General features: G+C 44.7%; 1 protein-coding gene across 1 annotated transcript; it reads right to left on the bottom strand.

Moving 5' to 3' along the window:
* Nucleotides 1–23,910: 23,910 nt before the first annotated feature.
* Nucleotides 23,911–78,365, bottom strand: FBXO30 (F-box protein 30). The gene is made up of 3 exons (XM_069769009.1): nt 78,108–78,365; nt 31,439–33,422; nt 23,911–27,534 (listed from the first exon to the last, which is right to left on the bottom strand). Exons 2-3 carry the CDS (start codon nt 33,407–33,409, stop codon nt 27,331–27,333), a joined length of 2,175 nt encoding a protein of 724 aa, XP_069625110.1. The 5' UTR covers nt 33,410–33,422; nt 78,108–78,365; the 3' UTR covers nt 23,911–27,330.
* Nucleotides 78,366–138,526: the final 60,161 nt, after the last annotated feature.

The following is a 138,526-nucleotide window of genomic DNA, read 5'->3' as shown; positions in this document are numbered from 1 at the left end:
AGTGCCGGTACGACTTTTGAACTGTGGAGAGGAAGAGGTCACTTTGCCAAGGTATGCTACAATGGCAAAGCTATATACTGTTGACAACAATGCCATCACAACCATTGAGCCCTTAGAACCAACCTGTCAGGTGAAAGGCAATGGCTCAGATGGAGAAATGGAGGATTGGTGCCAACAGCTACACGTGGGCATAAATTCAACACCTACCCATCAAAAACAAGGGGTGTATAGGCTAGTGATGGAATATGAACAAGTCTTCAGTAAACACCCATTGGACTTCGGACGGATAGAAGGGGTAGAACACACAATCCCCACCGTTGACCATTCCCCAATAAAAGAAAGATATAGACCCATACTGCCCGCTCACTATCAATGTGCAAAAGATATGCTGAGGGAGATGAAACAGGCCGGGGTAATAAGAGACAGCTGTAGCCCCTGGGCGGCCCCTCTGGTGATTGTCAAAAAAAAAGACGGAACCATGAGAATGTGCGTAGACTACCGGCAGATTAATAACATCACCCATAAAGACGCCTACCCCTTGCCTAGGATAGAAGAGTCCTTGACTGCTTTGAAATCTGCTAATTATTTTTCCACCTTAGACTTAACAAGCGGGTATTGGCAAGTCCCTGTGGCTGAGAGAGATAAGGAAAAGACGGCATTCACCACACCAATGGGTCTAAGTGAATTTAATCGCATGCCGTTCGGACTCTGCAATGCATCCGGTACCTTCCAGCGGCTGATGGAATGCTGCCTCGGACACAAGAACTTCGAGACCGTCCTCCTGTACCTAGATGATGTGATCGTCTACTCAAAGACTTACGAACAACACTTAATAGACCTGGCAGAAGTGTTCGAAGCCTTATCCAGGTATGGCATGAAAATCAAGCCATCCAAATGTCACCTTCTCAAGCCAAAGGTACAGTACCTGGGACACATCGTGAGTTCGGAGGGAGTAGCACCGGATCCCGAGAAAATAACCGCCATAAGGGATTGGCCGAGACCTACCAGCGCAAAAGAAGTGAGGCAATTCCTGGGATTGGTGGGTTACTATCGCAGATTTATAAAAGGATTTACCAAGTTGGCAGCACCCTTGCAAGACGCCTTGGTAGGGCAGACGAAGAAACCTTCAAACCGAAACCCTCCTTTCCAGTGGAACGACGAAAGGGAAGACTCCTTTGAACAACTAAAGAAGGTACTAACCGGAGAAGAGGTTCTGGCATACCCAGATTACCATCAACCTTTCATCCTCTACACCGATGCCAGTAATGTGGGACTAGGAGCGGTGCTGTCACAAAAGCAAGAAGGTCGGGAGAAAGTCATCGCCTTTGCAAGTAGAAAGCTCCGGCCTACTGAAAGAAATCCAGAAAATTATAGCTCCTTCAAATTGGAACTACTGGCAGTAGTTTGGGCTGTGACTGAACGTTTCAAACACTATCTGGCCGCTGCAGAATTTATTGTCTATACTGACAACAATCCGTTGACCCACCTGGACACAGCCAAATTAGGTGCGTTAGAACAGCGATGGATAGCCCGGTTATCTAATTACAACTTCAAGATCAAGTATCGAGCAGGTCACAAGAATGGAAATGCTGATGCCCTATCCCGGATGCCACACTTGAGAGATGTAGAAGAAGAAACGGGGGAGCTTGAAGAAATTGAACTACCAGCCTTCCATCATCCCAAGGCAAAACATCATCAGTCAAGTACCTATCAGAAACAACAAGAGGTGAATTTTAATCTGTTAGCACACCATAGATGGGCTGACACCCAAGACAGCAATCCGGCTGTGAAGTTGGTGAAGGAACTGTTAACTGAGCAAAGTGCATATCCCGATGAGGATGCCCCAGAAGAGACACATCAACTCTGGAAAGAGAGAGGAAAAATGTTCCTGTATCAAGGGAAGCTCTGTAGAAGGTACACCAATCCGAAAACACATGAATTGGTTTGGCAGATTATCGTGCCTAAACAAGATGTGAAGATGGTCCTCGAAGCTTACCATAATGGTGCTGGTCACTTCGGTTGGAAAAAGTTAGAAGTACTTCTAAGAGAAAGATTTTATTGGGTCGGGATGAGAAAATCAATCGAACAGTGGTGCAGAAATTGTGGCCCGTGCAACCTCAGAAGAAACGATCAAAAGAACCAAAGAGCACCACTGCAGCCCATAATCACCAAACAACCACTTGAACTTGTAGCCATAGACCACGTGAAGTTAATACCAAGCCGGTCCGGCTATGTCTATGCCTTGACCATCGTGGACCATTATTCACGCTTCTTGGTAGTAGTACCCGTAAAAGATCTGACAGCAAAAACAGCAGCCAAAGCGTTCCAAACATACTTTTGTAGACCCCACGGATATCCGGAACAGGTTCTCACCGACCAAGGTACAGCCTTTGAATCAGAGATCTTCAGAGAATTCTGTAATATGTATGGTTGCAAAAAGATCCGGACGACGGCCTATCATCCACAAACAAACGGCTTATGCGAGAAGATGAACCATATTGTAATAGACCTACTAAAGACTTTACCTGAGACAGAAAGGAATCAATGGCCAGAGAAATTGCCTGACTTGGTGGATCTGTATAATCATGTCCCGGTGAGCTCCACCAACTGCACCCCAGCTTACCTTATGCGTGCAAGACCCGGCCAATTACCAATCGATCTAGAAATGGGAATTCTGAAACCAGACGCAGAAGTTCAAGACTCCAATTGGGATATCATACGGCAAAAGCAGTATCGCCAAGTGCAAGAGAGTGTGGAAAGAAGCCTTCAGCAAACTAGAGAAAGACAAGAGCGAACTTTCAACCAGAATGCTCTAGCGACCCCATTAAGACCGGGTGACCAAGTGCTCAAGAGAAATCGTCGAACCAATAAACTGGACAATCAGTGGGAAGCCGTACCCTACACAGTTTTACCAACAAGAGTGGATAATCCTAAAATGTGTCTCATTAGCAAAAACGGAGGCTTAACATCTGTACTAGTGTCAAGAGACAATCTTAAATTATGTCCGGAAGCATTGAAAGAGCCAGACGTTGTCCAGCCAGAACCAGAAGTTATTCAACCCATACAGGTTCAACCAGTAAAGGAAAAAGAAGAGGAAGTGTATCACACCTGTATAGGAGACTTTCCCAAAACCCTACTAACATACCATGGTGCAGTAGTGGTTCCCATGGTGGCCTTTTACCCAACACCGAACCCAATACCAGAAGTCCCAAGACAGGAAGAGGCTGACCCCGTACTACAGGAGGTTCCAGGCCAGGAAGAACAGATTCCTGGTCAGAGTAATCCCATTCACGGTGGACTTGCCAACTCCATAGTCGTGGAATTATCTTTAGCAGAGCGGGCAGATACTACATCCGCAGTAGACAGTAGTACACCACATGAAGAGACACCGCTATTACGTAGATCACAGCGTAGTACCCAGGGTCAATTACCGGCCAGGTATGCAGATTACCAACTATAAAGCTCATAATGTGAATTGTATATATGTTATGCCGTATATAGTTAAACAGAAAGTGTAGTATAGTCATTGTTATCAGTCTGCAACGTTTAAGCCCAGTACCTACAGAGACTTGTCTGTATGAACTTATTGCATATTCTTGAACTTTTTATCAGCCCGGAGGCACTAAATCAAACCTCCGGAAAGACTGCTTTTTGAACTTTGCTTTTTGCTCTTTTTGAACTTTCTTTAGACTTTATATTGGCAACTCCTTTGGAAAAATGGAACTAAATTCCTGGACACAAAGTGCAGTGCCTTTCCTAGTACCTTCAAGGATAGGACTGTATTAATGGACGCTATTTGAAGTGACTTTTTACAGAACTCTATTTTTGTTTCTTTGAGTGATTTTTGTAACTTTTCATTTTTAAGACTCTGTACATATTAATTGTTATTTCAAAATGTTATTGTCCCACAGTCCCGGAGTACTGTTCTTAACTAAGGGGGAATGTGGCACCCCTAGGGGTATTTGCCACAAAAATAGTTACTGACAATAAATACAAATACTAAGATAGCAAAACTGCACTACCACCTCCGGCCAGAAGGGGGAGCTCCAGAGACTTCCCTTGATCCATTCTGGTCTGAGAGAAGAAATGGCAGTTGGGCCAAGGAGCTGAAAGTGAGAGGTCATACAGTTGAATCTCTAACAGCCCTGTGACTGTTACCAGGCCTAAATCACCGGCCTGAGGAGAAGAGGGATAGAGAAAAGGGACATTGTGAGAACCGGGTAGCATTAATCACTACCCAGAACAGGCGCAAAGACGGATACCGGATCCGTGGCTGTATTCATTACATATAATACAGCAACCGGAAAAACGTGAGGTGATATCAGCTTCACTAGGGCCGGACGTAGCAACAGACACAGAGTTCAGCGGTACTCCCAGAGGGGGTAAACCGATAACAAGACTCGGGTTGCCCGTCGAACCAGGACCCGGAGGGGACAGATTGGGCCGGCAGCCAGTTCACATACAGCAGCAGGGCCACACAGAAATTGCGCACAATAAGAGGCGAAGACCCCGGCAGGGTCAAAGTAACTCAGAGTTCCCATACAGACTCCGGTGACAGGACTGGTTGTAAATCCTTTTATGTTAAAGTAAACTGGTTAAACGTTTCAGTGCCTCAGTCTTTCATTTGGACAATAGCCATCTATCCAGGATCGGGATCGTCACCGCTGGGAGAACCTGCTGCTGATCAAGTAAGTGCCTGTCCCCTCACGATACCCCTTACACTGTGCACTGCCTGAGGCCACAGCACCGGGTCAAGCCACCCGTGACATCCCCCTCAAGAGACAGACTCCATTGGTCCGGTGCTGGGTATCCCGGTCTCCTGGGCGTCACACTGGCATCATTGCTTTTGCTGTCAAACATGACGATACACGCCGACCTGAGGACGAAATAAAGTTCGGGACTTCTAGCTCCAACCAGCGATGGCACAGCGGGATCCAGATCGCTGCTGCGTGTCAAACACAACGAGATCGCTATCCAGGACGCTGCAACATCACAGATCGTTGTCATTCTCGTTGTAAAGTTGCTGAGTGTGAAGGTACCTTAACTGTGAGGCAGGAGTGTAAGAAAAAGTAATTGTCCCAGCCTTCACCAAATTGTTCTTCCGCCAGGACAAACAGTACTGTCTCTTCCGGTTTGCACTTGTGTCCCCTCGAAGGGGGTTGGGGTTCAAATCAAACCAGCCGCTTTTGCACAACTACCCACGGGACTCCTGGTGGTGCATACATTAGCCATTGTGCAGGAAGGGACTGTTCCGATGCGGTGCATTAACTTAGGGGATCAGGACATTACTGTTGTTCCCAGAAGTGTGATGGCCTGAATAATGAACTCACCTGAAGAAATAATGCCTCCCCAAGCGGTATAACTGGAGGTACAACCCGAAGACCCCTGGACTGTGTTAATAAACTCCATCTATGTACCAGAACCTCATTACATCAAGGAGGGCCACCTATACTGGAACGAATGCGGGTTGAGCTGGCCGAACTCAAACCCACTCAGGTGCAGCAGGTAGAAGCTCTGCTGGGAAGGTATAAAGAAGTTTTCGCCCTCCACAAGGATGATTTTGGCTGCACCATGGCCATTACACACGAAATACCAACTATGAGCACCGCACCCATAAAAGAGTGCTACCAGCAAATTCCCCCACAGCTGTACCAGGAAGTGAAGAGTATGTTGAATCAGATGTTGCAGGCCGGCGTGATTAGGGAGAGTCAGAGTCCTTGTGCTGCCCCAATTGTGCTGGTATGGAAGAAAGACGGCACCTTGCATTATTGGAAAATCAACGCCTGCACGGTGAGGGACTCGTAACCGTTACCCCAGATTGAGGAGTCTCTGTCTGCTCTGGTCAACAAATAACTTGGCACTCAGCTTTGGTGAATAGTGGTAGTCACGAAAATCAAAATTTATTACTTGGAGTAGCAGTCCAGAAAACAAATAGACGTTTCGGTCAAATACAAATAGACCTTCAGTAGGCTGCACAAACATATAACAGTGTATTGTAATTACAATGTTGGAAATACAACATGAAAAAAATATACATATATATATAAATCTCAAGGAAATAAGTGACGGAAGGGAAGGAAGGAAGGAGAGGAAGGAAAGAAATCATTTTTACGTACCTGACTGCTGTAAGGGTGGAATGTATAGTACTTGTGTGTGTTTGTGGATGAAGGGTCCTAAATAGGACTCCAAACGTATCAAAATAGCCGTTAATAGCCTAGAATCATAGGGAAAAATATTAAGTAAAGTGCCATAGAAGTGACCGGAATATCAAAGAGAGGTATATATACTAACCAAACTAAAGGTCATCTGAATGTATCCACAAAGAATAAGAACCAGAGAGTGGATCTGCAGGAGATGAATAATAGAAAAATAAACCACTAGAAGCGAGATTTAGCTATAAGGATAACGAAGGGGTAGGGGTTTAACCTACCAAAGGTATCAAGGGAAATATGTGGCCACATAAGCAGTATCACAGATACGGCAGAACGATATGCCCAGGGGCTAGAAGGAGGTCAGAGAGAGGCATTAGTGTCAACCCTACAGAAAAGCACAAAGAGAAACAATAGCTCACCATGGGTAGAGAACAGGTCCTATGGGAAATATTCGGCGCTAGCAAAACTCTTAATAGACGTAAATAATCCTAGAACCAATCAGCTCCTAGAGTATGAATAGAAAAAATAACTAACAGGACAGCGTGTCCGGCATATATGGAGCTAGAGTGATGGGTGCCGGGCTAAAAGTTATTTTTTCTATTCATACTCTAGGAGCTGATTGGTTCTAGGATTATTTACGTCTATTAAGAGTTTTGCTAGCGCCGAATATTTCCCATAGGACCTGTTCTCTACCCATGGTGAGCTATTGTTTCTCTTTGTGCTTTTCTGTAGGGTTGACACTAATGCCTCTCTCTCACCTCCTTCTAGCCCCTGGGCATATCGTTCTGCCGTATCTGTGATACTGCTTATGTGGCCACATATTTCCCTTGATACCTTTGGTAGGTTAAACCCCTACCCCTTCGTTATCCTTATAGCTAAATCTCGCTTCTAGTGGTTTATTTTTCTATTATTCATCTCCTGCAGATCCACTCTCTGGTTCTTATTCTTTGTGGATACATTCAGATGACCTTTAGTTTGGTTAGTATATATACCTCTCTTTGATATTCCGGTCACTTCTATGGCACTTTACTTAATATTTTTCCCTATGATTCTAGGCTATTAACGGCTATTTTGATACGTTTGGAGTCCTATTTAGGACCCTTCATCCACAAACACACACAAGTACTATACATTCCACCCTTACAGCAGTCGGGTACGTAAAAATGATTTCTTTCCTTCCTCTCCTTCCTTCCTTCCCTTCCGTCACTTATTTCCTTGAGATTTAAATATATATGTATATTTTTTTCATGTTGTATTTCCAACATTGTAATTACAATACACTGTTATATGTTTGTGCAGCATACTGAAGAAGGTCTATTTGTATTTGACCGAAACGTCTATTTGTTTTCTGGACTGCTACTCCAAGTAATAAATTTTGATTTTCGTGACTACCACTATTCACCAAAGTTGAGTGCCAAGTTATTTGTTGATTAGATTTACTGGTGTGGGAAACCTCTCTTGAGCATCGACACAGTTGTGCCGCGCTATACTTCATCTCTGTCTGCTCTGGGGAAAGCTAGGTTCTTCTCTACACTGGACCTCGCCAGCGGCTACTAGCAAGTCCCCATGTCTGAACAAGATCGAGCAAAAACTGCCTTCATTCTTCCCATGGGCCTGTACGAGTTCAACCGCATGCCGTTCGGCTTAGCCAATGCTCCCAGAACTTTTCATCATCCCATGGAGAGGTGCCTAGGGGATTTGAACTTTGAATCAACGCTCATCTACCTGGACGACATTATAGTCTTTGCGGCTTCATTTGAGGAACATCTGCAACACCTGGAACAAGTGTTGGCCCGCCTTCAGAAACACGGACTAAAGGTGAAGCTCCAGAAGTGTCATTTGTTCGCACACAAATTTAATACCTGGGCCATGTCGTTTCTGCCCAAGGGGTAGAACCCTCCAGACAGAAGGTCACTGTGATTCAAGACTGGCCCACTCCCGAGACCGTGAAGGATGTGCGGGCATTCCTGGGACTGACCGATTATTACAGGCGGTTTGTGAAGAATTTCGCTCGATGGGCAAAGCCCTTACAGGAACTGTTGAAAAAGGTACCCTCGGGTGCCAAGTACTGGAAGACCTGCTGGAAGGAACCCGAAGAAGAAGCCTTTCAAGATCTCAGAAAGGCACTCACCGAAGCTGCTATCCTGGCTTACGCAGATTTCTCTCAACCGTTCATTCTCCACACTGACGGGAGTCTGCTGGGACTTGGAGCTGTGTTGTCACAGATGCAGGACGGGAGAGAGAAAGGGTGATTGCTTATGGTGTAGGCTATGATGGAGAGATTTGGAGAATATTTGTCTGGCTCCGAAGTGTTGGTGCGTACTAATAACAACCCACTTGGAGAACGCGAGACTGGGGGCCCTGTAACAGCGATGGGTGGCCAGAATGGCGAAATTCCACTATAAGATTCCCTACAGAAGAGGGGCACAAAATACCCATGCCGATGCCCTGTCCAGGAGGAAGAGCACCAGACCTGAGCAGGACAGAGATGAAGAGCTAGAGGATGAAGTCCCTAGATTCCGGAGGTCCACCGGGACAGTGGAGGCAACGCAGGAACAGATACATTCTTCAGTCCAAGATGGTATACTGGGACGAACTCAAGATAAGTGGGTTCAGCTTCAACAGGAAGATGGCGAACTAGCTTTGTTAAGACGCTGTGTGACTTCTCAGAAACTTCCCAGCTCGACATAAGGGGTACTTTGTCCCTGGAGGTGTTGCAGATCCTACGACAATTGGGAACTACAAATGGAAAACTGCTTACTATATAAGAAAACGCAACTGCGGACTGAGCAGAATGTGACCTGGCAAGTCCTCATTCCAACATCATTGTCTGAAATTGCTGTTGCTGCACACAAACAAGGAGCCCACACTTTGGCGCAGAGAAAATATTCCAATGGCTTCAACGGTTCATCTTCCACCCCCAGTTGAGGACGAAAGTGGACAAGGCCTGTAGAATGTGCAGGACATGTGAATTGGCTAAGCCGCCAGAGCAGAAAGCCCCCGTTCAGTCCATTGTAACCTCCACTCTTCTGGAACTCTTGACAATAGACTATCTAACCATCGGCCCGACCCATCATTGCCTGCTAATGGTGGATCACTTCACAAAATTTGCGGTGGTGACTCCAACCCGGGATCAGACTGCAGAGTCCGCTGCGTATGCAATATGTATGAACTTCATCCAACCCTATGGGTGTCCGAAGAGAATTCACTCTGATCAGGGAGCTTGTTTCTTGGGAAGAGTAATGGATGAATTGCACCGCCTGTACCAGATTGACAAGTCCAGCACCACACCGTACCATCCTCAGGGTAATGGTGCATTCAGATACTAAGAACTTTAGAGAAAGATCGGAAGGCCCGGTGGCCAGAGTGTGTTTCTGAATTGGTGTGGGTATATAATAACAAGAGTACATTGACCCACGGGATATACACCTTACTCTCTTCTGTTCGGCCGAGAAGGAAAAGGAATCACCAAGTTGGCATTGGACCCAAAAGAGGACTACCAATGGGGGTGTCCTCCTGAGTTCGGAAACATCGACACCGCCTGCAGACCTTGCACAGGTTGATCCAGACCAGATTACAGGAGCTAGACCATGCAGAGAAAACTACATCTGGACCAACAGAATTTCGAGTTGGAGACTGTCTTAGTATGGGAGAAGCGTCCTCGAGACAAGCTGGAAAATGACACCACATATTGGGTAAAGAGTTGGTCCAGAAGGACCTGTGTATGAAGTCCAGCCTGAAGGGAAGGAAAATGTCCCCACTCGATCTCTTCACCGGAATATGCTCTGACCTTGCCGGTCTAAGAACCCTGTCCAAGTAGAAGAGGAGCCCGAGGCTCCAGAGATGGTTCATACGCCTGTGGAAGGAGAGGACAAAGAGGATGGAGGATTAAGCTCGGAGAGTTTGGAGCCCGATGATACCGGCTCGCCCATGGCTCTTCACCCACAGCCGGATTCAGCTCCACAAGAGAGCTCCATTTCTTTCCTGATCTGAGATGCTCCGAACGAGCAACAGCTGGCAAGCCCCCCAATCGTTATGACCAAGAAAATTTCATCTGGCAACAATCTGCACAGAAGACAGTCACACACTCCACGAAGAGTGGAATTGTGAGGAAAAAAGAGTGGGGGGGAGTGTAGGGAGTAGAGCCAAACTTGCAGTCTCTCGCATGTCTGGGTCGGAACTATTGGGACTGTTACGTGTTTCAGGGGGACATTTCGGACCGGAGTAGTTCAGGAAGCCTGACTGATGGGGGTGGGTCCAACATAAATAGCTGTCTGAGCAAGAAGATGGGACATTTGGCGGGGAACTAGCCTGTGAGTAGTGAGACGGTTGACTCCCTCTCGACGGACCCAAGCCAGCTAGCTGTCCCTGTATTCCTGGCTAGCTATACTGCCGACACATACTACCCCCAGTCCAGAGAGACATCCGCACTGGGTAGTGAGCAGGATAGAGTGCATACCTTGGCTCCGCTCACCACCGCGGAGGCACTGCCTGTGGTTGTGTCCGCTTGACTGTGTGCTTCAGCTGCGGCCTGGTCTACTGAATAAACTTATCGTTTCTCCCACTGTGCCGCCGACCATCATCTCTACCCTACCGTGTGCCTGGATCAGATCATATGCAGAAGAACCCAGAGGATTCATCGTCGCCAGGAGACAGTGCATCACCCTTCTGCGAGACGGGATCGGAGATATCTCGCATCACCGCAGAGTGGTCTTTCAGCCACCTTTCTCCAGTGCACAGAGACTGATAAGTTAACCTACTACTTTCTTCTGCATTTGACTTTCTCCCATCCTCAAGTTCACATCCATTACCACCCTGATTGTATCATTACTGTTTATATAAAGAACCTGTTAACCCTTGCTCTGCTTATTGTGTGTCACTGCATCCTACGCACCTGCTAACATACTACAAGGGCATCAATGTAATACTAATGGACATCCTTTAAATGGAATCCGTCACTTCATTTTTCATATATAAGCTGTGGCCACCGCCATTAGGGGCTTATCTACAGCATTCTGTAGATAAGCCCCCGATGTAACCTGAAAGAGAAGAAAAAGTTAGATTATACTTACCCAGGGGTGGTCTGGTGCGGTCCTTCTCTGGCGCCTCCCATCTTCATGTGATGACATCCTCTTCCTTGCTTCTGTCACGGCTCATGCGCAGGCGTAATTCTCTGCCCTGTTGAGGGCAGATTGAAGTATTGCAGTGCGCAGGCACCGGGAAAGCTCAGAGGCCCAGCGCCTGCGCACTGCAATTCTTTACTCTGCTCTCAACAGGGCAAATCAGTACACCTGCGCAGGAGCCGCAACACAAAGCGAGGATGACGACATCGTATGAAGATGGTTAGTGCCGGACCCGGACCAGCCCTGGGTGAGTATAATCTAACTTGTTTTTCTTCTTTCAGGTTTCATCGGGGGCTTATCTACAGCAGTACAGAATGCTGTAGATAAGCCCCTGGTGGCGGTGGCGGTACCTTCACACAACGATATCGTTGCTTTTTGTGACGTAGCAACGATATCGTTAAGGAAATCGTTCTGTGTGACAGCGACCAACGATCAAGCCCCTGCTGGGAGATCGTTGGTCGCTGAACAAAGTCCAGAACTTTATTTCGTCGCTGGATCTCCCGTGGACATCGCTGGATCGGCGTGTGTGACACCGATCCAGCAATGTCTTCACTGGTAACCAGGGTAAACATCGGGTAACTAAGCGCAGGGCCGCGCTTAGTAACCCGATGTTTACCCTGGTTACCAGTGTAAAAGTAAAAAAAAAAAAACACTACATACTTACCTACCGCTGTCTGTCCCCGGCGCTGTGCTCTGCACTCCTCCTGTACTGGCTGTGAGCGTCGGTCAGCCGGAAAGCAGAGCGGTGACGTCACCGCTCTGCTTTCCGGCCGCTGTGCTCACAGCCAGTACAGGAGGAGTGCAGAGAAGCTGAGCGCCGGGGACAGACAGCGGTAGGTAAGTATGTAGTGTTTGTTTTTTTTTTACTTTTACGCTGGTAACCAGGGTAAACATCAGGCTACTAAGCGCGGCCCTGCGCTTAGTTACCCGATGTTTACCCTGGTTACTGGGGACTTCGGGATCGTTGGTCGCTGGAGAGCTGTCTGTGTGACAGCTCTCCAGCGACCAAACAGCGACGCTGCAGCGATCCTGATCGTTGTCGGTATCGCTGCAGCGTCGCTTAATGTGAAGGGGCCATTATATGCGAAAAATGCGGTGACAGATTCCCTTTAAGGATCAAATACACTGCCAACAAGTCCTCTTTAACGGGAGCTCAAAAAAACATTGCATATGGACTATATGACCTCCAAGTTTTATATACTTCTTTTCAGCTCAGTTAAAGGCTTTTCAGTATTAAGATCCGCAGAGTACTTGGCGGTAAATAAAATTTTGGGGGAAAAATTCAATGACGCTGGCAAATTTGAAATATAGATGTACGATCATCTCTAGCTGTTACATGTAATACAAGACACAGCCAATGCACAAAAATGATGCCATTTCTCAAGAAAAAGCCTTCAGAAAATTTACCATTTTAATGATATATTACAAGTGCATTTACAGAAAAGATTAAGTTCTTTTAATATAATAATGTAACCTTTCAATGGCACTGTTATCTTTTCGATATTTCCTCCTAATAAGTAGAGTTTCAGTAGAACAGCTACCCAGTCCTGTGTTCTTGCAGATCCGAGATCTAATTTGTGTGCCATTTCCTCATTTGCCTGGAGAAGCCTTTTAGACTTATTACATTTGTAAAGGTCATGACATTCTACACTTTGTTACAAAGCTGAGATAATTCAGGGCGACATTTCTCTATCAATATGGAAATATGCATCTGTCTGGGACTGATGAAGGACAGGACAATAGAAAAGCTGCCGTCATATAACACGAGGCCATATAATGAAGTGAATGGCTCTTTATGTACATTTATGAAATTGCTTATGGATTAAAAAAATACAAAAAAAATTCACAGTTATGAAGTTAAAGAGTAACTGAATAGGAGCATTTAAAAATAAATAATTTTAGTTACATATCCCCGGCAGAATACACTATCTATATCTACAGTTGTGCTGAAAAGATTACATACCCCCGCAGAATTTTTGCTTTCTTGGCCCGTGTTCAGAGAATATGAATGATAACACCAAAACTTTTTCTCCACTCATGGTTAGTGGTTGGGTGAAGCCATGTATTGTCAATCTACTGTGTTTTCTCTTTTTAAATCATGACAACCCAAAACATCCAAATGACCCTGATCAAAAGTTCACATACCCCATTTCTTAATAGCCCCCCCCCCCCCCCCCAACATCAAGAACAGCTTGAAGTCTTTTGTGGTAGTTGCGGATGAGGTTCTTTATTTCTTCAGATGGTAAAGCTTCCCACTCTTCTTGGCAAACAGCCTCCAGTTCCTGTAAATTCCTGGGCTGTCTAGCATGAACTGCGTGCTTGGGATCTCCCCAGAGTGGCTCAATGATATTGAGGTCAGGAGACTGAGATGGCCGCTCCAGAACTTGACTTTGTTCTGTTGTAACCAATGACAGGCCAACTTGACCTTATGTTTTGGATCGTTGTCATGTTGGAACGTCCAAGTACGTCTCATGCGCAGCTTCCAGGCTGATTGATTGCAAATTTGCCTCCAGTATTTGCTAATAACGTGCTGCATTCATCTTTATTTCAACTTTGACCAAGTTTCCTGTGCCTTTGCAGCTCACACACTCCCGAAACATCAGAGATCCACCTCCGTTCTTTACAGTAGCAATGGTGTTCCTTCCATCATAAGCCTTATTGACCTCTCTCCAAATGTAATGTTTATGGTTGTGGCCAAAAAGTACAATTTTGGTCTCATCACTCCAAATTACCTTGTTCCAGAAGTCTAATCTTGTCTCTGTGCTGTTTTGCGTATTGTAGGCGACATACTTTGTGGCATCTGTACAATAATGGCTTTCTTCTGGCAACTCGCCCATGCTCCCATTTTTCATCAAGTGACTCCTTATTGTGCATCTTGAAAAAGCCACACCGCTAGTTTTCAGGGAGTCCTGTATTTCACCTGATTTTATTTGTGGATTTTTCTTTGCATCCCTAACAATTTTCCTGGCAGTTGTGGACATTTTTGTTGGTCTACCTGACCGTGGTTTTGTTTTTACAAAGCCCCTGATTTTACATTACTTAATCACAGTTTGAACACTGGTGACTGGCATTATCTATTTTTTGGGTATCTTTTTGTGTCCTTTCCTGTTTTATACAGTTCAACTACCTTTTCCCGTAGATCCATTGATAATTCTCTTGCTTTCCCCATGACTCACAATACAGAAATATCAGTGGCGAAATGAAAGATGCAAGAGACAAGATCCCAGAAACTCACTCAGCTTTTATGCACACACATCAATTACAAGCAAACAGGTCACAGATGAGGATATTACTAGTGATGAGTGAGTTGCTCGGGTGACCTCCGAGTATTTAGGATTGCTCAGAAATTTAGTTTTCATCCCGGCAGCTGAATGATTTACAGCTACTAGCCAGGCTGAGTACATGTGGGGGTTGCCTGGTTGCTAAGGAATCCCCACATGTAATCAAGCAGGCTAGTAGCTGTAAATCATTCAGCTGCCAGGATGAAAATCTCCGAGCAGTCATAAATACTCAGAGTTCACCCGAGCGTTCTCTGGCAAACCCAAGCAACGAGTATACTCGCTCATCACTAGATGTTACCTTTAGTAGCCATTCAAACCCATTTGTGTCAACTTCTGTGCATGTTACCAGGTAAAAAATCACCAGGGTATGTAAACTTTTGATCAGGGTCATTTGGATGTTTAGGGTTGTCATTAGGATTTAAATTAAAAACAAACAGTATTTTGACAATAAATGGCTTCACCCAATCACTAACCACGAGTGGAGAAAAAGTTTTGGTGTTATCATTCATATTCTCTGAAAAAAAGGCCAAGAAAGCAAAAATTCTGTCTGGGTATGTAAAGATTTGAGCATGTGTGTGTGAGTGTATACACATATACATACACACAAACACACCACACCTTTTTTCTCTGCAAACACTTTCCACTTCCCTTTTCAGTGGTTTCTGCTGGATTAGAAATAAGGGATCTCTTACAATGAACCTGCCATCGCATTTATGCTGGCCGAAGCATGGCAGCAATAAAGCGGGCTTCAGAGAGATGAGCCACTCAGCTTGACTGGCAGGTCAATTTACTAATACACATATTCCATAGATAATGTGCACCTGCTGCTTAATAGTACCACCTGCTGTTTAGGAAAGCATGAATGTGCCGACATCGTTACCTTTAAGTCCAAAGCATTTGACCGTAGATGGGCGTCAAGAACCCCATATGTAAGGATTTTGCTAGAGACCAAGGTGCGCTTACTGAGTTAGAGCAGCTACCGGCAAAATCTGAACCCTATAAAGAACTCCGTATTATGTCCAGCAACCTCCATCTTATACTATTTTGAGTAAAATTGTTGGGTTTCTGAAGAAGGCCAATATAATAAGGGCACAGTCACACTCGCATATTGTGTAAATTTGGTCTTATCCGAAATCGCACGTGGCTATAAAAGTAAAATGTTACCTTTCCTGGGTGTGTCCTCCCCTCCCCCCTTACAGTACCAAATATGTTGCCAGTGCATGTTTTGGACTAGCATACATTTTGGACAAAGTATGATGCTTAAAGGGGTAATCTGAATGTCAACTAAATTTCATTGTAAATCCCCATTTAGTGCCATAATTTAAATAATTTTCTAACATACTCGTATTAAAAATTCCCTACTGTTCCCTATTCTAATTTTTTTTCCTACCTCCTGAAGACTATTCATTTGAGAGCCTCCAGGGCATGTTGGGATACTCCGTGTGTCAGCAAAGTAGTGACACTTGTTTTAGGGGCAGTGCTCGTCCCACCTGGATCTCTCTCCGTGAGCTGCGCGATCTGCACAGTGACATCGTCTGCTCTATTGCAGGCTCAGATCACTAATTAGCCAGTAACCGAGTTATGTCAGACTACCTGACAGGCAGGAGACCAGTTATGTCACTACCGGGTATTCTGACACTTTTGTTACCAGCTAATCATGGACATGTGAATGGAGCCATAGACTATCACAGTACTGTACAAGTGCTATCTGTAAAGACCACGGATAGCAGTCGTATGTGAAAATTTGACATTTGAAAGAGCCCTTAAAACTGAAACATTCCGATGCCACCAGTGGGTTTCATGGATGGCACTCCTACCGGAGATAATCAGATAGACAGGCCTGGGCAAAGTGTGGCCCTCTGGCTGTCTCAGTCCGGCCCGCAGACTGAGTCAGCCGTGGGGCTGGAATTCAGAGATCCACGGGCCGCTCGGTGCCTGCCAGCTCACTGTCTCCATGTGGGCTCATGTATATAGGGAGGCTGTGGGGCTAATGCACTGTATATAGGGAGGCTGTGTGGGGCTCATGCTATATGTAGGGAGGCTGTGTGGGGCTCATGCAGTGTATATAGGGAGGCTGTGTGGGGCTCATGCAGTGTATATAGGGAGGCTGGGTGGGGCTCATACTGTATATAGGGAGGCTGTGTGGGACTCATGCAGTGTATATGGGGAGGCTGTGTGGGGCTCATGCAGTGTATATAGGGAGGCTGTGTGGGGCTCATGCAGTGTGTATAGGGAGGCTGTGTGGGGCTCATGCAGTGTATATAGGGAGGCTGTGTGGGGCTCATGCAGTGTATATAAGGAGGCTGTGTGGGGCTCATGCAGTGTATATAGGGAGGCTGTGAAGGGGTCAGGCAGTGTATATGGGGAGGCTGTGTGGGGCTCATGCAGTGTATATAGGGAGGCTGTGTGGGGCTCAGGCAGTGTATATAGGGAGGCTGTGTGGGGCTCATGCAGTGTATATAGGGAGGCTGGGTGGGGCTCATACTGTATATAGGGAGGCTGTGTGGGACTCATGCAGTGTATATGGGGAGGCTGTGTGGGGCTCATGCAGTGTATATAGGGAGGCTGTGTGGGGCTCATGCAGTGTGTATAGGGAGGCTGTGTGGGGCTCATGCAGTGTATATAGGGAGGCTGTGTGGGGCTCATGCAGTGTATATAAGGAGGCTGTGTGGGGCTCATGCAGTGTATATAGGGAGGCTGTGAAGGGGTCAGGCAGTGTATATGGGGAGGCTGTGTGGGGCTCATGCAGTGTATATAGGGAGGCTGTGTGGGGCTCAGGCAGTGTATATAGGGAGGCTGTGTGGGGCTCATGCAGTGTATATAGGGAGGCTGTGTGGGGCTCATGCAGTGTATATAGGGAGGCTGTGTGGGGCTCATGCAGTGTATATAGGGAGGCTGTGTGGGGCTCATGCAGTGTATATAGGGAGGCTGTGTGGGGCTCATGCAGTGTATATAGGGAGGCTGTGTGGGGCTCATGCAGTGTATATAGGGAGGCTGTGAAGGGGTCAGGCAGTGTATATGGGGAGGCTGTGTGGGGCTCATGCAGTGTATATAGGGAGGCTGTGTGGGGCTCATGCTGCATATGGGGGAGACTGTGTGGGGCTCATGCCGCGTATAAGGGGCCATTGGGGGCTTATACGATATACAGAAGGGGCTGTGCTCGGGTTTAAACGATATATAGGGGGATATCAGCTTTTTAATTCCGCTCAGTATCAAGTTATACAATTAATATTAATAAAATAATCACTAATATAATAATAATATATTAATATTGAGCAGAATTAATTTTGGCCCTCCACAATGGTCACAGTCTCTCATGTGGCCCCTTGGGAAAATTAATTGCCCACCCCTGGTCTAAGGCCATTCACATGTCTGGACCAAGCATTCCGCGGCAAATTGTGGAGACATGTCCAATTTTGACCAGATTCAAAAAAAAAAAAAAAAGGGGGGGGGATGTAAGAGGAAAAATAAATAAATCTGACCACATTCAGATGACAGCCAAGTGCGGTCTATTTTTTACATATTGTTAGGAAGGAGAAGGTGCAGAAATGTTTTTCTCTCCACATAAAAAAAAAAAAAATTCTAATAAACCTCATAGATCCATTTTTCTCGGATGTATTTTTCTTTTTCTGAACTCCTCTCAGCTGATTAATGACCACAGATTATATTGAAGTTCAATGTGCAGGGAATAAAAAGGCCTGTAAAAGAAACTGTTTATAATTTGTAATGAAACCAAACTGCATAAATTATCCAGACCCACAATATGTTTTTGACACAAATAAAAAGCCCAACACACTGTACAGAATTTTTGTGGCATTCAAAAACCACAACTTTTTCAAGAGAAAACCACTTTGGGAAATGCTCCTCTTTCAGCAAGATTTTCAAGGCTCTTTCCCTTAAAAGGTGTTTTTTTCTGTTGCGGTCTTTTCATTTGGTAGTGCCTAGTTTCAAGAGGTTTCCTACAGGTTCCACTTAAAATAAGTGCCATGCACACATAACTATCAGCAGAGAGAATTTGCCATAGAAATCAACAGAAAAAGTTTTCAAAACTTTGAGGATCACTCCAAAGACTACTAACTGAAAATTGCCCAAGGCCTTTCTCCCATGTAACGAAAATCCTTTCTTTTGCAAGTGTCCGCATCATAACTCGCAATAAAATGCCTTTAAAAAAAAAAAAAGCTGATTCATATTTGCACCAAAAAAATGCAAATAAGGTTTTGATTCTACATTAACCCCTTCATGACCCAGCCTATTTTGACCTTAAAGACCTTGCCGTTTTTTGCAATTCTGACCAGTGTCCCTTTATGAGGTAATAACTCAGGAACGCTTCAACGGATCCTAGCGGTTCTGAGATTGTTTTTTCGTGACATATTGGGCTTCATGTTAGTGGTAAATTTAGGTCAATAAATTATGCGTTTATTTGTGATAAAAACGGAAATTTGGCGAAAATTTCGCAATTTTCACATTTTGAATTTTTATTCTGGTAAACCAGAGAGATATGTGACACAAAATAGTTAATAAATAACATTTCCCACATGTTTACTTTACATCAGCACAATTTTGGAAACAAAATTTTTTTTTGTTAGGAAGTTATAAGGGTTAAAATTTGACCAGCGATTTCTCATTTTTACAACGAAATTTACAAAACCATTTTATTTAGGGACCACCTCACATTTGAAGTCAGTTTGAGGGGTCTATATGGCTGAAAATACCCCAAAGTGACACCATTCTAAAAACTGCACCCCTCGAGGTACTCAAAACCACATTCAAGAAGTTTATTAACCCTTCAGGTGCTTCACAGGAGCAGAAGCAACATGGAAGGAAAAAATGAACATTTAACTTTTTTGTCACAAAAATTATCTTTTAGCAACAATTTTTTTATTTTCCCAATGGTAAAAGGAGAAACTGAACCACGAAAGTTGTTGTCCAATTTGTCCTGAGTACGCTGATACCTCATATGTGGGGGTAAACCACTGTTTGGGCACACGGCAGGGCTTGGAAGGGAAGGAGCGCCATTTGACTTTTTGAATCAAAAATTGGCTCCACTCTTTAGCGGACACCATGTCACGTTTGGAGAGCCCCCGTGTGCCTAAAAATTGGAGCTCCCCCACAAGTGACCCCATTTTGGAAACAAGACGCCCCAAGGAACTTATCTAGATGCATAGTGAGCACTTTGAACCCCCAGGTGCTTCACAAATTGATCCGTAAAAATGAAAAAGTACTTTTTTTTCACAAAAAAATTCTTTTAGCCTCAATTTTTTCATTTTCACATGGGCAACAGGATAAAATGGATCCTAAAATGTGTTAGGCAATTTCTCCTGAGTACACCAATACCTCACATGTGCGGGTAAACCACTGTTTGGGCACATGGTAAGGCTCGGAAGGGAAGGAGCGCCATTTGACTTTTTGAATGAAAAATTATTTCCATTGTTAGCGGACACCATGTCGCGTTTGGATAGCTCCTGTGTGCCTAAACATTGGCGCTCCCCCACAAGTGACCCCATTTTGGAAACTAGACCCCCCAAGGAACTTATCTAAATGCATATTGAGCACTTTAAACCCCCAGGTGCTTCACAGAAGTTTATAATGCAGAGCCATGAAAATAAAAAATAATTTTTCTTTCCTCAAAAATGATTTTTTAGCCTGGAATTTCCTATTTTGCCAAGGATAATAGGAGAAATTGGACCCCAAATATTGTTGTCCAGTTTGTCCTGAGTAGGCTGATACCCCATATGTGGGGGTAAACCACTGTTTGGGCGCACGGCAGGGCTCGGAAGGGATGGCACGCCATTTGGCTTATTAAATGGAAAATTAGCTCCAATCATTAGCGGACACCATGTCACGTTTGGAGAGCCCCTGTGTGCCTAAACATTGGAGATCCCCCAGAAATGACCCCATTTTGGAAACTAGACCCCCAAAGGAATTAATCTAGATGTGTGGTGAGGACTTTGAACCCCCAAGTGCTTCATAGAAGTTTATAATGCAGAGCCGTGAAAATAATAAATACGTTTTCTTTCCTCAAAAATAATTATTTAGCCCAGAATTTTTTATTTTCCCAAGGGTTACAGGAGAAATTGGACCCCAAAAGTTGTTGTCCGGTTTCTCCTGAGTAGGCTGATACCCCATGTGTGGGGGTAAACCACTGTTTGGGCACACGTCGGGGCTCAGAAGGGAAGTAGTGACTTTTGAAATGCAGACTTTGATGGAATGGTCTGCGGGCGTCACATTGCGTTTGCAGAGCCCCTGGTGTGCCTAAACAGTAGAAACCCCCCACAAGTGACCCCATTTTAGAAACTAGACCCCCCCAAGGAACTTATCTAGATATGTGGTGAGCACTTTGAACCCCCAAGTGCTTCACAGACGTTTACAACGCAGAGCCGTGAAAATAAAAAATCATTTTTCTTTCCTCAAAAATTTTGTTTTAGCAAGCATTTTTTTAGATTCACAAGGGTAACAGGAGAAATTGGACCCCAGTAATTGTTGCGCAGTTTATCCTGAGTATGCTGGTACCCCATATGTGGGGGTAAACCACTGTTTGGGCACACGTCAGGGCTCGGAAGTGAGGGAACACCATTTGACTTTTTGAATACGAGATTGGCTGGAATCAATGGTGGCGCCATGTTGCGTTTGGAGACCCCTGATGTGCCTAAACAGTGGTAACCCCTCAATTCTACCTCCAACACTAACCCCAACACACCCCTAACTCTAATCCCAACTGTAGCCATAACCCTAATCACAACCCTAATTCCAACCCTTAGGCATGTGCCCACGTTGCGGATTCGTGTGAGATATTTCCGCACCATATTTGAAAAATCCGCGGGTAAAAGGCACTGCGTTTTACCTGCGGATTTTCCGCGGATTTCCAGCGTTTTTTGTGCGGATTTCACCTGCGGATTCCTATTGAGGAACAGATGTAAAACGCTGCGGAATCCGCACAAAGAATTGACATGCTGCGGAAAATACAACGCAGCGTTTCCGCGCGGTATTTTCCGCACCATGGGCACAGCGGATTTGGTTTTTCATATGTTTACATGGTACTGTTAACCTGATTGAACACTGCTGCGAATCCGCAGCGGCCAATCCGCAGCCCAATCCGCACCGTGTGCACATGGCCTAATTCTAAAGGTATGTGCACATGCTGCGGAAAAGCAGCAGTTTCCCATGAGCTTACAGTTCAATGTAAACCTACGGGAAACAAAAATCGCTGTGCCCATGCTGCGGAAAAACTGCACGGAAACGCAGCGGTTTACATTCCGCAGCATGTCACTTCTTTGTGCGGATTCCGCAGCGGTTTTACAACTGCTCCAATAGAAAATCGCAATTGTAAAACCGCAGTGAAATGTGCAGAAAAAACGCGGTAAATCCGCCATAAATCCGCAGCGGTTTAGCACTGCGGATTTATCAAATCCGCAGCGGAAAAATCCGCAGAGGACCAGAATACGTGTGCACATACCGAAACCCTAACCCTAGCCCTAGCCCTAACCCTACCCCTAACCCTACCCCTATTCTAACATTAGTGGAAAAAAAAAATTTCTTTATTTTTTTATTGTCCCTACCTATGGGGGTGACAAAGGGGGGGGGGGGTCATTTATTATTTTTTTTATTTTGATCACTGAGATATAATCTATCTCAGTGATCAAAATGCACTTTGGAACGAATCTGCCTGCCGGCAGATTCGGCGGGCGTACTGCGCATGCGCCCGCCATTTTGGAAGATGGCGGCGCCCAGGGAGAAGACGGACGGGACCCCGGCAGGATCGGTAAGTATGATGGGGTGGGGGGGACCACGGGGGGGGGAAATCGGAGCACGGGGGGGGGGGGGGGGGTGTGAATCGGAGCGCGGCAGGCGTGGAACGGAGCACGGGGGGGCTGGAACGGAGCACGGGGGGGTGGAACGGATCACGGGGGGGGGTGGATCAGAGTGCAGGGGGGGTGATTGGAGCACGGGGGGAGCGGACAAGAGCACGGGGGGGAGCGGAGCACTGGACGGAGGGGAGCCGGAGCTGTGTACCGGCCAGATCGGGGGGCTGGGGGGGCAATCGGTGGGGTGGGGGCACACTAGTATTTCCAGCCATGGCCGATGATATTGCAGCATCGGCCATGGCTGGATAGTAATATTTCACCCGTTATAATGGGTGAAATATTACAAATCGCTCTGATTGGCTGTTGAAAGTGAAACTGCCAATCAGAGCGATCGTAGCCACGAGGGGGTGAAGCCACCCCCCCTGGGCTAAACTACCACTCCCTGTCCCTGCAGATCGGGTGAAATGGGAGTTAACCCTTTCACCCGGCCTGCAGGGACGCGATCTTTCCATGACGCCACATAGGCGTCATGGGTCGGATTGGCACCGACTTTCATGACGCCTACGTGGCGTCATGGGTCGGGAAGGGGTTAAAAAAAAAAACCTTGTAAAAATGCATTTGGGTTTTAAGCTCCCCAAAAGCCTAGAGAGTTTAAAAAAAATAAAATACGTAAGCACCAAAAATCTATTTTGGACAACTGAATGTAAATTTTCTGCAAAAACAATATTCACTAGCCATGTTGTTACGTGGGTTCATGGTCTTCGGGCTTGTTTACACGTTGGGCAGCGTTTTTCCTGCCAGCATTCTGGGGAGTTTTTGCATGCGGAATAATAATGCTGTGGAAAAGCTGTGTGTTAACATAGTCCAGAGTCCTGGCAGAAATCAGTAGACTAATCATAAGAAGCAAAGCATCCCAAATCTCTGCATCTATGCAATGCTCAGGTAGGGGCAATATAGGCAAGCTGACAGATCCTGTAAAGGGGTTGTCCAGGATTACCATGAAAGTCTGTAGTCACTGACTGCCCGCTTCTGATCCCTTACATCGCTCACTATGAAGATTCTCCTGTGCCTGTGGCGAGACCGAGCAGTCATGTGACCACAAGCATGCGATATGCATACGCCTTGCCCCTTTCCAACTAGACGTGTGCAGTCTCGCTAACGAGTGAGGCTGCACACGTCTAGTCGGAATGTCCCGGGAAGTATGAATCTCCACAGCATGTGCTGCGAGCAACGTGAGGATTCAAAAGTCTGCATTCAGAGTGACCACAGACTTTCATGATCAACCTGGACAACCCCTTTAAGTATCCATGTATAAATATGAATGCATTACCACAGTCTTGTCTTCTATGAGCCAGGAGACAAATTTTCTTCTACGTGATTCGGTTTGGAAAAAAGTGTGACGATATTACATGTAACATTGTGATTCATAGCAATATTATGGAATATAAATTATGGTAACTAAATGTGGTATAATGTCCATAAACTAAAAATATCGACGCTGTCCGCCGAAGGACCACTGACCACTAGAAAAAAGAATGTTAACACAAATGTGTAACGGTTTTATTAGCTTTTATTATACACCAAAATATTTCATAACGGAAAATAAAGCATTTTTAACACAACGAGAAGTAACAACAAATTGTAATGATCAGATTTAGGAGAGGTTTGGGGGGGGTCATTATGTGATTGGTAATCTAGTAATGCAAGTCTAGGAATACTGTACTGCAATCCATTAGTCAGATCTGTATACTGTGAATGATCAGAGCAATCTGTTAACAGGACGGTACATAACGAGGGATTGGTAAGGCTTTCATACTCATCGCTGTAGTCTTAGTACGTGACAATTATGAGGTTTTCGGCCATGTAACAAGGAGATTGTTTCACTGGTTAACTCTAAACTGGAGCGCAAGATGAGCCTGGAACGTGTACAATAGGATCCTCCGCCCCCATCACTTATTAGAACAGGTTCATTTGCCGTGTTAACAATTTGTTCATGGCCTCCTACTTCTGAAGAGCATAAAGCAATTTTTTTCACATGGTACATATGGCAATGAATGAAGGCATTTTTCATGCATTTAGATGGTACAGTTCAAGAGACCGCTCACTTTGCTGAGAACTTGAGAGTCATCCTTAGATGCCAATGCAAAGTGCTCTACCAAAGAGTAAAAATCACTGAAACGTACAGAGCTTACAATGGTCTCATGTCACAGTGAAAACCCCAAGGAGGGTCCATCACCTCTCCTAATAGGTCTGGTTTAGTAGATACCAATCTTTCCTCACTTGTGCCGTTCCTCTGTTAGTCCTCCTAGTTGGGGGCGTGTCCCTGCTCAGCCTGACCAATCAGTGCTCACAGTGCTGGGACACACCTCTCTGACAAGCCAATGTATGTCAAGTCTCAAGAAGGAACAACAGAGGAACGGTACAAGGCAACGATCTTTAAAACTATGGTCTGATGTTCTATATTCTCTATTGACTGATCGGCGGGCAGCTTCCCCCAGGTACTGAACTCTAAATACCCAGCATAGACAGCCAGAATTTTAGCATTCACCTCTGCAGCCACCACTAGAGGGAGCATAGACATTTATCGCAGACAGATTTGCTTATGGAGCAGTTTAGTGTATAAACAGTATGCAGTAAGTGATGATTGCAGGCAGGCATATTCCATATGTCTATGCAATGGGTTTGGAGTTCTGTATTATGGACATAAGAGTGCTGGCTGCTAAAGATATATTAAAATGGGCTGTGCGGTCAAAAAATGACAAGTCTGTAGTATGTGACTGCAGACTTGTGAATCCTCAATGCATGCACTGTACGCTTTGAGAATTCTCCGTTAATCAGCACCAGGAACGGCAGTCCACTACATTAAGTATGTGATATGTATATACGCCCGGCCAATATCAGACTAGACAGTCTCCGTGTATTGCGCTAGGCCAGAAACAGTCTAGTCAGAATGTGGCTGGAAGCATGCGTATCGCAACCTTGTGGTCAAGTGACCGCCGATCCTGGGGCCGACACTGGAGAATCCCCACATTGCGCAGTGCATTGACTGCGAGGATTCACAAGTCTGCAGTCAGAGTGACGGTAGACTTGTTATTTTAGACAGGACCACCCCTTTAAGTAATTAGCACAGCTTTTAAAAATGTCAACATTTACTATTCCATACAAGTCGAATTAATATAATAAGGCATCTGTATTAAACACATATGGTGGCTTTTAAAGGATATAGACATCTTTGAGGTAATTTGTTTTAATTAAATGAGTATTGTTTGCTGAATTTTTTTTGAATTTTTTTTAGTTTGGTATTAAAAAAATTGCAGAGTTAAGATTTTAAAAGTTTGCCTTCTTGCACATTGCGGGCTGTAGAAGAAGTTAATGAAGAATCTATTAGTGTGCTCATTCTGATGAGGGATTGGGACTTCAGTCTTTTTCAGGAGTTTCTTTCAGCCAATTTATGATCACATCAAAGTTTACCACAACTGATGTGGACCATGATGAAAAGTCAAAGTAACAGGACGGAAAAAAAATAAAGATATGAGGTCGAAGTGACAGAATGAGCTCACTCACAGATTCTCAGTTAACTCATTCTGGATCAAGCAACGTATAATTATATTTCAAAAATTTGTAACCCAAATGCATAAGTGTTCAAATTATTATCCCCTTTTCCCCAGGAGGTCTATATCACTTTTTTTGAAGCAGTTACGCAAAAAATTTAAAGAAACTGGAAGAATAATGAATATTACAATTTTACCTAAACCACGATTTCAACGACAACACAATCTTCTGGTCATTTGGCCAATACTGCTAACTAGGAAGCCACACAAGCAGCTTCAGTGCATACAAGTGTCATGTGTGCTCCGTACAAGCTTCCTGCACCTATGTCCACAGCACATTTAGGAGTCTGTTATACCCATAACCAACAAGGCTAACAAGAAGGGGGGAGGAGGGAAGAAGAGAGCACTTGTTGCCCAGAAGGCACTGGAGTTCAGCTCAGTTATGGAAGACATGCTTAGAAATAAAAATCTGTATCCCAAATGCACAACTGAAAAAACGGATTGCTCTCATCTCACAATGATGATAAGTATAACCAAACAAGAAAAAAAAAAAAAAAAAGGCTTAAAAAGTCCATCTCATATTCTTAGTCTTAAATATCATTCATTAAAACAGAAACAACACATTAAAAATGTAAAAGAAGCTATATGTTAAAATGGTAGGTGTGCGCGTGTGCTCTATGCCGAACATCCCAAGTCTTGAGTGGATTCCACAGCAGATAAATAAGTTAGTGAGTGCAACGGAGAAGACCAAACATGCAGAAACCATTCTCCAAGGAAACAGATCAAAGTCCTCTTTACTCCTATCTGCTGCACCACAAGAGGCTGCACTTGATCCCAATCGCAAGCTTCCAGAACCTTGGGATAAAGTGCTAACACAGAATCCCTTCCTGATAGTCTGCAGGAAACTACAGGGTTAATGGCACTGTACGATCTGCCGAGAAGGGATCCAGTGTACAGTACTGAATGATCGCCGATCTACAACAAGAGGGGAAGTTTAGAAGAAACGCTCAGGGAGATTTGTCTGCTCTGTGACTGCAGGCTGACCAACACTATACTGACGTGAATTACATGTACGGTACATTCTGTTTTTGGTCAGGACGAAAGGAGAAGAAAAAAAAAAAAAAAAAGTTAGTATTGTTAAGTGCTCAGGAACCATGACTGAGATCCACAAAAAAGTCCTGGTCATTTATACATCAGCAAAAGTCCAAAGTCCCACAAACTTTAAGGCATCTTTTTTTTTACCACTTCCATCTAAACTATTTCTTGTAATAGATTTATAAAAAAATAAACATCACTTCCAAAACCAGTTATATACAGTGATAGTGGCATCTTAGTTTTATATTAAAGTGTCAAAGGAGATTGGATTGCGTTTAAAACCGGTGCTAGAGTGTTGGTGCTGTAGGGCGGCCGCTCTCCTCCTATTAGAGGACAGGCTTCAAGACCGAGCGCAGTGAGCGGCCATCTTTTGTCAGTTCCCGAGTCACACACATACAAGGCAGGGGGACAGCCTCCTCTCTCTTCTCCACCATATTGTAGCTGCACTTCTTCAAATGGTCAGCCATGCTCACAATATCCGCAAACTTCCACTCCTTTACTGTGCAGAACGCAGTGCTGAACCGCCAGACCTGAAAAACAGAGCAGCATTAGAGTAAGGCTAGGCTGTCCCTTACAAGGGGCTCCAGTTTGGCAGCCTAGTCAACACATCTGTCTACCAGTAGATTGAGATTTTTTTTATTTTGGTTCTCAAGTCGTCAGACAATTCCCTTCTTCTATTTCTGTTCCCCATGCTTAGTATGACAGACACACACTCAATGTCTCTTCTTTTTATCTGGTTTCAAGTGTGATTTTCATATTGCCCACACCTGTTACTTACCACAGGTGAGTTTGAACAAGCATCACATGCTTGAAACAAAGTGGTTTAACACAATTTTGTCAGGCCAATATCTGGTGTTGTGTGCGAAATTTGCCCTTTTTGCCTCTTTTTTTGTTTATCTCCAATACACACACAGGAAATAGATGCATGTATAAGAAAACGTATAATTACAATAATTTTCTGGGAGAAATACTTCATTTTCTGGAACATTTTCAGGAGTGCCAACACTTTCAGCCATAACAGTATAAGGAAGCTCTTGTGCAGCAAAGTTAGCTGTAGAAAAAAAACGTTTTAGGTCTTGAGGGGCCTGGAACACGGGGATTCTGACAAGTTATAGGGGGAGGGGGAAGAATGCAAAATTTAAATTAAAAAAAAAAAAAAAAAAACACCCACCATCATTAGAGGCGTTACCCATGTAAAAGTTAGCAGCTCGCCATTACGGTCATCCTAACACAGGGGTGTCAAACTGCATTCCTCGAGGGCTGCAAACAGGTCATGTTTTCAGGATTTCCTTGTACTGCACAGGTGATAATTTAATCACCTACACAAATAATGAGTTGGTGATTAAATTATCACCTGTGCAGTACAAGGAAATCCTGAAAACATGACCTGTTTGCAGCCCTCGAGGAATGCAGTTTGACACCCCTGTCCTAACAGACCAGTGTACAGCATTACTAGGCTATTATTTTTAGTGTGGATTGTTAGAGCGGCCCCTATACTATAGGACTCCGACATGAATGTCCGTCGTCACCCATTTCTGTCAGCAGCCATGACAGGGACCGTATATCCGCACAGCAACAGCTGCTTTCATGGCTAATTTTGGTTAGGTGTTGTAACATGCTGACGGGCTAAGACCATCATTCCTAATCTGCTAGCCAGATCACAGACACAGGACCACGCTGAAGAGGACAAGCAAAGACAGGCACAGAGCAGGAGAAGGCAGAAACATGAGTAAAACATTCCGGTATTTTAAAGAAAGCCAGTTACATGGCAAGTTAGGTTCTCATGGGTATAAGAGGCAGATCCTATAAAAAGCTAAAAGTTTTTTTTTATTTTTTCACCAAAGCCTTTCCTGCCTGAGATTAGAAGTAACCAAATAGGATTAGAATGAAATGTGCCTCATTATGCTGCTGTCAGAAGAGGCCATTCACAGGTCACAAGTATCGGCAAGAAACACCAATATGGGGTCTATGAACTAGCTAATGAGGGTGTTATCCATAGAAACTAGAATCCTGCAGACACGTTCCACATCAACTCAAAGAATCCACGGACATCAGCAGCAGCAAATCCACATCAAAGCAGGGGGGCCCACGATAGGCCGGAGCTAGCAGGGGGGCCCACGATAGGCCGGAGCTAGCAGGGGGGCCCACGATAGGCCGGAGCTAGCAGGGGGGCCCACGATAGGCCGGAGCTAGCAGGGGGGCCCACGATAGGCCGGAGCTAGCAGGGGGGCCCACGATAGGCCGGAGCTAGCAGGGGGCAGATACGTTTAGTTTAAAAACTGATCTAAATGCAGAAAAAAATACACAAAATCATGCAGATTTGCCACAGGCAATCCAGGCTGATGTAACAGTTTGTAGTCACTTTATGCGATTTGCATACTTGCCGTCACAAGCCGAATAGACTCCTGTGACTGAAAGTCTAGTTGGCACATGACCGCAATTATGTAAGCTGTATAGCCTCATGACCACCCACCCACACAGGAATTGTGTCAGTCTGCGCATCACACAGTATTCAGCATACTCATCTGTCAGGAAAACCCTCTTAAAGGGAACCTGTCACCCCCAAAATGGAAGGTGAGCTAAGCCCACCACAATCAAAGGCTATCTGCAGCATTCTGTAGTGCTGTAGGTAAGCCCCCGATGTAACCTGAAAGATGAGAAAAAGAGGTTAGATTATACTCACCTGGGTGAGTACGATGACGTCCTCTTGTCTTCACGCTGTGGCTCCGGCGCAGCCGTACTTTGTCTGTCCTGTTGAGGGCAGAGCAAAGTACTGCAGTGCGCAGGCGCCGGGAAATGTCAGAGAGGCCCAGCGCCTGTGCACTGCAGTACTTTGCTCTGCCCTCAGCAGGGCAGACAAAGTACGCCTGCGCCGGAGCGTGAAGACAAGAAGAGGACGTCATCCTATGAAGATAGGAGGCCCCGGACCGGACCGCGACGCCCATCAGACCGGACCGCAGCGGGACCGCCCCTGGGTGAGTATAATCTAAACTCTTTTTCTCATCTTCAGGATACATCGGGGGCTTATCTACAGCCCATGATGCCGGTGTGCTTAGCTCAACTTCTATTTTGGGGGTGACATGTTCCCTTTAAAAGGGCATAGTTGTAGTTTTAGGTGACTTCAGGAAAGGTTGTTGTGTGTACATGAGAACTAACACCATTTCAAGCAACCATAACCTATATCTTGCATTTTTCACCTGCTTTCATCTCTGCAAGCTTTACCTTTTCAGTGGTCTCTGAGCTAGTGCACAGAGACTAGGTGCTATGAGGTCTTACAGACACGAGTCATTCTGCTGCATAACTGAGTATAGCTATCAATCTATTCATTGGAAAAAATCTCCTAGAAATCTGTAATTGGCCTTTACCTTCTCCTCCACCCCTTTACATACAAGTAGGCAGCAGCTGTGATCTGATCCCTCAGATTTCAAAGGTTTTTTGGTTTTCTTTGAAAAAGTGAAAAAACTAAAGTTCAGGACGCAGAAGGAAGAAGTGCAGAAAAATTTAAACGTATACATCGCTGATAAAGTAGGACAAAGATTCCAAGCTGGCACTACTGATTAATGCAGAGTTTGTTAAAAGGACGACAAATTTAAATTAAAAAAAATAAGTCACATCCACTTTGCTACTGCGGTACGCTGAATCTCGCATCCTATGCCATGTCTCTAGGGGGCACTCAACCCGTTCTCATGTTGTGTAGCACACTTTATACGTATTTGAATTAGACTGGTTTAGAAGCACTGCCCAAAACAGAGAAGCATTACCGATATGTTGACATTAACCCCTTCACTACTCTGCAGTGCACCTATCCCCTATCGAAAATTAACACACTTTACAAGATAGAGGGCTAGACATAGAAGTCTGTATTTTAATAATCTGACAGAGAAAAAGATTGCATGTACTATTAGTCTGAAAACCCGTACCTAGACTGTGAGAAATACAGCCACAGGATTTCACCTCCACCCCTCCAAACTATTTAAATGGGCATGTAGTCCTTTCAGAGACAAGTCCAGCAATACTTTATACTGGACAGTCCACTCCTTAGTTACTGAGAAATCAGCATTTGGTTTTACATACAAATGAGGATGTAGACCTGAAGCCTCTGTCACTCCAACTCTTTTCTGCTCAACAGACAGCAAGTATGCTGTGTCACTTAAGGCAAAGGAGAGGTCAGTCAAGCAGGAGGCATATAATTATAATGCTGCTTTCAATGGAACAGACTTGCCCTTTTAGAGGTATTGCTGGATTAGGTAGTTGGGCGTGAAATCCTGCTGACAGATTCTCTAAGACTTCTATATGTTCAGAAAAAGTGACCATTTCATCTTTTATTTGTAAAAGTATACAACTATTAATTGATTGCTGAATTTGCACTCTGGCATTGCTTCATTGAATCGATTAGTTTTGGATTTTTTTTTTTTGAGAAATCGTAACACTAACCTTTTCTTTGATCTGCCAGGAATTTCCATGCGGATACTGTCTCTTTTCCCACAGCAAAACCACCATTCCACAGGCTTGTAATAAACTGGCACATACATCCCTCATCAGTCTAGACACTCTTGAAAGTTGGCACATAGAAAAACCATCAAGAAATCCTGCAATGTGCTGCAAAACCTCATAAGGCAAACTACTAAAATGATCAACTGGTGGTCCTGATGAAGAACTCTTTGTAGATTCAAGGTCACTGGGTAAATGAGGTTGAACCCCAAATGATTTCAAGTGTCTATCATGAATAATTTTTGATCCTTGTGTTGAAGGACAAAACCTGCGTTGGGAATAAGTACATCCATAATACGCTAATGGACATCTCTGTTCCATCCAGCCATTTAGACCTGCGTGAATATCACCATGAACATTCTTAAAGTGAGAAGAAAACTCATCTCTTCTGAACAATTGGCCACATACAAATGTAAACATAGACCTCTGTTTAGTTTGGTATCGTGCAACACATTCAAGAACTAAATCCAGACCAAGAGTCTGAAAAGGACTAGGATTGGAAAGCTGGGGATTAGCATGATCACAGGCAGAAGCTGATGCTATATCTCCCACCATTGTATTTGTAGCCAATATTGCAGATGGAAATGAGAAGGTTTGTGTTCCAAAGTCAACATGATAACCATCAACATTCCGACTATCTGAAATCCCTCTACCACCAGGTGAGTCCCCCAAACAAAATAGCAAAGCTGCTGTAATTAAGTCGATTCCATTAAGTCCCATTGGGTCTTCAAGAACTTCCAAGTCCGAAGTGTCCACTGCTTTATTCTCGGTTCTAGCTTTAAACCAATAAGTATCAACCAAGAAAGGACGTCTTCCAAAGACTGCAACATTTCGTAATCCTTGTTCATCCTTTTTTTCCGATATTTGCTCATCAGAACCATTTATACATGGAAGAGAGGAAATTTGTTCTGCAGAAGACAAGGAGCTACATTGGCCATCGAGTTTTTCTAAAGTGATGCCTGCACCATTTTCATTAGGTCCCATAGCAAACTTATTTTCTTTTCCCTGAGCAGCAAGTGTACTTTCATCATGAAAACCATTGCACAAAACAGATACTTGGCTCACGTTCTCATTGTCACTTTCCACCACATAGCTACCATTCGTTCCTGGATAGAAATCACTCGAACCATTCTGATACTTTTGCTTCAAGGAACTGCAAGCCATTCCACCAGCAGCCCCAAGGCTTTCTTCATCCTCAAATTCATTATCTTTCAGGCCATCATGTAAATTATTGTGCTCCGTGAGCTGGAAGTTTTTGTTCATCGCACAACTCGCGTCTCGTAGTCTTCCATTAAGTATTGCAATGTCTCTGGTGGCATTATTTAAGATATCTAGAGCAGCAGCTAAACTTTTAGTTGTCTCAATGGTTGCTTGATAAAGTGCACTGTAGGAATCTTCATCACCAGATACACCATTTGTAATCACCTTGTCCTCTTCCATTTGGACAGATATTTGTTCAGGAGATTCAAGTTTTTCAGTGGTTTTAGACATCATGGTGGCCACTTTGAGAGACTCCAATAGCATTCTTTGATCTTGCAATGCTAGAGCCATATCTAGCTGTTCTACTTCATCAACATCTCTGCTCAAGTTTTCATAGGATTTTCTGTCTGCATAGCTCACTGGCCACCTATTCCACTCCATAGTACAGCAAACTACACTGGCAGGGCAGATTTGCAAATGGTCAGCTAGTTTATTTCGGGTCATGAAAAAAGGACATCCAAAACCACTGTTTAGGCAAGGTACTCTTTCTAGGGGGCACAACATTCGATGTTCATCGGCTTTGCATGAATGAAAGACTGCACCACAAACGTGTGGACAGCCGATCAGATCACAGGAGATTCCAGTCTCTGGTCTTATCATGCATCGTCGACTGACACAACAAGCACAATGTGAATGTTGATGTTCTTCATCCATGATGAGGCCACGTCTGAAAATAAAAAAAAAAATTCATTATTTTATTTTTTTTCATTCAATGTACACAAACTCATTTCTAGTTACAAAATATTACTGTATATAAATGTGTAAGAGTCAGTCGAGAAAAGCCCAATAGACATTGAGTAGCAGCGCTTATGCTCATCCACAGATTCATTCAGGTCCAGGACCTTCATTCCAGATATTGTTGAGGATCGTATAAGGGGACTCCAGCATTCATACAGTTATATCTTCTCACATAGATGATGTCGCTGAAGAGCAAACTAATTAAATATTTTATTTATTTATTTTATATTTATATATATATATATATATATATATATATATATATATATATATATATATATATATATATATATATATATATATATATATATATATATATATATATATATATATATCGTATATATATATTAAAAGTGGATTTTATGTTTTGTTTCTTTAAGTGCCAAAATAAAGTGACGTTTTAGCATTACTGTACTTGTGTGGATGTTGGATCACCTATTCATATTTTCCATCAATTAAAAGGCTGGTTAAGCAAGTAACACAAGAATAGTATAGATTTAGTACAAGAATACCATGCTGAAATATAGGTGAGCACTGTATATACACAAGTGATGTGTACACCACAAATCAGCAGCCCTTTACATTGCATTATAGACCCTTTTGTAACAGAGATGTTTTCTAAGAAAGATGATCCAGAACAAACAGTCTGGTTGTAGAGACTAGAAATAACATTTCCAGAGATGTCCATATTCAATAAACCGTTTCCACGAAAAGAATCACATTTTATAAACGGCCAGCTGAGCAGAGGGCTATAAAGGGAATTTCCTACAACTATTCACAAGTCTAATAGGACATCTGCCTGACAAACCTCATGACTTGTGCCTGCTGTTTATGCCGTGATTAGGCAACTTTTCAGGTTAGGTGAATATCCGCACACGAGGCAGATCATAAGAATCAGGACTAGAGCAGTCTTCATATTGGACTACTGACGCAATATTTGTCTTTTTACACAAGTAAAATGTGGAACTTCAAAAGGAGTATACCAGAGAGAATTTTTATTGTAGTGTGTCTGCCCTCAGACAATAAAGATGAGATGCCCAGTGCAGCTCTATGATCTTTATAACCCTTGTAATTCCCTGTGACAGGATCTGCTCCTCACTGCTCTCCCCTCCCATCTGGGACAATAGGTTACACACCAGGGTGCAGCTGCCCCCTATAAGGAACAGCCAGTTATCTGATAATAGCAGAGGGCTTGGCCTGCTCCAGGCGGTTCCTAGCTGGATGATATATGTCTCTATTTAGTCCAAGAACAGGGGGAGTGTGCCCTTCTAGTAGCAGTCACATCAACAAGAAGATGCAAAAACATGCTGTGATCCTCTGCTGTACATCCCATGACAGTACATCATTTCACCTGCCATGCGTCATACGGGGAGCAGAAGTAGAGCACTGCATTGGTTTATTCAGTAAGGAAGTAGTCAATCCCACCTCCCCATATCAACTTGCTAGTGTCCTGACCCCTGCAACTATCACTCTGTATTGTCAGATGTCTCCTCAGCCCGAGGAAAGCATCCAGCAGAATGCTGCAGCATCTGTCTAACATGGTATCAACCCCCCAGGTCCCAATACTCTGTTCCTTATACTGTGCACTACACATACGGTACATGAGCTTATAAAATATCTATCCATCTTCTTGATGACATGACCGCTACTAGAAGGGAGTACACCCCTGTTCTTTGACTAGAGACAGATATCAGGGGATGGGCAGCTAGGAAGAGCATGGAGCAGGCCAAGCACCCTGCTATTACCGGGAAACAGTCTGTTCCTTACAGGGGGGGAGCAGCACACCGATATGTAATGTAATGTCCCAGACAACAGGGGTGAGCAGTGAGGAGCAGCTTCTGTCACATGGAATTACAAGGGTTATAAAAATAAGTGGACATCTCATCTTTATAGTGTACTAGATTGTGGCCCGATTCTAACGCATCGGGTATTCTAGAATATGCATGTCCTCGTAGTATATGGACAATGATGATTCCAGAATTCGCGGCAGACTGTGCCCGTTGCTGATTGGTCGAGGCAACCTTTATGACATCATCGTCGCCATGGCAACCATTATGACATCTACGTCCATACTGTGCCCGTTGCTGATTGGTCGAGCAACCAATCAGAGACGCGGGATTTCCAAGACAGACAGACAGACAGACGGAAAAACCCTTAGACAATTCTATATATAGATGAGGGCAGGAATAGTACAAAATTATTTTTATCTACCTGGAGTACTCCTTTAAAAAAGCTTAACAGTCTGCTGCAATGAAGTCTGTTTAGAAAGTTGCTTAAAGGGAACCTGTCACCCCAAAAATGAGCTGCGGCCACCGGCATCAGGGGTTATCTACAGCATTCTGTAATGCTGTAGATAAGCTCCCGATGTATCCTGAAAGATGAGAAAAAGAAGTTATATTATACTCACCCAGGGGCGGTCCCGCTGTGGTCCGGGTCCTTCTATCTTCTTACGATGACATCCTCTTCTTGTCTTCACGCCACAGCTCTGGCGCAGGCATACTTTGTCTGTCCTGTTGAGGGCAGAGCAAAGTACTGCAGTGCGCAGGCGCCGGGAAAGGGCAGAGAGGTCCGGCACCTGCACATTGCAGTACTTTGCTCTGCCCTCAACAGGGCAAGGTACGCCTGGGCTGCAGTGTGAAGACAAGAAGAGGACATCGTAAAAAGATAGGAGGACCCGGACCGCAGCTGGGCTGCCCCTGCGTGAGTATAATATAACCTCTTTTTCTCATCTTTCAGGATACATCGGGGGCTTATCTACAGCATTACAGAATCATGTAGATAAGCCCCTGCTGCCGGTGGCCGCAGCGCATCTTCGATTTTTGGGGTGACAGATTTCCTTTAACCTTGCCTTTTGGAGGTGACGGTACAGGTAAAAATAAAGATATAAGAAACATGTTACCAGGATTTAAACAAAAAAAAAATCACTCGGCTTTCGATGGAGAAAATAGGGAAATGTCGCCATTCTTCAAGTGGCTAAATTACAGCCTAATGACCTATATGGAAAAATTTAGGTACTAACAGGGCACATTAGAGAGAAAGAGAAAGGGCACATTTTGGATGGGAGCATAAGGAAACCTTAACTCCCCACCATTCAAGTTCAGGGTCAAGGACCATATGACTTGTTAGCGATCGTTTCCTGAAAAAAAAAAAAAAAAAAAACCTCAATATACAAAAGAAAAAAAAATAATTAAAAAAGTGAACATGTTATGCTGAATATGGTGTTTGATCTACAGGGAGACTGGTACAAAGCAGGCGTAGCTGATGATCAAATTGACATACATTTTTATAGAAATAATTTCTGTAAAACTTTAGTCCTTGAAATCCCCATCTTCGCTGTATGCCTGTGCAACTTTGGCTTCGACAAACTCACGTGACCAAAGTTCACTAGATGTTGCTACACTGTAATGCATAAAAGTGAATTGAGGGTACTGTGTCAAGCAAGTTACAAAAAAAAAAAAAAATCTGTTGCACTTTAACTTTATTTGCAACTTTCTTATTGCGATCACAGTACCCTTTGGAGTATTGCTCTGTGATGTAGCAACGACACCTAGTGAACTTTGGCCGCAACATCTACTCTGCCCTAGACTTAGGCTGTGTGCACACGCTGCGGATTTTGCTGCGGATCCGCAGCGGATTTGACCGCTGCGGATCTGCAGCAGTTTTCCCAAAGTTTACAGTACCATGTAAACCTAAGGTAAAAAAAACCCGCTGTGCACATGCTGCGGAAAATGCCACGCGGCAACGCTGCGGATTATTTTCCGCAGCATGTCAATTGTTTGTGCGGATTCCGCAGCGGTTTGCAACCAGCACCAATAGGAAAGTGCTGGTGAAAAACCGCAGAAGAATCCGCAGAAGAAACCGCAAGAAAATCCGCAGTGAAAACCGCAGTGGTTTTGCACTACGGATTTTCCAAATCCACTGCAGAAAAATCCGCAGGAAAATCCGCAGCGTGGGCACATACCCTTACACTGAACCTTTTCCAACAAACCTATATGTCATTCTACTCAGCTCCTCCTTCGTCATACCATGCACAGAATAAAATTAATATGCCACGCTGCGTGGGAGCAAAGGAAAGGTGAATAGAAGTGTTTATTGTTTTCTATACATTGAACATATGGGACACATTATACTGTGGGGCAGCTATACAGATGACTCTGCAACCCTGATGACGTCACCGCTCAATAGTCTCGTGGAGCTCAGAGGGACCCCAAGTGGCTTCTGAAAGATGCTCCATGGCCTTTGGACGTCCGATTCGGGGATGTTCATGGACTACGTCAGAGCTGTATGGGAACTTACTGTTTTCTAATAAATTGGTGAACAAGAGACAGTATCTCGTCTTTCTTGTCTTTACTTATCGCATTTTAATTTTTTCAGGTTTCCATTTCTGGACTGCAGCGGATTCCCTGGACTACAACAGATGTTCATTTTTTATTTTATTTCTTTTAAATAAAATTGGTGAACCAGGGAAAGTGTCGGGGAGTGTTTCTTCAAATAAAAATTATTGTTCTGCCTGTGTGTGTGTGTGTGTCTGTGTGTGTGTGTGTGTGTCTGTGTGTGTGTGTGTGCCTGTGTGTGTGTGCGTGTGTGTGTGTGTCTGTGTGTTTTTTTCATTATTGAGTTAGTAAAAGACAAATGTCTATCAGACGCACTCATTACTAACTCCAGGGATTGATGGCAGCAGTGATTGACAACTCACAGCTGACATCAACCCCAACTATCATTACCCCGATTGCTACCACACCATGGAAGTCAGTAATAAGAGCTGGGTAAAGAGCCAGATTTGACACATCTAATGTAATACGTCAATTCTGGGGCGGCTGCAGGCTTGCATTTTTAGTCAGGGAAGAGGCAAATATCCTTGGACCTTCCTACCCTGGTAATATAAGTCCTCAACTGTCTGCTTTACCATGGCTGGTTATCAGAACTAAGGGGGACGCCCTGTCATTTTTTTTAAAAATATATTGGGGTAAACAAGGCTTAACACCCTTTAGTGCCACAAGAAAGTCACCAACAGTTGCAAGTTTATTATACGTAGGTGTAGTCAAGCGTAGTGTTAGGTCTGGCTCTTTGATCATCTATCCACCCATTGGTGTGTTGAGCAGTTGTTCAATTACCCTAAACCATCTCCCACAATCCCGCACACCTGACCCTCTAGTCAGTCTATAAATCTAGAAGAATCCTAAGGTGTGCACGTGTGTGGAGTTTATGCATGTGACCTCCTAAGCTAAGTATCCTCACAGCCAAGTATCCAGAAGCCTCAGTTAATTGAATGGCATTTAGTCAGAGCATTAGACAAGAAACCCAAACATTGTATTCCCTTTTAACCAAGTGTATTATTTCTAAGTCTATCTTCCTGTGTGCTTTTGCCATCCACATTAACTGCCCATCCCCATCCATCACCACTCATCCACATCAGCCCCTCTCTCCTTCCCTCTCCCATGTACAGCCCCCATGCACTTTTCACTTTGCTTAAAAATCTCAGTCTATCTTGCCCAAAGATATCGCACAATAAATCACGTCACAAATCCAAGAACTATTTGCTCTCTTTTTGCTGCTACTTAATATTTCAGGGGGTAGCTCTCCCAACCCCAGTCCACCCTTCGCCAACTTCAACCTCTGCCCTACCTCACATCGAAACTTTACTAACCTTATTAACATTACAGTAGTTGTACTCCATCGATTTCTTTTAATTGTGCACTGTGGAATCCACGGTCTATACGCCACAAGCTTCCTTTCCTGCACAATTTTCTTAATTTGTTGGCCCTCACTGAAACCTGGATTCAGGAATCTGACCCAGTCTCCCCTGCTGCCATTTCTCACGATGGATTACATTTTTCCCTTTCCTGAGACCCGCAAACAGACTTTGTGGTGGAGTTGACATATTTCTGTTGTCACAATGTACATTCCAGGTCATCCCCCCAATTCCATCACTCTTTCCCTTCTTTTGAGGTCCACACCATCAGGCTCTACCATCCCCTCTCCCTCAGAGTAGCGGTCATATACCTTCCAACAGGATCAACCACCCAGCTCCTTGACCATTTTTCTGCCTGGCTATCCTCCAAATTACCAACCCTTATCCTGGGGGAACTTCAACATCCCCATAAACAGCCCCATCTGCATCCGAGATTCTATCTCTAACCACTTCTCTTGGCCTCTCACAGCTCTCAACCTCTGAGACACAAAGACGGTAATACCCTTGACCTGGTCTTTGCCATGTGTCTTCAATCTCCTACCTAGATAACTCGCCTCTTCCCCTCTCTGACCACAACATTCTCTCCTTCACACTCACAAATCTTCACCCACCCCAGCACTCTCCTACCCATCACACATTCCGAAATCTACAAGCCATTAACCCTCATACACATATCACTGCCCCTAATCTTTTTCCTCTCCTGATCTGGCTGCAAATTACTACAAAGACACAATCAGACACAAAGTAGCGCCCCTCACACTCAGAACCTCCAAACACATTGAAAAACACCTCTGGCTCACATCACAAACTAGATTTCTCCAGCGATGCTCTAGGAGTGCTGAACACCTACGGAGGAAAATTCGCACATCAGAAAACTTTATCCATTATAATTTTTTTTAAAGAACCTATAACTCTGCCTTTCACCTAACCAAACTGATCTACTTCACCACTGTGATCTCATCACTATCAAACAACCCAAAAAAATTCAGACACCTTTCACGCCTTCCTCAGTCCAAATGAACAGGTCCCCATCACAGACATTTGTGCTGATGATCTGGCTTCATACTTTACAGAAAAAAGAGAAAAAATCCATCAGGAAATCAGCTCCCCAACCACCTAGTGCCAGGACCCCTCCCCCCTCCTCCCCCCCCCCCCCCCCAATCTCCTCTGGCGCATTCACCACATTTGACCCAGTCACAGAGTTCACAGGCTCCTCTCTTCTTATTGCGCAACTATATGCAGAACTGACCCCATTCCCTCACATCTCCTCCAGTGTCTCTCTCTCTCTCCACAGTCGTCACTAACTAAAATCCTCAATCTCTCCCTCTCCTCCGGTATCTTCCCATGCTCCTTCAAACACTATCATTACTTCATTTAAAAAAACTCTCTTTCAACCCATCCTGCACAAATAACTACAGACCAGTCTCAAATCTCCCTTTCATCTCTAAACTATGCCCCAATTGGACAGACCATCAGCAAAATTGGCTTTCAGTACCATCTTTATGACAACAACTATACACTTCATCCCCTGACCTTACCCTTGATGTACTACAGAATGCCATCTGACTGCAGTTTCCAACATCATGCATGCTCTATATCTGAAACTCAACCTTTCCAAAACTGAACTTCTGCTCCTGCCGTCTACTGACCTCCCTAAATCTGACATCTCCCTCTCCGTGGCAGCACAATAAAGCCTAGGCAGCAGGGTCGCAGTCTGGGTGTTATGTTTGGAGGTGAAGGAAAGATTGACACCAATCTCTTGCCACCTGCACATAAAGAGCATCTCTAGAATCCGCCCCTTTCTCACCTTGGAAACAATAAAATCCCTCACTTTTGCCCTGATCCACTCCCACCTTGACTACTGCTATTCTCAATTAATTGGCCTCCCCCTCACTCGACTTTCCCCTCTCCAGTCCATCCTTAATGGAGCAGCCAGGGTCATCTATCTGGCTAATCAGTACTTGGACACATCCACTCTTCGCCAGTCATTGCACTGGCTGCTCATTCATTATAGGATCCAAGTTAAACTGCTTGGTCTCACTCACAAAGCTCTCCACAGGGCAGCACCCCCCAACATCTCCTCCCTCATTTCTGTTTATCAGCCTACCCACTTGTTATGATTCGCAAGACTTTCAACCAACATCCACACTAAGGCCCCTTTCAAACATCAGTCTTTTGCAGTCAGTCTCAATCTGGTAAATTTTTTTTAAAAAACGGATCCGGCGAATGTTGCCGCCGGATCCGTTTTTTTCTTAGACTTGTATTAGCGACGGATGGCCTCACGTTTCATCAGTCATTTGCCGGATCCGTCAAAAACTGTTTATCCGGCAGCCGGAAAAAAAACAGACAGCGAAGGATTTCGTTTTTTTTTTTTTTTTTTAAACTGAGCATGCGCCATATTTTTTAGGATCCAAATAGCTGGATCAGCTAGTCGGATCCAGCGAAAAAAGCGGGTCCATTGCATCAGTTTTTCACAATCTGCAACGGATCCATTTTTGTTTTTTTTCACCATTCGACGGATTGTGACTGATGGCAAAAAACTGATGTGTAAAAGCAGCCTATTCCGTACCTCCCACTCGCGGCTCCAAGACTTCTCACGAGTCGCACCAATCCTCTGGAATGCACTGCCCCAAGAAATTAGGACGAACCGCAACTTATAAAGTTTTAGGGACTCCCTAAAAACACATCTGTTTAGGGCGGCGTTACCTAATCGAAGTCCTTTTACATACAGCCTATTCATTACCTCATCATAATTCTCTATCAAACTCCATCGCACCCAAAAGCACAACAAATATTGACTGGAGGCCAGCTCATGCAGCCTTTACCTACCCCCATTTCCTTAAGATGGCTGGACCATCATTGTAAATAAGCCCCTTTACTTTGTGTCTCTCCTAGCTCATTGTAGATTGTAAGCTCCTACGAGCAGGGTCATAATTATCTTTGCTTTAATTATTGTATTATCTTTAACTTTGTTACTTATGACTGTTGCATATGAACTGCTGAATATGTTGGCGTTACATAATTTTTATATAGGAAGATGGCTTGTGAAATTGCATTATCTATAGGACATCTATAGAGCAGTGAGAAGTGGCATAATGTGTGACCGTGCTCCCTCTACTTCTACGGAAGTAGCAATATAGTGGACAGAGCAGAGTCACACATTAGACCACTACACCCATAGAAGTGGAAACAGCGGGGTCTCATCTTACATACATCAGATAGTGGATATCTAATCCCAACAGGTGATAAACTACACTTTGCCCTAATCTAATCATAGAGCATGTTACTCCAAGCATATAAATCGCACACGTGATACACTTCACGTCTCTAGTCCCACTTTATGATACAGTGAGCAGCACCAACTAAGCCGGTGATGCCGGCCGGCCTCTGTGACCGTCTACTTGACAGTATAACTTTTCATTCACCAACAAATTAGCTCTACACTGTGATCCTAGGCTTCATCCTTTCCTATCTTTTTGTAAACACGCAGAAATGGAGTGGAAGGGGTGACGAGACACGCGAGCAGATCCCGCCCACATTTACTGCAGTCGTAATTTGAGCTAGTTTTTCACTAGGTTTTCATGGCAAATTGCAGCAGCTGCTCCCCCTAGTATTTAACATTGGCACTACAAAACATTTTTAAATAATTTTTCATATTTTATTAAAAACAAAATTTTTAAAAAATATTAAAACATTAATACTTTATTTTTTGAATTGTTGAATTTTATTTTTTTTATTTTTTTTTTTTAAATGGCACTTTTCCTTTAAGGCTTCTTTTACACTTACCAAGATTTTAGCGGCCTGTTTTTGCAGGCCGTATAGCCATAATTTTCCAGGTCTGCTGCAAAAATCTTGTGGATCGCCGTTTTTCCGAATTAGAATAGTAGGGAAACAGTAGGTACCAAAAAAAAAAACCGCGATCCGCAAAAACTGAATTCACGGTGCACCGTGGTTTTTGCGAGCAGGCTTGATATTTTTTTTACGGCCATACGGCGTTCCGTGGAATTATTGCAGCCCGATTTTGCGGTCCCATAGAAATCTATTGGGGCCGCAAAAACGGGACGAAAAACCACGCCAAGTGTAAAAGAAGCCTAATGGCTGGGAAAGAAGCTATCCTTGCTACAATACTGTTGACGGCTCCATAGATCAGTCTCACCACTGCCAACCTATAAACTGCAAAAAAAAAAAAAAGTCCGATAATGTATGGTCACACAATCAGAAATACAGAAGATCACATTATCTGTGACCTCTTGATTGTTTCCATTACAAGTAACACATGAACCGTTACTCATTTTAGACGATCTTGCCCAATATATGTTGCAATTTCTCTTGAATCTCTGGCAAACCTTTATATTCTTTGTTTACATGGTCAGTTATATTAATGAAATTTGGCATGATAATCACATGAATAAAAAAGTCCGGTCGGTGACATATGTAGGTCTTATATTATTGGAGTGTATTCTGTACTATCCTGTAATAGATAAGAGGATCAAGAGGTTCTCTTGACAACAGGCTTCCAACCAAAATAACACATTTTGAATATTATCACGTATGTTAATTGTAACAATAAAACTACAGCCAAGTTGATGGTGAAACATAAAAACATAGTAGTTTAAGGCTATGTTCACACTTTGCGTCCTGTCCCTGCGGGTTCTCCCGCAGCGGATTTGATAAATCTGCAGGGCAAAACAACTGCGGTTCTCCCTGCAGATTTATCGCGGTTTGTTCCGCGGTTTCCGCTGCGGGTTTCCGCCTATACTATTGATGCTGCATATGCAGCAATATGCAGCATCAATAGTAATGTTAAAAATAATAAAAATCGGTATACTCACCCTCTGATGTCCGGATCTCCTCGACGCTGCACCCGGCGGTCCGGTTCCAAAGATGCGGTGCGCGAAGGACCCTTCGTGACGTCACGGTCATGTGACCGCGACGTCACCGAAGGTCCTGGTCGCACAGCAACTCTGACCGGACGGCCGCGTGCAGCGCTGAGACTTCAGAGAGTGAGTATATCATGATTTTTTATTTTTTAACCACAAATATGGTTCCCGGGGCCTGGAGGAGAGTCTCCTCTCCTCCACCCCGGGTACCATCCGCACATTATCCGCTTACTTCCCGCAACGTGGGCACAGCCCCATGCGGGAAGTAAGCGGTTCAATGTATTCCTATGGGTGCAGAATCGCAGCGATTCTGCACAAAGAAGTGACATGCTGCGGGTTGTAAACCGCTGCGTTCCCGCGCGGTTTTTCCCGCAGCATGTGCACAGCAGTTTGCGGTTTCCATAGGGTTTACATGTTACTGTAAACGCTATGGAAACTGCTGCGGACCCGCAGCGGCAAAATCGCTGCGGTTCCGCGGTAAAAACCGCAACGTGTGAATATAGCCTAAATATTATTTATAGCAATTTGGTATCACCATAATCAAACACTTGACACTTCGTGCAGCACGTTGAATAAAAAAAAAAAAAAAAAAAAAAAATAAAAATCTAGAATTATATCTATATACATAATTGTCTAAGGGTCACTTCCGTCTGTCTGTCCTTCTGTCACGGTTATTCGTTCGCTGATTGGTCTCGGCAGCTGCCTGTCATGGCTGCCGCGACCAATCAGCGACGGCCACAGTCCGATTAGTCCCTCTCCTGCTCCCCTGCACTCACTGCCCGGCGCCCACTCCGTAATCCCTCAGCTCACACAGGGTTAATGGCAGCGTTAACGGCCCACGGTGTAACGGACTCAGTTACCGCTGCTATTAACCCTGTGTGTCCCAAACTATTTACTATTGATGCTGCCTATGCAGCATCAATAGTAAAAATATGTCATGTTAAAAATAAAAATAAAAAAAACCTGCTATACCCTCCGCCGCCTTTCTTGCTCCTCGCCACGCTCCCGGGACCGCTCCATTGCAAGCGGCAGCTTCCGGTCCCGTCCCAGGGCTGGTGTGCGACAAGGACCTGCGGTGACGTCACGGTCATTTGACCGCGACGTCATCATAGGTCTTGCTCACACCAGCCCTGGGACCGCAAGCTGCCGCTTGCAATGAAGCGATCCCAGGAGCGTTAAGAGGAGCAGCAAAGGCGGCGGATGGTAAGTATAGCAGGACTTCCAAGGGGCTATAGGTAAGTATATGTTTATTTTTATTTTTTTAAGTCTCTATACTATGTGGCTCTGTGCTGGCCAATATACTACGTGACTGGGCAATATACCATACTACGTGGGCTGTGCTATATACTATGTGGCTGGGCAATACGTGACTGGCCAATATACTACGTGGCGGGCAATATACTACGCGGCTGGGCAATATACTACATGGACATACATATTCTAGAACAGAGGTCCCCAACTCCAGTCCTCAACGCCCACCAACAGGTCATGTTTTCAGGATTTCCTTTGCATTGCACAGGTGATGCAATTATTACCTGGGCAAGACTAAGGAAATCCTGAAAACATGACCTGTTGGTGGGCCTTGAGGACTGGAGCTGGGGACCTCTGTTCTAGAATACCCGATGCATTAGAATCGGGCCACCATCTAGTCTACTATATAATTGTCTAAGGGTCACTTCCGTCTTTCTGTCCATCTGTCTGTCACGGATATTCATTGGTCGCGGCCTCTGTCTGTCATGGAATCCAAGTCGCTGATTGGTCGTGGCAAAACACGTAGTATATCACACAGCCCACGTAGTATATCGCACAGAGCCACGTAATATACAGCACAGAGCCACGTAGTATACAGCACAGAGCCATGTAGTATACAGCACAGACCCCCCAAAAAAAGAATTAAAATAAAAAATAGTTATATACTCACCTTCCGTTGGCCCCCGGATCGAAGCGGTTACGATGCTCCTCACGCGCTCCGGTCTGAAGAGTGCATTGCGGTCTCGCGAGATGATGACGTAACGGTTTCGCGAGACCGCTACGTCACAATCTCGCGAGATCGCAATGCATGGAGCGGTCACCGGAGCGTTGCGAGGAGCGGGAAAGGCCTGTTCTGGCTCCGAGGGGCCGACGGACCGTGAGTATGTAACGAAATTTTTTTTTTTTTTTTTTTTTTTTATTATTTTTAACATTAGATCTTTTTACCATTGATGCTGCATAGGCAGCATCAATAGTAAAAAGTTGGTCACACAGGGTTAATAGCAGCATTAATGGAGTGCGTTACACCGCGGCATAACGTGGTCCATTAGCGCTGCCATTGACCCTGTGTATAAAGATCTAATGTTAAAAATAATTTTAAAAAAATAAAAAATCATCATATATTCACCTTCTGGCGCCTTTCCCGCTCCTCACGACGCTCCGGTGAACGCTTCATGCATTGCGATCTCGCGAGATGACGTAGCATAAAAAAAACCTGCTATTCTCACCTTCCGTCGTCCGACGATGCGCTCGTGCCTGCCGCCAGCTTCCGTTCCCAGAGATGCATTGCGAAATTACCCAATAGACTTAGCGGTCTCGCAAGACCGCTAAGATATCTGAGTAATTTCGCAATGCATCCTGGGAACGAAAGAAGGCGGCAGCCGCGCGCATCGGCACAGCTTCGCTAGACCCCTGTGGGTGAGTATATAACTATTTTTTATTTTAATTACACGGTGAGTGGCCGGGCTTAGTGATCTATGTGTACGGTTGCCCCAGCTGTGCGGAGTAGTCATGTATCATATGAAGCTGTATGGGACTATTTACTTCTATGGCCAGTGTTCGATACTATGCGGGCTGTGCTATATATTACGTGGCCAGTGTTATTTACTACGTGGCCTGTGTTATTTACTGTACGGCCTGTATAAACGCATTGGGTATTCTACAATATGTATGTATATAGCAGCCACAAAGTATATAGCACAGGCCACATAGTACTCCTATATACTACGTGGTCTGTGCTATACACTATGTGGCTGCTATATACATACATGTTTTAGAATACCCGTTGCGTTAGAGTCAGGCCACCATTGTATACATACATAAAAAATTTTCCCTTGAGCGGTTAAATTCACAGGTTTGCACAGGGCCATAGTAGGGCCAATACTGTATTTCTGCATGTCTCCCATTTCACGTGGAGGCAGAGGTTTTGAGGCATGCTCCATCAGACCGCGTTGATAGAGAGGCAATGCTTCCAGGAGAGAAGAATATCTCCTTACATACAGGGTCTGATAAAGACATTACTAATCATATTCCACCCGTTGCAGTGCAGTGTGTGCACATGGACTGAATATCTCAGCTACAAACCCAGCGCCCCCCCCCCCCAGCACACACAGCTGATGAGACTGATCTACTCCAGAACACTTTTGGCTCCATGTATTGGGCTCCTTGAGAGCTGTCAGGACAAGACCTCAAGAGTGTATTTGAGGACACACCATCATTAATCTCATATTTCAGTATGGATCTGGCCTGCATGAACAATGAAAACAGAATAAACATGTAGCAAAGCTATGCATATAACAAAGTGCCTATTAAATGAGTGTGCGCCTGCTCATCGGGGATCTTGGATATTTACTAAATAACAATATCATGAATTTGATTGCTTTTTCGTATTGTACATTTTTATTCTGTTTCTACATGGTTATAACAGCCGCCTTATTGTGTGCATTCCTTCAACAGCAGCTCCAGAGAGCGCAGACTATGGGGGAGTACTGTGAGCATGCTCCGTGCTATGTGCAGTAGTCACTGTGCAGGGAGACAGAGGAGCTAACGATGGTGGGATCCTGTGTTCCAGTTCCCCAATACAAGTGTTCCTTTCAGTGAAATTCTACCTTCTGAAAAAACATGCTCCATCTTCATCGTATCGATGTTATTTGCTTCTTATACATAATTGCATATTCAGTATGAAAGGGGATGTTCACAGAATAGGTGATAGCTTGTTATCAGTGGAGGTCTGGCCACTAGGACCAGCAGCAATAGGGATAAGAATTCCCTCATCGGTTAGTTAGAACGGAGCAGCAGTGCGCATGCTCACCCGCAGCTCCATTCATTCCTGCAGCCCAACAGAGAAGGATTCGACTGGCAGTTGGGCATCAGTTCCATTCGTAAAGCAGATAAAAGTACCCTGATAATAATCTTTATTTTTATATAGCTCTAACATATTCCGCAGCACTTTACTTTGCACACATTATCATCACTGTCCCCGATGGGGCTCACAATCTAAATTCCCTATCAGTATGTCTTTGGAATGTGGGAGGAAACCGGAGAACCCGGAGGAAACCCACGCAAACACGGGGAGAACATACAAATTACTTGCAGATGTTGTCCTTGGTGGGATTTGAACCCAGGTCCACAGCGCTGCAAGGCTGCAGTGCTAACCACTGAGCCACCGTGCTGCCCCACCCTGATCTGCAGATCAATGCGAATCCTACTGTTGGACACCCACTGATCAAGTTAGCACCTGCTGTTTATGGATAGGCGATAACTTGTTTTCACAAGACAACCACTTTCCTTTTGAAGAATTAAAAGTCAAACTTTTTAGATTTTCATTTGGTCAATGATACAAATTAATGTGGCAAAGGTTGTTTAAGAGTGCAATACAGACTTTTAGGTTATGTGCACACGTTGCGGTTTATGCTGCGGATCCGCAGCGGTTTTGACGCTGCGGATCCGCTGCAGTTTTCCATGTGGTGTACAGTACAATGTTAACCTATGGAAAACAAAAACCGCTGTGCACATGCTGCGGAAAAAAACGTGCGGAAACGCTGCGGTTTATTTTCCGCAGCATGTCAATTCTTTGTGCAGAATCCGCAGCGGTTTGGCACCTGCTCCATATTAAAAATCCGCAGGTATCTAAAACCGCAGTGGAAACCGCACAAAAAAAAACCACGATAAATCCGCAGTACTTTTTGCACTGAGGATTTAATCAAATCCACTGCGGAAAATCCCGCAACGGAATCCGCAGCGTGTGCACATGGACTTATGGTAACTGCCTGCAATAGGAGAGACCACTTTCACTTGGATGATAGTTTGCATACATTAATGGATTGTGGTATGTATACGGACCTTGCTGCCCATTGTAGAATTGTGACGTCACAACTGGATACTCCATTTTGCACAATGAGAGACTACATGGGAAGTGGACACCGACAAGGGTGCTTTCTAATGAATATTCCTGGTTAAAGGCAACCTGTCACACCCTTTTTTGAGATTAAACTGCACCCATTGTCATGTTGCGGCTCCGGGCATACGCACACAAGTAATGCGGGATCTGCTTGAGAAAAACCATGTTCGTGATTAGTGTTGAGCGATACCTTCCGATATCCAGAAGTATCAAATTGGATCGGCCAGTATCCAAAAAATATCGGATATCGCCGATACTGATACCCATGCAAGTCAATGGAACACAAATATCGGAATGTAAATAAGCCCTTTCTGTCCTTCTACATCCTGTTCCGGAGGGGGGAAGAGTGTGGGCGGACACTGTGCGTGTCTGTGTGTGCGGGCAGGGCTCTGTGTGGGCCTGCCAGGGCTCTGTGCGGGCATCGTCCGATGGGACTACAAGTCCCATCGGACGATGGCTGCTACAGTGACAGTGATTGCACATTACCCAATGATGGGGCAGTAGTAGTCCCATCATCCGGCTAATGTGTTGAAAAAAAAAAAAATAATAGATACTACATACATACAGTACATTCATACATTACATACAATACATACATACAGACATAGTACATTAAACATAAGCGTACTTACTCACCTTTACTTGTCATTTTGATCCCCCGAAGCCAGTGTCATCTGTAAAAAAAATATTAAAATAACAAAACCAATATACTCCCTGTCCGCAGAAATCCACGAGTGTCCCACGATGATCTCCCGTGGAGAACGGCAGCATCAGCTGATGCGACCGCTCTCCAGGGGCTACAGGAACACAATGAAGGAAGGCATCCTTCCGCACTGTATTCCTCCGCCGCTGTAAAAAAAAAAAAAAATAGTCCCTAGTCTCACTTTTGGCATTGTTGTGTGAGAAATTTTCCCACGCAGCAATTGCCATAAAGTGAGACTTTGAACTATAGTAACCTCAGTGATGCACTGCAGGAGCCATTGTCTCCTGTCAGTGTGTCACTGAGGGTCCTATAGAGCAGTGACATCACCCGATGTCACTGTTCTATAGGGGAGATCGTCGTGGGACACTCGTTATTAATTGGACTACGGTGGACCGGTAGTATACGGTTTATTTTACGTTTTTTGCATGCGCTGAAGTATGGTTAAATGAAGAATATTAAAATACTTTTTTCCTAATGTGTGCGTGTTTTATTATATATCCATGGCCCCTCTCTAGGCTATGAATATCAGCCTGCAGCTGTGTGCATAGCCTTTCTGGCTATAAAATATAGGGGGACCCCATGTCATTTTTTGGGGGGGTCCCCCTATTTTAATATCCAGTAAAGGCTACGCATACAGCTGCGGGCTGATATTCATAGCAGGCTACAAATATTGGCCGTCGGCTTTCCCTCTCTGGTGCAGAAAATTGCGTGGGAGCCCACGCTGTTTTTTTCCTCTTTTTTTTTTTTAATTTAAATGCTCATTAAGGCCTCTTTCACACTTGCGTCGGTACGGGTCCGTCGCTGTGCGTCGGGCCGACGCACGTTGTGAAATTTGTGCACGACGTGGGCAGCGGATGCAGTTTTTTAAACACATCCGCTGCCCATTCTGAAGTCCGGGGAGGAGGGGGCGGAGTTTCGGCCGCGCATGTGCGGTACAAAATGGATGCGACGGACAAAAAAAACCAACCTTTTTTCGTGCCGGCAGTCATCCCCCCCCCCGGCTACAAATACCAGTTCGCAACCGCCCCAGAAATGGCGCATCTGTAAGATGCTCCAATTCCGGCACTTAGCCCCTCTCTTCCCACTCCCGTGTAGTGGCGGGATATGGGGTAATAAGGGGTTAATGTCACCTTGCTATTGTAAGGTGACATTAAGCCGGGTCAATAACGGAGAGGCGTCAATAAGACGCCTATCCATTATTAATCCAATAGTAATAAAGGGTTAATAAAACACGCACACATTAGGAAAAAAGTATTTTAATATTCTTCATTTAACCATACTTCAGCGCATGCAAAAAGGTAAAATAATAAACCGTATACTACCTGTCCGCCGTAGTCCAGTTAATAACGAGTGTCCCACGACGATCTCCACTATAGAACAGTGACATCGGGTGATGTCACTGCTGTATAGGACCCCAAGTGACAAACTGACAGGAGACTGACTCCTGCAGTGTATCACTGAGGTTACTATAGTTCAAAGTCTCACTTTTTGGCAATTGCTGCGTGGGAAAATTTCTCACACACCAATGCCAAAAGTGAGACTAGGGACTATTTATTTTACAGCAGCGGAGGAATATAGTGCGGAAGGATACCTTCCTCCAGTCATTGTGTTCCTGAAGCCCCTAGAGAGCGGTGACATCAGCTGATGCTGCCGTTCTCCACGGGAGATCGTCGTGGGACACTCGTGGTTTTCTGCGGATCAGGGAGTATATTGGTTGTTTGTTATTTTAACATTTTTTTACAGATGACATTGGCTTCGGGGAACAAAGTGAAAAGTGATGGTGAGTATGCAGTAGGCAATGCGTGTAGTATGCAACGCATGTAGTGTAGTATGCAATGCATGTAGTGTAGTATGCAATGCATGTAGTGTAGTATGCATGTAGTATGCAATGCAGTATGCAATGCAGTATGCAATGCAGTATGCATGTTTTTTTTTTACATTCAACACATTAGCTGGAGGATGGGACTACTACTGTCCCATCATTGGCTAATGTGTCAATCACTGTCACTGTAGCAGGCATCGTCCGATGGGACCTGTAGTCCCATCGGACGATGCCTGCACACACACACAGAGCCCCGGCAGGCCTGCACAGGGCTCCAACGGTCACGCACAGACCCCGCCCGCACACACACATACACTGTCTGCGCCCACACTCCATTATAGTGCATCATTGCACTATGGAAACTTCCGATTCCGGTATCCGATATCGCAAAAATATCGGAACTCCGTATCGGAATTCCGATCCAGCAAACATCGGCCGATACCCAATATTTGCAGTATCGGAATGCTCAACACTATTCGTGATGCAATGTTCATCACTAACAAGACATTGGGGCAGTGTAATATCAAAAAGGATGTGGCATGCTCCCTGTAAGTAACCAGTCTGGCTTTATACAGATAGACAATTATGTATATAGATATAATTGTGGTAAGGGGTACTTCCGTCTGTCAGACTGTTCTTCTGTCACGGTTATTCGTTCGCTGATTGGTCTCAGCAGCTGCCTGTCATGGCTGCCACAACCAATCAGCGACGGCCATAGTCCGATTAGTCCCTCCCCTGCACTCACTGCCCGGCGCCCGCTCCGTAATCCCCTCAGCTCACACAGGGTTAATGGCAGCAGTAATGGCCCGCGGTGTAACGGACTTATCGCTGCTATTAACCCTGTGTCCCCAACTATTTACTATTGATGCTGCCTATAGTAAAAATATGCATGTTAAAAATTTACTATTGATGCTGCCTATAGTAAAAATATGCATGTTAAAATTTAAAAAAAAACAAAAAAACCTGCTATCATTGGGTAATGTGCAATCACTGTCACTGTAGCAGCCATCAATAGTAAAAATACGCATTTTAAAAATAATTTAAAAAAAAAAAAAAAAAAAAAAACCCGCTATACTCACCCTCAGCCACCTTTCTCGCTCCTCGCCACGCTCCCAGGACCGCTCCATTGCAAGCGGCAGCTTCCGGTCCCGTCCCAGGGCTGGTGTGCGACAAGGACCTGGCGTGACGTCACGGTCATGTGACCGCGACGTCATCATAGGTCCTGCTCACACCAGCCCTGGGACGGGACCGGAAGCTGCCGCTTGCAATGGAGCGATCCCAGGAGCGTTGCGAGGAGCGGCAAAAGCGGCGGATGGTAAGTATAGCAGGACTTCAACGGGCTATAGGTGAGTATATGTTTACTTTTTTTTTTAAGTCTCTATACTATGTGGCTCTGTGCTGGCCAATATACTACGTGACTGGGCAATATACTACGTGGCTCTGCTATATACTACGTGGCTGGGCAATATACTACATGGACATACGGTACATATTCTAGAATACCCGATGCGTTAGAATCGGGCCACCATCTAGTACTGGATATAATCTACCTATTGACTTTGGAACTCTGTATTCAAGTTGTTGGAATAGAGACTATTGGCAGCACACTATCTGTATGGTTAGTAATAGGATTGACATCTGGTTTGTCACCGTTAAACTGAGTTTAACTTTTCTTTTTATTCTGGTTTTATACATCACTGGTGGACAGACATTTGAAATTGTGCGCAGGCTAAATATATATTAGAGTTTAGTGTAAAAACAATTTTAGCAGTCTGAGTTTGGACACATAGGCTTGCGAAAAAAAATATTTGTCCAAGATGACCAGTCATGTTCTAAAGCGTACTGTTTATACATACATATAGCCAAAATAATACCCACACACATTCAGCCCATTCTGAAAAGTTCCCTTACGCAACAACTATGCTTTAACTCTATATACAGCACTGTATTAAAAAGTTAAACAAGTTATTTATGAAGATCCAGGCTACTACTGGCTCGTGAGGGCATGTTCCCGCTTTTCAGGACAAATCTTCCAACAAAATACAGTAGATTTGTTCCTTCTCCTTTGCTGGATGCAGCCAAATGGTCAATGAAGCCAAATTCTGCTTTGTTGCGCCCAACAACCAGGCAACTAAGGGAATAGAGGCCAAAATCAAGTAGACAGCTTCCCTACCTAATCACCTTTACTGAGAAGTCTAAATATCTTGCCAGCAGCCAGACATGTAAAAGGGTTTCCTACTTTTTGAAGTGTGGACCAGAAATTTCTATAAGGTAAAATAAAGCCAGATGGTGTTCCTCCCACACTTGCTCTGTGTTTTGGCTGTGGCAATGAAGTTACACCAACCGCTCACATCACCGATGCCACCAACCACAGAGCTCAGCAGTCTTACCAATGTGGACAGCATGAGCCTGAGCTTAGGGACTGGATGTAGCGGTGATGGAAGCTGTTGAAATGATGTTACCACTGCAGCCAAAACACAGACAAGAGCAGGGAGGGTGGAAAGAGTACGATTTGCCTTTGTTCTTGAATCTTCAGGGGTTCAATTTTCTAAAAGTAGAAAGCCCCCTTAACAATTATACCACCAACATAAACAAGATAGAAGTCATTCCAGACAGCCATGTACTAGTTACATGCACAAAGTATACTAAATTAATAACAGTCTTCTGTCAGGCCTTAAAAGGTAAGCATGAAGATTTCCTGAACATTCAATTCTGGGCAGCGGACCAGCAGCATTACAAACCGAGATAAACATGGCCAGTAAGAAAAGAAATCTTACAAGACAAACTTAGATTAGGACTATGCAGTCATAGCCTTTTATAAAGACAAGAGCGCCAGGCAGTGACAGGTCTAGTTGAGGGAGGACTCTGCAGTGCCAAGTCTTTATACAGAAGGGCCACAATGCTAGTGGACTTTAAAGGGAATCTCACCACATTTGAAGATGATTAAATGCTTAAAAGTCCTACCCGTATGTCTCATAGCAGATACCTTTATGACGTATTCCAGGCTATGGGGAGGCTGCTGCCTGGAGGATAACTCTGCCTCCAGAGACTATTATAAATAAAAGGGGGAGTTACCAGTGAGAGACAAGTAACTATCACAGAACAGGGAAAATTTTTATTTTTCTTCTTGCAATCATTTTTTGCTTCTCTCTGAGCTCTGCTGCATTGCAACAATATTATAGCCCTGCGAGATGGAAGCTGGAGCCGAGAGGAACCTGCCGATGTGTCAGGTATAATCACACACAGCTCTGCAGTGAGATCAGGAGAGCAGAGAGCGGCCATCACACTGGTAACTGCCCCTTCATGTAAAATAAGCTCTGGGGGCAGAGCTATCTTCAAGCCACCATCCTCCCCAGAGCCAGGAAGAGGTCATTTATATAATGTGATAAAGAGGATTTATCCACAACAAGGCACCTTACATGAGACATACAGGAATCACTCTTTTCAGCACTCTATTAACAGTTTAGATAGGTCAAATGTGGTGACAGATTCTCTGGAAATGAGATTCTTTCCAAACCAAAGTCGCATGAATCTGGGTCAGAATCAATCATTGCAGACACCCATGTTTTACTCTAATGCTGCAACATCGATTAGAAAGGAGAAGAGAAATGGGAAGCCAGTCATCTGGGCTGGTCCCTCCCTGGACTAAAACTAGATTGACAGGTCTCTGTGCATTTGCGAACAGGTAGAAAGACCTGTCAATCTAGGAGCAGGACTCCATTTTTTCATTCCCATCTTTTTAAAGCTGTACTTACAAACTTTTTCCACTGTGCAGCAGCATTTCACAGAAAAATGCAAGATTCATGCTGATCAGGCAGCAGGAATCACCCGACAGGCTCCCTTTAAGGGTCCCGTAGAGTTAATTCAGTAAGCCTGCTGTTTTGGAAAGATTGGCAGACTTATGTGAATGGTGGCCTTTTGTTGCAGGATAGTGTAGCTAAAGAAAAGTTCAAACATAATCGATACTGAATCTTTATGTAAATTATGTTGCATGTTCACTGAGGTTGGACGATTCTTGGCCAGTGCACTGATCCTTCCTATCATTCGCCACGTACTGTTACCCCATGGACATGATTGACATCTGCTCAGCGCTGCTGACAAGAGTGACAAGGAGGTGCCAACAGATTCCATTTAATGCATTTTAACAGTGCTATTTTCCGCCAAGTACTCTTCCATAATCCAACTTGGGAGAGCGACGGGGGAGGATTCTGGGCTGCCATAACGTGTAGAGAAATAAAGATAAATTACAGAATACTAGAGTATGTAAAGGACTAATCCATTATATCTCCCTTGGCCATGTATGTTTTTTTATATATATGATATTGAGGGTAACCAAGTGCGAACATTTTCCTATACATTTGTTCATGTGAATAGGAGCCCAGTAGCAGTACCTGGAAGAGGCTAATAAACAGTGTGTGGAGCTGTGTGTTCTGGTTCTATTTAAAACTAGCATAGTCTGAGCTGGAAGTGGCCGATCAGGGGGGGTGGCGGACCCTCACGGATCTGTATTTGTGACCCATCCTATTACAATTAAAACACGTACGGTAGTTAAAACGGTGCTCCTTACAAAACTCACTCATTAACAGCCTTGACCGTCGAATATGATCATGAGCAGTATATAACTGATGGCTGTCACCTCTAGGCTTTAGAAATCAATCAGTTCCATCTAATCTCATAGACTGATGCAGCACCCAACGATTAGACCTCAACAATCAGCAGAATAGGGCACTTATCCCAGTTAGAATGGAGGGTCACTACGTTAGCCTGACAGTCACTCCATTGAATGTCTAAGGGCTAACTGGAAAATGCAGAGAATAGAGCTCAGCAGCCCCATAAGGAATGAATGGGGAGATGGTCGGTGAGGAGCACTGCTGCTCCATTCTAATGGACATTTAAAGGGGGCTTGCCATCTCCAAGATCCTATCCCAAAATGTAGTAGGTGTAATATTAGCAAATAACTCCAGACATGTAGTACATTTTTCTTCTGATTCACTGTGTCTCTTTCCTCATGTGCAGGCATTGAAACACCTTAGGTATCCATGGTTACAACAGCCACTAGAAACTAGCTAACTGACCATGGATACCCAAGGTCCTGCAATGTCTGCACACGAGGAAAGAGACATAGTGAATCAGAAAAAATGTACATTTCTAATTGGAGATATTTGATATTATTATTATTATTCCTACTACATATTGGGATAGGATCTTGGAGACCGGAAGCCCTCATTAAGTGCCCCATTGTGCTGATTTGTGGAGTTCCGATTACTGACTCTCACACCAATCTGGCAACCCCTTTAAACCTACCATGTCACCTGATGTCTCCCGTTGAGAAAAAAAGAATCAGGATCCATTATGCGAATCGCACTTTGACCATGGGCTCATGGACTTCCATGGATGAGTGCAATCGGCATATTGGATCAAACTCTGATATGCTGCGATTTTTTCTTCAGATTCTGTCCGAAGAAATAAAATTGGACATGTGCACATCCCCATAGAACAACATTGGCCAGAGTGTGATTCAATGTTTTTTTGGATCACACTGAGTGAAAATACGGTCAATGTGCACTAGGCCCTAGAATACAGACAAACCTCTTTCACTCCTTGTAACACTTCCTGACAACAAGGCACTAAACAGTGGGACAATATATAGTAATGTTGCATAGATTGTAATGTCAGGGACAGATTCTCTGAGGCTATAAAAAGGAGAGGTGAACTGTAGAAGATAATTATGTAGCAGAAGAGAATTCTGTGAGGGACTGAGCAGTGTCTGCTGTAAGGATTAGTACAGTACAGCATATGCTGTGGTGGGGAGGTATGCACAAGCCAGAACCGGGGATGATTTACTGACACATCTGAGTGTTCTTCCCCATTCATCAGCCCCCATGCCATTTGTGCCTAGGACAGCTGCACTCACACTTGCCCCAGGGTGTGGATAGAATATACTGCTAAACTGATGTGCAGATGTCTTACAAGAAAGGATATAAGAACCTGGCTCAGAAATTGGAAAAATGATACATATCTTTCATAGAAGTATGGTTTATATGGGTGCAGAACCATTCCCTTACATCACCAATAGCACATATTAGCTCCCCTTGCTCCTTATATGCCTAGAAGACTCGTTTCCCAAACCATCTGTAAAGAAGAAAATTACGGTCACACTTGTACATTAATTTAATGTAAAAAGGACAGTTCTGTTGCAGGTTATTTATTTCCACAGCAAAAAGGAAATGTGTGAACATAACCCAAATTGAATATTTTATACTAGATGGTAGCCAGATTCTAACGCATCAGGTATTCTAGAATATGTACGGTATGTAGTTTATTTATGAAGATTTTAGAATAATACATTGAATACACAGGATTCGGCCGGCCGCGACCAATTAGTGAAGCGTGGTTCAAATCCCGTGCCGGACTGTGCCTGTCGCTGATTGTTCGCGGCTGGCCACGTAGTATATTGCAATGTGGGCATCATATCCCTGTTAAAGGGAACCTGTCACCCCCAAAATCGATGGTTAGGTAAGCTCACCGTCATCAGGGGCTTATCTACAGCATTCTGTAATGCTGTAGATAAGCCGCCGATGTTACCTGAAAGAGGAGAAAAAGAGGTTAGATTATACTCACCCAAAGGCGGTCCCGCTCCGATGGGTGTCTCAGGTCTGGAACAGCGCCTCACATTTTCATTCCATGACGTCCTCTTCTGGTCTTCACACCACGGCTCTGGCGCAGGCGTACTTGGTCTGCCCTGTTGAGGGCAGAGCAAAAGTACTGCAGTGCGCAGGCACCGGAAAGGTCAGAGAGGCCCGGCGCCTGCGCACTGCAGTACTTTGCTCTGCCCTGAACAGGGCAGACAAAGTACGCCTGCGCCGGAGCCGCGGCGTGAAGACCAGAAGAAGATGTGATGTGTCGGATTCATTAAGTGGCATGTGCCACTCTTAGCAAAAAAACTGATGTGTGAAAGCAGCTTGTCAGGCTCAATCTGGCGAATTTAGAAAAAAACAGATCAGTCGCAAATTGTGAATAATTGATGCGACGGATCCGTTTTTTTTCACTGGATCCGACTAGCTCATCCGGTGGGGAGAGAGGGAGAGAGAACTCAGAATGGAAAATGCCTGCTTAGTTTTAAAAAATAATCCGTCGCCAGATTCCATCATTTGACGGATCTGGCACCATAAGGTTCCATTATAGCAAACGACGGACGGTGATGGATCCGTAGCGGTCCGTTTTTTCTATGGCCACAAAAAAAAAACGTTACTATGGCCGTTTTGTGTGTTCGGCAAAAAAACGGACAGCGACGGATCCAGCGAAAAACGGATGAAACGTGAGACCATCCGTTGCTAATACAAGTGTATGAGAAAAAAAAAAAAACAGTTCTGGCAGCAATTTGACAGATCCTTTTTTTTTAATTTTTTTTTTTACCTGAAGATTTTCTGCATCTAATGGAAGTCTATGGGAATGATCCGCACATTAAACTCAGCGTACCTGAAAGAGAAGCGGACATGCTGCGGATTTGAAACACACATCGCAGGTCACTTTATGCTGAGTAAATATAGTGTAACTTCTATTAGGCTACTTTCCCACATCAGTTTTTTGCCATCAGGCACAATCCGGTTAATTTTGAAAAAAAAAAAAAAAAAAAAAAGATCCGGCGCAGTTCATGAAAAACTGATGCGACGGATACGTCACCGCTCTGCTTTCCGGCTGACCGGCGCTCACAGCCAGACCAGAGAAGCAGAGCGCCGGGGACAGACAGCGGTAGGTAAGTATGTAGCGTTTGTTTTTTTTTTTACTTTAACGATGGTAACCAGGGTAAACATCGGGTTACTAAGCGCGGCCCTGCGCTTAGTTACCCGATGTTTACCCTGGTTACCAGCGAAGACATCACTGAATCGGCGTCACACACGCCGATTCAGTGATGTCAGCGGGACCTCAACGATCAAAAAATGGCCCAGGCCATTCCGACACGACCAGCGATCTCACAGCAGGGGCCTGATCGCTGGTACGTGTCACACATAGCGAGATCGCTACTGAGATCGCTGTTGCGTCACAAAACTTGTGGCTCAGCAGCGATCTCGCTAGCGATCTCGCTGTGTGTGACGGGGCCTTTAGAGGCTACATACTGCCAGGCCCGTGCATAAACCCCATACAGGCCTTTTGTAATGCCAACCTAGTAAAAACATTTTCATGGTGTCTCATGGGCAAAGAATAGATGGACTTGCGTGTCTGATTTCAGAAGGCGGGTTATTGTGCACACCATTTTCTAAAAATAACATTGTATTTTTGTTACTTTTATGCTTCATTGTATCTAAACATAGTGAAGAGCTTCATGAAAGACGGCAGCCGTGAACCATGCGCTGCCTGCACAACAGAGTAATTATAGGTCATTATAATTTATATTGACGTTCCCCTTATTCGTAAATACCACAGAACAATGGAGGATACAATGAGAGGTCAGTCACAAAAACTACACGATTTGTCTGGTTTAAAGGAGTTGTCCAATCCTAGTAACAGATTTTTTTTCCTTTAGGCAACTCACCTGCTGGTGCATAGATCTGCACCCTCGCCAAAAGTGAGGTCTGGCGTCCAAATGGAAACAGGACCTTTAGGGTACGCTACCATCTGCGTATGTAAAAGTAGCAGCAATTCACAGCCAGAAAAGTTAAACTTCACCAAACATCCATATGACATGTGCATGTAATGCGTTTAACGTCAGCTTTTACATACAGTAATTCTGTTATTTAAAGCTAATTTTCTAACAAATAAAACAATGTTATATATAGACATAGATAGAGGTTATTGAAATATATAATTAGCGCAGCGTGCGTGTAGCTTACGGTATATGTAATTAAATAAAGAAAAAAAAATGGCATAAGGACCTCATATTATTCTTAACCAGCCGAGGGAAAGCAGACAGCTGGGAACTGAGGTTTATTGTCTGGGAAGGGGGTAATAAGCGCGGAGCTTCCCGGGTTATTCATATCGGCTCTCAGCTGTATACTTAGCCTTTACAGGTTATTAGCAAGGGGAGAACTTGACTTTTTTCCCTTTATTCTATCTATATATCTATAATTTACTGTACTTGGCTGACAAAATCAGGTCTGTGGAGTCAAAGTCCATTTTGGTGGAGTCTGAATAAAATGGACCAACTCCTAAAATATATAACAAATTGGGTTCAGTAGCGCAATGCAGGATGTGCAGTAAAATTGCTCATAATTTGGGAAAGTTATGAAATGTCCTATAAATGTCTGTTCTGTTCCTATCTCAGGATCTCGGCTTTAAGTTGAGATGAATCTGTTATGCACATTATGTCCATGCTCAGTAGTTAAGCAGTGCTGTGGGGTCAGAGTCAGGAAAACTGACGATTCAGGAGTCAGTTTGACTCACTGATTTTCCATAGCCCTGGGTGAAATGTCAGGTTCCCTAGGAGATTGGTGCATAAAAATCTCAAACACATTGATTTTCATTGACGAGTCTCTGCTTTTTTACATGCCTATACGCAGCATGGTGCAAATTTTTCTCTCACCTCAATTCCAGGTGAGGAAAAAAACTCAGAGATGAGCACTGACTCATTGAATAAAATTGTAGCGAGTGCAATGTGAGGTCTTCTTGCATTGCACTCGCCGAGTTTAAACGCAGATGGGAGTGAACCCTTAAGGCAGTGGTGGCAAACCTATGGCATGCGTCCAAGAGGGGACACAGAGCCCTCCCGGTTGCCATACGTGCCATCTCCTCAAAACTAGCATAGCCACTCTCCTCAGCACGCTCACCATCTCCCTTATTAGCCCCACGGCCACTCTCCTCTCCACGCATGCCATCCCATCAGGCCACGCGCGAGCCCAGGAGATGGCGCGCATGCCCACAGGTAGGATTGTGATATATGAAGAGATCAGATCAGCGTTGGAATGGGCAAAGTTGAGCAGTAATTTTTTTTTTTTTTTTAATGTGGGGCCATTATACAGTATGGAGCATCATGTGGGGCCATTATACAGTATGGAGCATGGTGCAGTATGGAGAAAGCTATTTTACTGCGGTATTATACTTATCGGCCGCTGCGCCTGTCCTGTGCCGCCATCTTACGACTTATTTCTGACGGAGGTAATGTCACAAGCGCTCAGTGTAAGTCTATGAGCCTCGTTCTGGCCTAATACTTACATTGGGTTGTGACTTCTGGATCACACTGGAGCGATCTGTCAGGTTACAACCTGCAGAAGACGACCATAGCGGCGCTGAGAACAGAAGACTGAAGCGGGTGAGCAGAAGATAAGTGGCACCACTCCAGCACGGCAAAACAAAAATAAACACCCCACATACACTGGAATGGTGCTTTAAATGCATCCACGCCAAGGAGGAAAACCCCTGAAAAATGAGTGGTCCTATTAAAGAGGCCCAGTGAGGGGGAGGGGGAGGGAGGGGGACCAAAACCACAGAGTTTGTACAAAGTGGATAACGCTACTTTCACACTAGCAATTTTTTTTTAATACATCGCAATGCGTCGTTTAGGGGAAAAAACGCATCCTGCAAAGTTGTTTGCAGGATGCGTTTTTGCCCCATAGAGTAACATTACCGACGCATTGCGACGTATTGTCACACGTCGCAACCGTTGTGCGACGGTTGCGCCGTGTTGTGGCAGACCGCCGGGAGCAAAAAACGTTAAATGTAACGTTTTTTGCTGCCGACGGACCACTTTTTCCGACCGCGCATGCGCGGCCGGAACTCCGCCCCCACCTCACAATGGGGCAGCGGATGCGCCGGAGAAATGCATCTGCTGCACCCGTTGTGCGGCGCATCAAACGCTAGCGTCGGAATCTCGGCCCGACGCAATGCGACGGGCCGAATCCGATGCTAGTGTGAAAGTAGCCTTGTCACAAAACTGCTCTCAGCTGGCACCAGAGTTTGCTTGATAATCAGAGTGCATGGGCTTCTTCACGACGGAGCCAAAATCAAAACACATCCCATCACTATAAACTAGTGCGGCTCAAAACGCATCACATGATTGTACTTCTGTTACAGCAATCAGTGGCTATGTGGATCAGCTTTTAATGGATTGATCTATACCAAAGTTTGGATTTTATAGGTTAGTAATCCAGCACGCCCATATGTTCATAATAAGTTATCCAAATGTGTGCACACCTCGACTTTCATTCTCAAATTTATTTATTTATTTTTTTTAAATCCTGTATAGCCCTTTTAAAGGGAATCTGCCACCACATTTGACCTATCTAAACTATTAATATGGGCATATAGGATATAAAAAGTTAAAACAGTCCTCCCCGTGTGTCTCATATCAGATGTGCTGTTACTGAGAAATCCTCTTTCATCACTTTATATAAGTGACCTCTTCCAGGCTCCGGGGTGGATGCTGCCTGGAGATAACTCTGCCTCCAGAGCTTATTTACATAAAGGAGAGTTACCAGTGTGATGTGTGACAGCCACTCTCCTGATACCTGACATCTTGCAGGTTCCTCTCAGCTCCCATCTCACAGGCAGACAGGTCTGCAAAATTGTTACAATACAGCAGAGCTCAGAAGCAGAGAATGTGTTCCTAACAAGACAAATTTCACTTATCCTGTTGTGTGTTGGTTTCCTATCTCACACTGGGAACACATCCTTCATGTAAATAAGCTCTGGAGGCAGAGTTATCTCCAGGCACCATCCACCCCGGAGCCTGGAAGAGGTCACTTGTATAAAGTGATAAAAAATGATTTCTCAGCAACAGCACATCTGATATGAGACACACGGGGAGGACTATCCTATCGCCTGCATGGCCATATTAATAGTTTAGATAGTTAAAATGTGGTGACAGATTCATAAAAAGGGTCTTATACAAATAAAAAAAAATTAAAAAATTTTAAAAAAAAGGAACACTGGTCCATATGCCTTGTTAGCACACAAATATAGTGGGAGGGCATAACCTTCTACAACTGTTCCAAGGGAAATGTCCAAAGACAAGGCTTCCCCCTTCAAAAATCACTCATGTGCCAGGAGCCTGTCCCTTTAACTAGAGGGATTATTAACCTGTCAGAAGCCATCAGTATAAATATGTAATCAGAGCACGACATGAAGACACCCCCCACACAGGCCGTCCCAGAGCCCGAGCATATCAACTCAAAACTGAAAACAAAGATTAAGCAACGACCACAAGACAGATTTCATGACCCAGGTATAATTTTAATCAGCATAACAGTGCTGACCTGACACTGTCTATGTCTGTAAGGCCGTGTTCACATTGCGTTAAACAGCAGCCCGTTCAACACATACGTGAACTGGCTGCTGACGCAAGTGCCGACATTCTCCATTGTGCTAGCAGTGACGGACCCGGAAACGCTGCAGCACGAGTCTCAGGGTCCACTACTCAATGACGGTACATCCCTAGCGCACACCCATTGTGGGCGTGCGCTAGCGATGCGTCCGACGTAGGAATTAATGGCAGCGTTAATGGACTACGTTACACCGCGTTTATGCCGCGGTGTAACGTAGTCAGTCTAACGGACTGCCAGAACGCAGTGTGAACCCAGCCTAAGTTACTGTGCGCAATCCTGCTGACAGGTTCCCTTTAAATTCAGCTATCGTACACAAGGGTAGTGGTGAATATTTAGCTTGTTTATGCAATCTCTAGCACCAACTAATCTCCTCATCTACTTATAAAATAAAGGTCATTCATGAAAACCCAGCAGCTTGACCTCATTAGTATCCTTATTCGGTAAAGGGATTTTATTTTCATGGCCATCACAATAGAATTTTTCAGTGTTGTATAAACAGTAATCTGTTATTAGATTATAACAATCCCGCATTTATTCTAAGAATTTAGGAGGTGAGTCCACTTAAACAAGTGGCAAAAAAGGAACAGGAGACAGCATATACCTATAGGTCAATCTCAGTGATCCAGAAGGAACCCGCCATCTGATATTTATTCTTCAACGGCAATTTCCATCTTGCATATTTATGGCATATCCACAGGATATTCTATAGATCCATATGATCTGAATCCATCTCAATTACGGGACCCTAACATGCGCTAGTGACAGTGGAGAGGGGGCTCAGTACTCCCATATAAATGAGTGGGTATTCTGACCTCTTCCATACTAACAGCACCAATTCTTGAGGTAGATGCAGTTAGGGTACCGTCACACTGAAACGATGCTGCAGCGATACGACAACGATGCAGCGTCGCTGTTTGGTCGCTGGAGAGCTGTCACACAGACAGCTCTCCAGCGACCAACGATCCCGAGGTCCCCGGTAACCAGGGTAAACATCGAGTTACTAAGCGCAGGGCCGCGCTTAGTAGCCCGATGTTTACCCTGGTTACCAGCGTAAACGTAAAAAAAACAAACATTACATACTTACATTCCGTGTCTGTCCTCCGGCGATGTGCTTTCCTCTGCACTGTCAGCGCCGGTCAGCCGTAAAGCAGAGCGGTGACGTCACCGCTGTGCTTTCTGGCTGGCCGGCGCTGACACAGGATGCAGGAGGAGTGCAGAGAAGCAGAGCGCCGGGGACAGATAGCTGAAGGCAAGTATGTAGTGTTTGTTTTTGTTACGTTTACGCTGGTAACCAGGGTAAACATCGGGTTACTAAGCGCGGCCCTGCGCTTAGTAACCCGATGTTTACCCTGGTTACCAGTGAAGACATCGCTGAATCGGCGTCACACACTGCGATTCAGCGAGGTCAGCGGGAAGTCCAGCGACGAAATAAAGTTTCAGACGATCTGCTACGACGTACGATTCTCAGCGGGGTCCCTGATCGCAGTAGCGTGTCAGACAGCGAGATCGTAACGATATCGCTGGAACGTCACGGATCGTGCCGTCCTAGCGATCAAAGTGCCACTGTGTGACGGTACCCTTACAATGGAGAAACCCCCAATGCTTAAATATCCCCACAGGTATACCACTATAAACCCTTGTTACAGCAGCCAATCTTTGCACTTTTGATTTTTTCTCCCACTCTGTGATGGACCATCACTTTTCTATCTCTCCTTCAACATACCCACAGGAGACCTTTTTCAGAACCAGTTGTAGTTTTGAATGACACCACTTTACCATATAATTGAAAAAAAAAATAAATAATAAATATATATATATATATATATATATTAATTAGATGGTTGCCTGATTCTAACGCATAGGGTATTCTAGAATATGCATGTCCACGGAGTATATTGCCCAGCCACGTAGTACGGTATATTGCCCAGTCACGTAGTATATTGCCCAGTCATGTAGTATATTACCAAGCCACGTAGTATATTGCCCAGCACAGAGCCACGTAGTATAGAGACTTAAAAAAAATAAACATATACTCACCTTCCGAAGGCCCGGTGAAGTCCTGCTATACTCACCATCCGCCGCCTTTCCCGCTCCTCGCCACGCTCCCAAGACCGCTCCATTGCAAGGGGCAGCTTCCGGTCCCAGGGCTGGTGTGCGACAAGGACCTGCCGTGACGTCACGGTCATGTGACCGCGACGTCATCATAGGTCCTGCTCACACCAGCCCTGGGACCGGAAGCTGCCCCTTGCAATGGAGCGGTCTTGGGAGCGTGGCGAGGAGCGGGAAAGGCGGCGGATGGTGAGTATAGCAGGTTTTTTTGTTTTTAGCAGGTTTTTTTTTTATTATTATTATTTTTAACATGACATTTTTACTATTGATGCTGCATAGGCAGCATCAAAAGTAAATAGATGGGGACACAAATAGCAGCGGTAACGGAGTGCGTTACACCGCGGGCAGTTACCGCGGCCATTAACCCTGTGTGAGTGAGTGGTGGGGATTACGGAGCGGGCGCCGGGCAGTGAGTGCAGGGGAGTAGGGGAGGGACTAATCGGACTGTGCCAGTCGCTGATTGGTCCCGGCAGCCATGACAGGCAGCTGCCGAGACCAATCAGCGAATGAATAACCATGACAGAAGGACAGACAAACAGACGGAAGTGACCCTTAGACAATATAGTAGAGATATAGAGATATACACACACACACACACAGACACTAGATGGTGGCCCGATTCTAACGCATCGGGTATTATTGAATATGCATGTCCACGTAGTATATTGCCCAGACACATAGTATATTGCCCAGACACGTAGTATACAGCACAGAGCCACGTAGTATATTGCCCAGTGACGTAGTATACAGCACAGAGCCACGTAGTATATTGCCCAGTCACGTATGTCATAGGTTAAAAAATAAAAAATACACACTCACCTAACGATCCGAGGGTCCCTAGTAGTTTAACCCCTTCACCCCAAAGCCTGTTTTCACCTAAGTGACAGGGCCAATTTTTACAATTCTGACCACTGTCACTTTATGAGGTCATAACTCTGAATCGCTTCAACGGATCCTGGTGATTCTGACACTGTTTTCTCGTGACATATTGTACTTCATGATAGTGGTAAAACTTCTTCAATATGACTTGCATTTATTTGTGAAAAAAACAAAAATTTGTCGGAAATTATGAAAATTTAGCAATTTTCAAACTCTTAGTTTTTATGCCCTTAAATTAGAGAGTTATATCACATAATATAGTTAATAAACAACATTTCCCACATGTCTGCTTTACATCAGCACAATTTTGGAAACATAATTTTTTTTTGTTAGGACGTTATAAGGGTTAAAAGTTGACCAGCGATTTCTCATTTTTGCAACAAAATTTGCAAAACCATTTTTTTACGGACCACTTCACACTTGAAGTGACTTTGAGGGGTCTATATGACAGAAAATGCCCAAAAGTGACACCATTCTAAAAACTGCACCCCTCAAGGTACTCAAAACCACATTCAAAAAGTTTATTAACCCTTCAGGTGCTTCACAGGAATTTTGTGAATGTTTAAAAAAATTGAACATTTAACTTTTTTTTCACAAAATTTTTACTTCAGGTCCTATTTGTTTCATTTTACCAAGGGTAACAGGAGAAATTGGACCACAAATGTTATTGTCCAATTTGTCCTGAGTACGCTGATACCCCACATGTGGGGGGGGAACCACCGTTTGAGTGCATGGCAGAGCTCGGAAGGGAAGGAGCACCGTTTGAAATGCAGACTTAGATGGAATGGACTGCAGGTGTCATGTTGCATTTGCAGAGCCCCTGATGTACCTAAACAGTAGAAACCCACCGCAAGTGACCCCATATTGGAAACTAGACCCCCCAAGGAACTTATCTAGATGTGTTGTGAGAGCTTTGAACCAACAAGTGTTTCACTACAGTTTATAACGCAGAGCCGTGAAAATAAAAAATATTTTTTTTCCCACGAAAATGATATTTTATCCCCTATGTTTTTATTTTCCCATGGGTAACAGGACAAATTGGACCCCAAAAGTTGTTGTCCAACTTGTCCTGAGAACGTTGATACCCCAAATGTTGGGGGGAACCACTGTTTGGGCACACAGGAGAACTCGGAAGGGAAGGAGCCCTGTTTTACTTTTTCAAAGCAGAATTGGCTGGAATTGAGATCGGACGCCATGTCGCGTTTGGAGAGCCCCTGATGTGCCGAAACAGTAGAAACCCCCCAATTATAACTGAAACCCTAACCCTAGCCCTAACCCTAGCCCTAATGGGAAAATGGAAATAAATACATTTTTTTACATTTTATTATTTTTCCCTAACTAAGGGGGTGATGAAGGGGGGTTTGATTTACTTTTATAGCGTGTTTTTTAGCGGATTTTTATGATTGGCAGCCGTCACACACTAAAAGACGCTTTTTATTGCAAAAAATAGTTTTTGCATCACCACATTTTGAGAGCTATAATTTATCCATATTTTGGCCCACAGAGTCATATGAGGTCTTGTTTTTTGCGGGACGAGTTGACGTTTTTATTGGTAACATTTTCGGGCAGATGACATTTTTTGATCGTTTTTTATTCCGATTTTTGGGAGGCGGAATGAACAAAAACCAGCTATTCATGAATTTCTTTTGGGGGAGGCGTTTATACCGTTCCACGTGTGGTAAAATGGATAAAGCAGTTTTATTCTTCGGGTCAGTACGATTACAGCGATACCTCATTTATGTAATTTTTTTTTATGTTTTGGCGCTTTTACACAAAAACTAGTTTATATAAAAAAATAATTGTTTTTGCATCGCATTATTCTGAGAGCTATAACTTTTTTATTTTTCTAATGATGATGCTGTATGGTGGCTTTTTTTTTTGCGGGACAAGATGACGTTTTCAGCGGTACCATGGTTATTTATATCCGTCGTTTTGATCGCGTGTTATTCCACTTTTTGTTTGCCTGTATGATAATAAAGCGTTGTTTTTTGCCTTGGTTTTTTTTTTTTTGCGGTGTTCACTGAAGGGGTTAACTAGTGGGATAGTTTTATAGAGCGGGTCTTTACGGATGCGGCGATACCAAATATGTGTACATTTATTGTTTTTTTTTTTACATAAATAAATGGATTTATTGGGAAATTTTTTTTTTTTTTTTCTTATTTGGGGATTTTTTTTTTAATTTTTTTTTTTTTTTTTTTACTTTCTAACATTGTCCCAGGGTGGGACATCTCTGTATTAGATCAGATCGTTGATCTGACAGGCAGTTTAGGTGGCTTTCTGGCGCCTGCTCTCAGCAGGCGCCGGCTAGCCAGGTCACTTCATGACCCGGAAGGAGTCCGGCGGCCATCTTGGATCCGGGGACTCCTTCCGGGTCACCGGAGCAACGCGATCTCATTGCGTTGCTCCGGTGGGAGAGCGCAGGGAGCCCCCGTCCCTGCGCGATCCCCCTCTATGCCGCTGTCACTACTGACAGCGGCATCAGAGGGGTTAAATGCCCGCGATCGGCGATAGCCCCGATCGTGGGCATTGCTGCGGGATGTCAGCTGTCATATACAGCTGACACCCACACCCGATCACCGCGGCGCTCAGCGCGAGACCGCGGTGATCGGTGCGCCGTACTAGTACTGCTGCTGGCACTAATGCAGTGAGGGGGGAGATGTGATTATTTCCCTTTAAAAGGTGATGGACGCCTTTGACATTTAAAAATAATTTTAATAGGCTACTGATTATCCTTCATTAACAGAGTTTCCTAATTGCAATAAAGTTTCAGTCTGCAATTGTTCCTGCATTTTTTTTTTTCAGACCCCTTAGGCCGGCTTCACACTTGCGAGTTTTACGGACGTAAGAGCGCAGAAACTACGTCCGTAAAACTCGCAAAAAATACGGCACAATTATTTTCTATGCCCCTGCTCCTATCTGCCGTATTTTACTGATCAGTATTATACGGCTTTCTACGGCCGTACAAAATCGCAGCATGCTGCGTTTGTCACCGTACTGCGCAAGAAATACGCCAATGAAAGTCTATGGAAGCGTGAAAAATACGGATTACACACGGACCAGTAAAATCACACTGACAGCTTACAGTCCAATAGGTAGAATAAATGTGTACACATAGAATAGTAAACCATGTCTTCTCTCCATTTTTTTTGCAGATTCCACACTACTAATGTCAGTAGTGTGTATCTGCAAAATTTGGCCGTTCTAGCTCTTAAAATAAAGGGTTAAATAGCGGAAAAAATTGGCGTGGGCTCCCGCACAATTTTCTCCGCCAGAGTAGTAAAGCCAGTGACTGAGGGCAGATATTAATAGCCTGGAGAGGGTCCACGGTTATTGGCCCCCCCCTGGCTAAAAATATCTGCCCCCAGCCACCCCAGAAAAGGCACATCTGGAAGATGCGCCTATTCTGGCACTTGGCCACTCTCTTCCCATTCCCATGTAGTGGTGGGATATGGGGTAATGAAGGGTTAATGCCACCTTGCTATTGTAAGGTGACATTAAGCCTAATTAATAATGGAGAGGCGTCAATTATGACACCTATCCATTATTAATCCAATTGTAGTAAAGGGTTAAATAAAACACAAACACATTATTTAAAATTATTTTAATGAAATAAAAACAATGGTTGTTGGAGTATTTTATTCTACGCCCAATCCAGTCACTGAAGACCCTCGTTCTGTAAGTAAAAAAACATAATAAACCAACAATATCCTTACCCTCCGCAGATCTGTAACGTCCAACGATGTAAATCCTTCTGAAGGGGTTAAAACATTTTGCAGCAAGGAGTTTCGCTAATGCAGGCTGCTCCTTGCTGCAAAACCCCGGGGAATGAGTCTAAATATAGATCAATGATCTATATTTAGCTTCATTTGCGGTGAGGCGCCCTCTGCTGGCTGTTCATAGATCGTCGGAACTTACCTAGAAAGCTCCCGGTATGTTGGTTTTGCAAGCCTGCGAGAAAACCACGCAGTACGGATGCCATACGGATTACATACGGAGGATGCCATGCGCAAAAAACGCTGACACACCCTGCCTACGGAGGAGCTACGGACCACTATTTTCGGGACTTTTCAGCGTATTACAGCCGTAATATACGGACCGTATTTTCATACGCTGAGTGTGAAGCCGGCCTTACAAGTAGTTACAGTCTGATGCAACCTTCAGTTCTTTCTGTTGTAGGAGTGTCTCTCCCAGTAATGTAGGCTGTATGGGGCGTCTGCATGTAACCACTTGCTTTCATGAATCAGTACAGCTCCTATACTGTACTCATTTCTTCTCTATTTGCTTCCTACTTTGTCTATAGAAGTTTACTTTGCCCTCTCAGAGATACTTTATCCACTGCAAATCTGTGTGCAACCACAGCTAGCTCTAAGGCTGTGTGCACATGTTGCAGATTTTTCGCGGGTTTTTTCGCTATAAAAACACGAACAAAAAAGCATACAATATGCATCCCATCATTTAGAATGCATTCCGCAATTTTTGTGCACATTATGTGTGTTTTTTCAGCAAAGAAAACGTATCGCGGTAAAAAACGCAACATGTTCATTAATTTTGCGGATTTCCCACTATATTATTGCATTGGGAACCTCCGGAAAAATCTGCAAAAAAAAACGTGGTGAAATCACGGTAAAAACGCATGCGGATTTCTTGCAGAAAATGTTCGGTTTTGCACAGGAAATTTCTGCAAGAAATCCTGAACGTGTGCACATAGCCTAAAGCCTCAGACGTTTTTTACGCTACTTTCAAAAGGAAAGAAATAGGGAAGTTATTCATTCATTTTTAAATCTGTATGTCCATTTATACAATAAGTGTGATAGCTTCTACTATGGCATTAAACAGTTTTAAAAAAGGCACGTAGAATATAATCAGTGTTCTACTATGAAAAAAACAAAAATATTTATAAAAAAAAAAAAACGTGAGGGGTGTACGCACTTTTTTGATTATATACATATAAACACTAGTGATGAGCGAGTGTACTCGTTGCTCTGGCTTTGCCGAGCACGCTTGGGTGACCTCCGAGTATTTGTTATTGCTCGGAGTTGTAGTTTTCATCGCCTCAGTTGCATGATTTACGGCTTCCAGATATGCTGAATACATGTGAGGAATGCCTGTTTGTTAGGGAATTCCCACATGTATTCAGCGTATCTGGAAGCCGTAAATCATGCACATAAATACTCGGAGGTCACCCGAGCGTGCTCGGGAAAACCCAGGCAACGAGTACACTCGCTCATCACTAATAAACACAATATTTAGAGAGATATTTAAGGCCGGGTGCACCCGATCCGGAAGCAACAGAGCTTTGAAAGCAGTGCATGTCCACAGAGTCCAAATTGCTGCATTCTATTGAACGCAGGCGAATCCGTATGTGCTCACTGAACCGTGCAGATTCAACGCAGAGGCTGGTGTCTCCGCAAGAGAAACTGACATGCTACGATCTGGAAAGACACGCCGCATGTCAGTCTCCGAGGGGGAGCTGTGGGCATATGTGTATGCATAGTGGACATAGGATTTCATGAAATCCTATCCATTATGCCGGAACATTTGGCCGCTGCAGGCTTGACGCCACATAAATACGCAATGTCCAACCCGCAGCAATTACTGATCATGTGCACATACCCTGAAAGCACCACTCCAGCAGGTTTTCCTTTTATTTCATCAATTGAGTGGTTTCAATAATCCACGTTACCTGCCCCCAGTAATATACTTACAAGATGTCGACCTCTGCTCTTCTCGGCACCGCAAGGTCCTGCAGCTCCTGTCTGACAGGAAGACAGAGGTAACAGTCACAATTCTCAGTGAAAGTGTATGAGAGCAGAGTTCTGGCTCTCAGACTTACATTAGGAAGTGACCTCCAGCTGCTCAGCAAGCACTGGAGTGATCCAGCAGGTCACAAACTGCAGAAGACAACCGAAGCGGCAAAGAGGACAGAAGACAGCGGCTGGTAAGTATATTACGGGGCGAATGGAATTTATAATTAGTGATACACTTTGGCGATGAAAAAAAATCAACAAAAACATGTGAGTGGTGCTTGTTTCTAAGGCTATGTGCACCCTTCAGGATTTCTGGCAGAAATTTTCCTGACAAAAACCTGACATTTCTGCCAGAAATCCGCATGCGTTTTTTTGCGCGTTTTTGATGCGTTTTTTTTCCAAATGCATAGAATAGCGGGAAAAACGCAGAGAAAACCCCCGCAAAATTAATGAACATGCTGCTTTTTTCTTACTGTGATGCGTTTTTTTCACGGAAAAAAACGCATCATGTGCACAAAAATTGCAGAATGCATTCTAAATGATAGGGTGCATATGTCTGCAGTTTAAAATGCGGTTTTATCGCGTAAAAACCTAAACGTGTGCACATACCCTAAAAAGCAAACAACCAAAAAAAAATACAAATCTTTTATGAAGTTTTGCATAACTTTGAACCACAGAGTACCTGATTACTATCATCATATCTGTCCTTAGCCACTCTCTGGGAGCGTAGCATGATCTTGATGACAGGTATCCATTAGTGTGTTTAAAAAAAAAACAAAAAACACTATTCTAGAATTTAGTTCATTTTGCCAAGTGTTCATGTCATGCATAGACAGCAGCCACGGCGTCACCCGTGCCAGGTATAGACAGCAGCCTCGGCGTCACCCGTGCCAGGCATAGACAGCAGCCTCGGCGTCACCCGTGCCAGGCATAAACAGCAGCCTCGGCGTCACCCGTGCCAGGCATAAACAGCAGCCTCGGCGTCACCCGTGCCAGGTATAGACAGCAGCCTCGGCGTCACCCGTGCCAGGCATAGACAGCAGCCTCGGCGTCACCCGTGCCAGGCATAGACAGCAGCCTCGGCGTCACCCGTGCCAGGCATAGACAGCAGCCTCGGCGTCACCCGTGCCAGGCATAGACAGCAGCCTCGGCGTCACCCGTGCCAGGCATAGACAGCAGCCTCGGCGCCACCCGTCCCAGGCATAGACAGCAGCCTCGGCGCCACCCGTGCCAGGCATAGACTGCAGCCCTCTCATTGCTTGAATTGTATAAATGCTACATGAGCAGCATCTCCGACTTTGAGGAGACCGACAAAATCTGTGTTTGGAACAGATTATGCAAAGAGCCAACTGTGATCAAAGCTGACTGACACAAACCTGAAAAAGCAATTGTGAGTAGCGTCATCATCTAACATCACAAAAAAGCCATTCTAGTAATCACATTAGGGGAGGGGGTTAATTAAATGTTTGACCAAATATGCAGGATCATTTTTAAGTTAATCATTTTGTATAGCTCTGGAATGATGGTATAAATATACAAATGGTGCTTGGCAAAAATAAAAAAAGTTCCCCATCCTAGAGCTAAGGGTTATGTCTGCATCTCTACGCAATCCAAGCAGACTGCGATACTGCCAGCACTGCTTAGCTACATCTGATTTTCAGCCCTTTGGCTGTCCCGGCAAACAACTCAAGGGGAAAGGCAAGGGGCTGCAGACCGTAGTTTACCCAGGTCTGGTCTTAGGCAAATACCCTATAGCAGAGGTCCCCAACTCCAGTCCTCAAGGCCCACCAACATGTCATATTTTCAGGATTTCCTTAGTCTTGCCCAGGTAATAATTGCATCACCTGTGCAATGCAAAGGAAATCCTGAAAACATGACCTGTTGGTGGGCCTTTAGGACTGGAGTTGGGGACCCCTGCCCTATAGCATCTAGTGAGGTGCCATTTAGAAAGATGAGAAGCAACTTTCCAGAAATGCAAGTGAAACAGTAGCAGATGAAAATCCAATTAATCTACCCCGGGCATGGCCCTGAATGTCAAGCGTCACCCTGTATTTGTTATTGGCGGATTGGGCCTTGTATACCTACATATTAAGCACTCACTCAAAGTTTGAAGAAAGCTAATACAAGGCAATGATAAGAGGTATTCCTTCTGTGATTCATGCAGTGAGGGAGGACGTCTGCATCCTGTACCTTGCCACTTGCCCTATAATAGACACTTTATAGTAATTACAGGCCTGGACCAAGCCAGTCTCATCACGCTTCAGTATATTCGTGCTGATCTTACTGACCATGGCCTAATGATGGAATATATCAATAAGGCAGTTGTATGGAAGGACAGCATCTCATTCTATAGATCAACCTCAATAATCCGCAAGGCAGTCCAGTCGCCAGTTACAATATGGTCACAGCAGCCTGAAATGAACAGCTACTAGAAGCAAGGGATGTGATCTGAATTCCACCACTTCTGCCTGGGACAATGCACTTCGCATACATCACCATATTCCTGGCTCAGAAACCGACAAATCCCCGCAGCACCTGCGCTTGGGAAAATCAAAAGTCTGCAGTCACACAGAGTGACTGCAGACTTATCATTTTAGACTGGACAACACCTTTAAAAGTGGTTTGCCACATTTACAGTGATTGGATAGGTCCTCAACATCAGAGCATTGAGGATACAACATCTCCACCAATCAACTGTTACCAGCTTTGGCAGCAGGCAGATGGAAAGTGTGTACCAAGGGGACAAAAAACTGTTCAGAAACAATGTTTTAGTGACCTGAATGAATTAAAGCTAACCGAGCAGTCAACTTTCAAAACTTTTTTTAGCGTATGTTTCCACGCTCAGGATTGCTTCAGGATTTGGTCAGGATTTCTATGCAGGTAAAATCCTGACCAAATCTGCACCTGAGGTCACTGGCAGGTCACCTGCGCGGTCCTTGCGTTTTTCTGCAATGTAAGGACATGCTGCGTTCTTAAAAGACGCGCCGCATGTGCGTTTTCGCGGGTCTGCCGTATGCGTCTTTTAAAATGCATAGTGTAGACGGGATTTCATGAAATCCCCTCCACTATGCTGTAACATCTGGACGCTGCGGCTCAACTTATCTCATTGATTTTGAGACTGTTTTTTTCGTGACATATTGTACTTTATGTTAATCGTAAATTGATATATATAAATAAACGCAGAAAATATCCATATCAGAAATGTTACAAAAATTTCAAAACAAATTGCAGTTTTCAAACTTTGAATGATTATCCCTTAAATCAAGATAGTCATACCACACAAACATTAATAAATAACATTTCTCACATGACTTGTTGACATCAGCACCATTTGCAAAATGTTTTATTTTGTTCGCATTTTAGAAGGTTTAAAAATGTAGCAGTATTTTTTTCAGGGAAATTAACAAAACTTTTTTTTTTTTTTTTTTAGGGACCTATTAAATTTTTAAGTGACTTTGGGGGGTCCTATATATTGGAAATCCCCAAAAGTGATACTATTCTAAAAACAGCACACCCCCCTCCCCCCCAGACATATTCAAAATTGCTGTCAGGTAGTTTATTAACCCTTGAGGTGCTTTTCAGAAAATAATGCAAAGTGGCATAACAAGAATGAAAAAATTGATTTTTACGATCTAAATGTTGACTCTACAGCCATTATTTGGCCATGAATTGCCATGGCAAACAATAGGACCACATGATCGTGATCTCAGGGTGCCAATGAGGCTAAAGAGGGAGCCCCCACACACTGATAACCATCTAGATTCTGTAATCTTTATTGACAGCAGCATTTAAGAGGTTAAACAACAGTAGTTGTTCTGGAGCAGAACAATATTGTAACATACAATTATTAGGTTCTGTAGAAGGACGTAGATCTGGGGATTTATTATGATGGAATATAGGCTGAACTGGATGGACAAATGTCTTTTTTCGGCCTTACTAACTATGTTACTATGTTACTATGTTAGTTGGCACCAACACAAATCATGGCGGATGTAGTAAGTTGTCAGCTGTAGTGTACAGCTGACAGCTACAGGATTGTCACCTGTCGGGGGATGCTAGTCTCTTATAACGCAGGTCAGTAAAAAGATGTATTGGTGGTCACTAAGGGGTTAATATGGCATGGGATGGGCAAATTAATCATGCTGGATTATCAAAAGCATAGAAGTACTACCTACTGTAATAAAAATACACTCGGACTATGAGAAAACACAACCACCAAGGAGGGGATGGGGTAATCACTGACCACTACCTTATGTCTATGGCTTTAGGCTCAGTGTACACACAGACGGTCACGTGACAAACGTTGTGCAACTTTTTACCCAATGGAGTAGATGCATGAAAACCTTATGACTACGGACTACAACTGTGACACTACAAAAATCCTCACAGCTGAGAGGCCGCAACACCGGGGACCCTCTATACAGACAACTATGTGGAGTGTGGTCAGGTCACACAAGTGCACGGACAGCGACACTGCAAAATGCCGGCAGACCGTGCACTGACAGTGGAGGGGTGAACAGAACACTGAGCAACACCCTGGTAGATCCTTAAAATGTAGGAGTTCTCTGAGCCCTCACAACAATACGTGTCACCTGTTAAGTGGGGGCAGCTAGGAAACGACCTCTGCATTGTTACTGGAGCCCCCTTATCATTAGGGAACTGTTACACAAGCAATTTTCCAACACATAAGCGTAGAACTGGTTGTAGCCATCACAGGAACACTCGGCTCTAGGTATGAGTGAGGGGACGGCGGAACTGAAGACCCCACAAAAAACTCACTATATAGACAACCACACAGTGGCCAGTGGTATATAACCGCACAGCCGACGGGGACCCCTACAGCGCAGCGCCCGGGGGACGACCCCCGCGGGACCAGCCCACACAGACCCCCGCGGGACCAGCCCACACGGGACCCCAACGGGACCAGCCCACACAGGACCTTCCGATGGGAACCCCCACAGCACAGCACACATGGGACCAGCCGACACGGACCCCAACGATGCGACCAGCCCACACGGACCCACGCGGGACCAGACAACACGGGACCCCCGCGGGACCAGCCCACACGGGACCCCCGCGGGACCAGCCCACACGGACCCCAACGGGACCAGCCCACACAGGACCTTCCGATGGGGACCCCCACAGCACAGCACACATGGGACCAGCCGACTGTGACCCCTGCGGCACAGCCCACACAGGTGCAGCCAACAAGGACCTGAGGGCACGGTCTTCTTTGCTACGTTGTCCGAATGACGTCACATATCCTTTTATATCGCAGCAAGTTATGTCACGACACACACAGCCCAGTGTACCCCACACACCGAGCACACAACACTACGCCAGGCTGCTGAGGTACAAGGGGCCTAGAGTTCTCACCTCGTCCCGCCTGTACAGGACACACGAGCTGGGCACAGCCGCCTCCTCCGGTCAGGCCGTGGCCTCCTCACTGCCACCAGCCGCCGCTACCTCTCCACTTGCTTTTAAACCTGAGTTTTCCGGTCACCGCTCCGCTCAGTCCGCTGCATCTGCTGAGCCCCCGGCCGGCACGCACTCGTCCGCCTGCTCAGTTTCTCGGCCGTCCTTCCCGTCGCCTTGTCTTCATCACCTGCATCACCAAATCCCATCCCACTCCCCGCCTCTGACGGTGACGTCACCGCGGCGCCACTAGTGGTCGCTCTGTGAGCGCGGTAGCCATTTTGTTGGAGGGAAGGAGTATGAGGGGAGTTACTCGTTCACCCCACTGACCTCAGAGTCAGACACTATGATGGTGACTCAGGACTTTCATGGAATATGAAGCTTTTGGGCTCTAATGTAAAATCTGAGCGCGCACCTTCTAACCTTCATAGGATAGGAAGATGGAGGAACTATGCAATATTTAGGTTTCGCCCTTAACCACAAACCATAGCCACAGCCATGCAGGGCGCAGACCCCGATACTGGAAGAGCGTGGACCCCTGAGTCTGCAGGGCGCAGACCCCCAAGACTGCAGGGTGCTGACCGTCGAGACTGTAGGGCACAGACCCCTCGATACTGCAGGGCGCAGACCCCCCAATATTGCAGGGCACAGACCAACAAGACTGCAGGGCGCAGACCGTCGAGACTGCAGGGCGCAGACCCCCCGAGACTGGCAGCGCACAGACCCCCAAGGCTGCAGGGCGCAGACCCCCCAATATTGCAGGGCACAGACCAAGAAGACTGCAGGGCGCAGTCCCCCCGCTATTGCAGGGCGCAGACCAACAAGACTGCAGGGCGCAGACCCCCCGATATTGCAGGGCGCAGACCAACAAGACTGCAGGGCGCAGACCCCCCGATACTGCAGGGCACAGACCCTTCAATACTGCAGACCAACAAGACTGCAGGGCGCAGACCCCCCGATATTGCAGGGCACAGACCAAGAAGACTGCAGGGCGCAGACCCCCCGATATTGCAGGGCACAGACCAAGAAGACTGCAGGGTGCAGACCCCCCGATATTGCAGGGCACAGACCAAGAAGACTGCAGGGCGCAGACCCCCCGATATTGCAGGGCACAGACCAAGAAGACTGCAGGGCGCAGACCCCCCGATATTGCAGGGCACAGACCAAGAAGACTGCAGGGCGCAGACCCCCCGATATTGCAGGGCGCAGACCAAGAAGACTGCAGGGCGCAGTCCCCCCGATATTGCAGGGCGCAGACCAACAAGACTGCAGGGCGCAGACCCCCCGATATTGCAGGGCACAGACCAAGAAGACTGCAGGGCGCAGTCCCCCCGATATTGCAGGGCGCAGACCAACAAGACTGCAGGGCGCAGACCCCCCGATACTGCAGGGCGCAGACCCCCCGATACTGCAGGGCGCAGACCCCCCTATACTGTAGGGCGCAGACCCGAATCCCAGCCTGTCCGCTGTACCCAGGGCTATCGGAACCCGTGCATTTATTTTTTGTTCAGTCATTCATAGTTGTAGCAGCAGAACTATATCACTTGTATATAAGATTCACGATACCATCTGCAGACCGGACATAACTGCAAGAGAAGTATGCTGCCTTCCAGGTGCGATGATCAAGGATGTGACCGATAGGATACCAAAGCTCTTCAGCTCCAAGGACGTCCACCCATTTCTTCTGATAGATGTTGGCACCAATGACACGGCAAGGAAGGACCTACCGACAATCTGCAAGGACTTTGAAGAGTTGGGGAAGAAAGTAAAGGAACTGGATGCACAGGTAGTTTTTTCTTCTATCCTTCCAGTAGATGGGCATGGCACCAGGAGATGGAACAGGATCCTTGATGCAAACAACTGGCTAAGACGATGGTGCAGACAACAAGGATTTGGATTCCTGGACCACGGTGTGAATTACTGGTATGATGGACTCCTCGCCAGAGACGGACTACACCTCAACAAACCTGGGAAACACACATTCGCCAGAAGACTCGCTACACTCATCAGGAGGGCGTTAAACTAGAAGAAGAGGGGACGGGAAGAAAAACATTAGACTCGAACAAAGAAGACCCAGGAAAACATACTCAGAAGGGAGGTAAGAACATTTCTAAAACAATCCACAGCGAGGAGATTGGAACAAAACAAAATCCTCTAAACTGCATGCTCGCAAACGCCAGAAGCCTGACAAACAAGATGGAAGAACTAGACGCAGAAATATCTACAGGTAACTTTGACATAGTGGGAATAACCGAGACATGGTTAGATGAAAGCTATGACTGGGCAGTTAACTTACAGGGTTACAGTCTGTTTAGAAAGGATCGTAAAAATCGGAGAGGAGGAGGGGTTTGTCTCTATGTAAAGTCTTGTCTAAAGTCCACTTTAAGGGAGGATATTAGCGAAGGGAATGAGGATGTCGAGTCCATATGGGTTGAAATTCATGGAGGGAAAAATGGTAACAAAATTCTCATTGGGGTCTGTTACAAACCCCCAAATATAACAGAAAGCATGGAAAGTCTACTTCTAAAGCAGATAGATGAAGCTGCAACCCATAATGAGGTCCTGGTTATGGGGGACTTTAACTACCCGGATATTAACTGGGAAACAGAAACCTGTGAAACCCATAAAGGCAACAGGTTTCTGCTAATAACCAAGAAAAATTATCTTTCACAATTGGTGCAGAATCCAACCAGAGGAGCAGCACTTTTAGACCTAATACTATCTAATAGACCTGACAGAATAACAAATCTGCAGGTGGTTGGGCATTTAGGAAATAGCGACCACAATATTGTGCAGTTTCACCTGTCTTTCACTAGGGGGACTTGTCAGGGAGTCACAAAAACATTGAACTTTAGGAAGGCAAAGTTTGAACAGCTTAGAGATGCCCTTAATCTGGTAGACTGGGACAATATCCTCAGAAATGAGAATACAGATAATAAATGGGAAATGTTTAAGAACATCCTAAATAGGCAGTGTAAGCGGTTTATACCTTGTGGGAATAAAAGGACTAGAAATAGGAAAAACCCAATGTGGCTAAACAAAGAAGTAAGACAGGCAATTAACAGTAAAAAGAAAGCATTTGCACTACTAAAGCAGGATGGCACCATTGAAGCTCTAAAAAACTATAGGGAGAAAAATACTTTATCTAAAAAACTAATTAAAGCTGCCAAAAAGGAAACAGAGAAGCACATTGCTAAGGAGAGTAAAACTAATCCCAAACTGTTCTTCAACTATATCAATAGTAAAAGAATAAAAACTGAAAATGTAGGCCCCTTAAAAATAGTGAGGAAAGAATGGTTGTAGATGACATATTAAACACCTTCTTCTCCACGGTATTCACGGTGGAAAATGAAATGCTAGGTGAAATCCCAAGAAACAATGAAAACCCTATATTAAGAGTCACCAATCTAACCCAAGAAGAGGTGCGAAACCGGCAAAATAAGATTAAAATAGATAAATCTCCGGGTCCGGATGGCATACACCCACGAGTACTAAGAGAACTAAGTAATGTAATAGATAAACCATTATTTCTTATTTTTAGTGACTCTATAGCGACAGGGTCTGTTCCGCAGGACTGGCGCATAGCAAATGTGGTGCCAATATTCAAAAAGGGCTCTAAAAGTGAACCTGGAAATTATAGGCCAGTAAGTCTAACCTCTATTGTTGGTAAAATATTTGAAGGGTTTCTGAGGGATGTTATTCTGGATTATCTCAATGAGAATAACTGTTTAACTCCATATCAGCATGGGTTTATGAGAAATCGCTCCTGTCAAACTAATCTAATCAGTTTTTATGAAGAGGTAAGCTATAGACTGGACCACGGTGAGTCATTGGACGTGGTATATCTCGATTTTTCCAAAGCGTTTGATACCGTGCCGCACAAGAGGTTGGTACACAAAATGAGAATGCTTGGTCTGGGGGAAAATGTGGATAAATGGGTTAGTAACTGGCTTAGTGATAGAAAGCAGAGGGTGGTTATAAATGGTATAGTCTCTAACTGGGTCGCTGTGACCAGTGGGGTACCGCAGGGGTCAGTATTGGGACCTGTTCTCTTCAACATATTCATTAATGATCTGGTAGAAGGTTTACACAGTAAAATATCGATATTTGCAGATGATACAAAACTATGTAAAGCAGTTAATACAAGAGAAGATAGTATTCTGCTACAGATGGATCTGGATAAGTTGGAAACTTGGGCTGAAAGGTGGCAGATGAGGTTTAACAATGATAAATGTAAGGTTATACACATGGGAAGAGGGAATCAATATCACCATTACACACTGAACGGGAAACCACTGGGTAAATCTGACAGGGAGAAGGACTTGGGGATCCTAGTTAATGATAAACTTACCTGGAGCAGCCAGTGCCAGGCAGCAGCTGCCAAGGCAAACAGGATCATGGGGTGCATTAAAAGAGGTCTGGATACACATGATGAGAGCATTATACTGCCTCTGTACAAATCCCTAGTTAGACCGCACATGGAGTACTGTGTCCAGTTTTGGGCACCGGTGCTCAGGAAGGATATAATGGAACTAGAGAGAGTACAAAGGAGGGCAACAAAATTAATAAAGGGGATGGGAGAACTACAATACCCAGATAGATTAGCGAAATTAGGATTATTTAGTCTAGAAAAAAGACGACTGAGGGGCGATCTAATAACCATGTATAAGTATATAAGGGGACAATACAAATATCTCGCTGAGGATCTGTTTATACCAAGGAAGGTGACGGGCACAAGGGGGCATTCTTTGCGTCTGGAGGAGAGAAGGTTTTTCCACCAACATAGAAGAGGATTCTTTACTGTTAGGGCAGTGAGAATCTGGAATTGCTTGCCTGAGGAGGTGGTGATGGTGAACTCAGTCGAGGGGTTCAAGAGAGGCCTGGATGTCTTCCTGGAGCAGAACAATATTGTATCATACAATTATTAGGTTCTGTAGAAGGACGTAGATCTGGGGATTTATTATGATGGAATATAGGCTGAACTGGATGGACAAATGTCTTTTTTCGGCCTTACTAACTATGTTACTATGTTACTATGATACAAAGTTTTCCTATTTTTTTGTGAGACGAGCTACAATTTTTTTAAGTGCCATTTTGTAAACCTCGTCTGTAAGGCCATGTTCACACATAGTGTAAATGCTGCATTTTTTCACACCGAAAAATTAGCATTCAACTGTCTAATATTGATGAGCGAGCGTGCTCGGATAAGGTGTTATGGGAGAACGCTCGAGTGCTAATAGAGTGTCCTCTGCCCTCTCGGCTGCATGTCTCACTGCTGTTCAAAACGGCAAACACTTCACTACTATCGAAGTAAACTGGATGTGATGTCCTGAAAACCTGTGGTGCTTTTTGGTATGTTCTCTTTAAGCTTTTATAGAGCGACTTAAAAAAAAAATTTAAAATAAGCAGTCATATCGGAATCAAAGCTTTTCGACACTATAAAAATCACGGCTTCACAGCTACACCAAAAATACATCGAATAAAGGAGAGAAAGCATTAAAACAATGCAGCAAAAACGCAATAATCGAGAAGATTGTTTAAAGGGAACCTGTCACCTGAATTTGGCGGGACCAGTTTTGGGTCATATGGGCGGAGTTTTCAGGTGTTTGATTCACCCTTTCCTTACCCGCTGGCTGCATGCTGGCCGAAATATTGGATTGAAGTTCATTCTCTGTCCTCCGTAGTACACGCCTGCGCAAAGCAAGATTACCTTGCACAGGCGTGTACTACGGAGGACAGAGAATGAACTTCAATCCAATATTGCGGCCAGCATGCAGCCAGCGGGTAAGGAAAGGGTGAATCAAACACCTGAAAACTCCGCCCATATGACCCAAAACTGGTCCCGCCAAATTCAGGTGACAGGTTCCCTTTATGTGTAGTTTGGTGGGGACACTTGCAGAAAATATGCTAATAAAAAGCAGCAGGAAAACATATAGCATTTATTCTAAGTGTGAACACAGTCTCAGCATTACCGTACTTATTTTGTATGGGTTTATTGGAGAAAACATCAATTACACAATTTTTTACACCATCTACCACTGTAAATAATCACTCTACTGTACGGGGTTACAGGGATATCAAATATGTCTGTTATTTGCTGACTTGTGATTTTTTTTTCTGTAAACGTCATTAAAAGTGTCATTATTGTAATTGTTTTTCATTATATGTTTAGCAATTTTATATGAAGAAAAAACATTTCAAACTTTTACCAGGTCCATAGGGATGCATTGGTATTTAGAAATGTAACCCAATGTACCAGAACAATGTGCCTGTAATGAAGAATATCAGTCACATTCAGGTAGAAAAAATCCTCCCGTACCTGGTATTGCGGCCTGTGGCACTTTGCTACAGCTGCTCACTGCCATGCACGAGATTGGGTGTTCGATGCCAGGCCCTCCTCGGTGTCAGAGGGGGAGATACTGAATTCCTCAGTAACACACATGTACACTTAGATGGAGCAAGGCCGTGCCCTCCAGTTGTCCACACCCACTGGATGGCCACGTCACTAGATGGGGCGAGGTCTCGCTCATTACAAGTGTATGGAGCAAGGCCTCACCCACTAGACGGGCCTGGCAGGGAGTATCTATAATGCATGCATACCCTCCTATCCCAGGTGAGAAACCGGTGAATCCCCGCAGGGCACAATGTATGCCCTGAGGGGGATTCATAAACTAATAATTGGAGGGGGCACCACAGAAGACAATATTTACTGGGATCCTAACCTTGACCTATGAAACGCATGAACTTTAGAAAACAAGAAACAGAATAGGCCATACAAATGGGGATCACCAAAACCAATATTAGCATAAGTCCTATCAGTCTATGAGAAAACACAGCTGACCGCACCAACGTTCAGAGGAACAAATCACTCCTGCTCACCTGCGATGGGAGTGTGACCGCTGGATTTTGGGTGCTTCAGCCAAAACACATCTCAAAGTCCATCCAATAGAAGGAAACAGAAAAGGCAGCACTCACCGATCCATCACGAGAGGTAACTTTATTGTCTTACATTAAACTCTTCACGGCCGGGGGTGCAGATGTACAGAGTGTGGCAAGCCTGACGACGGCCGTTTCGCGCCCACCTGGCGCTTCCACGGGTCAGTGAGTAAGCGTTCAGGGAGACGGAGAAAGTAGGTGCACGGAGGTAAGACCCCTCCCCTCACCAAACTCACCCCACCCCACCTGGCGCCACACTAATATACAAAATACATTAAAACAACTTAAAAACAACAATAACTTTGTGCACTAATCACTTTAACAAATAACGCTCTGGACTATAAACACTATATAGGGAAAATATTACAAACACCAATCAGCGCTAATCCCCCTACTCCCATCAAAATTAGTCACATTTTAATTAACCATAAAGCGAACGGCCTGCTGACTTTTCGGTACCGCACCTTCTTACCGACAGTCTTCATCAGGGAAAACTTTTTCACAGTTATATGCGCTAATTTCTACCAAAGAAAGGTACCAATAAATAACTCTGATTTTGTAAGATAGATAAAATGGGGAGCTTATACATAATCTAGCTCTCACCCTAAATACAGTTAGGTCCATATATATTTGGACAGAGACAACATTTTTCTAATTTTGGTTATAGACATTACCACAATGAATTTTAAACAAAACAATTCAGATGCAGTTGAAGTTCAGACTTTCAGCTTTCATTTGAGGGTATCCACATTAAAATTGGATGAAGGGTTTAGGAATTTCAGCTCCTCAACATGTGCCACCCTGTTTTTAAAGGGACCAAAAGTAATTGGACAATTGACTCCAAGGCTATTTCATGGACAGGTGTGGGCAATCCCTTCATTATGTCATTCTCAATTAAGCAGATAAAAGGCCTGAAGTTGATTTGAGGTGTGGTGCTTGCATTTGGAAGGTTTTGCTGTGAAGTAAACATGCGGTCAAAGGAGCTCTCCATGCATGTGAAACAAGCCATCCTTACGCTGCGAAAACAGAAAAAAACTTTCTGAGAAATTGCTACAATATTAGGAGTGGCAAAATCTACAGTTTGGTACATCCTGAGAAAGAAAGAAAGCACTGGTGAACTCATCAATGCAAAAAGACCTGGGCGCCCACGGAAGACAACAGTGGTGGATGATCGCAGAATAATCTCCATGGTGAAGAGAAACCCCTTCACAACAGCCAACCAAGTGAACAACACTCTCCAGGAGGTCGGTGGATCAATATCCAAATCTACCATAAAGAGAAGACTGCATGAAAGTAAATACAGAGGGTTCACTGCACGGTGCAAGCCACTCATAAGCTTCAAGAATAAAAAGGCTAGACTGGACTTTGCTAAAAAGCATCTAAAAAAGCCAGCACAGTTCTGGAAGAACATTCTTTGGACAGATGAAACCAAGATCAACTTCTACCAGAATGATGGAAAGAGAAAAGTATGGCGAAGGCGTGGTACAGCTCATGATCCAACGCATACCACATCATCTGTAAGACACGGCGGAGGCAGTGTGATGGCTTGGGCATGCATGGCTGCCAGTGGCACTGGGTCACTAGTGTTTATTGATGATGTGACACAGGACAGAAGCAGCTGAATGAATTCTGAGGAATTCAGAGACATACTGTGTGCTCAGATCCAGTCAAATGCAGCCAAACTGATTGGTCGTCGTTTCATACTACAGATGGACAATGACCCAAAACATAAAGCCAAAGCAACCCAGGAGTTTATTAAAGCAAAGAAGTGGAATATTTTTGAATGGCCAAGTCAGTCACCTGATCTCAACCTAATTGAGCAGCATTTCACTTGTTAAAGACTAAACTTCAGACAGAAAGGCCCACAAACAAACAGCAACTGAAAACTGAAAACCACCGCAGTGAAGGCCTGGCAGAGCATCAAAAAGGAGGAAACACAGCGTCTGGTGATGTCCATGAGTTCAAGACTTCAGGCAGTCATTGCCAACAAAGGGTTTTCAACCAAGTACTAAAAATGAACATTTTATTTAAAAATTATTGAATCTGTCCAATTACTTTTGGTCCTGTTAAAAACAGGGTGGCACATGTTAAGGAGCTGAAACTCCTAAACCCTTCATCCAATTTTAATGTGGATACCCTCAAATGAAAGCTGAAAGTCTGAACTTCAACTGCACCGGAATTGTTTTGTTTAAAATTCATTGTGGTAATGTCTATAACCAAAATTAGAAAAATGTTGTCTCTGTCCAAATATATATGGACCTAACTGTATGTCTGCACCTGTTCACAGGAAAATCGACATATCTAACCGATCGTTTAACCCTAAGGGGCCCATGGCCCGTGTATCCATGATCCATCTAGCTTCCTTCCTAAGCAACATATTGTGCAAATCGCAGAGATTTTACCTAAAAAACACAGCTTTATTACAATGAGACTCCGGACACTAGCATTTAAAAACATTTAAAACATTAAATACACAAAGCCCATAATAAGGAGAACACCTGTGCTAGACTCATGGGGATGGCAATTAAATATTTTAGGCTTCTATATGGACAGCATATCCATGGTGTGCAAAAAATAACAATATCCCATATGCATATGGACCCAACAGATGTAATCACAAGTGACTGTAGATGTAGTTACTACAAGAAAAAATGGATGTACACAGAATATATCAAACTCTATAGTTGGATGACCACGTGGCCTTTAGTACAGTAACTAGGTCTCTAATAGCATGGTAGGGAAATATCAAATTGGGACAACTGTACAAATCATTAGGTTATAGTGCTAGGTTGCACAAAAGGAAAATAGTCTATGTAACCAAGTTTGTTAACCACATAATGTGCACAGAGCCAGATACCAAGTTGTCCACCAACACTGTTCTGCCCATTCTAGCGAAGGTCAGGTTTCGTATCTAGCTTTAAAAAGGTTTAATACCATAGTTTTGGTTTTGCTGTGTTATAGCACCACCCAGTGGTGGTTAAATTTATTACCTGTGTTTTTCAGTAACTATTAGAGTGTTGCATTCTGGGATTCACCAAGGTATCATGGGAAGGGGAAACTCCATTTTCTCTCTGTATATTTCCCTGGACACACGTGTTAATCTGCTGTGTTGAACTACCTCACTTACTTGCCATTCCGGTTAAGATTATCCGGTAAGACCATTATCCCTGTTCTTGCTATGTAATGTTGTACAGAGTGTGATTAACTGTATAGCAGCTAGTACACAGGAAATGTGATTTTTGGTTACCTGCTGTATGTAGTTATTATAGAAGTTGCATCATCCTGTATGCTTTCCCTGTTAGTTGCAGTCATGTTATTATTTGCCCAATACTTATACAAATCATTTGTATTCTTATAGTTTTACCGCGCTCATGTTTACCAATAAACAAGTTAGACTACAGAGAACAGTCTGCTTATTTGGGAGACAGAAGTGGTTTATGCCGTATGTCGGATCACACACCGTATCAACGTGTATGAAGACAGAACAGTAAAACGGATTCTTGACGCCAGCGGAGGCCAGTAAAACGCAGGCTAGATACCAGCAAGCAGTAAAACAGAAGCTTAATACCAGCGGAGGCTAGCAAAACCAGGCTAGACGCCAGCAATAACAAGACCACTTACACAGCCGCTTGTACCTCACCGCACAGCCTGCAGATACCGCAGCGGCCGCCATATTGCCCGCCAAGCGCTACACGTCTCAGTCTACGCTGAAGTCATTCCTACCCGCTCTGAGACGTCCTACAGCCTGCAAACGGACACACGATGTCTGCAAGTCGAGCATCCTCAGTCAGGACGAGGTCTCAAACAAGCCGCTCTAGCAAGTCTTCCTCGAAAAGGTCTGTCACCCTCGCCCGAGCAGAAGCTGAGGCGGCGAAGGTAAGATCCTCCTTCGCTGCACAAGAGATGCAGTTAAAGTTAAGACAAGCAGAGCAAGAAGCAGAAAGAGCTCGCCTGCAAGCAGATAGAGAAGCAGAAAGAGCCCGCCTGCAAGCCGATAGAGACGCAGATACAGCACGCCTGCGAGAGCGACCTTAGAAAGGCTTTCCGCCGAAAAAGAAGCAGCAGCCGCAATAGCCAAAGCCGAGTTCTTAGAAGCCGTGGAGTTTCCCGAATCTGAGCGTGACAGCGACGTACGTGGACCAGACCTTGATCGTCAGGACCCTGCTCAACGCGTCTCAGAATATGTCCACCAACATCCCGGAATTGAAGACAACTCTGATCCGTTACACCAACCAGCCTATACAGATTACCAGAGATCCTTCCCCCAAACACCGTACTGGAAGCAGGAAGGTATACTGCGAAACGACGTCGACCACCACTATCGTCTTACAGAACAGAAGGTACGGCCTCCTCCCAGACTGACAGGGACACCCTTCGCTTCAGAACGGTTTTATACAGACTTTCCTAAGCCAGAAGCTCCTACCAGGTATGAGGATGCACCACACACACTGTATGACAACAGCACACCAGCTCATGTTGACACTGACTCAGCCACTATGAACTTTGCAAGGTTCTTTGCCCGCCGGGAGCTGGTGACCAAGGGACTTGTAAAGTTCACCGATCGAGCTGAAAGCTACAGAGCTTGGCGAGCCTCCTTCCAGAACGCCATCAGAGACTTGCATCTTTCCAGTAGTGAAGAGTTAGATCTGCTGGTTAAGTGGCTTGGGAACGAGTCAGCTGAACACGCCAAAAGAATCAGGAACATTAACATAAAGTACCCACACACAGGACTTCGCATGGTGTGGGAGAGACTCGAAGAATGTTATGGGTCAATAGAAGCTATAGAAAATGCTTTGTATAAAAGAATTGATGATTTCCCCAAGATAGCAAATAAGGGTTATCAAAAGCTCAGGGAACTGAGCGACTTGTTAATGGAGGTACATGCTGCTCAGGCAGAAGGTGACCTACCAGGGTTGGCATTCCTGGACACTGCCAGAGGTGTCAACCCGATTGTCCAAAAGCTCCCTTACAATTACAAGAAAAGTGGGTCAGTCACGGGTCCCGTTACAAACAGGCTCATAAGGTGCCATTTCCTCCTTTCAGGGTGTTTGTAGACTTTGTTGCTCAGCAGGCTAAAGTTAGAAATGACCCCAGTTTCGATTTCACTATGTCATGTACCACTGCCTCCGGTGTAAAACCCAGTAAAACACCAGTGGCAGTACACAAAACTAATGTTACCTCCACAGGTTTTCCTTACAGGGCAAGTAAGTCCTCTCCAGAGGAGGACAAACCTCAGGATATCAGCAAACACTGCCCCCTACACAAGAAACCTCATCCTCTACTAAAATGTAGAGCCTTCAGGGAGAAGCCTCTAGAAGACCGTAAGAGCTTCCTAAGGGAAAACAAGATATGCTTCAGATGCTGCGCGACTACCTCACACTTCGCCAAGAACTGTGAAACCAGTGTGAAATGCGCAGAATGCAGTAGTGTGGAGCACAACACGGCTTTACACCCTGGACCACCCTCAGGAGTATCGTCACGAGTAGAAGAGTCTGCCGAAAAACAGACGGACACTGACATTGACACCCCAGTGGTCACTTCTCAGTGTACAGAGATCTGCAAGGAATTTGTAGCAGGGAGATCCTGCTCGAAGATCTGTCTTGTCAGAGTATTCCCAGTGAGCCAACGGGATAAGGCAATCAAGGTATATGCAATATTGGACGATCAGAGCAACAGGTCTCTAGCTAAGCCCTTTCTCTTCGACACCTTCAACATTGCTGGTCCCGGCTCTCCGTACTCCTTGAAGACATGTGCAGGTACTGTCGAGACGGCGGGGAGAAAAGCGACCGGACTCAAAGTAGAGTCTATGGACGGTCAAACCTGCTTATCCTTACCATCAATACTAGAGTGCAATCAAATTCCGGACAACAGGTCTGAGATACCTACACCGGAGGTAGCAGCTCATCACACCCACTTGAGACGTATAGCTCACCTGATACCGGAGCTTGACCAAGGAGCCCCTATCGTCTTACTCCTCGGAAGAGACATTCTACAGGTCCACAAGGCTAGAGGACAGATCAACGGCCCACAAAATGCCCCATATGCTCAGAGACTTGACCTAGGATGGGTCATTGTGGGAGACGTCTGTTTGGGTGGAGCATACAGGCCGACATCAGTCAACAGCATGCTCACCAATACCCTCGAGAATGGACGCCCGTCTCTCTTCCAGCCATGCGAGAGCAGTTTCCTGATTAAAGAATTGCCACACAACGCCCTTCCACCTTGTCCGTTAGCTGATCCTTCCTGTGAAGACCATGCATGCGATGGTGAGGAAGATCATATAGAGTGCACAGTTTTCCACAGGACAAGAGAAGACAACCAGGTAGCAACGTCCATAGAGGACAGACTGTTCTTGGACATCATGGAGCGGGAGATAGTAAGAGATGAATCAAAGAGTTGGGTCGCACCTTTACCATTCAAACCACAGAGGCAACGCTTACCCAACAACAGAGAACTTGTGTACAGTCGATTTGTCTCCCTTACACGCAAACTGCAGAAGTCACCAGAGACAAAAGAACACTTCTTTACCTTCATGGAGAGAATATTCCAGAGTGGCCACGCGGAAATTGCACCTGTACTTCAAGATTCCGAGGAATGTTGGTACTTACCTATTTTCGGCGTGTATCATCCGAAGAAACCTGGTCAGATAAGAGTGGTATTTGACTCAAGTGCCAGATACGAAGGTGTTTCTTTAAACGACGTCTTTCTATCTTGTCCAGACCTCAACAACAGACTTCTGGGAGTACTTCTTCGTTTCTGCAAAGATGCAGTAGCATTTATGGCCGACATACAACAGATGTTTCACTGCTTCCTTGTTAAAGAAGAACACAGAAACTATTTGAGGTTTTTCTGGTACCGCGATAATGACCCCTACAAGGACATCGTGGAATATCGTATGAAGGTACACATCTTCGGGAACAGCCCTTCCCCTGCTGTTGCTATCTATGGGCTTAGACATTCAGCCAGAGAGGGTGAAGCAAAGTACGGATCGGATGTAAGATCTTTTGTGGAAAAGGATTTCTACGTAGATGACTGCCTGAAATCCACACCCACAGATGAGTCGGCAGTCAGTCTCCTGAAAAGGGCGCAAGAAATGCTCGCTTCATCCAATTTGAGGTTGCACAAAATTGCTTCCAACAGCCAAAAACTAATGGCAGCCTTTCCCTCTCAAGATTACTCAACCGATTTAAAAGACTTGGATTTAAGCACGGACTCCCTCCCTATGCAGCGGAGCCTGGGTTTACTTTGGGATTTGAAAAGGGATGCATTCACCTTCCAGATCAGCGAAGAAGAGAAACCTTTCACGCGTAGAGGCGTCCTGTCCGTTGTGAACAGCTTGTACGATCCTCTGGGATTTGTAACTCCTGTAACTATCCAAGGTAAAATGATGTTGAGAGACTTCACCCAAGAGACGTCCGATTGGGATGATCCGCTTCCCAGTGAGAAAAGAGACTTGTGGGTAAGATGGAAGAACTCGTTAGAAGCCCTGTCAAGTCTCTACGTTGCACGACCATATGCTTCTGTGCCATCAACAGAAATCAAGATGCAAAGGCTTTGTATCTTCTGCGATGCCTCAACCAAAGCAATTGCAGCAGTGGCGTATTTGAAAACTATTGACATCAACGAACAATGCCACGTGAGGCTTGTTATGAGCCGGACAAAACTGGCCCCGCTCCGTGAACACACAGTACCCAGACTGGAACTCTGTGCAGCTGTGTTAGCAGTAGAGTTAGCTGAGCTTATCTCAACAGAAATGGACCTGGAGGTCAAAGAAATCGAGTTCTATACTGACAGCAAGGTAGTGTTGGGGTACATTTGCAATGAAACTCGTCGTTTCTATGTCTACGTCAGCAATCGGGTGCTAAGGATCAGGAGATCCACCGACCCTAAACAGTGGCACTATGTGTCCACACACCACAATCCTGCGGACCACGCAACCAGATCCGTTGAAGCTAGACCATTGACTTCACTTTCTAGTGACTCTGAGGATCCGACCATTCTCACTCCTGCCATGTTACTTACGCAGAAAGCCAGCGTTCTCAGCGCTCCACCTGGAGAATTTAGCAACAAGGACCTCTACAGACGACAATGGAGACAAGTCCAAAGTCTCTCCAATACCTTCTGGGACAGATGGAGGAAGCAGTACCTCTCTACCTTACAACCGAGGAAGAAGTGGCAGACCGACAAACCAAACATCAAAACCGGTGATGTCGTTCTCATGAAAGACAGCCAGTCTATGAGTAATGAGTGGCCACTAGGCCTCATCACTAAGATACTCCCAAGCAAAGATGGGAAGGTGCGTAAGGTCGAGGTCAAAGTAGGCAAGTCCGGGGAGAGTAAACTATTCCTCAGACCAGTTGCGGAACTTGTCTTACTGTTTTCGCCAAAAGAACCTGTGGGTGGCATCGGTTGATGCCAAGCGGGGAGTGTTCTGCCCATTCTAGCGAAGGTCAGGTTTCGTATCTAGCTTTAAAAAGGTTTAATACCATAGTTTTGGTTTTGCTGTGTTATAGCACCACCCAGTGGTGGTTAAATTTATTACCTGTGTTTTTCAGTAACTATTAGAGTGTTGCATTCTGGGATTCACCAAGGTATCATGGGAAGGGGAAACTCCATTTTCTCTCTGTGTATTTCCCTGGACACACGTGTTAATCTGCTGTGTTGAACTACCTCACTTACTTGCCATTCCGGTTAAGATTATCCGGTAAGACCATTATCCCTGTTCTTGCTATGTAATGTTGTACAGAGTGTGATTAACTGTATAGCAGCTAGTACACAGGAAATGTGATTTTTGGTTACCTGCTGTATATAGTTATTATAGAAGTTGCATCATCCTGTATGCTTTCCCTGTTAGTTGCAGTCATGTTATTATTTGCCCAATACTTATACAAATCATTTGTATTCTTATAGTTTTACCGCGCTTATGTTTACCAATAAACAAGTTAGACTACAGAGAACAGTCTGCTTATTTGGGAGACAGAAGTGGTTTATGCCGTATGTCGGATCACACACCGTATCAACGTGTATGAAGACAGAACAAACACCCAATTGTTACAAATAGACAATAGAGAAAATCACAATATTAGCATAAGTCCGTTTTGTGGACTAGACACGTGCACCTAATAAGCCAGCCTATTCCATACCCCAGGCAACTAAAGGCTACGTGGTCATCCTACTATAGAGTATAACTATCAGTATAAGGCCGGGATCACACATGCGAGAAACACGTCCGTGTCTCGCATGTGAAATCCAAGCTCTGGCGCCGGCACTCCAGAGCGGAGCGTGCGGCTCCATGTGTTGCTGTGCGGCCGCACGCTCCGCTCCACAGTGCCGGCGCCAGAGCTTGGATTTCACATGCGAGACACGGACGTGTTTCTCGCATGCGTGATCCCGGCCTAACTGATGTATCAGTTCCAATTAAGGCGGGAACTTTGAGCCAGCTCCTTAATATGAATAATGGGAGCTGGTTCCTGTCTGAGTCCTGAGAAAGTATCTTTTCTGTTTGCTGATTTGGTCTTCCTCCTTGTTTTTGGGGTGAAGGGGGGGGGGGTCATTACACGTCGTCTCTTGTCTCCATTGCTCCCTCCTTTGTCTCTCCACTAAAGTAATGTCAGAGAGGGGAGATGAATTATAGGAATTGTAGTACTTTACGTGGTAGTTATGCTCGCAGCAAGCTCTGGCAGCATCAAAACAACTGCAGCACAGGAGATTAGAAAATAAAAATCATGACATCACCTGGTGTGCATATAGATACAGTGGGGCAAAAAAGTATTTAGTCAGTCAGCAATAGTGCAAGTTCCACCACTTAAAAAGATGAGAGGCGTCTGTAATTTACATCATAAGTAGACCTCAACTATGGGAGACAAACTGGGAAAAAAATATCCAGAAAATCACATTGTCTGTTTTTTTATCATTTTTTTTGCATATTATGGTGGAAAATAAGTATTTGGTCAGAAACAAACAATCAAGATTTCTGGCTCTCACAGACCTGTAACTTCTTCTTTAAGAGTCTCCTCTTTCCTCCACTCATTACCTGTAATAATGGCACCTGTTTAAACTTGTTATCAGTATAAAAAAACACCTGTGCACACCCTCAAACAGTCTGACTCCAAACTCCACTATGGTGAAGACCAAAGAGCTGTCAAAGGACACCAGAAACAAAATTGTAGCCCTGCACCAGGCTGGGAAGACTGAATCTGCAATAGCCAACCAGCTTGGAGTGAAGAAATCAACAGTGGGAGCAATAATTATAAAATGGAAGACATACAAGACCACTCATAATCTCCTTCGATCTGGGGCTCCACGCAAAATCCCACCCCGTGGGGTCAGAATGATCACAAGAACGGTGAGCAAAAATCCCAGAACTACGCGGGGGGACCTAGTGAATGAACTGCAGAGAGCTGGGACCAATGTAACAAGGCCTACCATAAGTAACACACTACGCCACCATGGACTCAGATCCTGCAGTGCCAGACGTGTCCCACTGCTTAAGCCAGTACATGTCCGGGCCCGTCTGAAGTTTGCTAGAGAGCATTTGGATGATCCAGAGGAGTTTTGGGAGAATGTCCTATGGTCTGATGAAACCAAACTGGAACTGTTTGGTAGAAACACAACTTGTTGTGTTTGGAGGAAAAAGAATACTGAGTTGCATCCATCAAACACCATACCTACTGTAAAGCATGGTGGTGGAAACATCATGCTTTGGGGCTGTTTCTCTGCAAAGGGGCCAGGACGACTGATCCGGGTACATGAAAGAATGAATGGGGCCATGTATCGTGAGATTTTGAGTGCAAACCTCCTTCCATCAGCAAGGGCATTGAAGATGAAACGTGGCTGGGTCTTTCAACATGACAATGATCCAAAGCACACCGCCAGGGCAACGAAGGAGTGGCTTCGTAAGAAGCATTTCAAGGTCCTGGAGTGGCCTAGCCAGTCTCCAGATCTCAACCCTATAGAAAACCTTTGGAGGGAGTTGTAAGTCCGTGTTGCCAAGCGAAAAGCCAAAAACATCACTGCTCTGGAGGTGATCTGCATGGAGGAATGGGCCAACATACCAACAACAGTGTGTGGCAACCTTGTGAAGACTTACAGAAAACGTTTGACCTCTGTCATTGCCAACAAAGGATATATTACAAAGTATTGAGATGAAATTTTGTTTCTGACCAAATACTTATTTTCCACCATAATATGCAAATAAAATGTTAAAAAAACAGACAATGTGATTTTCTGGATTTTTTTTTCTCAGTTTGTCTCCCATAGTTGAGGTCTACCTATGATGTAAATTACAGACGCCTCTCATCTTTTTAAGTGGTGGAACTTGCACTATTGCTGACTGACTAAATACTTTTTTGCCCCACTGTATATATAGGATATTGTTTTTTATATTTTTATAGTCTTGGAAAGTCCCTGTCTGGCAGGATATTTCTGTCATTCAAAGCTCTTCAAAACCTTGTGCAATTGCAGATGAATATGGTATCGGACAGGGCATGAATCCAGAGCCGGGGCGTGACATGTAAGCAAAGAGAAAAAAGGCTAGCATGCATTTCAAAGGGATCACCACAAAAATGATCAAAATGTAGTACAAATTTTATTAAGTCACACTTTTAACACTGCAAAAGACAATTAAAAACAATTAAAATTGCAAAACACAGCAAATGTAGAAACAGACCTGAAATAAGGTCATACCACAGTGCCACCCTAGATACAAGCAGATATAGCACATATTGTCATTAATCCACAAGTGACTAAAAATAACCATAGCATATTGGTCTAGCACAACAGAGATCTAAATGGGGAAGCCAAATATCAGGGGTCAAAGGTGCAATATTTACCCATATAGAGATCCCCTATGGCTTAGAATGCCAGACAATGTAGCACCCTATACAACCTGAAGCTGTTAGCAAGGCTTCCAGAGTAGAGTCCCTGTGAGGCACATCAGTGCAATGAAAGATAGTGGTATAAAAGGGTGGCACTGGGCACAAATGCCGGGGCGTGGTGACAGCCGCTGCTCACTATGTACTGGGCATTGGCTGTTCATTTCCTCCCGGTAGCCGGCCTCTCACGGTTTTAGAATGCCATATCCTGAAGAGTAACCCCATATATGCAGGTAAATTGTGACAGGTTCCCTTTAATTTGCAAGTTACCTCATTATTTGAGTTGTCCACTACTTGGATAACACCTTCACATACCCCACTCTTAGCCCTGATAAGATACAAAGCATAGACTCACCTCCGGCACAGCTCCAGCTATGTAGGCACGCGCAGTTGTTATCAGATGTGACGTGGCGCCTGTGCCCAATCATTGGTGGCATCACTGTCTCCGCCTTTGTAAGAATTGAACATGCAGAGGAAGTGAGAGAGCAGCCGCAGCACGGATTTCGTCTTCACGATCAATCCATACAAAGGCGGGGCCAGTGACGCCAGCGCTGATTGGGCCCCGGGCTCACATTCCATGGGAGCCCCGGGAACGCGGCTGATGACACCGCTTTAATGACGCTGTCACATGAAGTTGCGTATAAGCTTTATTATTTTATCTGCACCAGACATTGAGATCTAGAAGGTATAGTCCAAGTAGTGGACAATCCCTTTATTATTAATTATTATTTGAATATTAATACTACTCTATCTTGTGGCATTAAACTGCCGATCTGTAAATATTGTTTGATGTTCATTTGAGCCCTTAAAAACCGCCAATAAGATGGCGGCCATTAAGGGACCTTATTACAGATCTCCATTTTAAAACGGCAATTAATTTTTTTGCATTCGACTATGCATTGATTCCTTTGTAGCACCTGAAGGGTTAACAAATTTCCTGACAGCGGGTTTTGAAAGGTGCGGTTTTTAAACTGTCATCACTTTTGGGGCGTTTCCAATGTATAGGCCACGTAAAGTCCATTTAAATCTAAATGTGTCCCTAAAGAAACAGGTTTTGTAAATTTATTTAAAAAAATGAGAAATTGCTGCCCAAATTTTAACCCTTTTAACATCATAACAAAATAAAATGATGTTTGAAAAATGTTGCAGATGTAAAGTAGATATATGGGAAATGTTATTTATTATTTTATACAGCATGACTAAATGGTTTAAAGCAAGGTGACATTAACCCTTCATTACCCCATATCCCACCGCTACACGGGAATGAGAAGAGAGTGGCCAAGTGCCAGAATAGGCGCATCTTCCAGATGTGCCTTTTCTGGGGTGGCTGGGGGCAGATGTTTTTAGCCAGGGGGGGGGGCAATAACCGTGGACCCTCTCCAGGCTATTAATATCTGCCCTCAGTCACTGGCTTTACTACTCTGGCGGAGAAAATTGCGCGGGAGCCCACGCCAATTTTTTTCCGCCATTTAACCCTTTAATTTAATAGCTAGACAGCCCAAATTTTGCATAGACACACTACTAACATTAGTAGGGTGGAATATGCAAAAAAATGGTGATATGAGATGGTTTACTGTATGTAAACCAGGTCTCATATCATGTCGGGTTTAGGAAGGAGAAAGCAAAAGCCGGCAATTGAATTACCGGCTTTTAAGCTATCTAGCGCTGGATGAAATATTGATATATATATATATATATATATATATATACATATATATGTGTCTCAATGACATACAGTTGTGGCCAAAAGTATTGACACCCCTGCAATTCTGTCAGATAATACTCAGTTTCTTCCTGAAAATGATTACAAACACAAATTCTTTGTTATTATTATCTTCATTTAAAGGGACACTGTCACCTGGATTTGGAGGGAACAATCTTCAGCCATGGAGGCGGTGTTTTGGGGTTATTGATTCACCCTTTCCTTACCCGCTGGCTGCATGCTGGCTGCAATATTGGATTGAAGTTCATTCTCTGTCCTCCATAGTACACGCCTGCGCAAGGCAAGATTGCCATGTGCAGGCATGTACTACGGAGGACAGAGAATGAACTTCAATCCAATATTGCAGCCAGTATGCAGCCAGCGGGTAAGGAAAGGGTGAATCAAAAACCCCAAAACCCCGCCTCCATGGCTGAAGATTGTTCCCTCCAAATCCAGGTGACAGTGTCCCTTTAACACCAAACATAAAAAGGGGGTGGACAAAAGTATTTGCACTGTTCGAAAAATCATGTGATGCTTCTCTAATTTGTGTAATTAACAGCACCTGTAACTTACCTGTGGCATCTAACAGGTGTTGGCAATAACTAAATCACACTTGCAGCCAGTTGACATGGATTAAAGTTGACTCAACCTCTGTCCTGTGTCCTTGTGTGTACCACATTGAGCATGGAAAAAAAGAAGACCAAAGAACTGTCTGAGGACTTGAGAAACCAAATTGTGAGGAAGCATGAGCAATCTCGAGGCTACAAGCCCATCTCCAAAGACCTGAATGTTCCTGAGTCTACCGTGCACAGTGTCATCAAGAAGTTTAAAGCCCATGGCCCTGTGGCTAACCTCCCTAGATGTGGACGGAAAAGAAAAATTGACAAGAGATTTCAATGCAAGATTGTGCGGATGTTGGATAAAGAACCTCAACTAACATCCAAACCAGTTCAAGCTGCCCTGCAGTCCGAGGGTACAACAGTGTCAACCCGTACTATCCGTCGACGTCTGAATGAAAAGGGACTGTATGGTAGGAGACCCAGGAAGACCCCACTTCTTACCCTGAGACATAAAAATTCCAGGCTGGAGTTTGCCAAAACTTACCTAAAAAAGCCTAAAACTTTTTGGAAGAATGTTCTCTGGTCAGATGAGACAAAAGTAGAGTTTTTTGGGCAAAGGCATCAACATAGAGTTTACAGGAGAAAAAAAAGAGGCATTCAAAAAAAAAAACACGGTCCCTACAGTCAAACATGGCGGAGGTTCCCTGATGTTTTGGGGTTGCTTTGCTGCCTCTGGCACTGGACTGCTTGACTGTGTGCATGGCATTATGAAGTCTAAGCCTACCAACAAGTTTTGCAGCATAATGTAGGGCTCAGTGAGAGAAAGCTGGGTCTCCCTCAGAGGTCATTGGTCTTCCAGCAGGACAATGACCCAAAACACACTTCAAAAAGCACTAAAAAATGGTTTGAGAGAAAGCACTGGAGACTTCTAAGGTGGCCAGCAATGAGTCCAGACCTGAATCCCATAGAACACCTGTGGAGAGATCTAAAAATGGCAGTTTGGAGAAGGCACCCTTCAAATATCAGGGACCTGGAGCAGTTTGCCAAAGAAGAATGGTCTAAAATTCCAGCAGAGCATTGTAAGAAACTCATTGATGGTTACCAGAAGCGGTTGGTAGCAGTTATTTTGGCTAAAGGTTGTGCAAGCAAGTATTAGGCCGGCTTCACACTCAGCGTATGAAAATACGGTCCGTATATTACGGCCGTAATACGCTGAAATGTTCCGAAAATAGTGGTCCGTAGCTCCTCCGTAGGCAGGGTGTGTCAGCGTTTTTTGCGCATGGCATCCTCCGTATGTAATCCGTATGGCATCCGTACTGCGTGGTTTTCTCGCAGGCTTGCAAAACCAACATACCGCTATAGAAATGATCCATGTGTCCCAAAAAGAAAAAAATATATATATATACTGTCTATATATATATATATATATATATGTATATATATATATATATATATATATGTCATTAGACACATATATGTATATATATTAATATTTTTTCCAGCGCTATACAGCTTGAAAGCCGGTAATTCAATTACCGGCTTTTTCTTTCTCCTTCCTAAAACCCGACATGATTTGAGACATGGTTTACATACAGTAAACCATGTCTTCTCTCCATTTTTTTTGCAGATTCCACACTACTAATGTCAGTAGTGTGTATCTGCAAAATTTGGCCGTTCTAGCTCTTAAAATAAAGGGTTAAATGGCGGAAAAAATTGGCGTGGGCTCCCGCGCAATTTTCTCCGCCAGAGTAGTAAAGCCAGTGACTGAGGGCAGATATTAATAGCCTGGAGAGGGTCCACGGTTATTGGCCCCCCCCTGGCTAAAAATATCTGCCCCCAGCCACCCCAGAACAGGCACATCTGGAAGATGCGCCTATTCTGGCACTTGGCCACTCTCTTCCCATTCCCGTGTAGCGGTGGGATATGGGGTAATGAAGGGTTAATGCCACCTTGCTATTGTAAGGTGACATTAAGCCTAATTAATAATGGAGAGGCGTCATTTATGACACCTATCCATTATTAATCCAATTGAATGAAAGGGTTAAATAAAACACAAACACATTATTTAAAATTATTTTAATGAAATAAAAACAATGGTTGTTGGAGTATTTTATTCTACGCCCAATCCAGTCACTGAAGACCCTCGTTCTGTGAAAGAAAAAACATAATAAACCAACAATATACTTACCCTCCGCAGATCTGTAACGTCCAACGATGTAAATCCTTCTGAAGGGGTTAAAACATTTTGCAGCAAGGAGCTTTGCTAATGCAGGCTGCTCCTCGCTGCAAAACCCCGGGGAATGAGTCTAAATATAGATCAATGAGCTATATTTAGCTTCATTTGCGGTGAGGCGCCCTCTGCTGGATGTTCGTAGATCGTGGGAAATTTCCTAGAAAGCTCCCAGGCTTTCTAGGCAAGTTCCCACGATCTATGAACATCCAGCAGAGGGCGCCTCACCGCAAATGAAGCTAACTATAGCTCATTGATCTATATTTAGACTCATTCCCCGGGGTTTTGCAGCGAGGAGCAGCCTGCATTAGCAAAGCTCCTTGCTGCAAAATGTTTTAACCCCTTCAGAAGGATTTACATCGTTGGACGTTACAGATCTGCGGAGGGTAAGTATATTGTTGGTTTATTATGTTTTTTCTTTCACAGAACGAGGGTCTTCAGTGTCTGGATTGGGCGTAGAATAAAATACTCCAACAACCATTGTTTTTATTTCATTAAAATAATTTTAAATAATGTGTTTGTGTTTTATTTAACCCTTTCATTCAATTGGATTAATAATGGATAGGTGTCATAATTGACGCCTCTCCATTATTAATTAGGCTTAATGTCACCTTACAATAGCAAGGTGGCATTAACCCTTCATTACCCCATATCCCACCGCTACACGGGAATGGGAAGAGAGTGGCCAAGTGCCAGAATAGGCGCATCTTCCAGATGTGCCTGTTCTGGGGTGGCTGGGGGCAGATATTTTTAGCCAGGGGGGGGCCAATAACCGTGGACCCTCTCCAGGCTATTAATATCTGCCCTCAGTCACTGGCTTTACTACTCTGGCGGAGAAAATTGTGCGGGAGCCCACGCCAATTTTTTCCGCCATTTAACCCTTAAATATAATAGCTAGAACGCCCAAATTTTGCATATACACACTACTAACATTAGTAGTGTAGAATATGCAAAAAAAATGGTGATATGAGATGGTTTACTGTATGTAAACCAGGTCTCATATCATGTCGGGTTTGTGAAGGAGAAAGCAAAAGCCGGTAATTGAATTACCAGCTTTAAAGCTATCTCACGCTGCATTAAATATAAATATATATATATAGGTGTCTCCCTGACATATATATGTATATATACCTATTCTATGTGTATATATCTACTCTCATCTAACCTGTCAGTGTGATTTTACTGTACTCTGCGCTGAATTGCCGGCTTTTCTAAGGACACGGGTGCGTAAAAATCGGACAGCACTTGCATGGTGCGAGTGCTGTGCGTTTTTTTTCTCGCACCCATTGACTTGCATTGGCGAGTCTCGTCCGAGAATCTCAGCAATACGCAGCATGCTGCGATTTTTTTCTCAGCCGACACAGATTTTTCTCAGTCCGATTTCGGCTGGGAAAAAAATCGCAAATGGAGTGTCACATATTGATTAACATTGGTCCGAGTGCAATCCGATTTTTTATCGGATTGCACTCGTCCGTTTTCCTCACAAATGGAAAGGGGCCCTTAGGGCCCCTTTCCACTTGTGTGAGAAAAAAACGGTCCGATTTACGGACCGAAAAAACGGATGTAACGTGTGCGATTGTCATGCGATTGTCATGCGAGTGTCATGCGAGTGTAATGCGATTTTTTAATCACATCATCCGTTTTTACATCCGTATGCAATCCGTTTTTTTTCTCTGCAACTATTTTTATACAGTCATTTACAGGACTATTTACAGTGTTCTGTGCCACAGAATGGTAAGGTATCCGTAAAAAACGGATGGAATACGGATGGTCCGTATTCCATGCGTTTTTTTCTCGCACCCATTGACTTGCATTGGCGAGTCTCGTCCGAGAATCTCAGCAATACGCAGCATGCTGCGATTTTTTTCTCAGCCGACACAGATTTTTCTCAGTCCGATTTCGGCTGGGAAAAAAATCGCAAATGGAATGTCACCTATTGAAAAACATTGGTCCGAGTGCAATCCGATTTTTTATCGGATTGCACTCGTCCGTTTTTCTCACAAGTGGAAAGGGGCCCTTAGGCTGAGGGTGCCAATACTTTTGTCTGGCCCATTTTTGGAGTTTTGTGTGAAATGATCAATGTTTTGCTTTTTGCTTCATTCTCTTTTGTGTTTTTTCATTTAAGACAAATTAAATGAAGATAATAATACCAAAGAATTTGTGATTGCAATCATTTTCAGGAAGAAACTGAGTATTATCTGAAAGAATTGCAGGGGTGTCAATACTTTTGGCCACAACTGTATATATATATATATATATATATATATATATATATACATATATATATATATGTATATATATATATATATATATATATACACCTATGTGTACACATTTATTCTACCTATTCTATTGTAAGCTGTCAGTGTGATTTTACTGTACACCGCACTGAATTGCCGGCTTTTCTCTCTAACACCGCTGCGTATTTCTCGCAAGTCACACGCATGGTCCGTCTGTAATCCATATTTTTCTGGCCCCCATAGACTTTCATTGGCGTATTTTTTGCGCAATACGGTGACAAACACAGCATGCTGCGATTTTCTACGGCCGTAGAAGACAGTATAATACGGATCAGTAATATACGGCTGATAGGAGCTGGGGCATTGTACCGTATGCAATCCGTATTTTCAGCACCTCTCTTACGTCCGTAAAACACGGTAGTGTGACACCGGCCTAATCTAAAGGTACCTTCACACATAACGATATCGTTAACGATATCGTTGCTTTTTGTGACGTAGCAACGATATCGTTAAGGAAATCGTTATGTGTGACAGCGACCAACGATCAGGCCCCTGCTGGGAGATCGTTGGTCGCTGGGGAAAGTCCAGAACTTTATTTCGTCGCTGGATCTCCCGTGGACATCGCTGGATCGGCGTGTGTGACACCGATCCAGCGATGTCTTCACTGGTAACCAGGGTAAACATCGGGTAACTAAGCGCAGGGCCGCGCTTAGTAACCCGATGTTTACCCTGGTTACCAGCGTAAAAGTAAAAAAAAAAAAACACTACATACAGGTCCTTCTCAAAAAATTAGCATATAGTGTTAAATTTAATTATTTACCATAATGTAATGATTACAATTAAACTTTCATATATTATAGATTCATTATCCACCAACTGAAATTTGTCAGGTCTTTTATTGTTTTAATACTGATGATTTTGGCATACAACTCCTGATAACCCAAAAAACCTGTCTCAATAAATTAGCATATTTCACCCATCCAATCAAATAAAAGTGTTTTTTAATAACAAACAAAAAAACCATCAAATAATAATGTTCAGTTATGCACTCAATACTTGGTCGGGAATCCTTTGGCAGAAATGACTGCTTCAATGCGGCGTGGCATGGAGGCAATCAGCCTGTGACACTGCTGGGATGTTATGGAGGCCCAGGATGCTTCAATAGCGGCCTTAAGCTCATCCAGAGTGTTGGGTCTTGCGTCTCTCAACTTTCTCTTCACAATATCCCACAGATTCTCTATGGGGTTCAGGTCAGGAGAGTTGGCAGGCCAATTGAGCACAGTAATACCATGGTCAGTAAACCATTTACCAGTGGTTTTGGCACTGTGAGCAGGTGCCAGGTCGTGCTGAAAAATGAAATCTTCATCTCCATAAAGCATTTCAGCCGATGGAAGCATGAAGTGCTCCAAAATCTCCTGATAGCTAGCTGCATTGACCCTGCCCTTGATGAAACACAGTGGACCAACACCAGCAGCTGACATGGCACCCCACACCATCACTGACTGTGGGTACTTGACACTGGCCTTCAGGCATTTTGGCATTTCCTTCTCCCCAGTCTTCCTCCAGACTCTGGCACCTTGATTTCCGAATGACCACTTAGCAACAGTCCAGTGCTGCTTCTCTGTAGCCCAGGTCAGGCGCCTCTGCCGCTGTTTATGGTTCAAAAGTGGCTTTACCTGGGGAATGCGGCACCTGTAGCCCATTTCCTGCACACGCCTGTGCACGGTGGCTCTGGATGTTTCCACACCAGACTCAGTCCACTGCTTCCTCAGGTTCCCCAAGGTCTGGAATCGGTCCTTCTCCACAATCTTCCTCAGGGTCCGGTCTCCTCTTCTCGTTGTACAGCGTTTTCTGCCACATTGTTTCCTTCCAACAGACTTACCATTGAGGTGCCTTGATACAGCACTCTGGGAACAGCCTATTTGTTGAGAAATTTCTTTCTGGGTCTTACCCTCTTGCTTGAGGGTGTCAATGATGGCCTTCTTGACATCTGTCAGGTCGCTAGTCTTACCCATGATGGGGGTTTTGAGTAATGAACCAGGCAGGGAGTTTATAAAAGCCTCAGGTATCTTTTGCATGTGTTTAGAGTTAATTAGTTGATTCAGAAGATTAGGGTAATAGGTCGTTTAGAGAACCTTTTCTTGATATGCTAATTTATTGAGACAGGTTTTTTGGGTTATCAGGAGTTGTATGCCAAAATCATCAGTATTAAAACAATAAAAGACCTGACAAATTTCAGTTGGTGGATAATGAATCTATAATATATGAAAGTTTAATTGTAATCATTACATTATGGTAAATAATGAAATTTAACACTATATGCTAATTTTTTGAGAAGGACCTGTACTTACCTACCGCTGTCTGTCCCCGGCGCTGTGCTCTGCACTCCTCCTGTACTGGCTGTGAGCGTCGGTCAGCCGGAAAGCAGAGCGGTGACGTCACCGCTCTGCTTTCCGGCCGCTGTGCTCACAGCCAGTACACGAGGAGTGCAGAGAAGCACAGCGCCGGGGACAGACAGCGGTAGGTAAGTATGTAGTGTTTTTTTTTTTTTACTTTTACGCTGGTAACCAGGGTAAACATCGGGTTACTAAGCGCGGCCCTGCGCTTAGTTACCCGATGTTTACCCTGGTTACCCGGGGACTTCGGGATCGTTGGTCGCTGGAGAGCTGTCTGTGTGACAGCTCTCCAGCGACCAAACAGCGATGCTGCAGCGATCCGGATCGTTGTCGGTATCGCTGCAGCGTCGCTTAATGTGAAGGGGCCTTAACCTGTTTTTCTCATTTTACATAAGGGGATTATCTACAGCATTCCAGAGTGCTGTAGATAAGCCCCTGATGCTGGTGGGCTTAGCTCATCTTCGATTTTGGGGGGTGACAGGTTCCCTTTAAGTACCGTATATAAAGATTGAAAGTTGCAAATTTTTCAAAATTTTCACCGAAAATTGCAATATTTTCACAAATATGTGCAAAACATATCGACCTAAATTTTTCACTGACACACAGTACAATGTGTCAAGAAAAACTAGTCTCATAATTAGGCTATGGTCACACTATCAGTATTTGATCAGTATTTTACATCAGTATTTGTAAGCCAGGAGTGGGTGATAAAGACAGAAGTGGAGCATATGTTTCTATTATACTTTTCCTCTAATTGTTCCACTCCAGAAAGGCCGTACTGGGGGCCCACGGCACGTAAAGGGAGGCCGCCATGACGGGGTTACGTGGGACCTGGGGAGCTGGAGCAGTTAGAAGGGATACGGTGGTAAGGGGTTAACTGGGAACTTGAGGGGTGGCTTTAGGGGCATTTTTTGAAAATAAGGGGTGGAACTAGGGGACTGTGGGGAGGGGGCACATAAAAAGGGGCACGCTCCTCACGCAGGCATCCATTTTAGGTGCCTGCGTGACAAGTGAGGAATCTCTGTCACACTTACCAGAATGGACATTGAAGCGATCCTCCAGCGTCTCCGGACGGCAGCCAGCTCCCAGGGGACAGATTGGCTGAATGCATCCGTTAACAGCCTTCTCCAGGGGACATCGGGAGCACCATCGCAGGCACCGCAGGACGGGCGCCGGCCACGGAGGACTAGGCCTCCGGCGCGCCTAAGCCCGGACATCATCCCCAGGGCCCGGCGCCGAAATAGGAGCCCCTCTGCGGACCCTCCGGTAAGCAGCGCTGTTCCCTCCACCTCACAGCGCGGCGCCGGGAGGAATCCTCCAGTGCGGCGGGGCCTACAACGGGGGGTGGATCCTTCCTCCCCTCCTTCAGTGTCCGGGCGACGTGGGGCGGCAGGAGCAGGAGCCGGTACGGCGGCCGCCAGCATGCCCGCTGGCGCCGCTCAGCGTGGGAGGCAGCGACAGCCGAGGAGACGGGGGTCAGGTGCGGTGGCCCCTCAGCGCCGAGGATTATGCGGGCGGCAGTCGGCTGGCCCTGGCATCAGCGTGCGGCCTTCTGCAGTGCACAGCTCTGGAGTCTTCAACGCAGCAGCGCCCTCTGCTGGTGGTGGCCTGGATATTGCAAGTTCTGCGCCCTCTGCTGGTGTTGGCCGGGATTTTCCTGCAGCTGCGCCCTCTGCTGGTGATGGCCGGGATTTTCCTGGATCTGCGCCCTCTGCTGGTGATGGCCGGAACTTTCCTGGATCTGCGTCCTCTGCTGGTGGTGGCGGAAATTTTCCGGATTCCGGCAGGCGACATTCCGTCGCTTCGGTACGCAGTGCCGGGGACGTATCCGTGGCAAGGAGCCGCACATCTTCCATCGGGCGGCAGGATGCTGGCTCGGCCTTTTCCCTTTCCGCAGCACCAGGGCAGTCGACGGCATCACCGAGTCGCCAGGACACGGATACGGCCGCCAGGAGTCCGGCGGGCAACATCGCGGATCAAGCCGGTCGGGATGCAGGACACCTTCGGCTGGGAGCTGGATCTTCGGCTGCTGGGCTCACAGCACCCAGGCAGCTAGGTGAGAACATTTTCCCTATCTTTAATTTGCCAGGCATAGTTTCCCCTGAAGCTAGGAATAGTGACATTACTTCGGGAGTTGCTAGCGGGGGTATGGGTTTAATCCTTAGAGGTTTAGGGGAGCTAGCGGGCTTGTGGGGGTCCGGTCTTAGCAGGGGGTCTTTGCCGTCAGCTGCTTGGTTGGGAAATACGGGGTCGTTTGAGGGGCAGACACGGGGAGCTCATCAAGGGAGAAGGACGGAACAGCACCAGGGCCTGGGTCAGGAATTGATGCACCAGGTGAGGGAGCTTTGCAGGATAAGGAAAAGGAGGATGTACCGCAACTAGACGATGCGGCTAGGGGGGAGGTCTATGTCTGCTTCGAGGGCCCGTTAGGGGCACATTTAAAACAAGAGGTTAGGGAAAAAATCTGGAAAGGGGAGTACATAGAAATATTTTCTCTTTTACCCCTAGAGAGATTTAATTTGGATAGACCTAGAAGGGAGGACTCTAAAAAAGAAGATGAGGAGAAACGGAGATATAGGCTGATTCCCAGATCATTTTCAAATTGGCTGCAAGCTTTCGCTATTATGGCTAGCGTAATCGGGGAGAAGGCCCCGGAAAATTGCTCGGCATTATTTTGTTACTTAGATGCCATAGGGGAGGCTTACAGGACCTATGGGGGACAGGGTTGGTTACGCTATGACGAACAGTTTCGTCAGCGTAAGGCTTTTAGGCCAAGTATCAGGTGGGATCACAAGGACATAGCGTTGTGGATGAGAGTTATGGTCCCGTCCCGTTTAGGTCAGACTAGCCAGCCTTTTCACGGGGGCGCCGGGAGTTCAGGGCAGTCAGGACACTCGGCGGCTTTGCAGAAGGGACTGTGTTTCGCCTTCAATGATGGCATATGCAGATTCGGGAGCAAGTGTAAATATAGGCACGAGTGTTCAACCTGCGGGGGGGTGCATAGCGCTTCAAAATGTTTCAGGGGTAACAGGCAAAAAGTTGGAGATTCAGCTGACAAAAGGGGTGACTCCGGTGCAGTGGTTCGTGATGGAGGCCTTTCTAAGTAGATACCCTGATAGGTCAGCTGCAGTTTTATTGCGCGACGGTTTTAAGGAGGGTTTCAAAATCCCTTATGTTGAGCAGGATGTTAGTTTAAAAAGAAAAAATTTGAAATCGGCGTTACAATTCCCGGAGGTCGTGTCGGAGAAGTTGAATAAGGAAGTTGCTCTGGGAAGAATGGCAGGCCCGTTTGTCGCCCCTCCGATTGCAAATCTGAGGGTGTCACCTCTTGGCGTGGTCCCTAAGAAAGAACCTAATAAATTTAGGTTAATCCATCACCTGTCATTTCCGAAGGGATCTTCGGTTAATGATGGTATTGATCCCGAGTTGAGTTCGGTGTCGTACTTATCATTCGATTCAGCGATGGAGTGGGTTAGAGCATGTGGAAAGGGGGCTAAGCTGGCTAAGACCGACATCGAAGCGGCCTTTCGTTTGTTGCCAGTTCATCCTGACAGTTTGCATTTATTGGGTTGTTTTTGGGATGGCTGCTTCTTTGTTGATCGTTGTCTTCCCATGGGTTGCTCGATTTCATGTGCTTACTTTGAGGCCTTCAGCACGTTCCTAGAATGGGTGGTGAAAGATGTGTCTGGGATACGCTCATGTTCGCACTATCTGGATGACTTTCTGTTTATAGGGCCAGCGGAATCAGCAGATTGTTCGATTTTGTTGCATACAATGGAGAGTGTGACAAAAAACTTCGGGGTGCCTTTGGCGGAGGATAAAACAGTTGGTCCGGTGACAGTGTTGAGCTTCCTAGGCATTGAAATCGACACGGTAGCAATGGAATGTAGGCTACCTGCAGACAAGGTTACCGCGTTGCGCCAAGATGTGGTTAATACGATTGGTTTGAAGAAGATAAATTTGCGCAGTTTGCAATCGTTGTTAGGGAAACTGAACTTTGCATGTAGGATCATGCCGATGGGTCGAGCGTTCTGCCGCCGCCTATCCTTGGCAACAGTAGGGGTAAAGTCCCCTTTGCATTTCATCAGGATAAAGAAAGAGTTTCGGGACGATTTGAAGATGTGGGCGGATTTTCTGGACGAGTACAATGGCAGATCTCTGTGGATTCAGCCGGTGGCAGATGCTACCTCCTTGGGCATTTTGGTGCATGTCGTTGAAATGAGTGGCTTTGGTCTTTTCTTTCATGGTAGCTGGTCAGCAGCGGCTTGGCCAGAAGAATGGAAGGAGGAGGGGTTAACAAACAACCGGCTACTGTTGCATTTGTTCCCCAGGGTAGTTGCGTTGGCCCTGTGGGGTGACAAATTGAGGAATTTGAAGATTTCTTTTCATTGTGAGCATGTTGGAACGGTGACGGCGGTAAACTCGTTGTCAGCGGCTACGCCTGCAGTAGTGAAGGTCTTGCAGCACTTGGTTTTCCTGGGTCTTAAGTTTAACTTATGGATTGTATCTGAAGTTAGCTTGTCAGCGCCTGATCCAATAGTTGTTGCTCTTTCTCAATTTCAGTGGCAGCTTTTCCGGGATTTGGCACCACAGGCGGAGAGCGCGGGCCGGGATTGTCCAGTGGAGTTGTGGAACCTGCCACGAGGGCCGTAACAGAGTTATTTACCAAATCGCTCGCGGATTCATCTTGGTCTCATTATAATCAGGCTTGGAGCTTGTGGGAATCCTGGATGTCAAGTATGGACCAGGATATGGAGGAGGAGTATGGTTTGTTGTTGTTCTTAGGTCATCATTGGGAGGCAGGTTGGTCTGTGACACGTTTGAATAAGTTTCTGGCGGGGCTAGCCTTCAACCTTAAATGGAGGGGGGGTAAGGATATAACGAAATCTTTCTTGGTTCGGCAAGTTGTTCGGGGTTGGAAGAAAGGCTGGAAGGCTTCGGACGGTCGCCGACCCGTATCTTATGAGGTGCTCTCAGCCATTGAGCGGAAGTTGCAAGAGGTGTGTTTTTCCGAATGGGAAGTGGTTCTGTTCTGTGCAGCCTTTTCTTTGGCCTTCTTTGGGGCATTTCGGTTAGGTGAGTTGGTTAGCCCGTCCGTTAGTAAAAAAAGGTATTTTGTTAAGAGAAAACGTGGATGTCGAAGGGAATAACGTGGTAGTGTTTATTAAGGCTTCCAAAACGGACGTGTATGGGAAAGGGTGCAAAGTGGTGTTGTTCAATGTTGAAGGATCCCCGGTGTGCCCGGTGGCATCCGTGAAGAAGTACATGGCAAAGGGCGGGGTGTTAGACGAGCCATTCTTGGTGCACGAAAATGGGTCTTTCTTGTCCCGTTTTCAGTTTATTTCTGTTTTTAGGAAATGTTTGGTGGCAGCGGGCTTACCTGCAACACAATATAGTGGTCACTCCTTCAGGATCGGGGCAGCGACTGAGGCCGCTAGGTGGGGCCTTGGTGAGGATGTGGTTCGGAGAATTGGGAGGTGGGAATCTTCAAGATTCCAGTCGTATGTTCGCCCAAACCTATTGTGAGTTAGAAGCTGTGTTAAGTTAATTGTTTGTTGCCTTTCTTTCTGTGTTGCAGGGCCTGATCCGATGCTCGTCTGGATCATGGGGCATTCGTATGTTGTATGGACTGCGTTGCGTGCTGCGGTTCGTCCGGACGGTCGTCAGTTGGGTCTTTCTCGAGAGACAGTGACTTTACGATGGATCGGTAAAAGGGGGATGGTGTGGAAGGAATGGTTACCTGAATTTCATCGTTTTGTTAGACTGGATAGAGTGCCGGAGATCGTGGTGATACATTTAGGGGGGAATGATTTGGCTAAACGGTCTTGTAGGGAGCTGATTAAGGATATCAAATTCGATATCCTGAGGTTCTGGGTCATGTTTCCAAAAGTGTTGTTGGTGTGGTCCGACATCATTCCCCGTAAAAGATGGAGAGGTGCTAGATCACACGAGGGGGTGAACAGGGCCCGGATTAAAATAAACAGGGCCATATCTCGGTTTATGGTGAGGAATGGCGCGTTGGCCGTGAGACATGTGGACTTGGAATCGGGTCAAGGAGCTTACTGGAGAGCTGATGGCGTGCACCTGAACGCGGTGGGTAATGATATGTGGTGTTTGGCTATCCGTAGTGGCATTGAATTAAGCTTGAAGGTGTGGAGGGACATGAATGGCTAAGGTGTCAGGCCATTCGTGTTCTTGGCGGGGGTGGAGGTCCTCGAAGTCGGTGGAAATGGTAAATCGTGGTTCAATGGGGTGGGGATCTTGAGAGGTCCTGGACACCCCATGAGAGAATTTAACAAGGCGCGGTACAGTTATTCCGCGTGAGGTGGATTTATGGACCCCTGGCATGGGGGTGGGTTCGGTGGACCAGGATTGGTTGTTATCTATCCCTGAGCTGGTGCTTTACGGCTGGGGGTAAGACTCATCCTGGGCTGAACATTGTGGAGTTTTTGGGATACTGAGTTTTTTATAACTTTGGGGCTTCGAGGACCGCCCCTCCTATTCTGGGTTGTCATAAAAGTTCTGTTATCTTTTATTTAATAAAATGGCTGCTGTGGCCAATTAAATCCAACATATGTCTCCGTCTGCTGTTTTGAGTACGTTAGAAGTTTATTCTTTAGATTGTTAAGAGATCTGTTTAAGGGGGTTGGGGTAATTTTTTCCAGGTCACGGAACTCACGTATACCCTATGTCAAGAAAGGCCGTACTGGGGGCCCACGGCACGTAAAGGGAGGCCGCCATGACGGGGTTACGTGGGACCTGGGGAGCTGGAGCAGTTAGAAGGGATACGGTGGTAAGGGGTTAACTGGGAACTTGAGGGGTGGCTTTAGGGGCATTTTTTGAAAATAAGGGGTGGAACTAGGGGACTGTGGGGAGGGGGCACATAAAAATGGGCACGCTCCTCACGCAGGCATCCATTTTAGGTGCCTGCGTGACAAGTGAGGAATCTCCCGCCCACCCTCCCTTTTTTGGTTAGGGTAATGGGGGGGGGTGAAGTCGGCATATGTGGGCTTTTGGAGTATTGTTTTAAGAGGCGTCTAAATGTATTTATTTTGTTATGTGAATGCTGTCAGGGTATTGTCACGGCAGTTGGCGGGGGTGGAGGTCCTCGAAGTCGGTGGAAATGGTAAATCGTGGTTCAATGGGGTGGGGATCTTGAGAGGTCCTGGACACCCCATGAGAGAATTTAACAAGGCGCGGTACGGTTATTCCGCGTGAGGTGGATTTATGGACCCCTGGCATGGGGGTGGGTCCGGTGGACCAGGATTGGTTGTTATCTATCCCTGAGCTGGTGCTTTACGGCTGGGGGTAAGACTCATCCTGGGCTGAACATTGTGGAGTTTTTGGGATACTGAGTTTTTTATAACTTTGGGGCTTCGAGGACCGCCCCTCCTATTCTGGGTTGTCATAAAAGTTCTGTTATCTTTTATTTAATAAAATGGCTGCTGTGGCCAATTAAATCCAACATATGTCTCCGTCTGCTGTTTTGAGTACGTTAGAAGTTTATTCTTTAGATTGTTAAGAGATCTGTTTAAGGGGGTTGGGGTAATTTTTTCCAGGTCACGGAACTCACGTATACCCTATGTCATGGTTTTGACTTACAAATACTGATGTAAAATACTAATCAAATACTGATAGTGTGACCATAGCCTAAGGCTGGTTTCACACTAGCGTTCGGCAGGGCTGCGGATGACAGCCTTCTTCCTCCGTTGAGCCCCTCTCACTGCCGCATCTCCTCTTTTAGCTCCACTGTCTTTTTAACGCTTCGCCGACTGCAACAAAATGCAACGTGTTGCGTTCAACGCAGCTCAGCGCAGCGTCAAAACGACGCATGCGGAGGCATCCGCATACATCCACATGGCCTGTGTACCCAATGTTAAAGATAGGAAATGCAGGACGCATTCAGATGTAGGCGGAGCTGAAGGAAGAGGTGCGGCAGTGGGAGGAAGAAGACTTTCATCCGCAGCCCTGCCAAACGCAAGTCTGAAACCAGCCCAACTGGGATATGATGAAGCGTTCCAGAGTTGTTACCACATGAAGTGGCACTGGATATTAAAGGGGTTTTACCATCAACAAAGTTCATTTTAATCAATAGATCTTGGAATAATAATAACTTCCACAATTGGATGTGTTAAAAAAAAATGTCCCTGTGTTGAGATAATCTTATAAATGTGCCCCTGCTTTGTAATATCTGTGTCTGACCGGACAGCGACATGGTCTGACCATAGTGCAGCTCCTGGGCAGGGGAGGAAGCAAAAAAGAGTATACAGACAGGACACCACAGAATCACAGGGTATGTTCTCAGCGAATCTGGCAGAGACTCATCAAAAACACAGGCGGGCTCCTGTGTATGGGACAGTTGGGAAAGGTATTTGTCGGGAGAAGCATCTGCTGAATCATCATTCTGTCACCAGCTATCTATTATGTATTGGAGCTTTATCTGAACTAAATCGATAAAACAATAAATAAAGCCAAAATATGCATTTTCTGTTTGCTCCAACACCTTTCCTGAATTGATTAGATATGCTGACAGTAAAAAAATAAATAAATACAATTCAGCAACACTATATATATATATATATATATATATATATATATATATATATATATATGATTTAGCTTATCTTTAACTGAACATGATTTTAAACACGTATTTAAGGTAGGCTGCGTTCCCATAATGAGTTTTTGATGCTGCGTAGCTTTTGGCTGTGCAAGGCTACTTTCACACATCAGTTTTTTGCCGTCAGGCACAATCTGGCGAATTTTGAAAAAAAACGGATCCAGCAAAAGTTGCCGCCGGATCCATTTTTTCTCATAGACCTGTATTAGCACTGGATTGCGCCAGATGGCCTCACTTTTCATCCGTTTTTTGCCAGGTCCGTCGAAAATTCATTTTCCGGCGGATGGAGAAAACGTACATAGGAACGTTTTTTCTGTCCAGCGAAAAGACAGCCAGCGATGGATCCGGCGAAAAACCTATGAAACGTGAGGTGAAATGATCGAATCCGGTGACCAAATCTGTTTGTTTTTTTTCACAAATCATGCATTTTCCGTTCAAATCCTCTCTCTCCTCTCTCCTCGCAACAGGAAGTCAAAATTCCATCCCCGGGTATAAAAAAAAACAGATCCGTCGCATCAGTTTTTCATGAATTGCGCCGGATCCTTTTTTTTTTCAAAATTCATCGGATTGGATTGTGCCTGATGCCAAAAAACTGATGTGGGAAAGTAGCCTAATAGAAATGACACTTCATTTACTCAGCATAAAGTGACCTGCGATGTGTGTTTCAAATCAGCAGCATGTCCGCTTCTCTTCCAGGTACGCTGAGTTTAATGTGTGGATCATTCCCATAGACTTCCATTAGATGCAGAAAATCTTCAGGTAAAAAAAAAAAACCTCACATGCATTTTTAGTGCGTTTCCTAAGTATATCAATAAAAAGTTTTGTCAAAGCCAAATACCAGGAAGTGTCAAAAACAAAGCAGTTTTATTTAAAGCATGACACCCAAAAAAAAAAAAAAAAGAAGAAATGCAGTAAAAAACACAAGTGAAAAAAAAGAACACAAAAATGCAATAAAAATTGCAAGTAACCCAATTTAAATAATAGGCACAGAAATTGTGCAGAGATTCTGCTGTATCAAAAGCTCACCTAAAGCTCATCGTGGGAACAGAGCTTTATTTGTCATCCAGAGCTGCATTTGCTGCGCTCTGGACTCCAGCTTTCCAGTCCGAGCTGGTTGGTAATTGCTGGCTCATAGCTTGCTCTGGTCAATTGCATTCTTACTGTAGTCTCAGGCACTGTACTGAAATCTGATTAGCAAAAAACATCCCACAATGCAGTGCAGTCGAGCGTATCCATTATAGCACCCGGCTACTATTAATAGATATAGGCAGCAACACTTTCATCAATATACTAGTACAACCGGAAAACAGTTATACATCCATCAGCCGTAACATTAAAATCAAATAAATTGATTAACATTGATTTTGTTCTGATTGAAAAGCATAAGACTGCACAGTGGTTAGGAAACAGTTAATCATATAAAACAATGTAAACAGCAGTAAACCATACGACAATAAACATACAATGAATTTAAGAACACAATTAGAATAACGGAAACGTCTCTTAAGAATTAGGTTTGTGTCCTTACTATGAGGGTGGTACACCCGTTTGTGCGAGCTACTATGTTAACTCTTCCTGCGACAATGGCCCTAGCAGGGGTCACTGGGTTTTCCCGCTAGGCCGCAAGTTCTTCTGACAAAGTGTATCAAGGATCGTTGAGCTTCCTGTGTACCAACCAGTACCCCCCCACTGTTGTCCTAACCCAGGCCAACCCCTGCACCGTACATTATGGCTGGAAGTGACAGCCCATCTCACTCGTGTTGCACTTCTGTAACTGCAGGTATCTTCCTCTGATCAACATCTCCTTGCGGATCTTCGGTGCCTGTCCATTGGCGGGTGTCTCCTAGGCCTGGGGAAGAGAGCACTGTGTCCTGACTCTCGGCTGGCGTCGTCTGGGCTCCAGATCTTGACCGGCATAGGGCAAAGGTTCGGTTCTGATCTTGAGTAGTGCAGTCTGGTCTCTGGGTGTTGACAAGCGCAGGTTAGATCTTTGGGTCTTGACCGGCGTAGTCAGATCTTTGGAATTCACTAGGCATCGTCTTGGCTTTGTCTGACGGCGGCCAGCTCCCTGCTGGCTCACGCTCTCTGCTGAGGCCTGTCACACTGGGTTCAGCGTCATCTCTGGCTCACGTCTGCACCGCTCCTTTGCTTGTCACCAAATCCCACAGCGGTTTGGCGTGCAGGATTTTTATATTTGGGGACTCCGTCATGCAGGCACCTGACCAGGTCTCACACATGAGCTTGTTCCCCCTACAACTCTTCTGGTTTTAATTGATTCCGCATGGCTTTGTCCGGTCAGCAGATGTCAGTCTTTCCTCACTAATGCCACATAATGCAGGGGGTCCATCGCTTCCTCTTACAAGACAATGGCACCAGTTGAAGCATAAGGAACATAAGGCTGCAAGTGGTCGGCCAGTTATTGAAGTTCATAAATTGGAATAAAAGGAAAAAGAAGCAGGCATAGCTATCTGTGTGACTGAACATAGGGACAGGTGCAGACGGCCATATTATCGGTCCAAGTACGATCTGATAAAACATCAGATCACACCCAGAACAATGTTACTCGAAGGAGCCATGCACATGTCTGCCCGACAAAAAAAATTGCAGCATGCCCAAGTTTGATCTGGTATTCGGATTGGTTATGCAAGTCAATAAGTTTGTGGAAACAATCGGATTGCACTCGGATGACATCTAACTGCTGTCTGATTTCCACAGACTGACAGAATGGAGAAGATGGAGAAATTTTGTTCTCCATCTTCTCCTCAGCCAAGAAAATCGTAGCACACTCTCATCCATCTCTGATCAGAGTGTCATTTTCATAAGGCCACGTTGCCACAGTAGGTATTTGATCAGTATTTTACATCAGTATTTTTAAGCCAAAACCAGGAGTGGGTGATAAATACAGAAGTGGTGACGTGTTTCTATTATACTTTTCCTCTGATTGTTCCTCTCCTGGTTTTGGCTTACAAATCCTGTGGTAAAAACTGAACAAATACTGATCGTGGCCTAATCGGCCTGATTCTCTCAGTTGAGGAAATCTGCGACCACCACACCTGCCCTAAGGCCTCCTTCACCCATCCGTGTTTGTACATGTACATGAAAAACTGGTCCTGGTGCCATCAACGTATCCCAGTTTTTCCGATATGGTTAGAAAGAAAGAAATGACAAAGCTCGACCTAAACTTTGTATGTTAAACACGTACAGGACACAGATGCCCTCCTTGTGCTGTACGTGTGTTTCACGGACCCATAGACTTTTATTGGCCCTCGTCATTCGAGCTGCTGGGAAAAACAAACATGTCTCTATGTGTTTTGCACAGACCCACAGTCTATATTAAAACATGGACATGTCTATAGCACCAAATATAACGAGTACGTGTGGTATCCGGGAAAAAAAAATCTGATGCCACATGTATTGGAAACACAGATATGTGAATGAGGCCTAAGGGCAGTCCCACACGTCCAGATAATTCCGGTACCGGAAAAATCGGTACCGGAATTATCCGTGTCCGTGTGCCCATGCGTTTCTGTGGCACATCAGTGTGGCACACGTGCGGCACACGTGTGCCGCCCGTGTGCCGATTGGGTACCACACGCACCGTGCAGGAGACAGCGCTAGAGATAAGCGCTGTCCCCTGCATCTGGTGCTGAAGCTGCCATTCATATCTTCTCTGCAGCAGCGTTTGCTGTAGAGAAGATATGAATAATCCTTTTTTTTGTTTGTTTCTCGTGTTTAAAATAAAGATCCACGTCCCCACCCCCTCCCATCCCCTGTACGCCCGCCCGCTGTTATTAAAATACTCACCCGGCTCCCTCGCTGGCGCTGCTTCCTGTCCTGGCCGCACCTTCTACTGTATGAGCGGTCATGTGGGGCCGCTCATTTACAGTAATGAATATGCAGCATCACCCCTTTGGGAGGTGCAGCCGCATATTCATGACTGTAATCGACTGTAGGCAGATTTGAGTGACTGATCAATGCAGGACACAAAAAAGTGCTTGATAAATGGGGGAAAGAAGCATTTTTCTCTAATAAGATATATTGAAAAGTTTCTTATCCTCACTTGTACTGATGATTTATTTAAAAAGTATAGTTATTACTTAAAGACTTACAATAACTGTAGAAAAAAGACATGGGGCCTGATTTGTCAAGACCAGTATTGTTGTAGTCAAACGCTCCTGATTCATGAAGAGGCAAACACAGGACAAGCAGCGTACACCTTCGCATGCGCCACAAATCCTACTTCAGCCCCTGCTGGAGTACCATTTGTCATGTAGCGAACTCTGCTGGTTGTCACGAATTTGACGAGCGGCAGCTGCCATGTTTTGGTTTCACTCCAGCTCTGCCCATTTCAGCGGATGTGGACGAAACTGGCATGAAGATGCTATAAGTCACAAATTTTAGGTGCAGCTCTGAGATGTGCCTAAAATGTGCAACTTTTCAAAGCTTTTACGTCAGAGTTCTGGCGTGAAAGTTTTGATGCATCAGGCCCACGGACCACACAACCAAATAATAAGTTCTTACTCTGAGTTTTTGCTTCATTTTTTTCTGCAGACAAAACCTGCTGTTTTAGATATAAAAATGCTGCATTCAAAAGCACATTTTGGAATATTTTTTGTGGTGTTCTCATTTTTTGAGTGCGGATTACTTGGATTACTTGTGTGCTTTCTCTACAGTACGGGTTCAATAAGTATCACAAGTTTGCATCATCACGTACATGCGATCGTGTGACCCCACATTATCACGATGTGGCTGTCTGCAGTCACACAGAGTAACTACACACTTTTTGTCTGAGACTGGACATCACGTTCTTTTATTTCATCACGTTCCACACAATTTGGCTAATTTTTCAGAAACTTGAAAAATCCCCTTGAAGAAAATTTTCACCTGATATCACATACAAAAATCTTTGAGTGGCCAAAATGTCAAAATGGCTAAATAATCCTTATAATACCCTTACCTACTGTATCCTCACCCATCCCTTGTAGATTGTGAGACCTCACGGGCAGGGTCCTCTCTCCTCCTGTACCAGTTGTGACTTGTATTGTTCAAGATTATTGTACCTGTTTTTATTATGTATACCCCTCCTCACATGTAAAGCGCCATGGAATAAATGGCGCTATAATAATCTATATATATATAATTGTCTAAGGGGTACTTCTGTCTGTCTGTCTTTCTGTCTGTCGGCAACTTCTGTCACGGAAATCCCGCATCACTGATTGGTCTCACCAGCTGCCTGTCATGGTTGCCGCGACCAATCAGCGACGGGCACAGTCCGATTAGTCCCTCCCCTACTCCCCCACAGTCAGTGCCCGGAGCCCGCATACTCCCCTCCACTCACCGCTCACACAGGGTTAATGCCAGCGGTAACGGGCCGTGGGTACCGCACTCCGTTACCGCTGCTATTAACCCTGTGTGACCAAGTTTTTACTATTGATGCTGCCTGTGCAGCATCAATAGTAAAAAGATCTAATGTTAAAAATAATAAAAAAAAATAAAAAAAACCTGCTATGCTCACCTTCCGTAGTCCGACGATGCGCTCGCAAGACCGCTAAGTCATCTGGGTAATTTCGCAATGCATCCTGGGAACGGAAGATGGCGGCAGCCGCGTGCATAGGGACAGCTTCGCTGGATCCCGGCGGGTGAGTATATAACTATTTTTTATTTTAATTATCTTTTTTTTAACACGGATATGTGCCCATACTGCTGTATACTACGTGGGCAGTGTTATACAGGTCCTTCTCAAAAAATTAGCATATAGTGTTAAATTTCATTATTTACCATAATGTAATGATTACAATTAAACTTTCATATATTATAGATTCATTATCCACCAACTGAAATTTGTCAGGTCTTTTATTGTTTTAATACTGATGATTTTGGCATACAACTCCTGATAACCCAAAAAACCTGTCTCAATAAATTAGCATATCAAGAAAAGGTTCTCTAAACGACCTATTACCCTAATCTTCTGAATCAACTAATTAACTCTAAACACATGCAAAAGATACCTGAGGCTTTTATAAACTCCCTGCCTGGTTCATTACTCAAAACCCCCATCATGGGTAAGACTAGCGACCTGACAGATGTCAAGAAGGCCATCATTGACACCCTCAAGCAAGAGGGTAAGACCCAGAAAGAAATTTCTCAACAAATAGGCTGTTCCCAGAGTGCTGTATCAAGGCACCTCAATGGTAAGTCTGTTGGAAGGAAACAATGTGGCAGAAAACGCTGTACAACGAGAAGAGGAGACCGGACCCTGAGGAAGATTGTGGAGAAGGACCGATTCCAGACCTTGGGGAACCTGAGGAAGCAGTGGACTGAGTCTGGTGTGGAAACATCCAGAGCCACCGTGCACAGGCGTGTGCAGGAAATGGGCTACAGGTGCCGCATTCCCCAGGTAAAGCCACTTTTGAGCTACAGAGAAGCAGCACTGGACTGTTGCTAAGTGGTCCCAAGTACTTTTTTCTGATGAAAGCAAATTTTGCATGTCATTCGGAAATCAAGGTGCCAGAGTCTGGAGGAAGACTGGGGAGAAGGAAATGCCAAAATGCCTGAAGTCCAGTGTCAAGTACCCACAGTCAGTGATGGTGTGGGGTGCCATGTCAGCTGCTGGTGTTGGTCCACTGTGTTTCATCAAGGGCAGGGTCAATGCAGCTAGCTATCAGGAGATTTTGGAGCACTTCATGCTTCCATCGGCTGAAATGCTTTATGGAGATGAAGATTTCATTTTTCAGCACGACCTGGCACCTGCTCACAGTGCCAAAACCACTGGTAAATGGTTTACTGACCATGGTATTACTGTGCTCAATTGGCCTGCCAACTCTCCTGACCTGAACCCCATAGAGAATCTGTGGGATATTGTGAAGAGAAAGTTGAGAGACGCAAGACCCAACACTCTGGATGAGCTTAAGGCCGCTATTGAAGCATCCTGGGCCTCCATAACATCTCAGCAGTGTCACAGGCTGATTGCCTCCATGCCACGCCGCATTGAAGCAGTCATTTCTGCCAAAGGAATCCCGACCAAGTATTGAGTGCATAACTGAACATTATTATTTGATGGTTTTTTTGTTTGTTATTAAAAAACACTTTTATTTGATTGGATGGGTGAAATATGCTAATTTATTGAGACAGGTTTTTTGGGTTATCAGGAGTTGTATGCCAAAATCATCAGTATTAAAACAATAAAAGACCTGACAAATTTCAGTTGGTGGATAATGAATCTATAATATATGAAAGTTTAATTGTAATCATTACATTATGGTAAATAATGAAATTTAACACTATATGCTAATTTTTTGAGAAGGACCTGTATAGCGTGTGGGCTGCGTTATATACAGCATGGCTGCTATATACTACGTGGCCAGTGTTATATACTACCTGGGCAGTGTTATATACCACGTGGGCTGCGTTATATACTATGTGGCCAGTGTTATATACTATGTGGGCAATGTTATATACCATGTGGGCAGCGTTATATACCGCGTGGGCTGCGTTATATACTATGTGGCCATTGTTATATACTATGTGGGCAGTGTTATATACCGCGTGCGCAGTGTTATATACCGCGTGGGCAGCGTTATATACCGCGTGGCTGCTATATGCTACGTGGCCAGTGTTAGATACTATGTGGGCTGTGTTATGTGTTATGAATAGGTAATTCAGAACCACAATGGACCTTGAAGTTCAGAGCACACAAGTGACCTGACAAAAACCACAAAACATAGGACGAGCTCTGAGACGTGGAAACTCTGCTGACTGCAATCCCTAAACCTATCAAACCGCACTAGAGGTAGCCGTGGATTGCGCCTAACGCTCCCTATGCAACTCGGCACAGCCTGAGAAACTAGCTAGTCCTGAAGATAGAAAAATAAGCCTACCTTGCCTCAGAGAAATTCCCCAAAGGAAAAGGCAGCCCCCCACATATAATGACTGTGAGTAAAGATGAAAATACAAACACAGAGATGAAATAGATCTAGCAAAGTGAGGCCCAACTTACTGAATAGACCGAGGATAGGAAAGATAGCTTTGCGGTCAACACAAAAACCTACAAACAACCACGCAGAGGGGCAAAAAGACCCTCCGCACCGACTAACGGTACGGGGGTGCTCCCTCTGCGTCTCAGAGCTTCCAGCAAGCAAGCAAAACCAAAAAAGCAAGCTGGACAGAAAATATAGCAACAAAAGTAACCCAAGCAGAACTTAGCTTATGCTTCGCAGACAGGCCACAGGAACGATCCAGGAGGAAGCAAGACCAATACTAGAACATTGACTGGAGGCCAGGATCAAAGCACTAGGTGGAGTTAAATAGAGCAGCACCTAACGACTTAACCTCATCACCTGAGGAAGGAAACTCAGAAGCCGCAGTACCACTCGTGACCACAGGAGGGAGCTTGATCACAGAATTCACAACAGTACCCCCCCCTTGAGGAGGGGTCACCGAACCCTCACCAGAGCCCCCAGGCCAACCAGGATGAGCCATATGAAAGGCACGAACAAGATCGGCAGCATGGACATCAGAGGCAAAGACCCAGGAATTATCTTCCTGACCATAACCCTTCCACTTAACCAGATACTGGAGTTTCCGTCTCGAAACACGAGAATCCAAAATCTTCTCCACTATATACTCCAACTCCCCCTCCACCAAAACCGGGGCAGGAGGATCAACAGATGGAACCACAGGCGCCACGTATCTCCGCAACAATGACCTATGGAATACGTTATGGATGGAAAAAGAATCTGGAAGGGTCAAACGAAAAGACACAGGATTAAGAACCTCAGAAATCCTATACGGGCAAATGAAACGAGGCTTAAACTTAGGAGAGGAAACCTTCATAGGAATATAACGAGATGACAACCAAACCAAATCCCCAACACAAAGTCGGGGACCCACACAGCGTCTGCGATTAGCGAAACGTTGAGCCTTCTCCTGGGACAAGGTCAAATTGTCCACTACATGAGTCCAAATCCGCTGCAAGCTGTCCACCACAGTATCCACACCAGGACAGTCCGAAGACTCAACCTGCCCTGAAGAGAAATGAGGATGGAACCCAGAATTGCAGAAAAACTGTGAAACCAAGGTAGCCGAGCTGGCCCGATTATTAAGAGCGAACTCAGCCAACGGCAAAAAGGACACCCAATCATCCTGATCAGCAGAAACAAAACATCTCAGATATGTTTCCAAGGTCTGATTGGTTCGTTCAGTCTGGCCATTTGTCTGAGGATGGAAAGCCGAGGAAAAAGACAAATCAATGCCCATCCTAGCACAAAAGGCTCGCCAAAACCTCGAAACAAACTGGGAACCTCTGTCAGAAACGATGTTCTCTGGAATGACATGTAAACGAACCACATGCTGGAAGAACAATGGCACCAAATCAGAGGAGGAAGGTAATTTAGATAAGGGTACCAAATGGATCATCTTAGAGAAGCGATCACAAACTACCCAAATGACCGACATTTTTTTGAGAGACGGGGAGATCCGAAATAAAATCCATAGAGATATGTGTTCAAGGCCTCTTCGGGATCGGCAAAGGCAAAAGCAACCCACTGGCACGAGAACAGCAGGGCTTAGCCCGAGCACAAATCCCACAGGACTGCACAAAAGAACGCACATCCCGCGACAGAGACGGCCACCAAAAGGATCTAGCCACCAAATCTCTGGTACCAAAGATTCCAGGATGACCAGCCAACACCGAACAATGAACCTCAGAGATAACTTTATTTGTCCACCTATCAGGGACAAACAGTTTCTCTGCTGGGTAACTATCAGGTTTATTAGCCTGAAATTTTTGCAGCACCCGCCGCAAATCAGGGGAGATGGCAGACACAATTACTCCCTCTTTGAGAATACCCGCCGGCTCAGGCAAACCCGTAGAGTCGGGCACAAAACTCCTAGACAGGGCATCCGCCTTCACATTTTTAGAGCCCGGAAGGTACGAAACCACAAAGTCAAAACGGGAGAAAAACAGCGACCAACGAGCCTGTCTAGGATTCAACCGTTTGGCAGACTCGAGATAAGTCAAGTTCTTGTGATCAGTCAAGACCACCACGCAATGCTTAGCTCCTTCAAGCCAATGACGCCACTCCTCGAATGCCCACTTCATGGCCAGCAACTCTCGATTGCCAACATCATAATTTCGCTCAGCAGGCGAAAACTTCCTGGAAAAGAAGGCGCATGGCTTAATCACCGAGCAATCAGCACCTCTTTGCGACAAAACAGCCCCCGCTCCAATTTCAGAAGCATCAACCTCAACCTGGAACGGAAGCGAAACATCTGGTTGACACAACACAGGGGCAGAAGAAAAACGACGCTTCAACTCTTGAAAAGCTTCCACAGCAGCAGAAGACCAATTGACCACATCAGCACCCTTCTTGGTCAAATCGGTCAATGGTTTAGCAATACTAGAAAAATTACAGATGAAGCGACGATAAAAATTAGCAAAGCCCAGGAACTTTTGCAGACTCTTCAGAGATGTCGGCTGAGTCCAATCATAAATGGCCTGGACCTTAACAGGGTCCATCTCGATGGTAGAAGGGGAAAAAATGAACCCCAAAAATGAAACCTTCTGAACACCAAAGAGACACTTTGATCCCTTCACAAACAAAGAATTAGCACGCAGGACCTGGAACACCATTCTGACCTGCTTCACATGAGACTCCCAATCATCCGAGAAGACCAAAATATCATCCAAGTATACAATCAGGAATTTATCCAGGTACTCTCGGAAGATGTCATGCATAAAGGACTGAAATACTGATGGAGCATTGGCAAGTCCGAATGGCATAACTAGGTACTCAAAATGGGCCTCGGGCGTATTAAATGCAGTTTTCCATTCATCGCCCCGTTTAATACGCACAAGATTATATGCACCACGAAGATCTATCTTGGTGAACCAACTAGCCCCCTTAATCCGAGCAAACAAATCAGATAGCAGCGGCAAGGGGTACTGAAATTTGACCGTGATTTTATTTAGAAGGCGGTAATCAATACAAGGTCTCAGCGAACCATCCTTCTTGGCCACAAAAAAGAAACCGGCTCCCAATGGCGATGACGACGGCCGAATATGACCCTTCTCCAAGGATTCTTTTACGTAACTCCGCATAGCGGCGTGCTCAGGTACAGATAAATTAAACAGTCGACCCTTAGGAAACTTACTACCAGGAATCAACTCGATAGCACAATCACAATCCCTATGCGGAGGTAGGGCATTGGACTTGGGCTCATCGAATACATCCCGGTAATCAGACAAGAACTCTGGGACCTCAGAAGGGGTGGATGATGAGATAGACAGAAATGGAACATCACCATGTACCCCCTGACAACCCCAGCTGGACACAGACATTGATTTCCAATCTAATACTGGGTTATGGACTTGTAGCCATGGCAACCCCAACACGACCACATCATGCAGATTTTGCAACACCAGAAAGCGAATATCCTCCTGGTGCGCAGGAGCCATGCACATGGTCAGCTGGGTCCAATACTGAGGCTTATTCTTGGCCAAAGGCGTAGCATCAATTCCTCTCAATGGAATAAGACACTGCAAGGGCTCCAAGACAAACCCACAGCGCCTAGCAAACTCCAAGTCCATCAAATTCAGGGCAGTGTCTGAATCCACAAATGCCATGACAGAATAGGAAGACAAAGAGCAGATCAAAGTAACGGACAAAAGAAATTTCGACCAATGGTGGCAGACTTAGCGAACCGCTTAGTGCGCTTAGGACAATCGGAGATAGCATGAGTGGAATCACCACAGTAGAAACACAGCCCATTCTGACTTCTGTGTTCCTGCCTTTCAGCTCTGGTCAAAGTCCTATCGCACTGCATAGGCTCAGGTTTATGCTCAGATAATACCGCCAAATGGTGCACAGATTTACGCTCACGCAAGCGTCGACCGATCTGAATGGCCAAAGACATAGACTCATTCAGACCAGCAGGCATAGGAAATCCCACCATGACATCGCCACGTAATAAAGAAATAATAATCTTAACTTGTTGAACTGGGTCACCAGAGGAGCGAGGTTTCAACGCCAGAAACAGTTTGCAATTATTTTTGAAACTCAGAAATTTAGCTCTATCTCCAGAAAACAAATCAGGAATAGGAATTCTTGGTTCTGACATAGAATTCTGAGCCACAAAGTCTTGAATATTTTGTACTCTTGCAGTGAGAAGATCCACACATGAAGACAGACCTTTAATGGCCATCACCACACCTGTGTCCTGAACCACCCAAATGTCTAGGGGGAAAAAAAGGCAAAACACAGTGCAAAGAAAAAAAAATGGTCTCAGAACTTCTTTTTTCCCTCTATTGAGAAGCATAGTACTTTGGGCCTCCAGTACTGTTATGAATAGGTAATTCAGAACCACAATGGACCTTGAAGTTCAGAGCACACAAGTGACCTGACAAAAACCACAAAACATAGGACGAGCTCTGAGACGTGGAAACTCTGCTGACCGCAATCTCTAAACCTATCAAACCACACTAGAGGTAGCCGTGGATTGCGCCTAACGCTCCCTATGCAACTCGGCACAGCCTGAGAAACTAGCTAGTCCTGAAGATAGAAAAATAAGCCTACCTTGCCTCAGAGAAATTCCCCAAAGGAAAAGGCAGCCCCCCACATATAATGACTGTGAGTAAAGATGAAAATACAAACACAGAGATGAAATAGATCTAGCAAAGTGAGGCCCGACTTACTGAATAGACCGAGGATAGGAAAGATAGCTTTGCGGTCAACACAAAAACCTACAAACAACCACGCAGAGGGGCAAAAAGACCCTCCGCACCGACTAACGGTACGGAGGTGCTCCCTCTGCATCTCAGAGCTTCCAGCAAGCAAGCAAAACCAAAAAAGCAAGCTGGACAGAAAATATAGCAACAAAAGTAACCCAAGCAGAACTTAGCTTATGCTGAGCAGACAGGCCACAGGAACGATCCAGGAGGAAGCAAGACCAATACTAGAACATTGACTGGAGGCCAGGATCAAAGCACTAGGTGGAGTTAAATAGAGCAGCACCTAACGACTTAACCTCATCACCTGAGGAAGGAAACTCAGAAGCCGCAGTACCACTCGTGACCACAGGAGGGAGCTTGATCACAGAATTCACAACAGTTATGTACTGCATAGCCTGTGCTATATATTACGTTGCCACTGTTATATACTGCATGGCCTGTGTTATATACTACGTCGCCTGTGTTATATATTGCGTGGCTGCTATATACTGTGTGGGCTGTGTTATATACTATTTGAGCTGTGTTATATACTGCGTGGCCTGTATTAACGCATCGGGTATTCTACAATATGTATGTATATGGCAGCCACATAGTATATAACACAGGCCACGTAGTATTTGTCTGCTATATACTACATGGCACCTATATATTACGTGGTCTGTGCTATATACTATGTGGCTGCTATATACATACATACATACATACATGCATATTCTAGAATACCCGATGCGTTAGAATCGGGCCACCATCTAGTAAATAATAATATTAATAAAATGAGCATTTGATGAATCCTGGTAAAAAGTTAGAGAGCTCATGACTCCAGGTGTATTCAGTCCAGTGTGAGATGTGACCAGCGGAAGGGAGGGAGGACACAGAAGACCTTGTCAATCAGTCTAGATTGGTGGAGATTGTGTTTAAAGGGAACCTGTCACTATATTCATGTTGCCCGAACCATGTGATTGCAGCCAGATTTATCTTTCTCTGAAATGCTGCAGCATATAGAACATCTAGTGTGGCAGGAGACTATAGGAAGAGACCAGCTTCTCCCTGCCACACTCCAGTAGATTGACAGGTCTCTCCTAGGTGGGTACAACTGGAGCCCTGGAGCCAGGGAAGGTGGCGGGTGGCAATGCCAGACTAGTCAGATATCTCTCTACAGTTCCGGCTGACTTTTAAAAAAAAAATTTCTCTGAAAACACTGCATACCTGCCTACAATCGTACAGCCAGGCTTTATTCATTCAGCCCATAATACAGTCTGCATCAATCAAGTGACAGGTTAATTTTAAACTTAAAAAAAAAACATTCTGGTATGAACTCCCAAAATAAGTATACCAGTCACATCAGGTCTAACACATCTATTTCATTATGTCTGTAGATGGTCTGAAATCTGGTGACAGATGCTTTTATTTGGTAAAGGCAGAATCGCTCCTTAGTTCTATATTGGTGTCCTTAGTATAATGAGTGACTGTGCACCACCTTGTTCAGACCTTATCATGGCAATGCAAAAAAGTAAGAGGCATACGTGTGGATATAATATTAATCAGTGACTTATAACCTGTCCATAGAGACATTCTTGAATTAAGCAAACACTTGTATTCGTTGATTGGTACACAGAATATATTTTTGCATACTTTAATTTTCTAAATTTGAAGGTCCACAAAATATTAAGAAATGTAAGTAAACAATCGCATCATATAAGAAATATGTATTGCTCTTTCATGTATTAAAAATATAAAAATATGCATCATTCAACAGTACAGTCATTATCCATCCACTTTATTCTTGACTTTGTCACTGACTACTGTATTCACCGTCCTATATACACATAAATACATATATCCATCAGGATGCCACCTCTGAATGGAGAATATTGGCAAGAGTTAACTGGGCCTGCATGGCGGGATATGATCTCCGAGAATTGACTATGAGCTTGGCGAATACACCGATGATCACTAACACCACTGTCAGAACACAGACCAGGATCATTGTCTCTACTGGAATGAGTTTCCTCCGAGCTGTAAGGAAAAAGCAAAGATTTGTTACTAGAATCATGGTGAGTGATCTGAGCACATGTTATCATTCAAGTATCTTCTTCTTAGGGCTCACACTCATCAGCGCAAATAAAATCGCTCCGATGTTCCTGAAAAGTAGGATGAGTGTCATGCAAGTAGAATACACTTTTTCTAAGGCCAGTCTCAAACGTCCAGATAATTCCGGTACCGGAAAAATCTGTACCGTAATTATCTGTGTCCGTGTGTCCGTGTGCTTACGTTGAACATCAGTGTGGCACACGTGCGGCAGCAGTGTGCCGCCCGTGTGCCGACTGAGGACCACACGGACCGCTCATACAGGACAAGCAGCAACGCTGAGAGGAGGTAAGCGCCGAGGGAGCTGGGTAAGTATTTTAATGCCAGCGGGGGAGCGCACAGGGGGTGGGAGGTGGCAGATTACCGGCAATTTTATTTTAAAAATAAAAATAAATAAAAAAAAAAAGATTATTCATTCCTTCTTTCCAGCAAACGCTGCTGGGAAGAAGGGATGAATACCGGCTTCAGCACCGCACGCAGGGGACAGCGCTTAACTCTAGCGCTGTCTCCTGCACGGCACACGGACTGCACACGGACAACATCCGTGTGCGGTACGTGTTTTACACGGACCCATTGTCTTTAATTGGTCCGTGTGATCCGTGCGCTCCCACGAACACTGACATGTCTCCGTGTTTTCCAAAAGGACACACGGTCCGTGAAAACATGCTGATATGTGCAGAGACACATTGATTTTAATGTGTCTACATGAGTCAGTGTCTCCGGTACGTGAGGAAACTGTCACCTCACGTACCGGAGCCACTGACGTGTGAAACCGGCCTCACATAGCGTCCGTGTGACATGCATATACAATGCGTTTTTTTTACTCTGCAACTGTTATTCTACAATCATTTACAGTGTTCTATGCTACAGAATGGTAATGTATCTGAAAAAATCGTACGGGACACGGATGGTCCCTGTGCCGTCCACCTTTTTTTCATACCCATTTGTTTGTCTCTTCCGATATACGGGGCCACTTGCAGCATGCTGCGATTTTTTTTCTCATCCAGATTCCAGCTGAGAAAAAAATCGCAGATGAGCAGGGAATCAGTGAATAACATTAGCCAGAGTGCATTCCAATTTTTTTTTTTATCGGATTGTACTCGTCCAATTTATATCCAGATAAATATGAGCCCTTAAAGTGGTTGTTCAGCGGCTCAAAATTTTGGTCGATTACACAAATTTTTCCCCAACCTCCCCACTTCAACTTTGATCTCAACATAGGTGCGAACTTCCTCCCATATTTCGGTATGTTGGTAAGTGTTAAAGCCTGGCTGACTGGCAGTCACAAGGGTGTCATGTCCCCCTGGAAGACCTGGAGTTAGACATTAACATCGGGTAATGAATTGCAGTTCTTCTTTAGAGATGGTGTGAGTTGTGTCCCATATTAACTGGATTTGTTTTCTTCTTGTACTGAAGAGGTTAACACCCCTTTCTTTACAGGTTAGAAGCATGCAGCTCCATTTCACTTGCTTCTGATCTGGTCATTGCCGCTTCCTGGTAAAACTGGTCAGACCTTCTTGCCCCTGCTGGTGAAAGATTTGTCTTCCTGTGCTGTGTGCTAAAGCTAAGTGGTTGGAGTAGAGTTGTAGAAGTGTTCTGTGGTTTGCAGTACTACTGTAGGTGTGTGTTTATCTCCTAGTCCTGGTTCCCATTTAGTTTATTCCTCCCTGTCCCTATCCTCCTCCCTACTGTTGGTTAGTACTTTTGTATGATAGAGACTTTCTTTTATCCCTGTTTTGTCTTTGTGTCTTGTTTACCTTACATTTCTGTCCCATGCCTCATGTGGTGGGGGAAGGGACAGATCAGGGTTTAACAGGATAATAGTAAGATCGGAGACTCAGGCTTCTCTACCTTCAAGAGTACCCCCGGGACAGGGATAGTTAGGGTTCCAAGGTCAGTTTGAGGGCTCCCTTCCTTATGGAAGACAGTCACAGTGTGATACTGGCTTATTTCAATAGCTAGAGCAGCTTAGGCAGAGCTCATTAGGTGTACTAAAATGGAAGACTTTGGGGCCATTGATACAGTAGGCAACAAGTCCAGTATGAACACACTGAAAACCCACAATCACATCAAGTAGAAAAAGTAATGGAGTTGAAGTGGGGGTCTTGGACTAACTGCCCAGATGCTGAATTTGTTATTGACTGTAGCATCTAAAGTGTTATCTCCCTTCCTGAATGTTGCAGCATTATCTGAAGTATCATTTACAGACTGGCTCCATCAAGATCACACAGGCACAGCTCCTGAGCTATTGCCAGTACAATGACAATGTGCCCATATACATCACTTTGCATTAAGGGGTTAATAACGCTGCATTTGTAGCTTTACTCTAAAAGCCTCTATACACATTAGACGAAAGTTGGCCAAACCTGCAGAAACTGGTGGGGTCGGCCATCAATCTAAGGCCGGCGTCACACTAGAGAGTTTTACGGACGTATGAGAGGCGCAAAAACTACGCATTGCACACAGACCAATGTTTCTCTATGGGGCAGCTCCTATCTGCCGTATATTTCTCAGCTGTATTTTATGGGCGTAGAAAATCCCAGCATGCTGCGTTTGTAAGCGTATTGCGCAAAAAATCTGCCAATAAAAGTTTATGGGGTCGAGAAAAATACGGATTACACACGGACCATCAGTGTGACTTGCGAGAAATACGAACCGGTGTGCTATAGAAAAGCCGTCAATTCAGCGCGGTGTACAGTAAAATCACACTGACAGGTTAGAATAGAATAGATAGAATAAATGTCTACATATAGTATAGGTATATATCTATATATATAATTGTCTAAGGGTTTTTCCGTCTGTCTGTCTTTCTGTCTGTCTTTCTGTCTGTCTGTCTGTCTGTCCTGGAAATCCCGCGTCTCTGATTGGTCGAGGCTGCCAGGCCTCGACCAATCAGAGACCGGCACAGCATCGACGTAGAAATCCCGCGTCTCTGATTGGTCGAGGCCGCCAGGCCTCGACCAATCAGCAACGGGCACAGCGACGATGATGTCATAAAGGACGTAGACATCCCGCATCTCTGATTGGTCGAGGCCGCCAGGCCTCGACCAATCAGCAACGGGCACAGCGACGATGATGTCATAAAGGACGTAGACATCTCACTTTTCTGATTCAGCGACGGGCACAGTATCGACGTAGATGTCATAATGGTTGCCATGGCGACGATGATGTCATAAAGGTTGCCTTGACCAATCAGCGACGGGCACAGTCTGCCGCGAATTCTGGAATCATTATTGTCCATATACTACGGGGACATGCATATTCTAGAATACCCGATGCGTTAGAATCGGGCCACAATCTAGTATATATATATATATATGTCATTGAGACACATATATATATATATATATATATATTTATATTTAATACAGCGCTAGATAGCAGAAAAGTCGGTAATTCAATTGCCGGCTTTTGCTATCTCCTTCCCAAACCCGACAGGATATGAGACATGGTTTACATACAGTAAACCATTTTATATCCCTTCTTTTTTTACATATTCCTCACTACTAATGTTAGAAGTGTCTGTGTGTAAAATTTTGTGGCTCTAGCTGTTAAAATAAAGGGTTAAATCACGGAAAAGATTGGCGTGGGCTCCCGCACAATTTTTTCCACCAGAGTGGGAAAGCCAGTGACTGAGGGCAGATATTGATAGCCTAGAGAGGGACCATGGATATTGCCCCCCCTGGCTAAAAACACCTGCCCCCAGCCACCCCAGAAAAGGCACATCTGGAAGATACGCCTACTCTGGCACTTGGCCACTCTCTTCCCACTCCCCTGTAGTGGTGGGATATGGAGTAATAAAGGGTCAATGTCACCTTGCTATTGTAAAGTGACATTAAGCCTGATTAATAATGGAGAGGTGTCAATAAGACACCTATCCATTATTAATCCAATATTAATAAATGATTAAAAAAACACACACATTTGGAAAAAAGTATTTTAATGAAATAAATACACATGGTGTTGTAATATCTTTATTATACGCTCAATCCAATTGAAGACCCTCGTCACCTGAAACAAAGTTAAAATAAAAAAACAACAATATCCCATACCTCTCCGGCGTTAGTCAAGTCCCACGATGTAAATCCACCTGAAGGGGTTAAATAATTTTACAAGCAGGAGCCTGCTAATGCAGCTGTTTCCCCTGCCTGTAAAAACTGGTGAATGAATGGAATGCAGGGGAACGTAGCACCGTAGACTTGCGGTGCTGAACCCACTGCTGGCATAACCTCATATGAACTCTAGCATGGGAATTTTTCGGAATATTTTCTCCTGTGAACCGAAGGACCCGGTACCGAGTACCCCTGGCCCGTGGGGCGACTCACATGCATGACATGGTGCCCACTGGAATCTCATAATATATGGGGATTCAAGAGATAGTACTAGCACCACCAGGCAATTACGGCATGTCTAATCGATGTTTCATAAATGCCTTTTGTTCATTGACTGGGCTTGTTGTTATGCAGGGATTTCATAAAGTATTTTATCAAGAGTTTAAGATGTTTTTCTGTGTAATTGTTAGGTTACATTCAGTATCTATGAAAGTTGGCTTAAGTGCATGAAGGAATGTGCATGTTAAAAAATGCATGATATTTTATTGTGAATTGCTGCAGTTTTGCTCTCATTTTTTTAAACCAATGTTGGCTAGGGAAACGCATCTTTTGAATGTGTTTCACCACAAAAATGCAATGCCAAACCACTGAAACTCAGGTAAAGAATGCAAGAATTCTGCATTCTGCAATCTGCATTTTTGATGACGTTAAAGGGAATCTGTCATAGGTTTTGCCACCCCATCTGCAAGCAACATGATTTAGGGGCAAAGACCCTGATTCCAGTGATGTATCACTTAATTTACTGGGTTCTGTTTTCGCAGCTGCAGATATAGCAGAGCTCTAAATGCTGAGCCCCATTTAAACCCAGTCACACCACTGATTGACAGGTTACTGAGTATATTGTATAATAACAAAAAGCTGCAATCAGTAGTGGGGGCTACATAGAGCAAGATGAGTAAGAGGCACAAGGCACCTAGTCCTGCAGTGAAAATCTGCTGATAAATCAGTGATTTTACTGAAACAGCCCAGTAAATGACACATTGCTGGAAACAGGGTCTCAGCCCCTACATCATGCTGCTCTCAGGTTACATAACGAAAATCTGCTGACATATTCCCTTTCAGCCTACGTTCACCCGATTCCGTGTATTTTTTTTCCTTGAGGCTCGTCGCTATTGTTTTTTACGCGTATTTATCTCATTTTTAACACTGTGGTTTTTGTCTCTTTTTGGTATGTCATGTTTTAAATAAAGCTGTTTTGTTTTTTGATACTTCCTAGTATTTGACTTTGACAAAACGTTATTGATAAAGTCATGTGAAGATTACACGTTCCTGCAGCGGAAACACACTAAAAACTCATATGTGATTTGTTTTTTACCTGGGGATTTTCTGCAATTAACGCAATTCTATGGGGAAAATATGCACATAAAACTCAAAGTAGTCACAAGAGAAACTGACTTTACGGATATGAACCACGCACCATCGGTCAGTTTATGCCAAGTTATAAAAAAAAAAATCACAAATGGGCATGAGATTTCTATTATTATTATTATTATTTATTTATTTATATAGCACCATTGATTCCATGGTGCTGTACATGAGAAGGGGTTACATACAAGTTACAGATATCACATACAGTAAACAAACTAACAATTACAGACTGATACAGAGGGGCGAGGACCCTGCCCTTGCGGGCTTACATTCTACAGGATTATGGGGAAGGAGACAGTAGGTTGAGGGTTGCAGGAGCTCTGGTGTTGGTGAGGCGGTAGCTCCGGTGTTGGTGAGGCGGTAGCTTCGGTAGTGGTGAGGAGGCAGCGAGGTCAGTGCAGGCTGTAGGCTTTCCCGAAGAGATGGGTTTTCAGGTTCCGTCTGAAGGATCCGAGGGTGGTTGACAGTCGGACGTGTTGGCAGCGAATACGTGTGGAGGAGAGAAGGAGGTCTTGGGAGGACCGGAGATTACGTGAGGGTAGATATCGGGTGATTAGTTCAGAGATATATGGAGGAGACTGGTTATGGATGGCTTTATAGGTCAGTATTTGTAATTTGAACTAGATATGCTGAGGGAATGGGAGCCAGTGAAGAAATTTGCAGAGGGGGGAAGCGGAGGAGTAGCGAGGAGAGAGATGAATTAGTCGGGCAGCAGAGTTAAGGATGGACTGGAGAGGTGCAAGGGTGTTAGCAGGGAGGCCGCAGAAAAGGTTGTTGCAGTAGTCAAGGCGGGAGATGATGAGGGCATGCACAAGCATTTTAGTAGATTGACGGTTGAGGAAAGGACGGATTCTGGAGATATTTTTGAGCTGGAGGCGACAGGAGGTGGACAGAGCTTGGAAGTGCGGTTTGAAGGACAGGGCAGAGTCAAAGGTTACTCCGAGGCAGCGGACTTCCGTTACGGGGGAAAGCATGATGTCATTGATTGCAATAGATAGGTCAGGTAAGGGAGATCTATGGGATGGAGGAAAGATGATGAGTTCAGATTTGTCCACATTGAGTTTGAGGAAGCGAGAGGAGAAGAAGGAGGATATGGCTGATAGGCACTCTGGGATTCTGGACAGCAGAGCGGTGACGTCTGTGCCTGAGAGGTAGATCTGAGTGTCATCAGCATAGAGGTGGTACTGGAATCCATGGGACTTTATGAGCTGTCCCAAGCCAAGTGCATAGATTGAGAAGAGTAGGGGTCCTAGAACAGAGTCTTGGGGGACTCCAACAGAGAGAGGGTGGGATGAGGAGGTAGTATGGGAGTGGGAGATGCTGAATGTGCGGTTGGAAAGGTACGAGGAGATCCAGCATAGGGCGAGGTCTTTGATGCCAAAGGAGGAGAGGATCTGTAGTAAGAGGCAGTGGTCAACTGTGTCAAAAGCAGAGGACAGGTCTAGAAGGAGGAGTAAAGAGTATTGTCCGTTAGCTTTGGCGGTAAGTAGATCACTAGTGATTTTGGTCAGGGCTGTCTCAGTTGAGTGATGGAGGCAGAAACCAGATTGTAGATTGTCAAAAAGCAAGTTAGATGAGAGGTGGGAGGAAAGTTAAGCGTGGACATGCTGCTCCAGGAGTTTGGAAGCGAATGGGAGCAGCGATATTGGGCGATAGCTGGACATAGCAGTTGGATTGAGGGTTGGCTTTTTAAGGATAGGCGTGATTGTAGCACGTTTGAAAGCAGAAGGGAAAGTGCCAGGAGTTAGTGATAGGTTGAAGAGGTGGCTTAGGGATGGGATAAGTGTGGTGGTGAGGTTGGGGAGGAGGTGGGATGGGATGGGGTCGAGCGCACAGGTGGTGAGGTGGGATTTGGAGAGAAGACAATTAAGCCCCCCCTTCAGTGATGTTGGATAGGGAGGTTATGGGGTTTGGGCATTGGTCTGGTATACAAAGGGGTTGTGGTGGTTGAACAATGAAGACTTGCCTTGTCTGGTCGATCTTATTTTTAAAGTGTGTGGCAAAGTCCTCAGCAAAGATGAGGGAGTTTGGAGGGGGCAGTGGGGCCAGTGGAGGGAATTAAAGGTTTTGAATAACTGTTTGGGGTTGTAGGATAGGGAAGATACGAGGGATGTGACGTAAGCCTGTTTAGCAGAGGTCAGAGCAGATTCCATATAATCCCATTCCATCCAATTTCTATAAATCCCGTCCACTTTGTTGTGAGATCCTGTGTCAACAACTCAAGAGGGAACTTTGCCAAAGGGCTCATTCACAAATCAGTATTTGGTCAGTGTTTTCCATCAGTATTTGTATACCAAAACAAGGAGCAGAACTTAGAGAAAAAATGCAATTGAAAGATTGACACCTGTTCTGGGTTTTATATACATTCCTGGTCTTAGTATTGAAATACTGATGAGTGAATAAAATATTTTTGCTGCTTCTTAGGCCACATTCACACGCTCAGTATTGGGTCAGTATTTTACCTCAGAATTTGTAAGCCAAAATCAGGAGAGGAACAATCAGAGGAAAAGTATAATAGAAACCTGTCACTCCTTCTGTATTATTCATCCACTCCAGGTTTTGGCGTCCAAAACTAAGGTAAAAAACTCAACAAATACTTAACATGTGAACATCGACTTTGCATAAACTCACCTGCGGTGCGTGTTTCGAATACACAGCTTGTCAATTTCTCTTGTGGGTACCTTGAGTTTTATGAGCAAAGTTTGTCTATAGACTTGCAGTAAATGCAGAAAATCCACGAAAAAACACATCTAAAATGCATGTCATCAATAAAGTTTTGTCAAAACCAAATAGTAAGAAGTTTAACCCCTTCAAGTCGCGGCCCTTTTTCGTTTTTGCGTTTTAATTTTTCACTTCCCTCCTTCCCAGAGCCATAACTTTTTTATTTTTCTGTCAATATGCTCATGTGAGGGCTTATTTTTTGCGGGACGAGTTGTACTTTTGAACGACACCATTGGTTTTACCATGTCTTTTACCAGAAAACGGGGAAAAAATTCCAAGTGCGGTGAAATTGCAAAAAAAGTGCAATCCCACACTTGTTTTTTGCTTGGCTTTTTTTGCTAGGTTCATTAAATGCTAAAACTAACCTGCCATTGTGATTCTCTAGGTCATTACGAGTTCCTAGACATCTAACATGTCTAGGTTATTTTTTATCCAAGTGGTGAAAAAAAAATTCAAAACTTTGCTTAAAAAAAAAAAAAAAAAAAAAAGTGCCATTTTCCGATACCTGAAGCGTCTCCATTTTTCGTGATCTGGGGTCGGGTGAGGGCTTGCTTTTTGCGTGCCGAGCTGATGTTTTTAATGATACCATTTCGGGGCAGATTCGTTCTTTTGATCGCCCGTTATTACATTTTAATGCAATGTCACGGCGACCAAAAAAACGTAATTCTGGCGTTTCGGATTTTTTTCTCGCTACGCTGTTTAGCGATCAGGTTAATGCTTTTTTTTATTGATAGATCGGGCGATTCTGAACGCGGCGATACCAAATACGTGTAGGTTTTTTTTTTTTAATTGTTTTATTTAGGATGG

This window comes from Ranitomeya imitator, chromosome 5, assembly GCF_032444005.1.
Source record: "Ranitomeya imitator isolate aRanImi1 chromosome 5, aRanImi1.pri, whole genome shotgun sequence".
Taxonomy (NCBI): Eukaryota; Metazoa; Chordata; class Amphibia; order Anura; family Dendrobatidae; genus Ranitomeya; species Ranitomeya imitator.
This window is presented reverse-complemented; position numbering and strand designations above follow the sequence as displayed.

Bases quoted from the DNA above. Each gene is read 5' to 3' on its own strand.
- FBXO30 (XM_069769009.1), bottom strand. From the start codon at position 33,409: ATGGATGAAGAACATCAACATTCACATTGTGCTTGTTGTGTCAGTCGA. The intron at 27,535-31,438 runs GTTAGTGTTACG...TCTGTTTTTCAG, and splicing joins CCTGGCAGATCAAAGAAAAG to GTCTGGCGGTTCAGCACTGC.